At 39.3% G+C, this 144,179-nt stretch overlaps 3 protein-coding genes across 5 annotated transcripts; 1 reads left to right on the forward strand and 2 right to left on the reverse strand.

The window, feature by feature from the left end:
* Nucleotides 1-6,938: 6,938 nt before the first annotated feature.
* Nucleotides 6,939-57,884, reverse strand: LOC121388801 (protein broad-minded-like). 3 transcript variants are annotated; one of them, XM_041520305.1, is made up of 35 exons: nucleotides 57,789-57,884; nucleotides 56,811-57,004; nucleotides 55,787-55,945; nucleotides 54,701-54,854; nucleotides 52,044-52,118; nucleotides 50,601-50,726; nucleotides 50,219-50,294; nucleotides 49,570-49,673; nucleotides 47,972-48,033; nucleotides 46,734-46,875; nucleotides 46,371-46,427; nucleotides 44,122-44,224; nucleotides 43,391-43,534; nucleotides 42,881-42,970; nucleotides 42,185-42,330; nucleotides 39,981-40,108; nucleotides 39,097-39,298; nucleotides 36,312-36,385; nucleotides 32,274-32,412; nucleotides 31,020-31,107; nucleotides 29,032-29,150; nucleotides 28,444-28,563; nucleotides 27,981-28,069; nucleotides 25,386-25,493; nucleotides 24,487-24,598; nucleotides 23,684-23,780; nucleotides 22,174-22,257; nucleotides 20,156-20,275; nucleotides 18,851-18,934; nucleotides 17,367-17,436; nucleotides 12,877-13,004; nucleotides 12,128-12,282; nucleotides 11,535-11,675; nucleotides 9,357-9,545; nucleotides 6,939-8,424 (listed from the first exon to the last, which is right to left on the reverse strand). In XM_041520305.1, the coding sequence occupies exons 2-35, from the start codon at nucleotides 56,963-56,965 to the stop codon at nucleotides 8,311-8,313; spliced, it is 3,954 nt and encodes a 1,317-aa protein (XP_041376239.1). In that variant the 5' UTR covers nucleotides 56,966-57,004; nucleotides 57,789-57,884; the 3' UTR covers nucleotides 6,939-8,310. The 3 variants fall into 3 exon arrangements, with proteins under 3 accessions (XP_041376239.1, XP_041376240.1, XP_041376241.1); XM_041520306.1 differs by lacking the exon at nucleotides 22,174-22,257 and adding an exon at nucleotides 22,398-22,427; XM_041520307.1 differs by lacking the exon at nucleotides 22,174-22,257.
* A 360-nt stretch (nucleotides 57,885-58,244) lies between these two features.
* LOC121388569 (protein NipSnap homolog 3A-like) lies at nucleotides 58,245-70,399 on the forward strand. The gene is made up of 6 exons (XM_041519952.1): nucleotides 58,245-58,366; nucleotides 60,545-60,740; nucleotides 61,290-61,451; nucleotides 65,383-65,496; nucleotides 67,962-68,027; nucleotides 68,932-70,399. Exons 1-6 carry the CDS (start codon nucleotides 58,310-58,312, stop codon nucleotides 68,991-68,993), a joined length of 657 nt encoding a protein of 218 aa, XP_041375886.1. The 5' UTR covers nucleotides 58,245-58,309; the 3' UTR covers nucleotides 68,994-70,399.
* A 7,612-nt stretch (nucleotides 70,400-78,011) lies between these two features.
* Nucleotides 78,012-126,296, reverse strand: LOC121389572 (zinc finger protein ZFPM1-like). Its single transcript, XM_041521247.1, has 6 exons — nucleotides 126,049-126,296; nucleotides 84,969-85,525; nucleotides 84,139-84,259; nucleotides 83,244-83,441; nucleotides 82,253-82,417; nucleotides 78,012-81,023 (listed from the first exon to the last, which is right to left on the reverse strand). Exons 1-6 carry the CDS (start codon nucleotides 126,086-126,088, stop codon nucleotides 78,244-78,246), a joined length of 3,861 nt encoding a protein of 1,286 aa, XP_041377181.1. The 5' UTR covers nucleotides 126,089-126,296; the 3' UTR covers nucleotides 78,012-78,243.
* Nucleotides 126,297-144,179: the final 17,883 nt, after the last annotated feature.

Here is a 144,179-nt window from a genome sequence, read left to right on the forward strand (position 1 = left end):
AAGCTGCTACAGCCAGTAACGACACGACACATGGTGGTATGTTGCCTAATTACCATTCATAAATATCACCCTAAATTCAGTCAACTCCATTTATTTGCATATCGGTTTATAGCATAATTTGGTTAATCGACTATCTTCACCTAACACGGAACCATTTGCCTTTTTAACATTACAAAACATCCGGTTAATTGCATGGACTACAGACTAAATATCGGTTAATTGCACATGAAAATAACCAAGATGTTTTTTTCTTTGGTGCTAAATTAATGTCACAAATTACTAAGCAAGTCTTTCAAAATTTGAAAAAAAAGCCGATATAAATCACCAATTAATGTGTTTTGTTTGTGCTCAGTGTGTCACGTGTGTGGTACGCCAACTTACATGTAGCTAAGGGAGGCAATTATTACTTTGGACTTAAAAATAATTCTCACCAACTGACCACCCCCTTAAAACATATTGTCCAACAACATGTTACAATAGTTGTGAATTTTTCCTGGAGTCGGATTTCTTCTTCCATTTTTTAGTCTAATAATGAAATGTACATGTATTCTGTGTATATAGATTGACCCACTGTTAAAATATTTGGTTTTACAAATTATTCCGATAGTTTTGGTCGATGAAGACAAAGACTCTTTGTAATAACAGACATTTCACGGTGTCGGTACTCTCAGGACTGTGTCTGTAATGTGTTGTACACTCAGGACTGTGTCTGTCATGTGTTGTACACTCAGGACTGTGTCTGTCATGTGTTGTACACTCAGGACTGTGTCTGTCATGTGTTGTACACTCAGGACTGTGTCTGTGATGTGTTGTACACTCAGGACTGTGTCTGTAATGTGTTGTACACTCAGGACTGTGTCTGTAATGTGTTGTACATGTCATTTTAATCGATAAACACAAAGACTCTTTGTAATAACAGACATTTCATGGTGTCGGTATCCTCAGGACTGTGTCTGTAATGTGTTGTACACTCAGGACTGTGTCTGTGATGTGTTGTATACTCAGGACTGTGTCTGTAATTTGTTGTACACTCAGGACTGTGTTTGTGATGTGTTGTACACTCAGGACTGTGTCTGTGATGTGTTGTACACTCAACACTCAGGACTGTGTCTGTGATGTGTTGTACACTCAACACTCAGGACTGTGTCTGTGATGTGTTGTACACTCAACACTCAGGACTGTGTCTGTGATGTGTTGTACACTCAGGACTGTGTCTGTGATGTGTTGTACACTCAGGACTGTGTCTGTGATGTGTTGTACACTCAGGACTGTGTCTGTGATGTGTTGTACACGTCATTTTAATCACTGTTGACGAAGTCAGTTCTATTTTTCTTGTACTTGTAATTATTCTCACAAAATAGGAGATTATAATTATGTTACTGTTTAGTGTCTTCGTTTTTGTTTAACTACTGCTATCGAAGTCAGCCGTTCTACATTCACGGAACATTAGTTTGTTTCTAGTCAACTGAAAATTGATTATCAACTACTGTTTAATGTTTTAAAATATTGTGTAACCACCTCTGAATCTTGCGTTGCGAATCGTGACACGATACTGACAAAGTGTTGCCTGACATTACCATCTTTCCAGCAATCAGAAGTGCCAATATCTGTTCATTCATTGAATATTATCTAATATTCATTAATTTTGTTAAAATGATTGAATGACAAAATGAGTAATGGACTGTTGACAGTTGTAACACTTCATACAGTTATTACCATGCACAGATGGTACATAGTTATTACCAATACACAGAGGGTACACACAGTTATTACCATACACAGATGGTACATACAGTTATTACCATACACAGAGGATACAGTTATTACCATACACAGAGGGTACACACAGTTATTACCATACACAGATGGTACATACAGTTATTACCATACACAGAGGCTACATACAGTTATTACCATACACAGAGGGTACATACAGTTATTACCATACACAAAGGATACACAGTTATTACCATACACAGAGGCTACATACAGTTATTGCCATACACAGAGGGTACACACAGGTATTACCATACACAGGTATTACCATACACAGAGGCTATACACAGTTATTGCCATACACAGAGGGTAAACACAGGTATTACCATACACAGAGGCTACACAGTTATTACCATACACAGAGGGTACATACAGTTATTACCATACACAGAGGGTACACACAGTTATTACCATACACAGAGGGTACATAGTTATTACCATACACAGAGGATACACACAGTTATTACCATACACAGAGGGTACATACAGTTATTACCATACACAGAGGGTACACACAATTATTACCATACAGAGGGTACACACAATTATTACCATACACAGGGTACACACAGTTATTACCATACACAGAGGGTACATACAGCTGTTACCATACACAGATGGTACACACAGTTATTACCATACAGAGGGTACACACAGGTATTACCATACACAGAGGGTACATACAGTTATTACCATACACAGACGGTACACACAGGTATTACCATACACACGGTACACAGTTATTACCATACACACAGGGTACATACAGGTATTACCATACACACAGGGTACACACAGTTATTACCATACACACAGGGTACGCAGTTATTACCATACAAACAGGGTACACACAGTTATTACCATACCCAGAGGGTATATAGTTATTTCCATACACAGAGGGTACGTACAGTTATTACCATACACAGAGGGTACACACAGGTATTACCATACACAGAGGATACACACAGGTATTACCATACACAGAGGGTACACACAGGTATTACCATACACATAGGCTACATACATGTATTACCATACACAGAGGCTACATACAGGTATTACCATACACAGAGGCTACATACAGGTATTACCATACACAGAGGATACAATTATTACCATGCATAGAGGATACATACATGTATTACCATACACATAGGCTACATACAGGTATTACCATACACAGAGGCTACATACAGGTATTACCATACACAGAGGCTACATACAGGTATTACCATACACAGAGGCTACATACAGGTATTACCATACACAGAGGGTACACACAGGTATTACCATACACAGAGGCTACATACAGGTATTACCATATACCCACAGGGTACACACAGGTATTACCATACACACAGGGTACATACAGTTATTATCATACACAGAGGGTGGACGGTGATCCCAATATATGGTTTTAACTAAAAAGTTGATAAAAGTAGCCTATGCAAAATCAAAAGTTCATTTTGTATGCTTGTGTAAATTTTAATATTGTGAGCATCACCTTAAAAACAATTACGGGCTGAATTTACGAAGTCTTTATTTTTCAATGGCCTCATTCTCTGAATTATTTCCTGTCCCAAGCATCCCGTGTCCCAAAACTGGTACATCAGAGGTTGTGGTATGTGCTATCCTGTCTGGGAAGTTGCATATGAGAAATCCCTTGCTGCTAAGGGAAAAATGTAGGTTTCTTTTGACAGTGTGTCAGAAATTACCAAATGTTCGATTGCTTAATTACTTTAGTTGTTTGGTTAATCTGTTGAATTTTAATCCATATTTGTTGAACATTTTTAAAACATGAATTTTTATGATACTATACTACTGAAAAAGACCACTTGATGTTGCAATATCTCATCTTTCTTCAATGCACATTTCATTCACCATCAGATGACTGCGGTCAGCACGTGCCCAGGACAGGCGTGCGCTACAACAGCTTGCTCTCAATGTGCACGTTAAACACTCTGACCTGCCCCAATATTCCTTACAGGCAGCTGACCTATGTTCTCATGACTATGTATATATAATTGTCACGTGTTAAGCAACTGGTTTTCCTTCATTACCTTTCTTACATTTGGTATAGTGAAACCTCTCTAAACCGGACACCCACTGGAACCAAGTAAAAAAATTCAGTTTTAAGAGGTGTCCGGTTTAGAGAGGCTCTGTTCTGTGCTGATACTTAAAAAGGGACCATGAAAAATGTCCGGTTTTGAGGGAATTCAGTATAGAGGTTTCTGTTTTGAGACATTTCAGTGGATACATATATATAAATGATTATATACACAAAGAAACAAGTTAAGCACCCCCTGTATTTTTCACAACGACTTGTCTTACGAGGTTTGGCGTTTTGAAATTTTAATCATGATTATGAGAAGAATTCCAATATGCTGTATTTGAGCCAAAAACTGAGGCACAATAAGTATGGAGGTGCAGAGTCAGAAACACAAGTCAGCATCATGATTGATGATAAAAAATGTCATTTGAAGTTCACGGATGATATTCATGACAAAAATCATCAATAGTGGGTAAACCCGCCACGTGCCCGGATGACCGCTTCCACCCTTCGTCTCATCCCTCCAGTAAGTCGTCTGACCTGCTGCATGGGCAACTGCTGCCATTCTCGATGAACAGCTGCCTCTAATTGTGCCAGAGTCTGTACAGGTGGCATCAGTGCCTGTACTCGATGCCCCAAGATGTCCCAAACATGCTCTAGCGGGTTTAGGTCAGGACTCATGGCCGGCCAGGGCAGGGTCGTCACAGCTTCAGTTTGGAGAAAAGCTGTTACTGCTCGGGAACGATGTGGCCTAGCGTTGTCATATATGTACAGAGGTCTGGTGGCGAGTGGATGGTTGTCAAAATGCGGCACAACAACTGGTTGCAGGACGTTACGAATGTACCGATCACCATTGAGGTTGCCTTGGATGGCAACGAGATCCAGCTTACAATCATGTGACAGGCAACCCCAAACCAATACTGAACCTCCACCATACGGGGGTTGTAGGGCGTAAGTTCCTGGGAGTGTAGGCAGCATTTTTATGCCTCTAAACTCTCAATCGGCCATCTGTGACATGGAGCAGGAACCGGCTTTCGTCGGACCAATGGACCCTTCGCCAGAACCTCAGATTTCAACCTCTCTGGGCCAAACACCACGCTAAACGGCGTCTCTCGTGATGATCAGCAAGAAAGGGATGCTTGATGACCCTTCTGGCCTTCAATCCTCACTGTTCTGGCTGAAATCCGTCTTCAGAACAGGAGACGTAGCAAAGGGTTGATGACGTACGAGCCGAAGCAGGGCCCTGTGCTGTGATATCATGCGCGGTCTCCCTGACCGTGGGAGATCCTATACAGCATTGGTATGCCCGTGCTTTCGTATCAGTCTGCTGATTGCGGTGTAATGATACCCCAGTTGACGTCCTATACTTTTGAAGGTTATGCCGGTCGCATGCATACCAATAATACGCCATCTTTGGGCCTCTGATAACCATCGACGTGCCACAACGATTAGACTTCAACAATGCAAGACAGTGACATTAAATATCAACAATTGCAGTGTATTGATACTGCATTTTGAGCAAATCATGGGCAGCATGATGCATGTGCATGTCGTTCTGTTGTGGGATGTCACAGTTGTCATTGTACTCTCCTATTATTTCGATGGAACACCATTTTTGACATAATTGTCACGTAATTTGCAGTTTTTACAAATGGGGCTATTTCAATACTAATTATATCTAGGGGTTCTTAACTTGTTTCTTTGTATATATAAAACACCAAAAACATGTACACCAAAGGATTGTTCAAATATTTTGGCTTCTGTTGCGATATACATATTATGTGTTAAAATATATTATATACATATAGTTGTTGGTATAAATAATTCTATCCTTTTCTTATTTCTATTTTAAGCACTGTTTGTACTGTCACAGGCATCAGTGTGTGTGTGCGCACTCGGCCACCCCCTCCCTTCCTGGGCAATGTTTTTTTTTTAATGTTCATTCCAAACATATTTAATGAATTTTACCAATTAATCGCAGTCGCTGTACTGATCGACATTTGCTATTTTTAGCAAAATACATTAAACATGAGGTCACTGTCACAGACAAAATATTATGTTTTGTATCCTTGATGTTTAATGTTATCTTTACATTAATCCCACACTAGTTCACTCCCATCCCAATCCAGCCACCCACTTATTATTTGCTAGATCTGCCACTGGTAACCCCCCCCCCACACACACACACACACAATTATCTGTATCCTCTGATGCCTTTGACAGTTACAAATATGAGCAAAAATCAAATGTTAAATATATGCCATTTATTTTATATCTATTTATATTACTGTATCAAATAAAAAAGAAAAGAATCTGTATTTGTTTTATTTCCAAGTTATTACATTGTACAACATGTACACTTACATACAGATCAATATTATTACCTGACACTTGCATACAGATCAATATTATTACCTGACACTTGCATACAGATCAATATTATTACCTGACACTTACATACAGATCAATATTATTACCTGACAAACTGAAACTGGATGCAGATGTGCACATTGTATGTTAAAACAGATTACTACACTAAAAACTATACTAAAAGGCAAAATTTATTGTGACACACAAAAGACAAAGATAATTGATGACGAGTTTTTACTGCCATGTATGAAACATTATAACATGGAAAGAGAAATGTCCGAAGGAATGGAAACGAACAATAGTCCATGAAAAGGGTGCACCTGCCATATGCAAATGAGCCACATCACTAGAGGGGTTCCAGAACGAAGTTCACAGTCGGTAGCGAGTATTGATACAGACCTGGCACCGTTGTCTCATTGAGGCCACTAAATGCTGGAGAAAGTTCCTGGGAATGCCATTTCCCAGATGCTTGGTTCGGATTCATATGGTGTTTCTGTGGACGTTGAATTGACATGCGAGGTCCCATATTCAAACATCCCTATGAATTGCCATCTGTCATGTTCACTGAGGCGTGGCATGACAAAATTGCATCAAACAGTTCACTAATGGTGTTTTTCTGACTTCTGAAGGCTGCACAGAGTGACAATGATTTGCGACTGAATGTCTGGCCTTTTATGGTGAACACTGGACAGGATTTCTCCCAAATATTCCATGTTTCTTGCACAAAGCATGCAATCGCTGCAACAACTGCTTGGTTGCATTTCTTAGAGCTGTTTCATGCACATTTTCTCTGGTTTACATCCATAAATCCATTCACAAATTTATTACTCCAAACAATCCATGTCACAACTTTTGCCTTTTAGTATGTAAAATGGCATGAATAAAGTTGCATAATCCTACTGATTTTGATTTTGGAACCAAAAATATAGTTATTTAAATGGTTTTAAAAATAAAAAAGGATTAATCAAAGGGTATGGTATATACATAACGGTTCTTTGTTACTAAATGCAGGTCTTTAAGCAACTTCGTAGTATTGTTTATTCAATCAAAACTTTTGATGTGTTTGTAGATTGGCTTATTTTTTGCACAACGAATATCCAATAATTTTTTTTAATGTGTTTTGTTTTAGTTTTGAACAGTTTGACTAATCACATTTAAGATTACCATACAATAAAAAATATATTTTTGTACAAAGAGTAACCAATCAAAATGTCCATGTGTTCTGTTGTAGGTTTGGTACACAATTAGCCAATCAGATTTCACATTACAGATGAACAGGAAACATCCATTCACACGAAGAATATCCAACAAAAGGCTCTGTTGCATTTGTTTTATGTTGAATCATCAACCAATCCTAATTCAGGCCATCACTATTAAGAGTAGGGCATGCAGAAATGGCTCCCAATCCTTTTACATCACAGAAAGTATTGCTCCTATAGTCATATCAAAATGCATGGGGTATTTGGTGATGTTAGGAACTGCTGAACAATGGCTTAGTAACATTTAGTTCCCAATTCTGATACATCACAGACAGTAGGAACAGTGGCTTAGTAACATTTAGTTCCCGATTCTGTTACATCACAAACAGTAGGAACAGTGGCTTAGTAATGTTTAGTTCCCGATTCTGATACATCACAGACAGTAGGAACAATAGCTTAGTAACGTTTAGTTCCCGATTCTGTTGCATCACAGACAGTAGGAACAATGGCTTAGTAAGAGTTAGTTTCCAATTCTGATACATCACAGCCAGTAGGAACAATGGCTTAGTAATAGTTCCCGATTCTGATACATCACAGCCAGTAGGAGCCTGTAGTCATATCACACAATTCATGGGACATTTTATGTACTAATGAACTATGGCTTAGTAATACATGTAATTCGTTCCCGATTCTGATACACCAAAGACAGTAGGAACAATTGCTTAGTAATAATTCCCGATTCTGATATATCACAGACAGGAGCCTGTAGTCCTATCACACAATTCATGGGACATTTACGTACTACTGAAATATAGCTTAGTAATAGTTCCCAATTCTGATGCATCACATAATTAATAGAATCTATAGTGATATCACACAACTGATGGGACATTCTGTTATGTTACAACTGCTGATCTACGGCTTAGTAATATTCAGCATATCTGGCAATACAATTGTTCTGTATTTGCTTTCAAGTCTTTTCATAAACTCAAGATTGTCAGCAATGTGAAACTTTGAAATGGTTTCTTCCTGAAAGAGAAAAAGATAAACTTTTAATATATTTTTACATTTATATAAAAACAAAATCTATATTTAAAAACATGTCTATGGGAAAATGGGTCACAAGGGTTGTGTGTGTGTGTGTGTGTGTGTGTGTGTGTGTGTGGAATATGCTCTGAGGAATATGCCATGACAAACCTTGAGGAATATGCCATGACAAACCTTGAGGAATATGCTCTGAGGAATATGCCATGACAAACCTTGAGGAATATGCCATGACAAACCTTGAGGAATATGCCATGACAAATCTTGAAGAATGTACTGTGACAAACCTTTAGGAATATGCCGTGGCAACCTTGAGGAATATGTTGTGACAAACCTTGAGGAATGTACTCTGAGGAATATGCTGTGACAACCTTGATGAATATGCCATGAAAAACCTTGAGGAATCTACCCTGAGGAATATGTTGTGACAACCTTGAGGAATATGCCATGACAAACCTTGAGGAATATGCTGTGACAAACCTTGAGGAATATGCCATGACAAATCTTGAAGAATGTACTGTGACAAACCTTGAGGAATATGCTTTGACAAACCTTTAGGAATATGTTGTGACAAACCTTGAGGAATGTACCCTGAGGAATATGCTGTGACAAACCTTGAGGAATATGTCATGACAACCTTGAGGAATATGCCGTGACAAACCTTGAGGAATGTACCTTGAGGAATATGCCATGACAAACCTTGAGGAATGTACCCTGAGGAATATGTTGTGACAACCTTGAGGAATATGCTGTGACAAACCTTGAGGAATCTACCCTGAGGAATATGTTGTGACAACCTTGAGGAATATGCCTGGACAAACCTTGAGGAATATGCTGTGACAAACCTTGAGGAATATGCCCTGACAAACCTTGAGGAATATACCCTGACAAACCTTGAGGAATATGCTGTGACAAACCTTGAGGAATATGAGGAGGTCCTGAGTCTGCATGTGGCGGAGGATGTCCTGCTGGAGGTGGCTGAAGATGGCGACACACGTGTACACCTGGTAATCGACGCCGAGGATCACGCACGTGCAGATGTAGTGGCTGATGTCCATCCAGTCGAGGTAGTTCCAGAAACACTGCTTCAACCAGTGCACACAGATCTACAATTACATATCTATATACAGTTAACGTTTTATATGTAAACTAGGTGTAATCCGTGATTAGCACGGGGACCTTTAGATGGGGTGGTGGTGGTCTTACACTGGACCGGCTATATACACAGCCACTGTGTTTATAGCTACTTCTATGTTAAGTGACAAAGATGGTGGCTTCCATTGCCATTGTATTTTTTGAATTCATCTCTACACAGGGATAGAACGTAGCTCAATGGTAAAATGTTAGCCTGATGCACGGTTGGTCTGTGATCGATCCCCGTCAGTGGGTCCATTGGGCTATTTCTTGTTCCAGCCAGTGCACCAAGACTGGTATATCAAAGGCCTTGGTATGTTCTATCCTGTTTGTGGGATGGAGAAAATAAAACAGCCCTTGCTAATATTGAAAATGTTTTGTGAATTTCCACACTAAATGTTATATGTCAAAATTACCAAATGTTTGACATTCAATAGCCGATAATTAATAAATCAATGTGTTCTACTGGTGTCGTTTAACAAAACAAATTCTTTTTTTCATCTCTGTACACAATATTTAACACCATGTGTGTACAGTGATAGATTGAACCTGAGTGCAAATAGAAATAACAATACAATGTTTATTTTTAACCAACATCTTCAAAACTTTTACAAGAATTTTTGTCTTAAATGTTATCATTCTTTAAAGGGACACACCCTAGTTACGGCTAGTTGTTAACCATTACGGCATTGTTTTTCGCTATTAAACCCATTTTTTCACAAATAAAATCGCACTTTACTTACCGTTTATTATTTAGAATATACATTTCCATTCACCTGAAGGGTTTTTTGGTAAATCGCACGCACGTCTGAGAAAAAAACGTTGAGCAGACAAGGTCTAATCTATTTTTAGAGGGGATATTTCCATTTCAATGTCACAGACGTTGATATATCACGTGACCGTTATCATTTTGGTTCGGTTTGTTTTCTCGTGCACGGTTCGCGAAATCAACATCCGATTTGTTGTTCATTTGTGAGATTTTTCTTCACAGTTCGTGAACATTTTCAGTAACAATAAAGTTCAGACAAGTAAGTATCTCAATACAAAACGTTACAAACCCTTAAAACCAATAATTTTGCTAAGTCTTACAATATCTGGAGAAGGGATACAACCAGGACAGAACAGCTGGAACATGTCCAGGAGAGGTGAAAGAAACGCACCCCAAGTCTGTGAAATTTGTAGTGAAGTAGGCATTGTTGTGCTTCGAGCGACATCTACCGGTGACATCAGAATACTAACTTTCAAAATTATTTCAAACAATTGGGACATGGGGATTCCCATGGTATTTTTCGATATAAAACCTGCTTTTTCACTCCATTTGATAAAAACGTGATCCAAGTGTGTTACAGGTTTGTAGATTAACCAAATTATAATTTATTTTCGCTGGATGGAACTAGGATGTGTGGCTTTAATGTGTTTTAGATCGAGTATGGTCTAAAATGTGGATTGTGGATGATATATTTAGGACATATTCACAGCCATCATTTCCATGAGGGTACAAAAACTGCATTCTTTTTACGTATGCACCTCCTACAAGTGGACATCAAAAATGTTGATTTCGTAATGAATTTTTTTATTAATATATATATATATATATATATATATATATATATATATATGCATATGCATATGCATATGCATATGCATATACACATACACATACACATACACACAGTTGAATCACATTGGCTCGAATGTCGTCGGTGCTCGAGAAAGTGTTCGACCCATCATGTAGTTCAACTTAACCATTCGGTCAACATTGTGTAAGTGTAACTCAGGACTTTGTTTTTGGTTCAAGCATTGTGATGTATTCGACCCATCTGACTTCAACCTGAGATTCCACTGTATTTTTAAAGTGTACACTGGCATTAACCCTCTCTCCAACATCAAATAGTTTGTACACTTGTGAAAATAGTGATAATTATAAACGGCCCAGTTATTACCCTATCTCCTCAACAAACCTGAGCTGGGGTGTATCCGGACATTTTGAAAGCAGATGCCACAAGAGGGAGCTCCGTCTGCAGGATGAACTCGATGTAGTGAGCGGTGCTCGAGAAAACTGGAGGTATCCCGCTGTTCATCATGGCAGATGGCAGATGTACCTGGCAGGGAAATAAAATTACAAACATGAGGAAAGTTAAGAATTTATCAGGTACCTGAGAAAACTATCTGAAAGAGTAACTCTAGAGTTATGGAAAAATTATAAATATTCCACAATTCATCACAGCTAAGTATCAGATACTAAAGGACACTATCTGTATCTGTAATGGGTAACACTCTATAGTGCTAAAAAAAACTGGAAGTACTTTATCGTTAATTACGGCTGGGCGCCGATGCACCAAGCAAGAAAATCAAGTTCAGTTTATAAAAACCTGGAGGAAAGTTCATCTGAAGAAGTGACGGTTTTACTACTTTTTCTTATGCATAACTGACTGGAGAAAACCAAACTCGGATTTTAAATGAAAGAACACCTGGGAAAACATATTGGCTTTCCACTGAAGACTTTTTTTTTAACTAATCACTATTATAGTAACAATGTCATGGTGAGACTTACTGATGCATGCAGTCTGGCCATCCACAAGTAGCCAGATGTACCGAGGGATGAAAACTTTAACAGGAACTTCCACGTTCGATTGAGGTTTCCATTAAACAGGAGGAAGATGGTCGCAACGAACCAATCGAACCCTGGATAGCTGCCAGATGTGTAGCCTGTTTCAGCAATTAAGGTTAAAATATGTTGTTGTTTTTAATATAGAAAGAACAAAATCAAAACTAGTTGTGGAGTGCAAATACTTGTAGAGCCTGGGTGATTGTAATAATCAGGTAAAGACCAAGGACTTTAAAAACTGTTAATACATTAAAAAACAAGTATTACAGCTGTGCTACAAATAAGGATCACTGCCTAAAAGGAAGGCATCATGCAACATTTGATGGCATGACTGGTGGGGTGGTGGGGCATAGAATATTTTGGGCCATCATAAGGTTATTACAATGTGCTACATGTACATATGATTATTTCAGAATACCAAATTGGAATCCAGAGCAATGCCATCAAACTAAACCTAAAGCTGAATTAACCAAAATTATATCCACCCTGTCCAGGTTAAAAGTTGAATTAATAATTACACAGACATTAGTGTGTGTCTGTGTGTGTGGAGAATGGTTGCTCTAGCAATTTTAGTTTTTTAATGTATATTCTGCGGAAGCATGACTGGACCCCCATCCCCCTCCAGAACCTCCGCTCACCACAGGTTAGACCCGAGGTGGGGGATGGTGTCTGCTTGTTAATGCTGACAAGGATACGAAGAGTGGTCTTGGCTCTGCCCGCCTTGTGCTGCTGTTTAAGGAAACATCCCGTCTGTTTTAACAGCTGACTCAGACTGTCTGTAGCCTCGGCCGACGTGTTGATCACCTTTAGGTGAATCCCGTACCTCAAATACAAACATCAACGTGAATCCCATACCTCAAATACAAACATCAACATGAATCCCGTACCTCAAATACAAACATCATAGTGAATCCTGTACCTCAAATACAAACATCATAGCGAATCCTGTACCTCAAATACAAACATCAACAATAATCCCATACCTCAAATACAAACATCAACGTGAGATCTGGTACTTCAAATACAAACATCAACGTGAATCCCATACTTCAAATACAAACATCAACGTGAGATCTGGTACTTCAAATACAAACATCAACGTGAATCCTGTACCTCAAATACAAACATCAACGTGAATCCTGTACCTCAAATACAAACATCAATGTGAATCCCATACCTCAAATACAAACATCAATGTGAATCCCATACATCAAAGACAAACATTATAGTGAATCCCATACATCAAATACAAACATCATAGTGAATCCCGTACCTCAAATACAAATATTAATGTGAATCCTGTACCTCAAATATAAACATCAACGTGAATCCTGTACATCAAATACAAACATAGTGAATCCCATACCTCAGATACAAACATAGTGGATCCCATACCTCAAATACAAACATCATAGTGAATCCCATACCTCAAATACAAACATCAACGTGAATCCCATACCTCTAATGCAAATATCAGTGTGAATCCCATACCTCAAATACAAACACAGTGAATCCCGTACATCAAATACAAACATCAACGTGAATCCGGTACTTCAAATACAAACAACGTGAATCCCATACTTCAAATACAAACATCAACGTGAGATCCGGTACTTCAAATACAAACATCAACGTGAATCCTGTACCTCAAATACAAACATCAACGTGAATCCTGTACCTTAAATACAAACATCAATGTGAATCCCATACCTCAAATACAAACATCAATGTGAATCCCATACATCAAAGACAAACATTATAGTGAATCCCATAAATCAAATACAAACATCATAGTGAATCCCATACCTCAAATACAAATATTAATGTGAATCCCGTACCTCAAATATAAACATCAACGTGAATCCTGTACATCAAATACCTACATAGTGAATCCCGTACCTCAAATACAAACATAGTGAATCCCATACCTCAAATACAAACATCATAGTGAATCCCGTACCTCAAATACAAACATCAACGTGAATCCCATACCTCTAATGCAAATATCAGTGTGAATCCCATACCTCAAATACAAACACAGTGAATCCCGTACATCAAATACAAACATCAATGTGAATCCGGTACTTCAAATACAAACATCAACGTGAATCCCATACTTCAAATACAAACATCAACGTGAATCCTGTACTTCAAATACAAACATCAACGTGAATCCTGTACCTCAAATACAAACATCAACGTGAATCCTGTACCTCAAATACAAACATCAATGTGAATCCCATACCTCAAATACAAACATCAATGTGAATCCCATACATCAAATACAAACATCATAGTGAATCCCATACCTCAAATACAAATATTAATGTGAATCCCGTACCTCAAATATAAAAATCAACGTGAATCCTGTACATCAAATACAAACATAGTGAATCCCGTACCTCAAATACAAACATAGTGAATCCCATACCTCAAATACAAACATAGTGAATCCCATACCTCAAATACAAACATAGTGAATCCCATACCTCAAATACAAACATCATAGTGAATCCCATACCTCAAATACAAACATAGTGAATCCCATACCTCAAATACAAACATCAGTGAATCCCGTATCTCAAATACAAACATCAATGTGAATCCCATACCTCAAATACAAACATCATAGTGAATACGTACCTCGAATACAAACATCAATGTCATGGTGAATCCGTACCTCAAACACAAACATCATAGTGAATCCCATAGCTTAAACACAAATATCAACAATTTCACGGTGGATCCCGTACCTCAAATACAAACATCATAGTGAATCCCGTAGGTCAAATACAATCATAGTGAATCCCGTACCTCAAATACAAACATCATAGTGAATCCTGTAGGTCAAATACAATCATAGTGAATCCCGTACCTCAAATACAAACATCATATTGAATCACATAGGTCAAACACAAATATCAACAATTTTATGGTGGATCATGTATCTCAAATACAAACATAGTGAATCCGTACCTCAAATACAAACATCAACGTCATGGTGAATCCGTACCTCAAATACAAACATCATAGTGAATCACATAGGTCAAACACAAATATCAACAATTTTATGGTGGATCATGTACCTCAAATACAAACATCATAGTGAATCCGTACCTCAAATACAAACATCAACGTCATGGTGAATCCGTACCTCAAATACAAACATCAACGTGAATCCCGTACCTCAAATACAAACATCATAGTGAATCCCGTAGGACAAATACAATCATAGTGGATCCCGTACCTCAAATACAAACATCATAGTGAATCCGGTACTTCAAATACAAACATCATAGTGAATCCCATACTTCAAATACAAATATCAATGTGAATCCCGTACCTCAAATACAAACATCATAGTGAATTTGGTACTTCAAATACAAACATCATAGTGAATCCGGTACTTCAAATACAAACATCATAGTGAATCCGGTACTTCAAATACAAACATCATAGTGAATCCCATACTTCAAATACAAACATCATAGTGAATCCCGTACCTCAAATACAAACATAGTGAATCCCATACATCAAATAGAAACATCATAGTGAATCCCGTACCTCAAATACAAACATCATAGTGAATCCCGTACCTCAAATACAAACATCATAGTGAATCCCATACTTCAAATACAAACATCATAGTGAATCCCGTACCTCAAATACAAACATCATAGTGAATCCCGAAGGACAAATACAATCATAGTGGATCCCGTACCTCAAATACAAACATCATAGTGAATCCAGTATCTCAAACACAAATATAAACAATTTCATGGTAGATCCCGTACCTCAAACACAAACACAAACAATATCATAGTGGAACACACATCTTCATTATCGTTAATCTGCTTTCACTTGTTAGATATGTTTTGAAACAACTTGTTATAAATAAATGGTATCTAACAATCATTCATATAGTATTCTCTATTTATTGTAGTATCAAAAACATTATAAATACATATACAGAGGTTATTACCCTCATATGTTTCGATATCATCAATATCACATAGTATAATTAATTACAAAGTTATCAATTTCTGAAAGTATGTGACCTGAAAAATATCACATACTTTTAATATCATGGATATGCTACCTATTATATGATTAATTAATATATTTCTCTATTAATATGTTCAAATAGTAAAGTATACACTATATGATATGTATGCTTACCATAGTAAAATATATACTATATGGTATGTATGCTTACCATTACCACAGTAAAGTATACACTGTATGGTATGTATGCTCACCACAGTAAAGTATACACTGTACGGAATGTATGCTCACCACAGTAAAGTATACACTGTATGGTATGTATGATTACCATTACCACAGTAAAGTATACACTGTACGGTATGTATGATCACCACAGTAAAGTATACACTGTATGGTATGTATGATTACCACAGTAAAGTATACAATGTATGGTATGTGTGATCACCACAGTAAAGTATACACTATACAGTATGTATGATTACCACAGTAAAGTATACATTGTACGGCATGTATGCTCACTAAAGTAAAGTATACACTATATGGTATGTATGCTTATCACAGTAAAGTATACACTGTACGGTATGTATGCTTACCACAGTAAAGTATACACTGTACGGTATGTATGCTCACCACAGTATACACTGTACGGTATGTATGCTCACCACAGTAAAGTATACACTGTACGGTATGCATGCTCACCACAGTATTGTATACACTGTACGGTATGCATGCTCACCACATTAATGTATACACTGTACGGTATGCATGCTCACCACAGTAATGTATACACTGTACGGTAGACATGCTCACCACAGTATTGTATACACTATACGGTATGCATGCTCACCACAGTAATGTATACACTGTACGGTAGACATGCTCACCACAGTAATGTATACACTGTACGGTATGCATGCTCACCACAGTAATGTATACACTGTACGGTATGCATGCTCACCACAGTAATGTATACACTGTACGGTATGTATGCTTACCACAGTAATGTATACACTATATGGTATGTATGCTTACCACAGTAAAGTATACACTGTATGGTATGTATGTTTACCACAGTAAAGTATACACTGTATGGTATGTATGTTTACCACAGTAAAGTATACACTGTATGGTATGTATGTTTACCACAGTAAAGTATACACTATATGGTATGTATGCTCACCTGACTGCTACTTTAATACCAAGCTGCTGCAGGGGAGATAACACAAACTTCTTCACGGAAGATTCATTTTCTGGCAGGGAAACAAACATATGTCATTTATTGTGTGATTGAAATCATGTGAAAATACCTGTCATAGAAAGTACAATCAAACAGAAATCAATTAACATTTTAACATTTTATTGTGTCAAGATAATTGTCATAGAAACTACAGTGAAAGAAATATTGTGTGATAAATATTCTGGAAACTGACCTGAGAACTCGAGCAGTGGAAATATTGCATCTTCTGGCATCTGACTTAGATAAATATCCTAGTAACTAACCTGAGAACTGGAGCAGTGGAAATATCACATCTTCTGGCATCTATCTTAGATAAATATCCTAGTAACTAACCTGAGAACTCGAGCAGTGAAAATATGGCATCTTCTGGCATCTGACTTGGATAAATATCCTAGTAACTAACCTGAGAACTCGAGCAGTGGAAATATCACATCTTCTGGCATCTGACTTAGATAAATATCCTAGTAACTAACCTGAGAACTCGAGCAGTGAAAATATGGCATCTTCTGGCATCTATCTTAGATAAATATCATAGTAACTAACCTGAGAACTCGAGCAGTGGAAATATCACATCTTCTGGCATCTGACTTTGATAAACCGGCCTCGGTGGCATCATGGCAGGCCATCGGTCTACAGGCTGGTAGGTACTGGGTTCGGATCCCAGTCGAGGCATGGGATTTTTAATCCAGATACCGACTCCAAACCCTGAGTGAGTGCTCCGCAAGGCTCAATGGGTAGGTGTAAACCACTTGCACCGACCAGTGATCCATAACTGGTTCAACAAAGGCCATGGTTTGTGCTATCCTGCCTGTGGGAAGCGCAAATAAAAGATCCCTTGCTGCTAATCGGAAGAGTAGCCCATGTAGTGGCGACAGCGGGTTTCCTCTCAAAATCTGTGTGGTCCTTAACCATATGTCTGACGCCATATAACCGTAAATAAAATGTGTTGAGTGTGTCGTTAAATAAAACATTTCTTTCTGACTTAGATAAATATCCTAGTAACTAACCTGAGAACTCGAGCAGTGGAAATATGGCATCTTCTGGCATCTGACTTAGATAAATAGCCTAGTAACTAACCTGATAACTGGAGCAGTGGAAATATGGCATCTTCTGGCATCTGACTTAGATAAATAGCCTAGTAACTAACCTGAGAACTGGAGCAGTGGAAATATGGCATCTTCTGGCATCTCACTTAGATATATATCCTAGTAACTAACCTGAGAACTGGAGCAGTAGAAATATGGCATCTTCTGGCATCTGACTTAGATAAATAGCCTAGTAACTAACCTGAGAACTGGAGCAGTGGAAATATGGCATCTTCTGGCATCTGACTTAGATAAATATCCTAGTAATTAACCTGAGAACTGGAGGAGTGGAAATATGGCATCTTATGGCATCTGACTTAGATAAATATCCTAGTAACTAACCTGAGAACTCGAGCAGTGGAAATATCGCATCTTCTGGCATCTGACTCAAGGCCTGGACACTCTGTTCCAACAGCTGTTGAAGTACTGAAACATCAGAAAACATTCTTAATGGTCAACAGCTGTTTAAAATGAACGGAATATTTGCTTAACAACAGCACGTTTTAAACTATGGCTGTTTGGTGTCTCACATATTGTTACTTCAACACTCAGTTGAAAGAGAAAGAGAGGAAAGCTGCTGGCACCACATACATGTAGGCTACTCCTAAAACTAATCGGCATGCAATTACAGCCTGTCAGACCTCAAGCGAACATTCTACCACTGCTACTTCTTGACCACTCGACTGAATTAGGCCATGACCACTCGGCTGAATTGGGCCTTGACCACTGGACTGAATTAAGCCTTGTCCACTGGACTGAATTGGGCCTTGACAACTCGACTGAATTAAGCCTTGTCCACTGGACTGAATTGGGCCTTGACAACTCGACTGAATTAAGCCTTGTCCACTGGACTGAATTAGGCCTTGACCACTGGACTGAATTAGGCCTTGACCACTGGACTGAATTAGGCCTTGTCCACTGGACTGAATTAGGCCTTGACCACTGGACTGAATTAGGCCTTGACCAATAGACTGAATTATGCCTTGACCACTGGATTGAATTAGGCCTTGACCACTGGACTAAATTAGGCCTTGACCACTGGACTGAATTAGGCAGCGTTTGCACAGTGCTAGATTAATAGAATCTATCACCGTTGTGAGGTATAGATAAGGCTATTCCAACCCGTGGGACAAAATGTTTTTTGTGAGGGCCGAGGTTTACCGAGACCTTTACCTAAACATTTTGTCCCGAGGGTTGGAATTGTCTTATCTATACCTCACATCGGTGATTGATTCTTTTTCTTTCCCCATTTAATTACAGTAACAAAACATTAATTTTGTAAGCTACGGTCTGTTTATTGTAGAACGATTCGTATACATTTCACCTGCCGACTCATTTAATCATACAAGGAAAAATATAGCCCACCTTATGCAACGACATAAATATGTAATGTTCAACTTGCCAATAAATATAAAGATTTATCTAGCCCTAGGGTCAGACAGACTTTTCTAGCACCGTGCAAAACCTGGATAAACCTGTCCAGTGGGCAAGAAAAATGTGTCTGGCCCTCTAGTGCTAGACAAATGTTAAATATGCCTGACCTCATAACTCATCTTTTTCAGAATTCTGTGGAATTACTTATTCCACAAGTTGCCGAGGCTGGTAGTGTGCTGTAGGCTTTAGTGTAAGAAATAAAACTCAACTCACAGGTGCCTTTCGCCTGGTCGGGATTAGTTGTGAGAAATTTAGAGTACAGTCCCCTTGCTTTCTCTATCCATGATGCTTTCTTTTCAACCTTCTGAGACAGGAATTTGCTCAGTTCGTTATCTGAAAAATCAACAAGTCACTAATCACATAAAATAACATGTATCAAAAGTATCAACCATAAAATGAAAATTAGTTAGCAACTTCACTAGAAAACAGTTTAGAATAACATACTTATTGAACCATGAAACCTATTTTTGATAAAGTACTTGATAAAGCTATAGACACAAAATTTCATCTGGAAAACTATATGTGGAACAGATAGAGATGAAATCTATAGTCCCCTCCAGGTGGACCAGTATAGGGAACTAATAAGAAAATAACTAAGACACTGAATTTATTCAGGTAACAAGGTGGCATTCATACATTATCACATTATCACTCTCGGACAAGATGAACAGAAAGATCAACAAGAAGATCTAAATATTGTCTTTAATAATTACAATTTGGTAAATGTTTTCTCAAACTCTAAATTAAAGCTTATAAGGTTATCAAAAATAATTTTTATAATGACAATTTAAAAGAACAGGGGCCTAATTCACAAAGGTCTCTTAGGCTCTGCTAGACCACAAAGCATCCTCTTTGCAAGTCTTTTAGCATTACACTGTGAGATCACAAAGTTGCGAGAGTTTAGTGAATTAGGCCCCTGGTATAAAGACCATAGTCTTAAAAAAATTTAAACTTAATTATTTTATATTTAAAAAACAAAACAATGAAATAACATGAAAGAAAAAGCAAAACAAAAGTAAGATTTGTTTTTAAGACAATTTCAAAGGATTATGTCTGGATGATATTACTATATATTTTAAGTTTAACCCAATGTATTAACTACATATTAATAATCAATATTTATCAATTACATATTTCTAAAATGACGTCATTTCCGTCATCTCCTAGTTATGTTTGAAACATTTTGACACAGTCCTTATTATTCATAAAATATAATAATATGCATAATATGGATAATAAAGAAATTATTACACTTGTGTCAGGATTCACATATTACCTTCGCTCTCACTGGGGCACGACCAGAATCCTGACACTCGTTTCATACAATAAGTACACACAAGCTCGTACAATAATCTCTATACATGGTAGCAACATAATAACAACAGAGCTCAGGATTTCAAAATTTATAGGAAACACCTTTTTGGATTCCCTGCTTTTGTATCATGAAAACCCACCAGAAACCAGTTTTTAATCATCATGGTAATGGGTAACAGACATTCGGTTTGTGATTTTGCCGAAAAACTAGTGAAAATAATAGCTTTCTTTATACATGGAGACTTGTAACAATTCTCACTGATACCTCGAGTGAATCAAACATTTTGATTGGCTATATAATAATAATAATAATATCATATTATTACAATGAATAATCTATTTAAGACAAATACAACAAAATAATGTAATTAGGCAATAAAAACAAAACTACAAATCAACAAAAAACAACAAATTGTAACTAATAAATAACAGTAGAACTTCACTTGAGACAACCTAACTTCTGTTAAAGAAATTTCAATAAAATTATGTTAATCGTTATGCAAATCATCTTTTTCTCTCATTCCTTCCAATAAAACTAAAACAAACAAAACAAACAAACAAAAGGATATGGCAGAATTTTTTTAATTCCTGAAATTTTAAAGTTATGATGAAAATAAGTTTTTGTGATTTTTGTGTTTTTAATCCTAATTGGGACATTTACATATTAAGCATCAGAAGTGAAGTAGTCGGGGGGGGGGGGGGGGGGGGGGGGAGAGATCCCAGGTCCCTCCCTACAACTCAGAATATTATGAACTGCCGATCCAAACAGAAAGAAAAATTACTATATAACTGTCCACCACCCCACCACCCATCCCATTTTATGGCATTTTCCAGTGCCTATGAACAATTACAACAGATACTGCATTTCAGGTTGGATTTAAAATCTACCAAATGCCCTAAACGATTCAGTTGTGTACCAAGTAACCGCAGAGCCAACCAATCAAACGTGTCTCTAGAATTCTTCTCGTCACCATCACTGGTGCCGTCAGTGAGGCCGAACTCTGAAATAAAAACTGTCAACACTGGGTGCGAGTGCAAAACCACCAGATAAAAACCATCATCTGTTTGGAGATGAGTGCCATGGAATGAAAAACACACTGACAATGGGTTTGTGTCGGGTCAGCACTGCACACCAACAAACCTTCAATTTCCTCAGCTGTTTGTACAAATGCTGAAACAGACAGGCAATACTAGAGCAATTTCATGACTTACAGGTAGTAGTAAATGAAACTGAGAATTTTAGTTTGTAAACTGGTATGGTATACTAAATCTGAGGACACAATATGAAGTAAACAAAACTGAATTTTGGTTTGTAAACTGTTTTTGTTAAAAAACAAACCCAGAAAAACAAAGCTTAATGACAGAACTTAGTCTGTAGCAAATTAAATTGTGAATTTCATTTATAATTTAATTTTTGTATTTGTATAAAAGTTAAAATGAACAAAATACTAAATCTAAATCTATACTAAATTTATAGACTTAGTATGTTGTAAACCAAACAATTTTTAATTTAACGTGTGTGAATGTGTGTGTATACAATATCAACAAACAAAAGCATTTTTAGCGCTTTTCATCAGTACTTATGAAATAAAATAAAATGTGAATGTTGATTTGTAAGACTTTTTGTTTGCACAAATTCTGAAAAGAACAAATACAGAATTTTTTTAAGCAATTTTAGCAATCTGTATGAAGTAAACTAAACTGTGAAATGTGGTTGTCAAGAAGATAACACTGGAACAAGTTAAAAGATTATACCAAATGTACAGAATAACAGCATGAATTGTAATTTTCCACAATGTCTGCAGGAATCTACATCATTTTATTCTGTGGATGGTACTTGGGGAGGGGGTATCACTAGTCTTTACAAAAGAAAGCAAAAGCCATTTTGTTGCAGCAACATTTCTAGGGGTATACCCTTCCAATATACAGATGCTAAATTTTCGTACACAGTGACAGCTGAAACAGACTTTAGAACAGTAAACCAGATTGATATTGCAACATGCTTTGTTCATGAATACACACTAAGCGCATGACTGTGGCATGTAAATTTCATGAACAATCACATCGATAAATTCACAAAAAAGGACAAACAATTCTTATAAAAGTTTCACAACTTTAGGTTGTATATGAATGATGCAAAGTTTATATACATAATATGCATTTCTTTTCTTGGTCTACGGTATATACTATTATGTTGCTTAAATTTTATTTTATACCTTAAGCTAGTATTTACTGACAAAATAATTGAAGACATTTATGTGAACTTTCTACCTACAAGCAACTAAACACTCCCTGTCATTGATGAACAGCAAGAAAATCTCTGTACATTCTCTCTCAGATGAAAACATGTAGCATACCATTCAGTGAATCATAGTGATATCTCTGGAATTTTGAAATATTTCATAAACATTAAGAAAAAAAACGTACCTTGCTTGATTGTCGATCTGCCAGCCAGGTTTGGGGAGTATTCTCTTGGTAATGGGTATGACTCAAACAACGGAAACGGAAAAGAACAAACTTTGCCCTGGAAAAAACAACAAGTTAAAAATTATTCAAGGACGTTTTATTACCAGGTAAAGCATACAAAAAATTCATGATTAATGAGGAGGTAAATTTATTAGACATTTCGACATAAAACATAAAAAGACATTGTTTTAACAGGAGAGGATGTACTGTCATTACCAATAACAGGACAATGAAAACAGAATCACTTGGTGTAACCTAAGTGATAACATTTATTATAGCATCTGCTGCAAAGACATGTACATTATCATATCTTATTTATGACATTTTGTATCCTGTAGCTCAAAGCAACCAAAAACAAAGCTAAAACATTTATAAAATCCAACATCTTTTGTATTGTCACTACAGGGTGTAAACTACCAAATCAAATCCAATAGACAACAATAGTAACATATGTGAATAAAACTCCTACCTGCAGTGTATCAAGCAACATAAACACCACAGATATAAATACTACCACCCCTCACACTTAAAGTGAATTAGAAAAAATTGGGGGTCAAGCTGCTCGTTTCTGAGATAATGGGTAGCGTCTATGACTACCCTAGTTCCGCACAAAATTCGAGTACTTTTTTGTTTACAGGTACCCACAATGAGAGAATGGGTCGACAAAAGGGATTCAATCCTTCAAGCCAACCATACGCGATTGTGCTGTACTGACTACGCCAGACTCCGCCCCTATGAAAGAGCCAAGTGTGAGACCGACTGACCTCCGGTAGAGATTTTGGAGGCACGACTCGCTCAAACGGCCCCCCGACAAGATACGTCTTCACCAGGATGTAGTTCCTCTCCACGGACAACATGTCCACTATGATCTTGTCACTGGAAAATAGCAACACCAGGGCCCCGTTTTACAAACTGATCGAAGCACTAAAATCACCGTAAGTGCATAAAGTATCTATGGACTTAAGGTGATCTTAGTGTTAAGATTACTTCGTAAAACCGGGCCCAGAAGAGTAACCAACCACAGTCATTATTAATAGTCAGCTGACAGCCCAAGGCAACCATTTTAATATTTACTAAAGGTTGTTATAACTTTTTATAAAAGTAGCCCATCGAGCAGCCAAAGATTTATTACAAAAATATAAATATATCTTTCTTACATGAAAAGAGTGATAAAATAAAAAGATCAGTGCACCCCAACCAATGTAATACTTTTGAGTACTGACAGTTGTACAGTATATATGCAATGTATTACATCATGAAGAATTACGATTTGAGGACTAGCTAAATAAAACACAGTTAAAGTTGAAGTTTTGTATAACAAAACCATTAGAGCACATTGATGATCAGCATAAATTTTAAGTGAATTTCAACCAGGTTATCATTTCATTAAAGACACTGACCCTTAGTTATTTGACAGAATAAAATATTTTCGGCTTTTACCACATTTTACTGTCAAATTAATGTTGACAAATGTAACATGTTTCTATCTTCTGTAATCCTGGTCTTTCAAGTTACTCAAAATGCATTTTATGCAAAACAAGAAAGGTATGTACTTCAGAAACTATGATACGAGACTTTAAAACACAAATATATATATGCATATTAACAATAATATATAAATATTTCCTGTCACTTGTGTTGAAGAAATGCTATATGTACTGACCTGTCGAACTTGTTGGCAGCCTGAGCTCTGAGCAGCACTTCTTGGAACTTGTACTGAGACTGCATCAGCAGGAACGTGTCCAGACAAGAGATCATCACACTCAACACCCTGTAAACACAAACAGATCATCACACTCAACACCCTGTAAACACAAACACATCATCACACTCAACACCCTGTAAACACAGACAGATCATCACACTCAACACCCTGTAAACACAAAGAGATCATCACACTCAACACCCTGTAAACACAGACAGATCATCACACTCAACACCCTGTAAACACAGACAGATCGTCACACTCAACACCCTGTAAACACAAAGAGATCATCACACTCAACACCCTGTAAACACAAAGAGATCATCACACTCAACACCCTGTAAACACAGACAGATCATCACACTCAACACCCTGTAAACACAGACAGATCATCACACTCAACACCCTGTAAACACAAAGAGATCATCACACTCAACACCCTGTAAACACAGACAGATCATCACACTCAACACCCTGTAAACACAGACAGATCATCACACTCAACACCCTGTAAACACAGACAGATCATCACACTCAACACCCTGTAAACACAGACAGATCATCACACTCAACACCCTGTAAACACAAACAGATCATCACACTCAACACCCTGTAAACACACACAGATCATCACACTCAACACCCTGTAAACACAGACAGATCATCACACTCAACACCCTGTAAACACACACAGATCATCACACTCAACACCCTGTAAACACAGACAGATCATCACACTCAACACCCTGTAAACACACACAGATCATCACACTCAACACCCTGTAAACAAACACAGATCATCACACTCAACACCCTGTAAACACAAACAGATAATCACACTCAACACCCTGTAAACACACAGAGATCATCACACTCAACACCCTGTAAACACAAACAGATCATCACACTCAACACCCTGTAAACACAAACAGATCATCACACTCAACACCCTGTAAACACAAACAGATCATCACACTCAACACCCTGTCAACACAAAGAGATCATCACACTCAACACCCTGTAAACACACACAGATCATCACACTCAACACCCTGTCAACACAGAGATCATCACACTCAACACCCTGTAAACACAAACAGATCATCACACTCAACACCCTGTAAACACAAACAGATCATCACACTCAACACCCTGTAAACAAACACAGATCATCACACTCAACACCCTGTAAACACAAACAGATCATCACACTCAACACCCTGTAAACACACAGAGATCATCACACTCAACACCCTGTAAACACACACAGATCATCACACTCAACACCCTGTCAACACAGAGATCATCACACTCAACACCCTGTAAACACAAACAGATCATCACACTCAACACCCTGTAAACACAAACAGATCGTCACACTCAACACCCTGTCAACACAGAGATCATCACACTCAACACCCTGTAAACACAAACAGATCATCACACTCAACACCCTGTAAACACACACAGATCGTCACAATCAACACCCTGTCAACACAGAGATCATCACACTCAACACCCTGTAAACACAAACAGATCATCACACTCAACACCCTGTAAACACAAACAGATCATCACACTCAACACCCTGTAAACACACAGAGATCGTCACACTCAACACCCTGTCAACACAAAGAGATCATCACACTCAACACCCTGTAAACACACACAGAGCATCACACTCAACACCCTGTCAACACAGAGATCATCACACTCAACACCCTGTAAACACAAACAGATCATCACACTCAACACCCTGTAAACACACACAGATCGTCACACTCAACACCCTGTCAACACAGAGATCATCACACTCAACACCCTGTAAACACAAACAGATCATCACACTCAACACCCTGTAAACACACACAGATCATCACACTCAACACCCTGTAAACATAGAGATCATCACACTCAACACCCTGTAAACACAAACAGATCATCACACTCAACACCCTGTAAACACACACAGATCATCACACTCAACACCCTGTCAACACAGAGATCATCACACTCAACACCCTGTAAACACAAACAGATCATCACACTCAACACCCTGTAAACACACACAGATTGTCACACTCAACACCCTGTCAACACAGAGATCATCACACTCAACACCCTGTAAACACAAACAGATCATCACACTCAACACCCTGTAAACACAAAGAGATCATCACACTCAACACCCTGTAAACACAAAGAGATCATCACACTCAACACCCTGTAAACACAAAGAGATCATCACACTCAACACCCTGTAAACACAAACAGATCGTCACACTCAACACCCTGTAAACACAGACAGATCATCACTCTCAACACTCTGTAAACACAATTAAACAGACTTCAGTACCAGTCAATGGTCCCAACTTTAAACTGAGCATGAAAATATAATTAGTTACTGGAAATTCATTCTATACTGGAACAGGTGATGTGGAAAATGGATCATGCTAAATTAATAAAAATGATGGCAGTTATCATTGTAATAGCATCCAAGAAACAAAAGAAGGATGGTTTCTTTTGCGTAACATAAGTAGGTGTATGTTTTACCTGAGCCCAAACACATGTGACTGCTCATAGCTGAAGAGAGAGTGGATCTTTTCTGGGGTGTCTACTATTGTAAGTCGGTCCAGTAAACCCTGGAAACAAGATTGCATTGAGGTGTGACAAAAATAAGAAAAACTGATAAGATAAGCATGAATATTTTCATGTAGCCAAGTCAAATTTATGTCAGCCAAAGAAACATACAGGCTGGTTAAAGATGCTATTCTGGAATAAACTTTTGGCAACTTTATTATAAAATGTTTTTTGCAAAAAAATCATCTTTAATTAAAATTTGACAATTTGTGAAATGCCAGCTAAAGGCACCCTGTAATATACAAACAAAACTGATCTATCTGATACAAATATTTGTCTAGAATTTTATTTATCAACCTCTATCAATGGTGTCTGGAACATGTTACTCAATAGCAAATAAAACTAAGTTGTGTGTGAATCGTCTATAAGAACCTACATCGATGGTGTCTGGAACGTGTCGAAAGCCATAACTCTCCTTCACTGGCAGCGGTTTGTCCGCGAGGACCTCGTACACAGCCGGGAACGCTGACAGGATGTTCAACAGACGAATCAGATGCTGAAAATAGACATTTAAAAGACATCGAACAATAGTTTTCAGGGATTTTTTAAATGATTCAAAGAACACAATTTTAAAAAGAAGTATTGAAACAGTAACACAGTTACATTGTTTTCAGGGTTTTTTAAATGATTCAAAGAATACAATGATAAGTATTGAAATGGTAACACAGTTAGATAGTTTTCAGGTTTTTTTTTAATGATTCAAAGAACACAATGATAAGTATTGAAACGGAAACACATTTAGATAGTTTTCTGATTTTAAAGAGTGATAATACATGTAGAATGTTCATTAGCAGGCAACAGGTGGTGATTTCCGACGGCCGCCCATTGCTATCTACGTTTTATATTTTAAACTACCCCCTTCATCGCACTCAGCTTCCTGCTTTTAAAGGTGCAATAATCAACAAGTTGTAGGCCTACCTATATTTGGACAGTACCAGATTTAGAACTGCTGTCTAGTGATTACCTTGTGTGAGGTTCTCTCGATGGTGTCAACCGGCCAAGACCTCGGTGTGAAGATGAGGTCATCTGATGGACCACACTCCAACGAAGTCCACAGCTCCATCAGCAGGGCTTTGATATACCCTGGAACACAACAACAATTACATACAATTCAATGTCTCACACACCATACGCTGACTTGTTATAACATATTTTATTACTGCAGAGCCAGATTAAGGATCCGCGGGACCTGTAGCATAAATAACAGCAGGACCCCCTTCCCAGGATATATATTTTGCAATCCCCTCACGGAGAGGGGAAAAATGACATGGCGAAAATAAATATACATATCACCACGGGGCCCCATAAGCGCAGGCCCGTAGCACGTTCTATATGTGCTACTAAGATAAACCAGCTCTGTATTACTGTCAAAATAAACAGTTTTGGGATCTGCCAACAGGCTCAAGTTTATATTAAGGTAACATGGTACCTCAGGAACTAAAAAAATAATTTTTAAGAGGAAGAAATTGATTGGTGTCGCTCATATATTTCATATATGTTTATCTTAATGAAAGTTAAAACTATTAAATTAATTCAATTTTTAATAAATATTTTAAAAGAAGTAAATCTTTCTTTTAAATTTTAAATTTAACAAATTTAAATATTTGTTTTAACATGCACTGAAATGAACATTCGTGGATGCAACTGTAAACCACATTTCATTTATCTAAAACTTATTGTTTGTGAGAAATGTTATGTTTCGAGGTAAATGCAAAATTTAACACTGATATTGGAAAAGTAATACCTATATCTCATATAGTAATACAACAAAACCCCACTACATTCCACACACAAAAGATAAAATAATTTTGTGTATGGATACTGACAATGGGAAAATTGCACACTTTGAGTGGAAGTATAGTTTGTTTCAACAATGGGCATCCAATTCAATTTAGTAGCATGCAAAGGCTCCATCAAGGTTCTGATTCAATTTAGTAGCATGCAAAGGCTCCATCATGGTTCTGATTCAATTTAGTAGCATGCAAAGGCTCCATCAAGGTTCTGATTCAATTTAGTAGCATGCAAAGGCTCCATCAAGGTTCTGATTCAATTTAGTAGCACGCAAAGGCTCCATCATGGTTCTGATTCAATTTAGTAGCATGCAAAGGCTCCATCATGGTTCTGAATCAATTTAGTAGCATGCAAAGGCTCCATCAACGTTCTGATTCAATTTAGTAGCATGCAAAGGCTCCATCAATGTTCTGATTCAATTTAGTAGCATGCAAAGGCTCCATCAAGGTTCTGATTCAATTTAGTAGCATGCAAAGGCTCCATCATGGTTCTGATTCAATTTAGTAGCATGCAAAGGCCTTATCATGGTCATGTCCCTCACAACAGAAAGTCTAAATACCCTTCGCTAAGACCTATTACAGGTTTTCTTAATGTTCACGTTACAAAGATTTGAGCACAGGTACACAAGATGTCTAGGTGTGCCAGTTGCACCCAACCATCTCCCACCATGACCTAACTCAGGAATTGAGAATTTTTTAAAGCTGTTGGAGAGGTCTAGGTGTGCCAGTTGCACCCAACCACCTCCCACCATGACTCAGTAATTGAGAATTTTTTAATATAAAAAATCTAATTAATTTAGGGAAGATCCTTCTTATATGTAGTAATCCTTCGGACTATATTTACTGCTGCTTACGGTGAACATAAGTGTTTACTACTACATGTATATGATTAGTTTCTCTAACTTTAAATCAACTTAAGCTGTAATCAATCAATCAACCATCTGACTCGTGCTTACATCTACTAAAGGTTCAAGCACAACTGTCTTGGGCACATTCTCCAAGTTTCCCCAGTGGATATATCCAAGTCAGGTGGCATAAGTTATATACAGTGCTTAATTATGTGAAATCAGGATACCATAGAAGATTTCAGTGTAAGTTCCTCCTGACCCATCCTCCCCACCCCTCCCCTCCATCCCATACACCAATGAATCTGAGCACCAACCTGTGTTCTGAAGTGCAACCATCCCTGGAGCTGTGGCTGCCACCTGGGTCACCATGACGCCATAGCCAAACTTCTCACACTTGCTCACCTGAAGTATTTTACAATCAGTTGTAAAGGAGCTGTCTCAAATTCGCACAGTGACCAAAAATATTTAGTAATTTTTCTAATGAAATGTTGAGATTATATCTTGAAATATATGGCCACAAAACAATTACATTGAAATAATTATATTTACTACTTAACAGTAACTGTTTATAAAGTTACATTATTTGAAAATCCATACTGACAAAGAACTGGATGCTATTTTTAATTAAGGATTGTCTCTTATTTCTTTTGCATTTATCGGGATATGAACAAAAAAAAATCATCTGCAAACTATGTAAATTAGCGAAGCCGTTCTCACAGAAGTTTGTGAATGATATTTTTTTTCATACCCAGATGAATCAAGAAGAAATAACAGACAATCCTTATAATTAAATTTAAAACATACTTACTATTAATGTTAAAAATTCATATTTTATTTCTTCTAAACAATAATGCTCAATAAGAGAAACTATCAATATAAAATGATGTCATCAGATATGACGTTCCCTGATGACAAAATGTTTACGTTCATTGAGAAATGAACAAACTCATGTTGCTAACAAATATATGTGAAAATAGCAATATAGACTTTTTTAATACTTTTAGAATGCACCTTTAAAATCATAAAATTTCAGTGTTCGTTCTTATGTCGTATATCATCACCAACATATTTCTTTCTTTTTTTTATATCTCATGTCTCTTTTGTAACTTAATATATATATTTTTTACAATTTATTATGAAATGCAGGGATTGAACTATTTGGTTGCCAGGTAACCAAAAGGTGTGTTAATCACCTATGGCTCCTAACTGGCCTCTAACTTGACATATCCAGGAGGTCAATTCAAAAAGTGTCTTAATCATTTATGGCTCCTAACTGGTCTCTAACTTGACATATTCCGGAGGTCAATTCAAAAAGTGTCTTAATCACCTATGGCTCCTAACTGGTCTCTAACTTGACATATTCCGGAGGTCAATTTAAAAAGTGTCTTAATCACCTATGGCTCCTAACTGGTCTCTAACTTGACATATTCTGGAGGTCAATTCAAAAAGTGTCTTAATCACCTATGGCTCCTAACTGGTCTCTAACTTGACATATTCCGGAGGTCAATTCACCATTGAACCTCTTACATATTATTTCAACGCCTGAAATATAAAATATGAAACGTTACCTGGAGTTTCTTCTCATAGCGTGTATACATGTAGACGACACATTCATTGATCTCTCCGGTTAGCTGCAGCAGAAGAATTCCTTTTGGCGTTCCAGCGAAGTTGAGGAGATTATCACGAAGATTGTCTTCCCAGATGTGACTGTCAAATAAAATATTCTGTGAGTGCTGATGTTCATTACTAGTATTCAAGGTTTAGGACTGGGATGTGGAGGAGGACAGCGAAGTTGAGGAGGTTATCACGAAGATTGTCTTCCCAGATGTGACTGTCAAATAAAACATTCTGTGAGTGCTGATGTTCATTACTAGTATTCAAGATTTAGGACTGGGATGTGGAGGTGGACAGTGAAGTTGAGGAGGTTATCATGAAGATTGTCTTCCCAGATGTGACTGTCAAATAAAACATTGTGTGAGTGCTGATGTTAATTAGTCAAGGTTTAGGACTGGGATGTGGAGGTGGACAGCGAAGTTGAGGAGGTTATCACGAAGATTGTCTTCCCAGATGTGACTGTCAAATAAAACATTCTGTGAGTGCTGTTGTTAATTACTAGTATTCAAGGTTTAGGACTGGGATGTTGAGGTGGACAGCGAAGTTGAGGAGGTTATCACGAAGATTGTCTTCCCAGATGTGACTGTCAAATAAAACATTCTGTGAGTGCTGATGTTAATTAGTCAAGGTTTAGGACTGGGATGTGGAGGTGGACAGTGAAGTTGAGGAGGTTATCACGAAGATTGTCTTCCCAGATGTGACTGTCAAATAAAACATTCTGTGAGTGCTGATGTTCATTACTAGTATTCAAGATTTAGGACTGGGATGTGGAGGTGGACAGTGAAGTTGAGGAGGTTATCATGAAGATTGTCTTCCCAGATTGGACTGTCAAATAAAATATTCTGTAAAAAGAAAGAAAGAAGTGTTTTATTTAACGACGCACTCAACACATTTTATTTACGGTTATATGGCATCAGACATATGGTTAAGGACCACACAGATTTTGAGAGTAAACCCGCTGTCGCCACTACATGGGCTACTCTTCCGATTAGCAGCAAGGGATCTTTTATTTGCACTTCCCACAGGCAGGATAGCACAAACCATGGCCTTTGTTGAACCAGTTATGGATCACTGGTTGGTGCAAGTGGTTTACACCTACCCATTGAGCCTTGCGGAGCACTCACTCAGGGTTTGGAGTCAGTATCTAGATTAAAAATCCCATGCCTCGACTGGGATCCGAACCCAGTACCTACCAGCCTGTAGACCACCAAGGCCGGTCCAAAATATTCTGTAAGTGCTGATGTTAATTATTCAATGTTTAGGACTGGGATGTGGAGGTGGACAGCGAAGTTGAGGAGATTATCACGAAAATTGTCTTCCCACAATGTGACTGTCAAATAAAATATTCTGTAAGTGCTGATGTTAATTATTCAATGTTTAGGACTGGGATGTGGAGGCGGACAGCGAAGTTGAGGAGGTTATCACGAAAATTGTCTTCCCAGATGTGACTGTCAAATAAAATATTCTGTAAGTGCTGATGTTAATTATTCTATGTTTAGGACTGGGATGTGGAGGTGGACAGCGAAGTTGAGGAGGTTATCACGAAAATTGTCTTCCCAGATGTGACTGTCAAATAAAATATTCTGTGAGTGCTGATGTTAATTACTAGTATTCAAGGTTTAGGACTGGGATGTGGAGGAGGACAGCGAAGTTGAGGAGGTTATCACGAAGATTGTCTTCCCAGATGTGACTGTCAAATAAAACATTCTGTGAGTGCTGATGTTCATTACTAGTATTCAAGATTTAGGACTGGGATGTGGAGGTGGACAGTGAAGTTGAGGAGGTTATCATGAAGATTGTCTTCCCAGATGTGACTGTCAAATAAAACATTGTGTGAGTGCTGATGTTAATTAGTCAAGGTTTAGGACTGGGATGTGGAGGTGGACAGCGAAGTTGAGGAGGTTATCGAAGATTGTCTTCCCAGATGTGACTGTCAAATAAAACATTCTGTGAGTGCTGTTGTTAATTACTAGTATTCAAGGTTTAGGACTGGGATGTTGAGGTGGACAGCGAAGTTGAGGAGGTTATCACGAAGATTGTCTTCCCAGATGTGACTGTCAAATAAAACATTCTGTGAGTGCTGATGTTAATTAGTCAAGGTTTAGGACTGGGATGTGGAGGTGGACAGTGAAGTTGAGGAGGTTATCACGAAGATTGTCTTCCCAGATGTGACTGTCAAATAAAACATTCTGTGAGTGCTGATGTTCATTACTAGTATTCAAGATTTAGGACTGGGATGTGGAGGTGGACAGTGAAGTTGAGGAGGTTATCATGAAGATTGTCTTCCCAGATTGGACTGTCAAATAAAATATTCTGTAAAAAGAAAGAAAGAAGTGTTTTATTTAACGACGCACTCAACACATTTTATTTACGGTTATATGGCATCAGACATATGGTTAAGGACCACACAGATTTTGAGAGTAAACCCGCTGTCGCCACTACATGGGCTACTCTTCCGATTAGCAGCAAGGGATCTTTTATTTGCACTTCCCACAGGCAGGATAGCACAAACCATGGCCTTTGTTGAACCAGTTATGGATCACTGGTTGGTGCAAGTGGTTTACACCTACCCATTGAGCCTTGCGGAGCACTCACTCAGGGTTTGGAGTCAGTATCTAGATTAAAAATCCCATGCCTCGACTGGGATCCGAACCCAGTACCTACCAGCCTGTAGACCACCAAGGCCGGTCCAAAATATTCTGTAAGTGCTGATGTTAATTATTCAATGTTTAGGACTGGGATGTGGAGGTGGACAGCGAAGTTGAGGAGATTATCACGAAAATTGTCTTCCCACAATGTGACTGTCAAATAAAATATTCTGTAAGTGCTGATGTTAATTATTCAATGTTTAGGACTGGGATGTGGAGGCGGACAGCGAAGTTGAGGAGGTTATCACGAAAATTGTCTTCCCAGATGTGACTGTCAAATAAAATATTCTGTAAGTGCTGATGTTAATTATTCTATGTTTAGGACTGGGATGTGGAGGTGGACAGCGAAGTTGAGGAGGTTATCACGAAAATTGTCTTCCCAGATGTGTCTGTCAAATAAAATATTCTGTAAGTGCTGATGTTAATTATTCAATGTTTAGGACTGGGATGTGGAGGTGGACAGCGAAGTTGAGGAGGTTATCACGAAAATTGTCTTCCCAGATGTGACTGTCAAATAAAACATTCTCCGAGTGCTGATGTTAATTAGTCAAGGTTTAGGACTGGGATGTGGAGGTGGACAGCGAAGTTGAGGAGGTTATCACGAAGATTGTCTTCCCAGATGTGACTGTCAAATAAAATATTCTGTAAGTGCTGATGTTAATTAATAGTATTCAAGGTTTAGGAGTGGGATGTGGAGGTGTCCAGAAAATTAGATGGAGTTCTCAGGTGAGAAAGGAAAGGAGACAGTTAGATAAAATTATAAATACTTGCAGAAAAAAGTTCCTGAGTACGATATAAAATGGTCTCAAAGTAATTGCAAAATTTGTAAAGAAACTTTTCGCACCCTTGTTTCGGCTTCATACACAATAAATACATGTATTGCATATCTCACTGTACTTTCAATTCATATTTTATCTAGAGTATAATTTTTTAATTACAAGATTTTCTTCAAACACATTCAGGTGCATTAGTAATGTTCAAACAAAAAAATTTCAATAGCCATTTTGCATTGAATAGTTTGAATGTTCTTAAAACAAAAACGTCATGTCCCCATTTTATTGTTATTGTTTTTTAAAGTATATTTTCTGGGGGAGCACAACCCAATTAGAAACTTCACTCACCAGTCATATAGACACACACACACACACACACACACACAACACACACAACACACACAACACAGACCCCCCCCCCCCCCCCCCGACAGACATAAACACAGACAGACACACCCACATACTCAAACATACTCACACACACACACAGACCCCCCCCCCCCCCACCACCCACTGCATACCTTTTATCACATGTGCCTGAACAAATACATGTACTGCTGTTATTACTTACACACTGGGTGGCTTGGACTCACTGCCCGTATCAGAAGGTGTGGGGGTTGGAGCACGCTCAGATGCCTGGGCCGCCTAGAATCATAACATATTTCATACTTAACACACGATAAAAGATCTGACTACATCACACACTACATGTCAATAGGTAAACTTTAAAGGTCCTATGTCAAAGTTGAAACTACAATATTCTGTTATTTTCACATTTATTTGTAATAAATGACTACAAATTAATCAACACCATGCATTATTATTCCATAATTAACTCAAGAATAACAATTTTAAAGTCTTGTACTGGATGACAAGAGGGGTTTTCTGAATAATTTATAGCTAAATATAGCATGGTCGCCATCTTTGTTTCTTTGTCAGTTGTCTGCAAAGAATTACTGGTACGGAAAAAACTTAAGTGTGTTGAATATGTACACATAAAACAGTGACATCACTAGTTAATCTGTATGACACACTCTAAAAGATTCCCCTCTAAAATACCATTTTTTTAACAAGTAAATGGAATTATTTGGTTGTAAGTTTTTATAGGCATATAGCTGAATGTATAAAGTTTATAAAGGTACAAAGCAAAAATTAATAAATATTTTTGGTAGGAACCGCAATTATTTCAACTTTGATATAGCACCTTTAACACACATAATATGCATAAATCTACAGTTATTACATTAATTGTCATAACTATGCTGTGTTATGCAGAAAATAGCAAATGCATTCTTTCAGATTAATATCATAAACATTTTATTTTACAATATTCAGATATACAGGGTGCTATATTTCAAAATCTTAGATAAATGGAAATCTATTAATTTTTTTAATTTTGTTTTACATGGGTAATCGGTTAGGCTAAGTATATTTAGTACATTCAATATTTATTAAATCTAAAATCTAATATTTCAAAATGTTAGGTAACCTGGAATCAGTTCCTGTGATGTTTATGCAGGTAACTGATCCATTGTGTTAAGTATATGTACTGAATACAATATTTACTAAATCTAAACTTTACATGTACATGGACCATATAATACAGATACGTCACAAACCAGGTAAAAGCAAATTATAAAACCAAATAAAAATAAATATTAAATCAAAATACGAACAACTATGAAATAAATACAACAAAATCTATCATTTAACAAGTGAACAAAACAACGACCCAAAAACACAAATGTCCACAACAGAAGAAAAGTTTTAAAAGCTTTCTAATAATTAACCAATCAAACTATGCCAAAGGGAAATTCCCTCAAACTACTAATGCGAACATGCTACAACAATAAACATCTTTTGTTACACACCCATTAGTGAGAACATCATTTGCTATTTATAACACACCAATAACACATTTGATATCAATTTAAAGACAATGATTGGCAGCTCCTAGGTGATGACCCGGTCACCACAGCCATATCATCCAATGAAAGAAAGGATGATCAAAACTGATTGCTCTGTGATGTATAAATTAACCTGAAACCAACTACTCTGTGACAATGCAATGAAAAGTTAAAATTTGAAATGAAAAGTTAAAATTTGTTTTGTTTAACACCACCACCACTAGAGCACACTTATTAATCATCGGCTATCAGATGTCAAACATTTGATAATTTAACATATAATCTTAAAGAGGAAACCCGCTATATTTTTTCATTAGTAGCAAGGGATTACCTATATGCATCATCCCACAGACAGGATAGCACATACCACGGCCTTTGATATACCAGTTGTGAACGAGAAATAGCCCAATGGGCCCACCGACGGGGACTGATCCTAGACTGACAGTGCATCAAGTGAGTGCTTTACTACTGGACTACGGACAATACATTGAGACTCAAAGTGAACAGCAGTAACAATCATTCTTAATTTACTTTACTTTGTAAGACAAATTTTACCTGTCTTTGTTTGTTCCTGTCTCGACAGTGTGAACATGCAGACCGGAAGTGAACACAGACCGACCTCATTACAATGACCACCTTTATAACACACTGAAAGGGCTGGAACTGTTGGGGAATCCTGAACATGCCCCCCCCCCCCCCCCACACACACACACACACACCCTACTATAAAGGAACTCCCAGACATCCTTTAGATTTGCCACTCCCACAATTATGGTATAGAAATAGGCTTGATTCCTACATCTATAATCTGTACCACAGGGAATGCCTTTTTTCATACTATGAAATTTACAACAAGTTATTTATTTCCGAGCCGATTGTTTTCTAAATTGTACAATTTTTGTTTTTTAAATTGTTATTTCCAAAACACTTTTACATTTCTTCTTACATGTATGTCAAACCAAACTGAAATAATTTACAAAAATCATTTTCGTAGGATGATGGGATGGACTATAGAACTGAATGCCATACTGAGGTTTGAGAGCTGCTTTCCTTTTCAGATCACTCAATGTGAAGTCTGGTAATATTCAAAATTCTATGGTGAACCTTTTTTAATGGTCAAAATAATATTAATGGGGCTATTATCTTTTTTTAAGGTAGAAAGTTAAACACTGTTTTCCCATTTTAATTACACCATTAGTAGACAAATATTTGTAAACTCAGCCATGTAAAAACAATAGTGGTGAGATACGTTAAGTTCATCCCTGATAACTGATTGCATAGCGGTGGTCGTTATAACGAGGACCGACTGCATTGGTCACAAAGCTTCATGCGTGATAACATGTTTTATTAGTCTGTAGAACCTACTTCTTTCCCTGCTTCGACAGTGGGACCGTTAGAGTATAGGAGAAAGACCTGTTGGTGTGTTTCACACTTTCTGAAATGACATACTTCCTTCCCGGCCTTGGCAATGTGCACGTGCAGGTCATATGGGTAGAGCACCAGCAGGCCCTCGCACGTGTTGTAGAGCTGGCGACAGATGTAGAGGTAGGCACCGATCACGGTCAGTGAGGGCTGGGAACACTTGGAGGCTGAGGAGCTTGATATCAGGGACTTCTTGGTGAACATGGCTATTATGTGGGCAGCAGAGTACCTGAAAATACATCAGTTTTATTTCCAATATAACTGACTAAACTGAAGTCAGGGTTTTATTTTTTAAATTTGACTTGACGCCCATGGCTTTGACTTTGGGAACTTTAGTGTGGTTTTACAAAAAACCCACACATTTTCAGTTTCATCTCAAAAACATCTTGTTAAGTTAGAATTTAAAACAGTAAATACTATACATGTACTTGTATTATTCAAATTAATATATCTATTTGGCATGACGAAACATTATGGAGAGAAAGGGGTGTTTGTCAAGTGTTACATATCATTTTTTAAATTTGTCTTTATATTATAAAAAAGTGAATTATTTACATTCAGACTGAGAATGTTTTACTCCAATATTGGGAATAAAAAATGACATAGCCTTTGGGGAATGGATGCCGAAATAGCAAAGCAAGCTTTTTGTTTTTAAAATAGCCTTCTTAACACGTTACAGTCAAGAAAATACTAGTATACTGAATTTCAATATAAGCATAGAAATTGTCACTATCATATTTGTATGCAATAAAATTATGATATACAATCTTTTAAATTCACAAGTTATTGCCAAAATGTGTGAATGTTTTGTCTGAATATTGTTGAAATGTTTTGTTTTGGTGAACATGTCTGTTGCATATCAATACTGTAGAGGACGTAGTGTATTTCATAGCATAACCACTGGGACTTACTTTGTCCTGGTGAACATGTCGTGTCTCTCGCCATACAGGAGGTGGCGGCGCCCTATGGTGGACGAAGCCAGTAGACTGAGAATGTCGGCCACATGTAATAATGTGTCTTCACTGGGCAGGCTCATCTCCTAAAGAAAGTTAAACTTTGTTTTGTTTAACAACACCACTAGAGTACAATGATTAATTATCAGTTATGGGATGTCAAACATTTGGTAATTCTAATAGTCTTCAGAGGAAATCTGCTATATCATTACATTAAAAATATATCATGTTGATCATAAATTGTTTTTGTGGAGGTTTTTGATGATAGTGTATGGTGAAAACACTGTATTTACCTTTCTGTTTGGGACTGCTTGATAGAGCCATGTTCCATGCTTGCTGGCAGTTGAGCCACCTTGGTTATCACTCAAGTCTAGACGTTGGATAATCATCTCCCATATAGGGTCAAACACTGACATAAGGACACTGTTTGGGGCTACTTGACAGAGCCATGTTCCATGCTTGCTGACAGTTGAGCTACCTCGGTTATCACTCAAGTCTAGACGTTGGATAATCATCTCCCATATAGGGTCAAACACTGACATAAGGACACTGTTTGGGGCTACTTGACAGAGCCATGTTCCATGCTTGCTGACAGTTGAGCTACCTCGGCCATCACTCAAGTCTAGATGTTGGATAATCATTTCCCATATAGGGTGAAACACTGACATAAGGAAACTGTTTAGGGCTACTTGACAGAGCCATGCTCCATGCTTACTGACAGTTGAGCTACCTCGGTTATCACTCAAGTCTAGATGTTGGATAATCATCTCCCATATAGGGTCAAACACTGACATAAGGACACTGTTTGGGGCTACTTGACAGAGCCATGCTCCATGCTTGCTGACAGTTGAGCTACCTCGGCTATCACTCAAGTCAAACACTGACATAAGGAAACTGTTTAGGGCTACTTGACAGAGCCATGCTCCATGCTTGCTGACAGTTGAGCTACCTCGGCTATCACTCAAGTCAAACACTGACATAAGGACACTGTTTGGGGCTACTTGACAGAGCCATGCTCCATGCTTGCTGACAGTTGAGCTACCTCGGCTATCACTCAAGTCAAACACTGACATAAGGACACTGTTTGGGGCTACTTGACAGAGCCATGCTCCATGCTTGCTGACAGTTGAGCTACCTCGGCTATCACTCAAGTCAAACACTGACATAAGGACACTGTTTGGGGCTACTTGACAGAGCCATGCTCCATGCTTGCTGACAGTTGAGCTACCTCGGCTATCACTCAAGTCTAGATATTGGATAATCATCTCCCATATAGGGTTAAACACTGACATAAGGACACTGTTTGAGGCTACTTGACAGAGCCATGTTCCATGCTTGCTGACAGTTGAGCTACCTCGGCTATCACTCAAGTCAAACAATGACATAAGGACACTGTTTGGGGCTACTTGACAAGAGCCATGCTCCATGCTTGCTGACAGTTGAGCCACCTCAGCTATCACTCAAGTCTAGACGTTGGATAATCATTTCCCATATAGGGTCAAACACTGACATAAGGACACTGTTTGGGGCTACTTGACAGAGCCATGTTTCATGCTTGCTGGCAGTTGAGCTACCTCAGCTATCACTTAAGTCTAGATGTTGGATAATCATCTCCCATATAGGGTCAAACACTGACATAAGGAAACTGTTTAGGGCTACTTGACAGAGCCATGTTCCATGCTTGCTGACAGTTGAGCTACCTCGGCTATCACTCAAGTCTAGACGTTGGATAATCATCTCCCATATAGGGTCACACTGACATAAGGACACTGTTTGGGGCTACTTGACAGAGCTATGTTCCATGCTTGCTGACAGTTGAGCTACCTCGGCTATCACTCAAGTCTAGATGTTGGATAATCATCTCCCATATAGGGTCAAACACTGACATAAGGACATTGTTTGAAGCTACTTGACAGAGCCATGTTCCATGCTTGCTGACAGTTGAGCTACCTCGGCTATCACTCAAGTCTAGATGTTGGATAATCATCTCCCATATAGGGTCAAACACTGACATAAGGACACTGTTTGGGGCTACTTGACAGAGCCATGTTCCATGCTTGTTGACAGTTGAGCTACCTTGGCTATCACTCAAGGGTCAAACACTGACATAAGGACCATATTCTGGATTTTTCAAAAAGTGAAAGTTTGCTGATGTCACTTACCATTTCGTCGTAATCGTAGAACTGAGCCACTGGTGTAAGGAGAGTATTTGTGAACTCGTCATTGCACAGGCTGATCTCACACACCTGCTCCGAGTGGCAGAGTCCCTTCAGAACATCCGTCACTAGGGTGGCTGGGTCAAACATGTCTGTGGGAACAATGAAATTAAACAGAAAGACACAATCATTTTAAAAGCATATATAAAAAATATTATGATTTGCGATATGTAAGAAATATTTTTAATCCAGTTTTCATTCATTTTAAAGCCATAAACTACCATTAACCCATCTACCACCAGCACAGAGTTTGTAATGTTGTAAACATGTTAATTTGTGAATAGGCCTTATTTAATAATGCTTATAATTCTGAAAGAAAAGTCAGAACTCTTGTACTGCCTTCGTCTCTATAGGCTGTACTATACCAAATAAAACACCTTTTAGGTGATAATGTTAATGTATGTGACTAAAAATACTACACAAAATATATCAATGCCCTCCCACAAAGTACTGGATGTAATAAAATTGCATACATTTATTGCCTAGTTAAAACTGTTTGTTTAACAAAAAACACTGGCACATTTATCATCACAAAGTAGGACTGATAGTATTAACTGCACTAGCAAAAGTTGGGTGCACTTTGAACTTTGACCCAGGTGCATGTTATTTGGTACAGTGCTACCTTAAGGTGTAAAAACTTACTTGATGAAGGTTTAATGTGTTGCGGAGTACTGCTGGGGTCCACAATAAACAGCACGAGAGCCTTCAGGAGTCGGCCCACACTAATCGTCTCTACAAAGGGACGCACACAAACTTTAACATATTTAGTGGATTTTTAACAATATAACTTCAAACTTTATTTTTGCAGGCTAGATTAGGGCCTGGAATAAAATTAGCCTAAATGAAAAAAATTTAAATGTTTGTTGCCGATGTAACTGGAATATATTAATTTAATTAAGACTTCAATCATATTAAATCACATAATATTTTTTGTTGAATATTTCACCATCAAAGTTACTACTAAAGAAAAGAAATACATAACATCTCCATAGTAACCAGGAGTTGACACACTGTTTAATGATTTTATTAGCTTACATGTGAGAAAAGAATTACACAGCTGGCACATAGGCGCCTGTTCATTTAGCAGAAAACAGGACAGATGCTATCTTCTACACAATGAAGTTAATTAAATAACTTGGTATGGACTCCTACCTTTACTGTCTTTGATTTTAACGGGGAAGAAATTCCTTCCATTGACAAAGCACAGCATTCTTCCAAGAAAGCAGACGGAGTGAACGAAATAGAGATAGTCCAGTTCTGAGCCAGTGTAAAATGTTCGCTTGCTGTCTCCACTCGCTGAAATGTTCAGTTTAATGTGGAAATTCAGGGTCTTTTTAGTAAATGTATTTGGAAGTACGCTATACAAAAATTTCAAATAGTGAAAAGTTAACTCTTGATCACTTTAGTTACACTTTGTATCTAATGCGTTCATCAGGGGAATGTAATTCTCTTCAGTTTATGTAATCTCCACCTTCACTTAGGAATAGCCATTTCACTCACTTTTGGGGCTTTTCATTTCATAGAAGTTTGAAAAATAGTACTGTCTCAGTACAATAAAAGTATTGTTAATAAAATATAATAAAAAATATTATCTATTTATTTATTTACTAAATTAAATTAAAACACTAAATAAATCACATTAATCATGTGAAAAAAAGTAAAATAAAAATTACAATCAAATTAAACTTAACAGAAGTATTGAACACTGACCTAACAATTAATATACATTTGTAAGAATGTAATTGCTAATATAAAAATGAAAAAAAACATTATTTTAACAATTTCTTTTTTAAGTCAACAAACATCAGCAAAAGAAGACAGTAAAAATTAAACCTAAAACCGAATTATTTCCAATACTACGAGATATGTTTTTAAAATCTCACCTAATGAAAATTTGGAGAATGAATCGGATACATCACTGACCATGTCAAAACAATTCTTTCTGGCAATTGAGAAGTCAAGACAGTGCTTAACAGCATTCTCTACCTGCAATAAAGTGAGATGTTTAATAGCATCTTTTAAAATGTTATTATCTCTTGTCACTTTCAAATTGGCAACAGAAGAAAATATTTTCCTTACACCAGTTCTTCAAACTTCATCTGTCTTCAAAAGAAGAAACGCAAAACCACATTGTCGTAACATTTGGAGAATTGATTTAATTATTGAATGGTGAGTCCGATAATTACCAAATGTTGCAGGATTGTTCACAATTCACTCTAGTCCATTGTGAGTAAGTGATAGGACACACCACCAAGGTCAAGGTCATCTGGAGTCAATACCGGGTGTGGCCTCCGCGTGTGTTGACAACTGCCTGGCACCGCCTGCCCATTGAAGCAACCAGAGTACGGATGACGTCCCGGGGGATGGTGGCCCACTCGGCCTGCAAGGCTGCTGCCAGCTCGGGCAGGGTCTGGGGCTGTGGTTGTCGCTGTCGGAGGCGTCGGTCCAACTCGTCCCATAGATGCTCAATTGGGTTCAAATCCGGTGATATCGATGGCCAAGGAAGGACATTAATGTTGTTGTTCTGTAGGAAAGCCGTTGTGAGACGTGCTGTGTGAGGCCTGGCGTTGTCATGTTGGAACACTGCGTTGGCGTTGGCCATAACTGGAACGATGTGTGGCCGGAGGATCTGGTCAATGTAGCCCTGTGCATTCAGGTTGCCCTGCACGTGGACCAGGTCAGTTCTGCCAGTGTGTGAGATGGCTGCCCACACCATGACACTACCCCCGCCGAATCTGTCCACTTCCTGCACGCAGTTTGCCGCATAACGTTCACCACGACGCCTATACACGCGACATCTTCCATCATGACGTCGGAGCAGAAATCGGGACTCGTCACTGAACCACACCTGTCTCCATCGCAGTTGAGGCCATTGTCGATGAATCTGGCACCACTGCAGTCGGAGTCGACGGTGTTGTGGTGTTAAGATGACACCTCGAACTGGACGTCTGGCACGAATTCCTACCTCACGTAGGCGGTTCCGTACGGTCTTGTCGGATATCCTGCGCAAACCTGGTATTGCTGCGGCTGTGGAGGTGGCAGTAGTCAATCGTTCCCGAAGGTGGCGTACCCGGATGTAGCGGTCCTGCCCCGGGGGTAGTGACCCGTGGTCGACCGGATCTAGGGAGGTCACGTGTTGATCCATGTTGCTGGTAACGGTCCCACAGTCTGGAGATGGTGCTTGGGGACACATGGAATGCCCTGGCAACGGCCGTTCTGGATTCGCCTGCGTCTAGTCGGCCGATGGCATTGTTTCTCTGCGGTTCACTGAGACGTGGCATGTCCTGGATTGTCAACTGTCGGCCAGATACAGAGGCCAGGCAAGCGAACACCCTGCACTTTTATACTGTCGGTGTTCATGTTGCACGTGCAGACAACGCACGTGCAGTGGTGACATGGTTTGCACGTGGCTGCGTTTTTGCGAATATTCACATTTTGGAACTTTATTGTACAGTAGCTGCGTTTTATCGAATGTAACCGTGGGAATGTGTTTGGGACATGCAATGACCTTATATTCACAAAGCATGAACCGGTAGGAAACATAAAATCGGGAGTTATAACCCATTTGTACCCTTTTGCGTTTCTTTTTTTGAAGAGTATATATATATGTTAAAAAATAAATTTTTATAGCATCAAATGTTTGGTTAAGTCTAAAAGCTGGTGATAATATCTGGAATCTGCTGCCAATTTAAGATCTTTCTGACTAATAAAATATTTTTAATTAATAAAATTACATATTATTTCTATTATTTAAAAAGAAAAATACTAGATTTTCATCCAAAAATATTTTTACAAAGGGGGCGATGATGAAATTTTATGTTTTATTTTGAGCACATTGAGCAAAAGTCAGTGTCTGCCAATAAGAAAAACGGGGACAAACTTTCCTCTGGGTGGTAAGCATGAAAATCTAGGATTTATATTATTATACCATTTCTTGTTTCTTGAAAACACATCAGAAAATTTAAGATAACTCATTTAAAATAGATTGCAACTTACTTATTAATTTTGCTGCATATTATTTCATCGATAAAAAACAAAACTAACGACCCTCACATATTTCATCCTAAATAAAGTATATTACACGCATATGTAAAATATTATTTTCTGACTGCACGTTTAGATGAATACTTACAATAGATTTATATTTCTCCAAGGCTTGTAACAATGCCTTTCGACTGTAATTTGCATGCTGAAATAATTAAAAACAATTCATCAGAGTATGTATTATGTAAACCAAATATCATATTTGACAAACTTTAACTGTATTTGTTTTGAGTGAAAATAGAATTTTCTGAATAACACTGTAGTTTTATAATTAAATTACAGCAAGAAGGAGTTCTAATTATGAGTCAGAACACATAAAGCTGACAGAAACAGATTTTTGTTTTAAATGCCACAATATTATCTTTAAAAAATGAAATAAAACCAAAAGCATACATTATGGACTGAATGAGTTGAGTAAAATGTTTCTTCACTAACTCGGCATGCCTCTTACCATCCACCTGATGAACCAGTTGGCTTTCGGGTCAACAAGAGCCACAAAGTGAAGGGGAGTTAAGCGTGGGGACGGACCGAGACCTGGAGAGTGGTGGATCGACAGCAGACTGAGGGTACTGTCCAGTATTTCCAGCTTATACCTGCAATAAAACAACAATTTCAGTCACTCACAAATTTAGTATTTAAAATTACTTCACTGCACTTTTTATACAATTTGTGAGTGCTATACATCAGTAAATTCACAACAATATACAAATAATTCTTATATAATATAATACAGGAAGAATTTTTAGTTAATAAACTGAAGATAATGAATATAGCTGTGATGTCGACAGCTTTAAGAAACCAACCTGTCAGGATAGCGGATCCAGTAGTTATGAATATAGCTGTGATGTTGACAGCCAGATCCAGTAGTAATGAATATAGCTGTGATGTCGACAGCTTTAAGAAACCAACCTGTCAGGATAGCGGATCCAGTAGTTATGAATATAGCTGTGATGTTGACAGCCAGATCCAGTAGTTATGAATATAGCTGTGATGTTGACAGCCAGATCCAGTAGTAATGAATATAGCTGTGATGTCGACAGCTTTAAGAAACCAACCTGTCAGGATAGCGGATCCAGTAGTTATGAATATAGCGGTGATGTCGACAGCTTTAAGAAACCAACCTGTCAGGATAGCGGATCCAGTAGTTATGAATATAGCGGTGATGTCGACAGCTTTAAGAAACCAACCTGTCAGGATAGCGGATCCAGTAGTTATGAATATAGCGGTGATGTCGACAGCTTTAAGAAACCAACCTGTCAGGATAGCAGATCCAGTAGTTATGAATATAGCGGTGATGTCGACAGCTTTAAGAAACCAACCTGCCAGGATAGCGGATCCAGTAGTTATGAATATAGCTGTGATGTTGACAGCCAGATCCAGTAGTAATGAATATAGCTGTGATGTCGACAGCTTTAAGAAACCAACCTGTCAGGATAGCGGATCCAGTAGTTATGAATGTAGCCTTGATGTCGACAGCTTTAAGAAACCAACCTGTCAGGATAGCGGATCCAGTAGTTATGAATATAGCCGTGATGTCGGCAGCTTTAAGAAACCAACCTGTCAGGATAGCGGATCCAGTAGTTATGAATATAGCCGTGATGTCGGCAGCTTTAAGAAACCAACCTGTCAGGATAGCGGATCCAGTAGTTATGAATATAGCTGTGATGTTAACAGCTTTAAGAAACCAACCTGTCAGGATAGCGGATCCAGTAGTTTTGCGTCTCCTGCTGAAACTCGTTCATTAGCCGAAACTAAAACAAACACATAAAAAATTGTCGAATTTATTATCTGAAAGGGCAGGTCGGAAAGGGAAAGGGATATGTGTCCACACTTCACATATATATATAATGTTCAAAATAAGTAGGGGATATTCAAATATAACACAATATAACAGAGATGTATTAATTTTTATTGCAATATAAATGAATGGTAAAACACAAGCACTCGTGTGACAAGGTATTGGCATTAAAGACTATAGCCAGGATAGTGATGTAGATCCGGAGGAGACACAGATAGGCAACTGGGGGTGGTGCTTGTCAATTTGACATTTTCAATATTTGCACTTGGTAAAAACCCCGCGGTTCGCCAAGCACACATGAATCTGATGTGACATGCTCCTGATTAAACATCCAATATTCGGGGGGATACTGTCCCATTCATCTTGGAGACTGGCACCTAATTCAGCCAAGTCTTATGATGTCCCACATGTGCACAATGGGTAAAAGGTCTGGGCTTAGGATTGGCCATGGCAGTGTGGTTATATTCTGTTGCTACAGATACGCAGTGACCAGTAGACTCCGGTGAGCATGGGCATTGTCGTCCTGAAAAACAAAATGGCGTCCAGCCTGATGTGCAAAGGGCACAATGATCGGTGCAAGGATGTTGTCACAGTTGTACTGCCCAGTGACCCTTTCAGGAACAATATGCAGCTGGGTCATCGGTCATGAGGACGAACGTTGACATAGCTTTAGGGGATAAAAGGAAAAAGGAAGAAAGGTTATGTTTTATTTAACGATGCACTCAACACATTTTATTTATGGTTATATGGTGTCAGAGATATTTAAGGACCACACAGATATTAAGAAAGGAAACCTGCTATCGCCACTTCATGGGCTACTCATTTCGATTAGCAGCAAGGAATCTTTTATATGCACCATCCCACAGACAGGATAGCACATACCACAGCCTTTGATATACCGGTCGTGGTGCACTGGCTGGAATGAGAAATAGCCCAATGGGTCCACCAACGGGGATCAAACCCGCACCGATTGCGCATCAAGCAAGCATATTACTATTGGGCTATGTCCCGCCCCTTAACAGGAAAAAGGACCAAGAGTTAACTTTCTTGAACAGTGATGTCGTTCGTATGGTTTTCTCTTGAATTAGTGACGTAATTTGTATGATTTTCTTTATAGTGTATGTACTGAAAACATTAAAATTACCTCACATATACCGCAAAAGAGTATTTGTTTTCGGATAAAGAGTGCAATGTTTAACGTAGGTATTTTGTAAGACACTTTGCAGTGATTATGTGAAAGTAAAAGTAGGAATAACATGTCTTACTCGTTACTGGGAATACAAAGTTTACAGTTAAATAGATTTAAACCATATACATGTAGCTCAAAGTTCATAATTTTATTATAAGGTTAACCTTTAACTACATATCCTGGTAAATATAGCCGTATGTGTATTTTTCAACAGTATTTACCATGCACATATTATTTCCTTTAATTAGATACACCAGTACTTGTTAAACCTAATGCGACTGTTTAGTGATTAGTACTCACGGCTTTCAACAGTTTGGTGTTTTCAGGTGTGGTCGTTTCAAGACCTTGTTTCAAGTGTGGAATGTGACTGCTCGAATCTTGGAACTTGTCGGCCAGGAAGTCAGCTAAAAAACAAAACAAGTATCTTTTCAAACTGAGTGTTTGACAGTAAACTTTCTTAGCTACAGTTAATTGGGATTTCATTTTGTGGAGTCTTTGTTCATGGGTCTACATGGTTGAGATATACAATACTAAATAAATGACTTACACAGCAGGGTGTATATTTCAAGTGTATAGTTGAGATATACGATACTAAATAAGTGACTTACACAGCAGGGTGTATATTTCACGTGTATAGTTGAGATATACGATACTAAATAAGTACACAGCAGGGTGTACTGTATAGCTGAGATATACGTGACTTACACAGCAGGGTGTATATTTCACGTGTATAGTTGAGATATACGATACTAAATAAATGACTTACACAGCAGGGTGTATATTTCACGTGTATAGTTGAGATATACGATACTAAATAAATGACTTACATAGCAGGGTGTATATTTCACGTGTATAGTTGAGATATACGATACTAAATAAATGACTTACACAGCAGGGTGTATATTTCACGTGTATAGTTGAGATATATGATACTAAATAAATGGCTTACATAGCAGGGTGAATATTTCACGTGTTTGGTTTGATGTACTCGTGAAAGCCTTGGCTATGAACTTCATACTCAGATTCTGGAAAAAAATTAATAATATGATAATTATAGTTCATGATGATATAATTGTTTCAATTATTTTCATAAAATACAAGTAGGTAAAGATTAATCAAATATGTGTAAGTTGCTAGATTAATCTCTGTCTGTCTGTCTTTATATATATATATATATGTTTTATATGCACCATTTCACAAAGGACATTTTAGATGCATCATTTCACAGACAGGATAGCACATACCACGTCCTTTGTTACCCCAGTTTTGGAGCACTCGCTGGAACGTGAATGAATGAATTCTAAGTCATGAACTAAAAGCTGGTAACTCACAGAAAGGTGCTCATCTGGATCGCACATGACACTGTGCAGATTTTCACGGAGTATCGACCAATGATTGCTGTTCACGAAGTCTGCGGACATAATCTGGTTCAGGTTTTGTAGAGCTTGACGGCGGAACTTTGAAAATAAACAGACATATTGACAACAAAGCTAGAAAATCATTTTAAACTGTGTAACATTTTAAAAACTAAATTTCATGGATCTGGTCAACATTCCAGCAGTTAGTGCAATGGGTCCTCTCGCCAATGACAGAAGTTTAGATCTGTTCAGTGGTTAGATTACACTTCTAAACATCTATCTCCTGTATCACCCACGTTTTTTTCTAACTGTTTTCTGAATTGTTCATCCTACTGCATGCATGTCGAAAGTCCACATGGGGTGGTATTGTCTGTGCACTTCCATATACAACTGTGATTCACACATAACAGAGGTTACATAAATAAATTTAAATTATTAAATATCGCAAGTCAAATTAAAATTCTATTATTGTAACAGTTGTGATTTGTCAGCCACATAATTCCAACCAGTAATAGAAGACTAGTGGTCTTTTATGGAATCTTACAACCTTTCTACGTTACTATTAAGTCCTAATCAAAATTAGCACTGTACCGTGGTGGGTTTTGCTTATTCCATATTATTCATGAAAATTCGGGGGGGAAAAACAGCATTATTAATCACCTATTACCATATACAAAAAACAGACATAATAAACATCAGCAAGTTGCCTTTTATAGATGATTTATGTTTAATTTATGTAAGAAAGAATCATATACACAGAAGATTTCAAACAGACTATATAGAGGATACTCCCCTCATGTCTTGTGATATCATAATTTATCAGCATGAGTTGATAAAAGTATTTTATACTTTATCAATGAGTGCTGATAAATTACGATATCACAAGACATGAGGGGGTATTCTTTTTATCATCCATTATCATTCTTTTCATTTGTGACAGTTGTAAACAATGTCAGTAATGTGGATTGAATGTCAGCGGTTTACTCGTTAACTAGCAGAACGGCAGTGGCGTGACATCACTAATGGTAGATTTAGCGCTGAAACAAACAAAGTGATGTAACAAAACATTGTCTTGTGATTAAAATTTGACCAATCAAGATTATTTGTCAGGAGATATTGCAAATTATAGTGCCAGCGATATCTCCTACAAAAACCTTTAATGGATGATAAAAGACGGTGTTATTACACATAGCTATTGTAACACCACCTGCTGGGTGCAGTTAGGTCATACAAGGCTAGAGTTACAATCTGTTTCAAAGTTCTGGGGTCCTTTAAGCCAATGAATTTTTTTTTAATTTCCACCCCTAAATAATATTAGTGTTAGAATTAGTCACATGTTCTAATCACAAATTCAAACTATTCTAAAAACAAATATATATTATTATATATACCATTTATATTTATTTATTTACTTACAGATAAACTCTTGGTTTTGCTTAGGTTATCAGCAATCTGTTTCATATGCTCTGGATCAAACAACATCACACTACCCTAGATTTAAAAAAAAAAAAACTGGTTTAAGCAATTATCAATATTTATTAACCATCCAATATGCGGTATTTGGATTGATCAACAGACAAAAGCCTACATTTTTACAAATACAAATATTTTAAAATGCATTTGGAAGAGTAAATAGTTTGTAAGCCAAGATGGCAGAAATATAATAATTAATATTTATAAATGCTACTCGTGAATAATAATAATGTCATAATGAATCATAAAAATAATGAATTATAATTTTGCAGCATGTTAGAAACATTCAATTAAATGAATTATGCATTACAATGTTACTTAGAACTTTTAAATAAAAAATAATTTTACTGTTATAAAATTGTATTAACATTAGTGTTAATGGAATTTATATTAAGATGTATTTTATATCATATCTTTAAAATCCTGATATTATAATTACTAAATCAGGTATAAATATAACCCAACTTTAATTATATAAAATCAACTTAAGAATTGTTCCATTATAAAAATATAAATATATTGAAATTATACAAAATTGTAGCGTAATTAATATTTCACATTAAAAAAAATGAAAATGTCCACATTTTTATTACAATGATTCTTCTTAAAATAGCTAAAATATAAAATGTCATGCAAAGCATTTTTAAAATTATGTAAATAAGCACCATAAAGCAGATGTTCTACAATTTTTACTAACTAAATGAAAATAAAACACTAAAAATGGACAGCAAGAGAAAAAAAACATCCACAATAAAACTTTACCTTAAAAACGTTTTATTGTATTTAAATGTTTTTAATTATTCAGTCTGCTTGTAAATTTTTTCATTAAAATACACTTTTAAAAATTAACACTAATTTTAAACCAATACTTGAAATATATAGAGGATACTCCCCGAGCAAGCCCTGGATTTCATACTTTTATCAACGAGTGCTGATAAATTATATCACAAGACACGAGGGGGTATTCTTTTTAGTTGTAAACAATGTCAGTAATGTGGGTTGAATGTCAGTGGTAGACTCGTTAACTAGCAAACGGCAGTGGCGTGACATCACTAATGGTAAGTTTAGCGCTGAAACAAACACAGTGACGTAACAAAACACTGTCTTGTGATTAAAATTTGACCAATAAAGATTATAAAAAGCAGTATCTCTTGCAGAGATATCGCAAATTATAGTGCCAGTAATATTTCCTACAAAAGCTTTTAATGGATGATAAAATTTGATTACATCCAAATATACTTTAATATTGATTCCAAGTACAAAAAACATAAGTAAGATACTAACATGGAACATTTTGTTTCCTGAACATTAATTAGTGAAAAGTTTGTTTTGTTTACGACACCATAAGACCACATCGATTTATTCATCATCGGCTATTGGATGTCAAACATTTGGTAATGATGATATATATTCTCATATATAGTCTTAAAAAAAACCTCTATATTTTTCCATTAGTAGCAAGGGATTTTCTACATGCACTTTCCCAGAGATAGGAGAGTACATACCACAGCCTTTTATATACAAAAATAATCCCGAAAAGTTTTCAGTGTGCCATACTTAAACGCCTAAACATTTAAACCAAGTTTTGACTTTTCACAAAGAACTATTTAGTTATTTGGAATGTATTACGGTTAAGACAAGCTGTAACATAAATATGATACAAACAGTGTAAACTGATGTCTAACATGGTCCACAGCCACACATTCATGTTTTAATATAACATTCTGAATAAAAGATTGGATTAAAACCCGAAACTACCACATGAAGGCAAAATAAGGAAGCTTATTAAAGATATTAAAAAACAAAAATACTAGAACTATGAAAACTATAGAGAAACTCAAAATCTACATGCAGCTATTAAGAATGAAGCTAAACTAAAAGCAAGCAAGCAAGCTCAAACTTCAACCATTATGAAAAGTCTCACTTTTACGACCTTGCTAAATTCTTTCTAAAAATGACTTCAAAACAATGTACATGGTATAGGTCATTTGAATGACAGCACAATATTAAACACAGATTTATATTTATGTTTGTTCCTAGAATTTGATAGATTGTAAAAAAGGTACATATTAAATAACAATTGATTTACTTTTACTTATTATATGATTAACTTAGATTGACAGAAAATGTGTAACAGAAATACTGCCAAGACATGCTTACGAATACATTGGAAAATAAATTCCTTGGTAATTTAAATCTTAAAAAGTAATTTCTGTCAACCAAGCTCAAATATATACAGATATTGACAATGTATCAATTTGATTAAATTAAAACCAAGTAAATCTCTAGCGTTTAAAATTTGCGAGTACAACAGTTTTAAAGTTGATTGTCCCTACACTTCCCACAAGTCTTAATTTCGCATAATCATTTTTTATTTGTGCATTACATTTAGGACATTTTATACATGATTGTGATGGGTAATGTTTATATTTAATGGAACCGTTACCTCTGGGTCTCTTGGGGCATGACCCATACATGGTTTATGCAAGTTTAAATGCTCAGAGACGTGACTGTTCCTCACTAGTTATGTTTGAGCAACGTAAGACGAAGCGGAAGCGAAGCCAAATCACCTGTGCGAACATGCTATCACAAGAAGATACCTCCTCCTCGTCCTCTACTACCATCGTCTTATTCCGCGAATGCAATCCTATGTCACCTTGGCGACCTGCAGATAACTCTCGTTCGAAGTTCTCCATCAGTCTCTCCATCGCCTCTTGGATGTTTTTCGACAGCTTGCCTCTAAATTCTGAATATCTGATGTGGGAAGTACACAAGAAAGGTTTAGTAAAACAAATTTCAATAAAACGTACAGACAAACTTCACGAAACTATTAATGCTTCCAAGTTTATGTTATGCATCTACTGTAAATGAAAAGAACAGATAAGAAGAAATGTTAACCGTTTGTAAAGTATGATCTGATCTATAAAGTGGCCCAAAATCCTCCACCACCATCACCACCAACCCTGTTAGATATAGCTATAGACAGTGCTTGTCACTACCATGAACAGACAACTGTGTTTATAATTCAATAAACTGTACAATAACAATACAAAGATAAGAAGCAATGTTTATCTTTACTGTTTGGAATGGATGATCTAGTCTGTACGGGGAACACTTTGTTCTGTATTGTGTCGTTTGGAATGGTTGATCTAGTCTGTACGGGGAACACTTTGTTCTGTATTGTGTCGCTTGGAATGGATGATCTAGTCTGTACGGGGAACACTTTGTTCTGTATTGTGTCGTTTGGAATGGATGATCTAGTCTGTACGGGGAACACTTTGTTCTGTATTGTGTCGTTTGGAATGGATGATCTAGTCTGTACGGGGAACACTATGTTCTGTATTGTGTCATTTGGAATGGATGATCTAGTCTGTACGGGGAATACTTTGTTCAGTATCACCTTGCAATTTACTATGCATGTTTCAGAGATCGTTACACAATTTTAAAATATTAAACAGTAGTTGCTAATCAATGTTTAATAGACTAGAAATATCGCTAATGAAGATTTTGAAAACAAAATGTTTGCTGCTGTAATATGACGGATATTCTCCCACCACCACCACTAACCCTGCTGGATATAGTGCTAGGCAGTGTGGTTTCACTACCATGTGTTCCTAATTCAACAAACTGTACCATGTATTGTACAATAAAAATATAAACAGATAAGAAGCAATGTTTATTCTTACTGTTTGGAGTGTATGATCTGATCTGTGATACGGCCAACCAGAGTATCGGAACTTCCCGTTGCTACGTGGCTCGTTGTGGAATGTCTTTCAATCTCATCATCAATGAGCGGTCCAAGCAGCTCGTCAATCCGATGCTTAAGTTCCTTGACAAATTCATACCTAAACATACAGCAGAGAACGCTTGACAAATTCATACCTAAACACACAGCAGAGAACACTGATACATAGAACATTGCTGACAATGAAACAAGATAAATAATCAATACACCAAACTTTATTTTTGAAAAACACAGGAGCATACAAAATCACATTCAAAAACATACTTACTAAAAGATCATATTTTAATTTATTATTTTTTGGGTTCTTAAACAATAACACGAAGTACCAATACAAAGTGACATCACCAGATGATGATACCTTACAGTGTCATTTTAACTAGGTGCTGGGTTTGTATCCTGGTACCGGCTTCTACCCAGATCGAGTTTAATTACTCAACAGGGTTTGTTTAAGACCACTATACAGGGCTTGAACTTAAGAAGTATTTTCCCATGGCAATTTTTAAAAGAATTGCCATGGGTGAAACAGTCCACAGACGGCAATTTTGAGCCTGCTTATGGCAATTTTTTAAAAAGTGACATTTGCAGCAAATAAACATGACTGAAAAGCTATCTTGTTGTATGTAGACCTCTTTTAAATGTACAAATGTTAAATATTGGCAGATAAGGTACACCAGGTGTATACATTTCGCCATTGTTGAGGAGCTTAAGTGCCATCGGTGATGCTCTCTACCTACGGCAATTTGTATCTCAATGATGTTAAGTTCGAGCCCTGCTATACCGACTTCTCTCTCACTAACCATTAGCCCACTGCCCTGGATAATGATAGCCAGATAGCCAAGGTGTGTGCCTAGGACCACATGCTTGAACATTAATTGTATAGAAGCACAAAAAAATAAGTATATATGAAATGAAATGGATCATGTATTTCTTTTATTGCATAGAAATGAAAAAGTAATGATCATCACTTGTGAAAGTTTTCATCGTTTTCCTCCAGGTGTTGAAGAGCCTCCTCTGTCTGACTCAGAGATTCCGCATCTCTAATGTGCGGCTCAAAACTCAACACCAACTGACGTAAACTCCTAAAAAGCTGCTCGCCCTCAAGACCTGGCCTCAGACTCATTTTCAGAATTTAAACAAGGCTAAAAGTGTCATACAGTTTCTGCAAAAAAAATGTTTTTTAATTTAAACATTGTTAACATAAATTGATGAAATAACAAAAATCAGTAGGAAAGATGTGATTTGAATACTCAGTGATTTATCCAGAATGTGTCACAGGGTTTTATGTCTGATGGAAATGGGGGGAAAAGCATAATTTATTCATAAAGTCTGGGACATTTTTAGGCCACTGAATGATGCAATGCACCACTGTTAAATTGATTTATTAAAGAAGACATATTCACATGTCAAATTGGGAATTTTCAGTGCCTGGATAAATCCCTGATACTACTTTTAAAAAAATATCCTTCAACAATTATGTGATGCTAATGGGATTTGTGTAGGGGTGTCAGTTAAGAATTATGACTGTTTTGTTTTATTTATAAACTATATGTAAGTAATAAGCAGCCAGTCATTGTAAGTTTGTTTTTTATAAATGATTTTATATGATTATATATAGATTAATAATATAATATTATAAATATATAAATACTCACCTACCTGCCCCCTCCAATACTGGTTAAAATAATATCTATCCAGGTATTTGATTAAATTAGTCCATTAAGAAAAGAAAATAATTTATTATTTATAGCAAATAGTATTGATTTCATTAAACGCTGATCTATGTTTGTAGTGTAGCAAGCTACGAAAATAGAACTATGCGATAACAGGTACACGATGATACATAGAATAGATATATATTACGTTTATTCATGCAAATGTAAAACAAACTACACCGATGGTGCTGTAACATGATATGATATAAATGTCAATTAACACTGCTGTACCATTAAAATATCAGTCGTTAAAACAGGAAACAACTAATGTTTGTGTTCTGCATCTTGCTTCGACTTTCGATTGCAAAAATGTTTACATCGGATCCAAGTGACAAATCTAACAAAGCTACTGATTAGTTGACATAATAAACAGTTAACCAATCAAAACGGGTTTAATACGATGACCGGCAAGTGCCCGTAGACTGTCATTCTGTAGCTATTCTAGAAAAGAATCCGGGTCGTTTCGTTTGAGATTAAAGCGTAATATTAAATAAAAATATGGTTTAGCTGCGAAAAAATAAAGTGTAAATTTATTGTAGATTGAACCATTTATTTAGCCGTGTCTATATTCAAATGACATGTTTCCCCGCTTACTGTTAACACGTATCAACACGTCAGACTAAATAAATAAAAAATAAAAATGTATAAGTCGAAACACGTAACACACTTTTGTCCGACAAATGTAAAGGAAAGGTCACTAGGTGACTGGGTCAAAACCACGTAGTAATAATAATTTAATTTACTGAGTCGTGATGAATGGGTTTATAAAGTACCGATCTCTGAGACAGATTGTCTCGAAATGCATACAGGTGCTAATTGGTTGCTTCCTAGTCATTCTCAAAGGGCTGAAACAACCGCGCGTATTTAACTGGGAGGGTGGGGAGGTTAATTAGGAATGCACCACAATTTAGCGAGGTCTGAGTGGGATACCGTACTTACTGTGCATGTTGCTTTATGGTAGCTCATATTTTAACTGTAAACATGTAATATCTATTATGTACTAAAAGAGGTCAATATGTGCCAATTTAATTCAGGGAGTGGGACAGGTAGGTGGTTAGAAGTACACGTACACATGTTTTGGGGCATATGTCTACAGCTCCCATTTTTGTAGGGGGCAGGCTGATTTTAGCTCAAGTCACCTCCAGCCCTTCCCTCACCCCTATTGATATGTAGGGGAAGGCTAGAGGAAACTCTATGTAATGGTTTGGTAATTGTCGACAACCATATGGTCGCAAGCTACCATGTTTAAAATACACATTTTTTTAGTTTGATTATTCTCTAGTCCAGTCATGATATTAAACGTACCGGTATATATGTTGTTAACAAGTACCAACGCTACACGAAGAAACCTGTGCTGTACTTTTATTATGGTGACATATAGGGGAGTCTGGTTTCTTCGTGTAGCATGTGCAATTGTCATAGGATTGATGAATTTCAGTTGACTAGTTTTTATTCTGTCCGAACCAGTGCACTAGTTTATCAAAAACATAGTATGTACCGACTTGTCTATAGAAATAAAATAAAATAAAGTTTGTTTTAATTAATGACATCACTACAGCACATTGATTTATTAATCATCAGCTATTGGATGTCAAACATTTGATAATTAGTGAGCTCCATGGTCTAGTGGATAAGCTGCCGGACAATCAAGCTGACGACAGTGGTACAAATCCCATCAAAGCTGTCTCACATTTTCATTCATCTTTCTCATCTATCATCCTCTGCCTATCATTCTCATTATTTTAATATAAAAAACTTTCCAATTTCTTCCATGATTTCAGTCTGTTTCGACCCTTTCTGTCAGTTTCCTCCGACTCTGTCTTTTGAACTGTCCACACCATTGCCTGCTTGTCTCAGCTTCCTCCACAGGTGCAGTCACTGTGTATTTCCCTGCACTCGTCTGGCATCCTCGTCCTCTGCCATTAATAAAGCTGGTCTGACCCACTGTACTAATTAATGACCGCCGGTAGTAGGGGTGAATAGTAGGTGGTTACAAGTGCCTGTTAACAATGCCAGAAGTAACTACTGAACACTCCCCGAAGTGGTCATACTAAGCCCACAGCTAAAAACTGATGGGAATGGCAATGTGTGGCACGGATAGCCACAAGAGACAAGCAGTTGGAGAGATAAGGACTGGTGTGTGGAGGTGGACAGTGAAAGATAGGAGTAGCCAGATCGGGGGAAAAATGAGACCGAATTCAAAGGAGAGAAAGGAAAAGGGGCAGTGGGATAAAAAACAAAACAACAACAAACATTTGCTAATTTTGACATACATGTATGGAAAATGTAGCGGTTTTCCTTTGTAAGAACTACTCCAAGAAAAACTGCTACATTTTCCATTAGTATCAAGGGATGTCAAACATTTAGTAATTTTTGACACAAAGTCTAAGACAAGAAACCTGCTACATTTTTCCATTAGTAGCAAAGATTGTTAATATGCACTGTCTCACAGACATGACAGCACATACCACTGCCTTTGATATACCAGTTGTGGTGCTCTGGTTGGAATGGGGAAAAAAACAATCAGAGAATGAGTCCACTGAGTTGGTTTGACCCTACAATGCTGCCCCCTTTTATACTTAAGATCATATAAACTGGATGCATCACATGTGTTAGCTCATATAAACTGGATGCGTCATGTGTGTTAAGCTCATATAAACTGGATGTGTCACGTGTGTTAAGCTCATATAAACTGGATGCATCACATGTGTTAAGTTCATATAAACTGGATGCGTCACGTGTGTGCGGTCCAGCTGAAAAAAAAAGAAATACATTAATGAGAGCATCTAGACTGGATGCATGTGATGTGTGTGTCTGAAAATTCATGCGGCCAGCTGCAATGAAATAATCCTATATGGGTTATATGCCACACAAGCCATAGACACATCAGTTGAACTGCAAGCACGCACCACATCCAATCTATATATGAGCCTTTAGTCCGTAATAATTTAATATTTTTAAAATTTGCTTTTTTTTCACACTTACAGATATCCGAGTTTGGCACAGCCCAGAGTTCACCTGTGTATGAACTGCGTACATATGGAATCCAGCCGAAGGATCTGAAGGCATTCCTCGATCTCGGCACAGACTGGATGCATCTGCGATGTTCACACTCCAAGCTGCTTGGTTACTGGGTCAGCGAACTTGGAGGAATCAGCGATGTTTGTCATATTTGGGAGTATGGTATGGTTATAAGGTGTATACTACTAAATCAAATCCCATAGATGACAATAGTAACATACGCGGATAAAGCGCCTTCCTGCAGCGTATCAATCGACGTAAACACCATAAATACTACCACCCCTTATCCTATGACTACCCTAGTTCCGTACAAAATTTTAGTACTTTTTTAACAGGTACCCCATACATGTTTCAAGCACAAGACTATTTGGCTAGATGAAATAAAATTGCATAAATCTTTTGCCCAGATGAAACAATTTTTTTTACAACCAACACACTCGCATTTATTACCAATCACAGGACTTGTGGTGTTAACTTCTCTGTCAAAAGTTCGGTGCACCTCTAGCTTTGACCCAGCCAGAAATTATGTAGCTTAGTACTATCTACAGTATACCTATATGCTGTGAGTGGTGGATATATAACAAAATTATCTTGCATCCCCCCATCCCCCCATCCCCCATGTGATTATTTCTGGAACAGCCATTGCACATTTCCATTTTTATTTTATGGAATTACCGATAGTGTAAGGGTAAAATGTATTTTAAATTTCAGATGATTTAAGTCACCGGGCACGAGTTAGGAAGGCCCTGTCTGAAGATAAAGACTGGATGAGCGGCTATTTGAACAAAGTGTTACCCATGTTCAGATTTCAAACAAACACTCTGATGACACTGGCCCCAGGTTGTAAGATGGCATCCGAGGTCAAACCTGGAGGTAAGTATAAAATATTGCTTGAAAGGTTTTTGTTTTGTTTTGTTTAACAACACCACTAGAGCACATTGATTTATTAATCATCGGCTGTTGGATGTCAAACGTTTGGTAATTCAGACATATAGTCGTAGAGGATCGATCCACTACATTTTTCCATTAGTCGCAAGGGATCTTTTATATGCACCATCCCACAGACAGGATAGCACATACCACGACTTTGAAAAAAATATTACTGGACTACACGGTGGACACTGTTGGGGATATAGCTCAGTGGACAGAGTCTGAGGAGCTTGCATCATAGGATCAAACCACCTCAGTGGACTCATTCTCTGATTAGCTTTTTTCCCCCTACAATTGATATACCAAAGGTTGTGGTATGTGCTGTCCTGTTTGTGGAAATGTTCACATAGAAGATCCTTTGTTGCTACTGGAAAAATGTAGTGGTCTTCCTCTAAGAGAATGTGTAAAAAATAACAAATGTTTGACATCCAATGGTTAATGATTAAAAAATCAATGTGCTCTAGTGGTGTCTTTAAACAAAGAAACTTTAATAACTCTGTCCAAACCTGCATCTGTGTAATCCAGCCTTTTGTATGAGTCGGCACAATCACAGAATTTTGTTTAGGGGCAATTGCCTGTGGTATTTGTAGTAATTTGTGAGTTCAGAACTAATAACAACACAGCTTGCAGGTTTGGACATAGTCTATATATGCACCAAAGTATATTATGTATTTTAGGGCTTTTGTTCATTTTCACGCTGTGAATAAATACAAGTATCAAACAGAACCTGCAGTTTGTGTTAATTCAATACAAAACCCACCTGCTACATAAACACCACACTAATCACCAAGATAATCTCCCAGGTGTGTGGACCAAGCTGCAAGGGTGGAGAGGGGACCAAGCTGCAAGGGTGGAGAGGGGACCGAGCTGCAAGGGTGGAGAGGGGACTGAGCTGCAAGGGTGGAGTGGGACCGAGCTGCAAGGGTGGAGAGGGGACCGAGCTGCAAGGGTGGAGAGGGGACCGAGCTGCAAGGGTGGAGAGGGGACCGAGCTGCAAGGGTGGAGAGGGGACCGAGCTGCAAGGGTGGAGTGGGACCGAGCTGCAAGGGTGGAGAGGGGACCGAGCTGCAAGGGTGGAGAGGGGACCAAGCTGCAAGGGTGGAGAGGGGACCAAGCTGCAAGGGTGGAGAGGGGACCAAGCTGCAAGGGTAGAGAGGGGACCAAGGGTGGAGAGGGGACCAAGCTGCAAGGGTGGAGAGGGGACCGAGCTGCAAGGGTGGAGAGGGGACCGAGCTGCAAGGGTGGAGAGGGGACCGAGCTGCAAGGGTGGAGAGGGGACCGAGCTGCAAGGGTGGAGAGGGGACCGAGCTGCAAGGGTGGAGAGGGGACCAAGGGTGGAGAGGGGACCAAGCTGCAAGGGTGGAGAGGGAACCAAGGGTGGAGAGGGGACCAAGCTGCAAGGGTGGAGAGGGGACCAAGCTGCAAGGGTGGAGAGGGGACCAAGGGTGGAGAGGGGACCAAGCTGCAAGGGTGGAGAGGGGACCAAGGGTGGAGAGGGGACCAAGCTGCAAGGGTGGAGAGGGGACCAAGCTGCAAGGGTGGAGAGGGAACCAAGGGTGGAGAGGGGACCAAGCTGCAAGGGTGGAGAGGGGACCAAGCTGCAAGGGTGGAGAGGGGACCAAGGGTGGAGAGGGGACCAAGCTGCAAGGGTGGAGAGGGGACCAAGGGTGGAGAGGGGACCAAGCTGCAAGGGTGGAGAGGGAACCAAGCTGCAAGGGTGGAGAGGGGACCAAGGGTGGAGAGGGGACCAAGCTGCAAGGGTGGAGAGGGGACCAAGGGTGGAGAGGGGACCAAGCTGCAAGGGTGGAGAGGGAACCAAGGGTGGAGAGGGGACCAAGCTGCAAGGGTGGAGAGGGGACCAAGCTGCAAGGGTGGAGAGGGGACCAAGGGTGGAGAGGGGACCAAGCTGCAATGGTGGAGAGGGGACCAAGCTGCAAGGGTGGAGAGGGAACCAAGGGTGGAGAGGGGACCAAGCTGCAAGGGTGGAGAGGGGACCAAGCTGCAAGGGTGCAGAGGGGACCAAGGGTGGAGAGGGGACCAAGCTGCAAGGGTGGAGAGGGGACCAAGGGTGGAGAGGGGACCAAGCTGCAAGGGTGGAGAGGGAACCAAGCTGCAAGGGTGGAGAGGGGACCAAGCTGCAAGGGTGGAGAGGGGACCAAGCTGCAAGGGTGGAGAGGGGACCAAGCTGCAAGGGTGGAGAGGGGACCAAGGGTGGAGAGGGGACCAAGCTGCAAGGGTGGAGAGGGGACCAAGGGTGGAGAGGGGACCAAGCTGCAAGGGTGGAGAGGGGACCAAGGGTGGAGAGGGGACCAAGGGTGGAGAGGGGACCAAGCTGCAAGGGTAGAGTGGGAACCAAGCTACAAGGGTGGAGTGGGACCGAGCTGCAAGGGTGGAGTGGGACCGAGCTGCAAGGGTGGAGAGGGGACTGAGCTGCAAGGGTGGAGTGGGAACCATGCTGCAAGGGTGGAGTGGGAACCATGCTGCAAGGATGGAGTGGGGACCGAGCTGCAAGGATGGAGAGGGGACTGAGCTGCAAAGGTGGAGTGGGGACCAAGCTGCAAGGATGGAGTGGGGACCGAGCTGCAAGGGTGGAGAGGAGACTGAGCTGCAAAGGTGGAGTGGGGACCAAGCTGCAAGGGTGGAGAGGGGACTGAGCTGCAAGGGTGGAGAGGGGACTGAGCTGCAAGGGTGGAGAGGGGACTGAGCTGCAAGGGTGGAGAGGGGACTGAGCTGCAAGGATGGAGAGGGGACTGAGCTGCAAGGGTGGCAAGGAGACTGAGCTGCAAGGGTGGAGAGGGGACCGAGCTGCAAGGGTGGAGAGGGGACTGAGCTGCAAGGGTGGAGAGGGAACCAAGCTGCAAGAGTGGAGTGGGAACCAAGCTGCAAGGGTGGAGAGGGGACTGAGCTCCCTGACAGGTTCCCTCCCTTGGATTGGCCCTTGAGCTATCCCGAATGGAAAAGAACATCATCAAGCATGATGGACAAATCTTTAATAAGAATGGATATTTACCCTCTTTGATCAGTGCATTCAGACTTCCAGCGATTCAACATGTAATGATGTGATATGCTATGAACCCAGTATCTTACCCAATATATAGCCGAGCATGTAATAGAAAGTATGTAACACATGAAAACAATGCAGGTAAAAAAACTTCCTACCAGGCATAAATTATTAAAACTAGATACTAACTTCAGATACAAAAGACTCCTTAGTACCAGTCTATTAAGTAGACCAAGCATTATTTTTAATATAATTTTAAAAAACCCCACAAAACCCAACAAAACAAATAACATAATTGAGCCCAAGTAGTGCTGCCCTCTGGGCTATTTCGTGTTGCAGCTGGTGTACCAAAAGTTATGTCATGTACTGTCTGTGGGATGCTGCATGAAACTGGCTTCAGTGGTGTTGTGGTTAAGCATTCAGACATAAGACTGGTAGGTACAGGGTTCGCAGCCTGGACCCGGCTCCCACCCAGAGTGAGTTTTAATGACTCGATGGGTTAGATAACTGCACCGACCCCTCTTACTAACCACTAACAATTAACCACTAACCCACTGTCCTGGACAGACAGCCCAGATAGCTGAGGTGTATATCCAGGACAGCATGCTTAAACCTTAATTGGATATAAGCACGAAAATAAGTTGGAATGATTGAATGTTGAATGAAAAGAGTACATGTAGTATTGGCTGCACCGGGTTTCTTCTCTCATTATCCTTTACCATATGTCCATCAGCATATACATGTATAACCATAAATACAAATGTATTGAGTTCGTCATTAAATAAAACATTTCTTTCTCTTTTTTTCCCCCAAATAGTGCTGATTACATAATGTGCTGGGGTGTTGTTAACATCTCTCTTCTTTGTTTTACAGGTGTCTATGAACTACAAGTTCTCACTAAAACTGACTCGGCCTCAGATATCTCCGGCGACGCCCACTCTAGTCTCTTGGCGAGGTTTTTCAGTATCGTTGGTCCTACCAACAGTGGTAAGTATGCAACATCATCTAAAGGCCTCTGTAAAGGCAAGACATAACTCAGTGGCAAAGCCTGATGGGCGATGGGTCACAGGATCGAATACCCTCGGTGGACTGATGTTTTTTCACCATTCCAACCATTGTCCCATGATTTATAGCCAATATGATGACAACAAGTTTCATTTCTTTATTGACCAAGTGTCAAAATGACCATGTGTTAGACACCAAATAGACAGAGATTATAATGTGCAGAGGCGTCGTTAAACAAACAGTTCTCTCCTTTGCTAGTCTTAGTTTAAAAAGTGTTGGGTGTCCAGGCCTTTGAGAATTCAAAATTGGCATAAAATATTTATGGTTATACCAAAACAATTGTAGGTAACCCATTTCTGTTTTTTGCATAACCCGTCATGACCATTTAAATGAAGTCCTGAATTTATTGCTCGAGTGAAGAATTGGTTAGTGCAGTTTTCAGAGGTCACGGTGTCGTTATCAACATTTTGTTTGAGACCTTTTAAAAAATGAGGGCGGGACAAAATGTTCGCTTGATGCAGACCTGTCAACCCTCCCGGATTCCGCGGGAGTCTCCCGGTATTTGATCAAATCTCCTTTTTCCTGTGCGGGAGACAGTTTCTCCTTTTAAATGACATTTTTGTAAGTATAAAAAAAAATCGATCCTCTTTTGTCAAAATAACAGAAGGGAAGTAACTCTGCCTTTTTTTCTCATTCGGCAAATGTCGACTACTTTCGGCTTCTGAGAATGTAACAGGCCGAATTGTCCCGACTGTTTAACCTTTGCCGAAGTGAAAATTGTGGGATAGCCTATTTATATTGTTAAAAAAGCACATGGAGTTTATAAAATGACATGTAATTATAATGTTTGTTGTCATCGTAATGGCTACAATGCGTGTTGCCGCTAATTCAACAGGCTGTGTATTGACATTCAGTGTTGCCATATAAAAAAAAAAAAAATATCCAATTTAGTTCTAATAACACCTCTGAATTGTAAATGTCTTCCCACTGGATTACATAATGCAACTATGACGAATCTGAACTGCCAGACTCCGAGTTGACAGCGATACACACGATGCATGTTAAAATCACATGTCACAGCAAGACAACGAAAAGACCAATTAGCTGTATAAACATACTTGTGTCAGTTAATTTTGTATGTTTGTGCAGTAAAATGTTGGTTATAAGGGTACACTTCAAGAAATTATTTTTGTACAATTAAAAAATGTTGTGTTTGACATTGACATAAAGTTACTCACGGAAATGGGTATAATTCCGGTATATTTTACACGATGTCCGTAATGAGGTTTTACTTATGATTAATGAAAATACAATGTTTATTGCATCATTATAATGATTTTAAATAAGTACCACGCCACCGTTCCTCATTATAGTAAAAACTGAATATTAATTTATAAGATTTATATAAATTTGTCTTTGGTACTTAGGTACACTAACCACAAATGATAATGTAACGCAACCTGTAAGGCTGTAAGTGTAATACCGTAAATGTACTAATTAAATTTTGTATTTCTTGTTCATGTTCTTAACATTTTTGGATAATTTTTTTTTTTTTTTTTTAAATATGTATTAAATCATAATAATATTTAAACTTTAAAAAAAAAAAAAAAAAAAAAAAAAAAAAAAAAATTGTTTTTGTTTTTTTTAATGCCAAGATCTAAGGTTAAGAAGTATATATGACATTATAAAGTATTCATATAACTTATTGTAATAATGTTTTTTTTTAAATCTTGCGATTTTGGGTTAAATTGTGTGAATTTAAAAATCTCCTGCTTTTTGACAAAATCTCCTGCTTTTTCAACACACACCTCCTGCTTTCTCTTGTCTAAAGGTTGACAGGTCTGTTGATGCGCAGTCGGTCTGGGATCGATCCCCGTCGGTGGGCCCATTGGGCTATTTCTTGTTCCAGCCAGCACACCATGACTGGTATATCAAAGGTATGTGTTATCCTGTCTGTGGGATGGTGCCTATATTAGATCCCTTGCTAATAATGAAAAAATGTAGTGGGTTCCTCTCTATGTCAAAATGACCAAATGTTTGGCATCCAATAGCCAATGATTAATAAATCAGTGTGCTCTAGTGGTATCATTAAACAAAACAAACTTTTAAATCACATAATTGTTTTTTAACAAGACCTGGCCCAGTGCTTATAAAACTCTTAACAGAGTCTGAGACTTTAAAGTCATGGCAGCATCATACAATTTGCATACCTCTGAGACCATTAGAGATTGAATCAAGACTAAATGTTTTATAAGTATGGTCTCTGTTCAGTGTTGCAAAATTGTCATGTACACAGCAATGGAACCCTTATTCATCTCTGAGATTTTCTCTATATATTTACAAGAATCTTTTAAACAACCCAAAAGCAAAAAAGGACAAATAAAATCGGCCAAAAACATTTTTACAACTGTATCTAAATGACCTTCTTTGTATACCTCATTCTTCAGAAATCCGACTTTGGCATCATACTGACATGGATGTGGCCATAGATTTCATGTCAAGAAAAGCTGGAGGTCAGTAATACACGTTTAACTTTCATGCACTGCGTAATGCAACTCAGTAGAATAAAGATTTCATGTCAAGAAAAGCTGGAGGTCAGTAATACATGTTTAACTTTCATGCACTGTGTAATGCGACTCAGTAGAATAAAGATTTTATGTCAAGAAAAGCTGGAAGTCAGTAATACACGTTTAACTTTCATGCACTGTGTAATGCGACTCAGTAGAATAATGATTTCATGTCAAGAAAAGTTGGAGGTCAGTAATACATGTTTAACTTTCATGCACTGCCTAATGCGACTCAGTAGAATAAAGATTTCATGTCAAGAAAAGCTGGAGGTCAGTAATACATGTTTAACTTTCATGCACTGTGTAATGCGACTCAGTAGAATAAAGATTTCATGTCAAGAAAAGCTGGAGGTCAGTAATACATGTTTAACTTTCATGCACTGTGTAATGTGACTCAGTAGAATAAAGATTTCATGTCAAGAAAAGCTGGAGGTCAGTAATACATGTTTAGCTTTCATGCACTGTGTAATGCGACTCAGTAGAATAATGTTTCCATCTCGCCATTCAACTGTTTATTTTATTAACTGTGATGCATAATTTGTTAAATTAAAGAACTTTACATTTACATTTCCTTTGATAAAAATAAATTACAGATTCAGCAAATAGTAAATAGATTGTTGTAAATAATGTCACTTTTCAACATGTTTATATAGCTAAAACGGATTAGCTAAACAAATCTTGTTGGATAATGTAGGTTGAAATAGTAAGTTGCTATCTTTAAAAAAAAGATTTGAAAATCCAAAACTGGGAAAAGTTTAAATATAAATTGTTTGATTACAATTTTTAAAGTTTTCTTTTCATTTTTTTAATAAAAAAATATATCTTCTTCATAAATAATTATTTTCTGCAGATATTAAAACAGCTGGCCATTCACGTCTGCTTCTGCCTGCTTCGTGGTCGCCATGGAAATGATTTACCTCCCTTGAATAGAAGTGGCAAGTGGTATTTATAGAACATTCACTATATACAGCAACCATCTTTAGCATGCATGTAATATATAATATCGGCTAGAAGTGTATTTTTGTGTATTGTATATAATCATACTTATAAATAACCTAGTATATCTCAAGTATATTTTTAGAACTAAAGCCTACAGTACACGAGAGTTATCAGTTGAGCAAAACGTTACTTGAGACCTTTTCCTCAGCTAATAGCTACCGGGTAATAGCAGATGATATTTGCCTTGAGTTTTTCGCCTTGAGTGGTCATGAGGAAACATATTTATCATGTTTGATATTTTTGACCATCAGTGGCAATGTGAGATATCAGCTGAGCTGAACTTGCCAACTGACCAACATGAAAATTGCATCCTAGTGACATCATCGTTACCGCAGTAAGCAAACTAGCCCAGCACTTAGCTCACTGTGTGTGGTGAAATTGCTTTGAGCATCGGCTGAGCTAAAAGTTTGAAGTAATGTTTTGTTCAGCTGATAGTTCTTGTTTGCTTTAACCAATAAAAATACTGTCGCACACCAAGCTTTGGCTGTGCTTGTTAATGTAGTCACATAAATATGTGTCATTCTCCATTTTAACACAGAAACGGGTGCAATTCCACTAGTTTGTGTGACAAAGTATTACAGACTTGTATGTAGTATGAACACTACGGCATCTGGTCACAACCATTGATAGCAATAACACGGGTTCAGTAAAAGTGTGGTTGTGTTTGTATGTGGCATTAATAAATGATACTATATTGTGAGGCAGTGAGATTGTGAGTTTATTAAAACTGTAGTTGTGTTTGTATTTTGTATTAATAATATGTTGGGGTGAGATTGTGAGTTTATTAAAATTGTAATTGTGTTTGTATTTTGCATTAGTAAACAATGCTAGGGTATTAGTAAACTGTTCTTTGGTGTCAATAAACAATGTGCTGGGGTTTCAATAAACAGTGTGCTAGGGCATTAGTAAACAATGTACTGCAGTGTTGGTAAACAATGTGCTAGGGTAGTAGTAAAAATGTGCTGGAATGTCAGTAAATAGTGTGCTGAAATATCAGTAAACTATTTATTAGGATATCAGTAAACAGTATTCTGGAATATCAGTAAACAGTGTGCTAGGGTGTTAGCAAACAGTGTACTAGGGTGTCAGTAAACAGTGTGCTGGAGTGTCAGTAAACAACACTGGTATTGACATGGAACTGATTGACAATCTTATTTCCTCCCCACCCCTGTAGTAAATAATGTGCTTGAATATCAAAGGAAATGTTTTATTTAACAATGCACTCAACACATTTTAATTACGGTTATATGGTATCAGACATATGATTAAGGACCACACGGATATTGAAGGAGAAAACCTGCTTTCGCCACTTCATGAGCTACTCTTTTCGATTGGCAGCAAGGGATCTTTTATATGCACCATCCCACAGACAGGGTGGTACATACTACGGCCTTTGATGTACCAGTCGTGGTGCACTGGCTGGAGTGAGAAATAGCCCAGTGGGCCCACCAATGGGGATCGACTTGGATATCAGTGAACCAAAAAAAGAGAGAAAAGATGCGGCGATGCAGCTCTTTTTTCCCCTTGTTTTTTTAAAGGATGGATTGCACAGAAAAGGTGGGTCTATTTGATACTGCTATAAGGGGCATATTTAAACTGAAATCAGAATGCACGTCCTAGTTCATGCACAATGACATTTGGCTCCAAATGCAGTTTTGCAACATAGTAAGAAAAGCCCTGCAAATATCGACGTCATACCACAGGAAATCTTTTTTTTTAAATGTTGACGTGCGAGTGTCAAAATTGATGTGTGTGCTGACCAGAGACCAGAAATTTATAAAACCCTGTACTGTATATTTCTTATTAGCTTGCAAACAAAAGCTTATTATGTTTTTGTTTTTTAACAAACATTTTGTTATGATGCTTAATGAATAATTTACAAATAGTTTAATGTATAATTTTGTTATGTTTGTAACAAATTTACGCAATGTTTAGTCTATGCAAAATTTATATATTAAAAAAAAAATTGAAGCTGTGCATTAACATCATGTTAACAAACTTTACTGGACACTTTGAATGTAGTAATGCACTAATGGTGTTATTAAGAAAGTATGAATTTGAAAGTGAATATATGATCTGTTTCTACTTTACTATTGTTATTAAAATTATTCACATGAGCCACACCTGTGAAACGTGCCGGATTCCACGGGAGTCTCCCGGTTTTCATCAAACCTCCCGGATTCCGCGGGAGTCTCCCGGTATTTGATCAAACCTCCCGGAGTCCAACGGGAGTCTCCCGGTATTTGATCAAACCTTCCGACCACCTGCACGGGAGAAACATCCTCCCAGTAAATAACATTTTCATAGTGAGCAGGTACAGTAGGTCTTAGAATAACTATGAAGGTTATATTTAAGAAAAGCAAGGTCAGGTCAGGTCATAGGGCTTTACATGCACATTAGAGCATGCTGTTGTAGCGTACGCTGAAAAGTAAGGCAGTTTGTTGTCACTTATACATTTATTTGTTAACAAAACAGATGTGTGGTTACATCTGCATAAATTAGAAATTTTTATATAATTTTGGTTTCCAAAATTATAGCATTGCGAGTCAGTGCATATAGAATGGTTTGGCTTTAATTGGTTTTCTTTCTTTTTTTAAAAGGGTAATATATTTATATTCATAAAAATAATTTTATATAAGAAATGTGTTTTGTGTTTTTTCGTTCGTGCATTGCCAGGGCGTGATTTAGCTCAGTTGTAGAGCATTTACCTGGGGTACGATGTGTCGCAAGATTAATCAGCAGTTTTTGTCCTGTCCAAACAAGTGCCCCACCACTAGTACATTAAAGGCATTGGTATGTACTGTCCTGTCTAGTTAGGATGTATACCAGTGGTAAAAGCACTCACTTGATGTGCGGTTGGTTTAGGATCGATCCCCATCAGTGGGCCCATTGGGCTATTTTTCCTTTCAGTCAGTGCACTACGATTGATATATCAAAGGCCGTGGTATGTGCTAATCTTTCTGTGGGGTGGTGCATATAAAAGATCCTTTGCTACTAATGAAAAAATGTAGCAGGTTTCCTCTTTGAGACTATATGTCAAAATTACCAAATGTTTGACATCCAGTAGCTGATGATTAATAAATCAATGCACTCTAGTGGTGTCGTTAAAAAAATAAACTTTAGTTGTTTGTTACAAAGTAAGCTTAATGACACCCAAGCATAAAGATCACATCGGTGTTAAAACAAGTAAGTATGTGTATGCATGTATATTATTATACACTATAGCCAATGACTAATAAATCAATGTGCTCTAGTGATGTCATTAAACAAAACAAACTTTAACTTTATAAAAGACCTCTTGCTGCGTTATTGATAGGAGTAGCCTATGTGGCAGTAAAGGTTATTTAGTTTACTGACACCACTTGAGCACATTGGTTTATTCATCATCATTTGTTAATTCTGACATAGTTTCAGAGGAAACCAATTACATGGCCTTTGAAATACCAGAGGGCAGGATCTTGCATGGTCGATATAGCGCTATCTGATTGGTCATAATCGTATCACCTCAGTGGACCCAGTCTGTGAGGGCTTTTCTTCATCCTAACCAGTGCCCCACGATTGGTATATCAAAGGTCCGTGATATGTGCTGTCTTATCTGTAGGAAAGTTAATACAAAAGATCCTTTACTGCTAATGAAAACTAGTAGCAGGTGTTCTCTAAGACTACGTGTCAAAAATACCAAATCTTGGACACGCAGTATCCGATGATTAATAAACGAATGCTCTAGTGGTGTCATTAAACAAAATAAACTAATCCTTGTTTACTACATTGAATATAATGTGATGGGGGGGTAGAGCTATGTGTGTGTGTGTGTGTGTGTGTGTGTGTGTGTGTGTGTGTGTGTGTGTGTGTGTGTGTGTGTGTGTGTGAACAAACAAAAGTAACCTTTAAAATTTAAAATACGGATACTGTGTTCTCCAAATGTTACAACTCGCTTGCGAGGTCATCCAAAGATATCTTTGTTACAAGCTGCAAGTCCCTGCATCTGGCAGGCGAGACGTAGCCCAGTGCTTCGGCGCTCGCTTGATGCGCAGTCGGTTTCAGATCGATCCCCGTCGGTGAGCCAGTTGAACTATTTTTCGTTCCAGCCAGTGCACCACGACTGGTATATCAAAGGCCGTGGTATGTGCCATCCTGTTTGTGGGATGGTGCATATAAAAGATTCCTTGCTACTAATAGAAAAATATAGCGAGTAACCTCTCTAAGAATACATGTATATGTCAAAATTACCAAATGTTTGACATCCAATAGCCGATGATTAATAAATCAATGTGCTCTAGTGGTGTCGTTAAACAAGAAACAAACCCTGCATCTAACATTTTTTTCGGGCCTGTAACGTGGTGGTAGTAACTCATTCCTTAAAACTGACGCTATAATATTCCTTTTCTCTGCTTTATACTCTGCCACGTGTGCAGGGGTTTATGCAGGGGGCGAGGTTTAGACTGTGGTGGCCGACGTGGGGTCGAGTCATGCTCCTCCGAAAAATATATTGAAAAAAAACAACCCTGTATATGCCACTGATACTGGGTTTTTTTTTCTGTTTCACATACACAAACACATATACAGGGTTCATATTGTAAAATATTAGATTTTACACACGTTGCAAATCTGGAACTACATATTATAACGCTATTGAATTTGACTCAAACGTGATGCCACTTAATTTTTTAATTTGTTTTAAAAGGTATCTCTGCACAAAACAGTGTCAAAGAGTCATCTTGATAAGACCATGACGGCTGCCATTAGAACTGAGCGGTATTGAAATATGAGGTTCGGTATCGATATCGGTATTTTGGGGGTGATTTACCTCGGTATCGGTACGGTATTCGGTATTGACATGATACCGATATCGACTGCTATTTTCGGTATAATCAGGCTTTAAATGCATGTCTGAGTTAAGGCTCACTCGCTAATTTCATCTAAATACAATTAAATTCCATACACAAGGCTCTCGTCTGTTTTATACCAACCCATTTTGCGTTAGTTAGATATATTATTAGTACTTTACTAAATGCCGGGAAATATTTTTCAATACCGAAATTTCGGTATTTTGAAATTTGCTAAGTATGGTAAATCGGTATCGACATAATACCGATACCAAACGGTATATACGGTATACCGCCCAGCTGTAGCTGCCATGAAGCGTCATAACTGACGTGATTTTTTACCAGCGGACTGCCACTCGCCAGCACGATACACCCTTCCAAAATCAAATTATTAGTTGTCTACTTGATCTTTTTTGTAAACCAATATTTTGTATAAATACGTGCAAAAATAAACTCCACACAAACAAAGGGGAAAAAAAGAGAAACGAATAAGAAGGGAGGGAAGAAAAAAAGGAACAATTGGTACCATTATTTTCTTCTTCGTCGTGTTGAGTGCGTCGTTAAATAAAACATTTCCTTCGTCGACATCGTTGTTGAAGCTTACGTCCAAAGGACAGACTGTTTCTGTAGCCAAATTCACAAAACATAGTCACTTAACATTTACGGTTTGCAAACGAACGTTTATAAATACATGTATTAGGTATATAGAAAGTTGGTAATCCCCTTATACTTTTATCGAGTGCTAATAAATTATGATATCACAAGACACGAGGTGCGATTTATTTTTATTATCCATTATCATTATTTTCATTTTAATTAGAATGCAGTGATTAGATTTTGACCAATCAAGATTGTAAGAAGTGATATCTCCTAGGAGAATATTGCAGGATATATCGCAAATTATAGTGCCAGCGATATCTCCTACAAATTATAGTGCCAGCGATATCTCCTACAAATTATAGTGCCAGCGATATCTCCTACAAATTATAGTGCCAGCGATATCTCCTACAAACGCTTAAATATATCTATCTACCAGTGCGGTCAGGACAAACGAAAGTTATTTATGTAAGCCTATATTCGAAATGTACTATTTGTACTCTTTGTAATTATAACAATAATTTTTCTGTCATAAATTTACGTTTATGTACAAAACTAGCCTACTAAAACCACAATTAAAATTATAGTGAGTTAAAAAAAAAATGTAAATAATGTTCTTCTTTCTACATTGATTTATATTCTATAATTACGTGAAACAAATGCTAATCGTAAACATGGGATGTTTTGTGAACTTAGTTCCCGGTAGCTAGGTGGGACAGTGTTTAAGAAAAATTAAAGTTTGTTTTGTTTAACGACACCACTAGAGCACATCGATTTATTACTTATCGGCTATTGGATGACAAACATTTGGTAATTTTGACTTTTAGTTGTAGAGGAAACCCGCTACATTTTTCCATTAGTAGCAAGGGATCTTTTATATGCACCATCCCACAGACAAGATAGCACATATCACGGCCTTTAATATACCAGTCGTGGTGCACTGGCTGGAACGAGAAATAGCCCAATGGGCCCACCGACGGGGATCGATCCCAGACCCACCGCGCATCAAGCGAGCGCTTTACCACTGGGCTACGTCTCCCCCGTTTAAAAAAAAATCAACTCCAACGTTTATACAGTGCACTGTTTATTACAGAGATGAATACAGTTAGTACAATGGTACCTTTGTATTGGTCAGAATATTCTAAATAGACATACATTAAAACACACCCATACTCATATCATCAATGGCTCGTAGGAACCGTGGGGGGGGGGGGGTCTGTGTCCCCCCACCCCCAACACACGCACCCACATTTGAGGACGAAGATGTATTGTTTTTGTCCTACTGTGTATAAAGATTTTAAAAAATGGCTTGGCCAAACCTCCCTCCACTAGAGATTGTGCCCCCCCCCCCCCCCCCCCACCTCCAGGAATCGTTCCTACGAGCCTGCATACTATAAGACATAGTTAGACAAGTGTGCACTCGCTGCTGAGTGTATTCGTATATTAACGCATGTAGTGTACCTTTCCCCGAAACTCATCCACCCTGCTAAATTTAAATGTAAAGTTTAAAAATAGTTGTTGGGTTTTTTTTGTTAGTTTTTTTGCAATCATAACGCAGGGCTTCTAGATTATGGTAGCCCCACTCCCATGACTAGTGATATTCAATGTTGGGCCAGTAAATAACTACTATTGCCATGCCCGACGGCTAGTGAAATTTTGTTTTCAAATGTTGCAGTTGTCTATTATGTAAATATAAATATCTTGCTCCCAACCCCACCGACCCAACGTTAGTGTTTATAAGCGCGCGCTCTCTCTCTTTATCTCTCTCTCTCTCTCTCTCTCTCTCTCTCTCTCTCTCTCTCTCTCTCTCTCTCTCTCTCTTAAATAGGTGACATCTGATGATATTATTTAGTAAAATTGTATTAACTTAAAGTAAAGTAGGGCTAGTGAATTTTTAATCATGGCTAGTAAATTTTTAAAAGCACTGACCCATGGCTAGTGGATTTTGTGATAACGTATTATTACCGACATCAGAGTTTCTTCAAAGTCACTAACTCTACTCCCCGAGTTACGTACTTTTTCTGTTGAATATAAAATGCATTTTAAGCTTTTACAAAGACCAGAATAACCAGATACTCATTGATTTGTTAAAACTGATAATTTAAACAAACAATTAATGTAAACAAACGTGTAATTTAATGGTAAACAAACTGTAACAACTTAAATATGTTACACTGATAGCTAAAACCAACACCTTTAATGCTAGGCTCAGACTGCCCACTGTCACGACGGAGTTGGACAATTCTCCGATCTCTCAACTACTGTCCAGTTACTAGTCTGAGGACTCTTACAACTCGATTCTCGTTGTATACGACTTTTACGACCGATAAGTTGTTAATCTGAGCACACCAGTCTTAAGTCGGGAGTTGGGGTGAATTACAACGCAACCATCGAGTAGGCCAACTCCGTCGTGACGGTTGGTAGTCTTATACTAGCATTAGTTTCCTCCCAGCGATAATGCAGGCAAGTGTTTGTTGGTATTCTGAATAATCCAACAGTCACGTACCATCGCTTTGTTCAGTGTGTGAAACGATCTGATAACCGCATCTTCCTCCTACATTAAACACGATTTTAAAACGTTTTGCTTAGTCATACCTAGAATAAAATTACGGAGTAGAGGTTGGAGTGAAAAAAAATTAAAAACCCCAGAGAACAGTAATATTGGGTTTAGTGCAGCTAGACAAAAAGGGAACGCTTAATCCAGAAAGAATACATTTGTGTACTTATTCCCAGCTGCTTCAAGGTTCAAAAATCCATTGGCTGTAAATCCCTGTTTTCGGGTGGGTGTTTTTTTATCTATGTTATTAATATATACTTTTAAAATATGTTTTCATTATTAAATTTGTTTAACTCGTAGCTAAAAACGTATTAAATGTAGGACCGAACTTACAAAGCCTGGATTCTAGTTTATGTTTTCGTCTGTGTCCAAATATTTTTAAGCAATAGTTGTTTTCATGCCAAACGCAAAAACCAAAAACAAATCGCACTAAAAACAAAACATACAAAAAAAACACACACCCGATTTTCTTTTTACATTCCATTATGAAATATATATTTCATTGTAAATTAGCCAGCGAAATGGCAACAGCTAATTTGTATAAATATAAATATAAAACAACATTTTGAGTTTTAATGCAATATTGTCTCGTACATTTCCTTAGATTTTAACGTCTGTATATTAGTTTGTAATGTAAACATCTAGTATAAAGCACTTTAATATGCTGGATTTCTATAACCATATTTTCTTTTTTTCGGTGAATTTGAATATGACATATTGACAAATGAAGCACAGTAGATCATGATTTATATATAAACTATATTTCTGGATGCGATAACACCTGCAAAAAAAAAAAAAAAAAAAAAAAAAAAAAAAGAAAGAAAAAAAAAAAAAAAAAAAACAAAAAAAAAAAAGAAAGAAAAAAAGAAAGATAAGAAAACAGGATCATTTCTATTTTTAGTGATATATTAATTAGCCTTTCAACGGGGGGGGGGGGGGGGGGGGGGGGGTAGGAGGCAGGGTACATAATTGGGTCCTACCTACGGGCGTCTGGGTCCTAAGCCCCGTTTTACGAAGCGATCTTGGCACTAAGATCATCTTTATTGCATTAATAGTCACGCCCTTAAGGTGATTTTAGCGCTGAAATCGCTTCAGAAAACGAGCCTGAGTTTCGAGTTTGTGGGTGTTTAATTGATACCACACGATGTAACAGTGATGCACGCGCTTCCCACACCTCTGGTGTCTAAGATACAGCCGTGGACGAAGAAGAGTCGCCATCACTGGGTTTAGAAGTACAGTAATACTTCTTATGGGCCACGAACGTGGACAGGTATGTAAAACTTATATCACAATTCTTACAGTACTTGTACCCAGGTTTATCGGTAGTGGTGACCGTTCTAGGGGACAACGCGTTCCCTCCAGCTGACGAAACCGACGACGAAGAAGGAATTATGAAGTACGGAAACACCGCCCCTGACTGGAACAAGACGGAATGTGATGCAGCACTTTTATTGTCTTTCTCTTCGGGAGAGTCCGAACGTTTCACAGCACTAATACCATTCACACAACAGGGACTGGTCCCATTCGTGGGACTAGAGGGACTATCTTTGATTGGTGACTCGCCTGATGGAAAACCATTTTGAACCGTTTCAGCCTTTAGGATGTTCTCCTTGTCACCATTAAGACGATCCTGCTTCGTGTCGTGTTTGGAGTCTTCAGGAATTCTGTCAAATTCGCTGTCCACAGGTTCCCGTTTTATTGACGTAGATTCCTTATCAGTAGGGTTGTCCTGTGTAGTCTCCTCCACAGAAGCTTTTGAAGTGTGTATGTCTGTATTTGAAAGTGGAGACTTGGTCAGTTCCAGTGGAGTCGGATCTTCTTCGTCTGTTTTAACCGGTTCCTGGGCGTGCAGCCGACTCTTGTGACATACCAGATCGTTGTTTGACGTCCCAGTGTAGTCGCATCGATCGCAGATTAGGAGTTCGTGTTGGTAGCGCGATGCGATCTCGTGTATCTTCATGTGCATGTTGAGAAACTTGGCATTAGCGAACCTGTCCCCGCACATGGGGCAGCACTGCGTCGATCCTGGCGGGACGATGTTTTCCGACTTCTCGTACGACTTTCTCGACCGCCGTCTCTTGTAGGGCTCGTTCTTCATGCGGATCAGCTCGGCCTCCATGTTGAGGGGTCCCTTGGCGGCCCTGTCGGTGGTTACCGTGATGGGAATCAACGGCGGCTCCTCGAACACCACCATGTTCTCATCGGTGAATTCCTCACCGCCGTCCACGTGCATTTTACCGTGCATGCGCATGCCGCGCACCGTGTTGCCTCGATACCCGCACAGCGTGCACCGGAAGGCTCGTGTGGGCGCGTGGACCTTCAGGTGGTCCGTGAGCCGTGTGTCCGTCTGTGTGATGTAGTCACAGTAGGGACATCTCAACAGAGGGATCTGAGTCGAGTCCCCAGAACATATGTGCAGCTTGAGCAGCCTGGCTGTGGTGAACAGACTGTCGCACTGACTACACCGAAATTCGCCGACCTCATTCTCCTTCTTTTCAATGGGTTCTTCCACCACTGCGGGGGACTGGACGATTACAGTGTGGCCACTGTCTTTACCGTGTGGACAGTAAAACTCTTTGTGAGCCTTCAGTGTGCTCGCAGAGCTGAATTTGATCTTGCAAGGAATACAGAAGAACTTGTACGTGATGTCGTCTTCAGAGAAAGATCGGTTATGTTCACCGTTCCCCATGGAATTCGTCTCAGACGGCGAAGCAGGGTCTGGCTTTATAACATCGAGGATGGGTGAAGTCTGTCGTGCACCATCACTGCTATTGCTACTATCTTCCGCTTTACGTGGTGATGCAGTCCAGGGCTTCTTACCCGAGCAGTAATGCTCTTTGTGAATTAAGTAGTTCTCATGTTTGTAGAAGACAATACTACAGTCTAAGCACTTGCTAACTGATGACGCCACTGGCACCATGGGTTGTCCCGGGGGTCCTGAAATAGGAATGGTCCCAAATGGTGACAACACGAAGGGGGCCATCTTAGGAGGAACATGAACACTATGTGGAGATCTAGGACTGCTGGATGCTGAAAAGATGTCTGTCATTGGAGATGTGCTTGTCGATTTGGGAGAAATGTGTTCTGATTTCACATTCTTCAACACTTGAGGGTTTTCTCTGCAAGGACTTAGTCTTAAATCAATCGATCTGGCATCAGAAACTGAATGAGTAGTGGTCTTTGTGTTTGCGTCACCTTTTGGTCGACTAAGATCTAATGGTTTTTCCGTGCATGTCTCAACGACGGTACTCTCTTTTTGATGAGCATCCACCGGTGCTACAGAAGTCAACTTGGACTCCATAATGCCAGAATGTGTAGCTGGAGCCATTATCGGCTGTACTATCACAGTGGGCATGGTAATCCCCATGCTAGCAAGTCCATTTGGGGCCACGATTGGTGCAGCAAAGATGACTGTGGTTTGCCCTATCACTGTCGTGGCAGAGCCCTGGACCCTTGCATGAGATATTATCTGCTCCGGTTGCAGAAGCATACCCGCAAGCAGCTGTGCTCTTGACGTATTTAATGAAACTACCGGAGATAAAGTTTCAGCAGAGTTTTCACAAACGGGACTGCTTTCAGATCTTTCTTGGACTTTGTTTTTCGAGCAGTAGAATTCCTTGTGGCAGTTGTACGTGCTGAGTGAGGAAAACTGGATGTTACAGTGGGAACAGAACTTGTCTCTCAGAGAAACTGGGGTGCTCATCACGTCTGGCTTGTCGCCATCATCGCTGATGCGATTGTGTATTCGTCTGTGGCGGTTCAGACTAGATATCTTATCAGCGGAATAGGAGCAGCTTTCACACTGGAAGTGAGGCTCAGTCTTTTGGCATTTCGTCTGTGGTGAATCGGTGTCTGCGTTGTGCTCATGGAGTCGTTTTGGAACAACTTTCGGCCTCTTTTCGTCCCCATCTTCCATTTCTAGATCTGACAATTTCTCCTGCTTCACTACAGCTTTGGCAGTAACTGGAAAATTAAAGTTCATAATGATTAGTATCATTGTAATAAAACATGCATACATTTCTAATATATAATTTCCGAGAGTTCCTAGTTGATAAAAAGTATGACAATAATTGTAAATATCAAAGTTATAATATTACAAGTTGTAAGAGACAACCTTGGTATCAATTTAACATTTGTTGAAGAGGTCCCGCATTAATTTGCTGAAAGACAAACGATGACAAACACACCAATTGTTTGCTCTCTTTTAACTTTCATATATCTGAATAACAAAACCGCTTTCCATAATATCAAAACCATATCGCCACACAAGGCAGACTCGAAAGGGCATTTTGGCAAATTCATAATTACTGCTATGAAGCTCTATCAGTTGCCTCGTCTATATGAGGACTGCCACTGCCCAGGAGCTTCTCTACAGGACGTTACATCTTTGTGCCACCTGTAGGAGGACTGTCACGCCCAAGATGAGACTAGTATAACGACCATCTTTATATAACGACCATCTGTCCTAAACGGCAAATCCCGCCCAATGCATTTCCTTCTTTATTTTACACGTATATAACAGCCACCTATCCTGAACAGCCAATTCCCCACAGTAGCCGTTATATACAGGTTTGACTGTATAATATACAGTACAACCGCACTAAAGATTAAACCAGACATCATCGGGACCAAGGATAAAATATGGTTTTAAGGGGTATTTGGTTTAAAGCGGTTCTTGTCTGTACTTGTATTGGAAAAATGGACCGTAAAAATGTCCGTTTTTGAGGGAATTCCGACTTACAGAGGATCCGGTTTTGAGAGGTTTCACTATATATATATATATATATATATGTGTGTGTGTGTGTTGTGTGTGTATGTGTGTGTGTGTGTCTGTGTGTGTGTGTGTGTGTGTGTGTGTGTGTGTGAGGGGTGATGTGGGGAGTGTGTGTGAGGGGGTGGTGGTGGGGTGTGTGTGTGTGTGTGTGAGGGGGTGGGGTGGGGGTGGGGTGTATGGGGAGTGTGTGTATGCATGTGTGTGTGTGTGAGGGGGTGGGGTGAGGGTGGGGTGTATGTGGGGAGTGTGTGTGAGGGAGTGGGGTGTATGTGGTGTGTGTGTGTGTATGCGTGTGTGTGGGTGAATGCTTTCACTCACTAGTGACTGTCAAAACAGTAATGATGTAAACATGTAAACATGTCTTGGTGCTAGTATCACATCACAAAACTAGTGTGTTCATAAATACTATTCGGTGCACCTTTATCACTTTCTTGAGAAACTGTCTTTGGCTCCTCAGCGTCCGAGCTGTCACAAGAGCCTCTGTCAGTCGGCTTTCTCGAGCAGTAGTAGGCAAGGTGACCTTGAAGAGTCCTTGGACTGCTGAATCTCACACCACAAAACGGACAGCCATAAATGAGAGCAGCTGGAAGGAAAGTAGTATATCGTATTTAATATTGACATCCATAATAATTATTATACGCAAGGCCATTTTAACAGTTTCCGATCGATCTGACCGCTTCTCCTATTTTGATTTGTACTACTGACTGCACTCTTTGTTCTTTTTTTAAACTCTCTATTGTTGATTGAAAACATATTTTATAGCACACGTTGCCAACTCTCTATTGTTATTTGTGTATCGGTATACAAACATACATACATGTATATATACAAATAGTTTACAAACAATAATAATTATATATTATAACAGCAGTATACAAGAAGAAGTAGAATGTTGATCTATTATATAATTCGTATATTAGAGAAAATAATTACACGATACCGCACTTCACAAGGATATTTTTGCGTTCAGGTCCAATCGACTATCGTTCACACATGGTGCTAAATATTGCGTACAAAGATAATTTCCATAAATACAACAGCAATGGAACATCTATGGAAGCCACCATCTTTGTCATTTAACATAGAAATGCCTATCAACACGGCGATCGTATTTTTGTGGGAAAGTTCAGCATGAGGTCACCACACCCCACCCAAACTGTCCCGTGATAAGCATTAGTTACATCCAGTCAATTAAAGAATAACAAATGTGTGGAAGAGAAATTATGACATGCACTAAAATTAAAACTGTGACATGCATTTTAAAAATTAATTCCTATTAAAATCAATACTTCATGAGAAACTGTTTCACGACCCATATATAAGAATTCAGCAGATAGGGTTAGGGTTAGGGTTACCATTCGATTTGTATCTTTAAACTACAATACACATGTATAATGGTATTTTTTTACCATGATTTACAGGTGATCTGGGCCCTTTGGCTGATGGCGTAGCGACCTCCACTTTCGGAGGTTCCGGTTCCGCTGGGGTTACTTGCTCCGGAGAATGATCACGTGACTGGGTGGGGTCGTCTGGGTGATATGAAAACGAGGCTATAAGCTCGTTACCAACGTCCATGTCTGCGACAATCTCACACCAAAGCCGATCGCCTAAAACAAAACGTTTAATTAAAATAATTTAAAATTATTTTTCCTTGAGTAGTTTTAGAATATATTTTCCATGCAGATGTCCTAGTATCTAGATAGATCATTGAGTGATGGGTATGTACTATCAGGTACCCCGTTTACGAAGCAATCTTAGCGCCAAGATAGTTTTGTGAAGCGATCTTAGCGCCAAGATCGTTTTACGAAATAAAGCGATCTTGGCGCTAAAATCATATTAACTGCATACAGTATTTAAGTTGATTTTAGCGCTAAGATTGCTTCGTAAGACGGGGCATTGATGTTTTAGAGGTCTCTGTGCTATTCTTATCAAAATTACTTACTTGTTTCTGGCTAAAGTCATAGGCGTCGAAAGATGCTGGTAACGAAGAAGGAAGATGCTGGTAACAGAGAAGAGGGGGCAGGAGGGGAGAGGGGAGAGAGCTTTCGACGCCTATTAAAGTGTACAACCACAGTAGTGAGATATAGTATGCAATGATTTCATCTGTCCTAATATCAAGAACGATTCATACATTAAGATGCATTTTGTGTGATTTAATATGACGTCCTGTTTATCACCAGTCATGTTTCAACATCACAGACTCTTGTTTCATTTTATTGTAACTCGTTACAGGTGTGTAGATTGGGTGTTCATGTTCACGGACTGAAACTAGGGATTGCGACTTTAAACGGCGGTCTGTCTCACCTTCCAGGTGTATTTCTGTGTTTCGTGGAACTGTGTCGGAGCCTGGTCTCAGTAGTGCTAGCCACGCGCCAGACTGAGCCGTGACGTTTACCAGCACGTGTTGGTTGACTTTACTGCTGAACTGTAATGTGGAATAAACAGTTAGGTAGCAGTTATAGTAAAACAAAACAACAGTAAAAGGAAAAAAAAAAAAAACAACAACCTGAAACAATCACTCAACACACAGTTCAGGTCAGGTCATAGGGTTTAAATTGCACGTTCAGAGCAATCTGTTGTAGCGCTCGCTTGTCGTGGGCGCAGGTGCCGACTTATGCCGGCTCCTTCGTCCAGGACAGGACCCAGCACACCATCCCCCAACTATTAATACTACTGAGATTCGACGTGGTATTCTGTCTTTATTCACGTCATACAAACACTAGACAATAGGCCTACTGTAATTCTACACCCATTCCACAACGTCCACTTTCTACGGGCCTCATTTCGTCCACTGCTTTGACCGTTGGATAGGAGTCAGATATAGGCTTTAAGAAAATATATGACTAAAGAGAGGCTTTTAAAATTTAAATTTCACAAGAAAAGGCATTGGTTTGACGAGGGGGTGGGAGGTGGGTGGGAGTCCGAAAATAGGTCCACCGAGGTGATTCGATCCTTCGACCAACACACCCCAGGCAAGCACTCTACCACAGGGAACGCCTTTTTTCATGCTATGGAATTTACTACAAGTTATTTATTTCTGAGCCGATGCTTTTCTAAATTGGACACAAAAATAGTACGTTTTAATAGGATGGGACGGACAATAGATCCCGCCCTCTAAAGTCTAAATGACCAACCTGCAGGATCATATCTCCAACCTTGACCTTCTCGGCTAGGGTAATCTCCCCTTGAAAAGGCCCCAGACTGCTTCCCTTGGGCAGCGGGATGGCGCAACACACGACCCAGCAGACGGCGCTGTTTCCGTGCATGCTGACGTTGATCTTCTTCAGGAAGAGAACGTCGTTCGGCAGCTGCAGGTGCTTCATCAGCTGTTGCATTGTGGGAGAGTCGGCGTTACCGCTCCAGGAGTCATTATCCTCGTCAGAATCTTCATCGGGTTCCCGTTTGATTGGATTTGCAGACAGTGTAGGTTTTTCATCATCACCGTGGTGGTGGTGTTGGCGGTATTCAGAAGTAGTCTCCCTTCGTTTAATTCCTTGAAGATTGCTTTTCGGATCCTCCGCGCAGTGTTCGTCTTCTCGAGGTAGACTCACGACTTGGGGGCCTCCTGATTCTGGTGTGTGTGGTGGACGCGACGACTCTTCTTTATCGGAATCATCTGGTGAGGGGGATTCGTCCGCGTTCAGTAACAGTGAGGGAGATGAAGCGTCATTGTCTTCTGATGGGTCACCGCCTACAAACAATAAATAAACATAAATAAATATGTCCATTTGTGCAGGTGTAAAATGCATTTTTATGAATATTACACGTTGTGTGTGTGTGTGTGTGTGTGATGCGCGGTCAGTCTGGGATCGATCCACGTCGGTGGGGCCCATTGGGCTATTTCTCGTTCCAGCCAGTGCACCACGACTGATACTAGTATATCAAAGGTTGTGGTATGTGCTGTCCTGTCTGTGGGATGGTGCATATAAAAGATCCCTTGCTACTAATGGAATAATGTAGCGGGTTTCCTCTTTAAAACTGGTATGTCAAAGGCCATGGTATGTTTTATCCTGTCTGTAGAATGGTGCTTATATAACGAACCCTTGCTACTAATGCAACAATGTAGCGTGTTTCCCCTCTGACTATATGTCCAAATTACCAAATGTCCAATAGCCAATGATTAATAAACCAATGTGATCTAGTGGTGTGTTTGCAACTGGAAGAAGAAAAAAAAAGATCCAAAATCCAAAGAGAAAAAAGATACTGTCCTTTTTGTCCATAAATGATTTAGACAAAAATGCGCTTTGTACTACATTGTAACCAATTTCATGAATTAAGAAACATACATTTAAAAGTCTTAATCTATCAGTAAAAATAACAATGTATGTATGTATGTATGTATGTATATATGTACGTATGTATGTATATGTATGTATGTATTTTATGAATGTATGTATTTTATGAATGTACGTATGCTTCAATACGTACGAATATCTATATATTGTAGAATATCTATATATTGTATGTATGTCGGGTTTGACTAGTAGGCCTACATATACATAGATATTAACGCACGGGTACAGGGATGAAAACCCAATTTTGGCCTCATAAAATTGTGTCTCATGCTGTTGCTGGGACTCGAACCTTTAGCACTGAATCGCCCGCAGTTCCCAGACTAAAGATATACGTGGGACCTACAAACCACGTGATCGGTCCTTAACGTACATGAATATGTGGGCAAACCTGGCTTTGGCAACTATACAGATATATGAAAATATTAAACCTTTTTCATCTCGAGGCTCTACATCTGGGTGGGGTGGGGGGTGATATGTCAGCCGAGGAATGAAACTTAATTCCTGTGTCATATCATCATTATATAATTTTACATTCCATTGCACTACAAATGAAACACGAACGAATATTTCTCAATTAACTAAATACATAATATAATTCTACATTAGTGGCCGTTAGATGTCATTTCTTACAGTGAGTTATTATTATTTTTTTTTTCTTTTATTCAGAACATCAACATATTAATACAGCACGCATACATGTATAACAATATAAATATAAAAACACAATTTAAAAATAAACACACACAAAACACAAAAAAACACACACACACACACACACCCTTGACACACATTCATACACACATGTGTAATTCCAAACTATAAGAATATTCATAACATAATAAATGATTTTTGCACATCTTAAAATCAAATAGTAGTCCTTTAGTATGACAGCCATTAAACAATATACCAGTGAGTTATTTCAAAACGTATGCAACTCTCTTTTGCTCGTTGGATACGTTTCAAAACAATCGATTTAAGAATTGTAAGATAAATGGTATCTAACGGACACGAATGTACGTAATATTCTCTTTCTTACATATTACAAAAACCAAGTTTAAAATTAATCTGAACGTTTTTTGTTTTTTTTCTAACTAAAACTGCTTTAATGTCCTTGCGCTTGCACTTACAACAACTTAATGCTTCACGGAGCAATCGATTTCTATCGTGCTTTTTTTCGTTGAATGGTACTGGCGTAGCGGGTGGGTTATACCTGAAGCAGCCAGTCGTAGTCTTCGTATTACCATGTTTGACATCCAATAGCCGATAAATCAGTATACTCTAGTGGTGTCGTTGAACAAAATAAACTTTAACTTTGACAGGGAACTTTCTTCTTGGTACAAAGCAAGCTTAACGACACCCCAGCATAAAGAACAAATCGGTGTTAAAACAAATAGCCGATGATAAGAAGATAAAAAATCAATGTGCTCTAGTGGTGTCGTTAAATAAAACAAACTTTACTTTTTTTTAATGTTATGTTACCAAACGTAATCGAATAGCATGACCTTCTTAGACATGTTGGAATCTAAAGATAGCTTCAGAAAGGTGTTATCGACAACCCCTTTAATATCAACAGCCAAAAGATTAAAACAAATATCTACAAAATAAATACTTCGCAAAGTCATCAAGCATTTTTTTTTTTTTTTTTTTTTTTTTTTTTATCTTCCTTGCAACTTAAACTGTTTAAATAGTTCAAGCGCGTTAAAAGTTTTATTTCACGTTCGTAACCGTTGTGACGAATTTGGACAGAAATTGGGTGGTAATGACTGAAAAAAAACGTAGTAGTAGTTGTAAAATAGAGTTATTTATTTCAGTATCTAATCGGCGATCGTCTGGTGTTCAGTCTGGGAAGATTGGGAAGGATCAGTACACGGTGACTCGTACGGTTTGGTATCAATTGTTCACGCTTGCTGTTAACGCCATTAAAAATAATTCTGCCGTCATTTTAAAATATAGTTTCTCTCAATTCTCTGCACGCGTTTTAGACAACCATACACACATAGAGATACATACACACAGTCGTACATGTAACAGACACACAGACAGAAACACACACACACACACACACACACACACACACACACACACACACAGAGAGAGAGAGAGAGAGAGAGAGAGAGAAGAGAGAGAGAGAGAGAGAGAGAGAGAGGGAGGGACATATAGACAGTGTTTAAAAAATTGCCAGTGTATGCTGCAAATCTCAAAGTGTACCTAATAACGTTATTTGCAAAACTGATGCATTGAAGCGTTGAACACCTTACAAAGGTAAAAATGGCTAAAAATGTGCTGTATTGGTGTAAAGTAATTCCTGATTATCTCAATTCACTGCCAAAGACAGTCTTGTGGTATAATACCGCATTGAGCAGCCATCTTACACTGCGTGTAGGAAAATGTCAAAATGTACTTTTAGACTAAACATTTTTTTATTTAGGGACCTCAAAAACCCCTAACTCTGATGAAACTAAAAGTGATTTAGTGAAGGTGACAATGTATGTTTTTTGTTTGTGACATTGTCCTACTCTATATAAATAAAGTTGACGTTAAACACCACTAGAGCACATTGGTTAATTAATCATCGGCTACTGGACGTCAAACATTTGGTAATTCTGACTCGTAGTCATCAGAGGAAACCCGCTACATGTTTCCATTAGCAGCAAGAGATCTTTCATATCTACTTTCCCACAGACAGGACAGCACATACAACAGCCTATGACCAGTTGTTCGCATGCACCTCAATTAAACACTCAACCGACTGAGCAAAATAAATTCCATTAAACTACAATAATGGTATTTTTAATATATGTAAATACAGACCAAAGTGTTGCTTCTGCCCATCCCCACTAGAGAGTGTGTCCCCTGTCCCCCACCCCACCCCACCCCGGCCTATATAAATACAGACCAACGTGTGGCTTGTGCCCATCCCAATTAGAAAGTGTGTCCCCTGTCTCCCACTCCACCCAGCCTATAGAAATACATACCAAAGTGTGGCTTGTGCCCATCCCCACTAGAGAGTGTGTCCCCTGTCCCCCACCCTGGCCTATATAAATACAGACCAAAGTGTGGCTTGTGCCCATCTCCACTAGAGAGTGTGTCCCGTTCCCCACCCCACCCCACCCCACCCCGGCCTATATAAATACAGACCAAAGTGTGGCTTGTGCCCATCCCCACTCGAGAGTGTTTCCTCTGTCCCCCACCCCACCCCACCCCGGCCTATATAAATACATACCAAAGTGTGGCTTGTGCCCATCCCCACTAGAGAGTGTGTCCCATGTCCCCCACCCCACCCCACCCCACCCCGGCCTATATAAATACAGACCAAAGTGTGGCTTGTGCCCATCTCCACTACAGTGTGTCCCCTGTCCCCCACCCCACCCCACCCCACCCCGGCCTATATAAATACAGACCAAAGTGTGGCTTGTGCCCATCCCCACTAGAGAGTGTGTCCCCTGTCCCCCACCCCGGCCTATATAAATACAGACCAAAGTGTGGCTTGTGCCCATCCCCACTAGAGAGTGTGTCCCCTGTCCCCCACTTCACCCCACCCCACCCGGCCTATATAAATACAGACCAAAGTGTGGCTTGTGCCCATCTCCACTAGAGAGTGTGTCCCCTGTCCCCCACCCCGGCCTATATAAATACAGACCAAAGTGTGGCTTGTGCCCATCCCCACTAGAGAGTGTGTCCCCTGTTCCCCACCCCACCCCGGCCTATATAAATACAGACCAAAGTGTGGCTTGTGCCCATCTCCACTAGAGAGTGTGTCCCCTGTCCCCCACCCCGGCCTATATAAATACAGACCAAAGTGTGGCTTGTGCCCATCCCCACTAGAGAGTGTGTCCCCTGTCCCCCACTCCGGCCTATATAAATACAGACCAAAGTGTGGCTTGTGCCCATCCCCACTAGAGAGTGTGTCCCCTGTCCCCCACCCCGGCCTATATAAATACAGACCAAAGTGTGGCTTGTGCCCATCTCCACTAGAGAGTGTGTCCCCTGTCCCCCACCCCACCCCACCCCACCCCGGCCTATATAAATACAGACCAAAGTGTGGCTTGTGCCCATCCCCACTAGAGAGTGTGTCCCCTGTCCCCCACCCCGGCCTATATAAATACAGACCAAAGTGGGGCTTGTGCCCATCTCCACTAGAGAGTGTGTCCCCTGTTCCCCACCCCACCCCACCCCACCCCGGCCTATATAAATACAGACCAAAGTATGGCTTGTGCCCATCCCCACTAGAGAGTGTGTCCCCTGTCCCCCACTTCACCCCACCCCATCCGGCCTATATAAATACAGACCAAAGTGTGGCTTGTGCCCATCTCCACTAGAGAGTGTGTCCCCTGTCCCCCACCCCGGCCTATATAAATACAGACCAAAGTGTGGCTTGTGCCCATCCCCACTAGAGAGTGTGTCCCCTGTCCCCCACCCCGGCCTATATAAATACAGACCAAAGTGTGGCTTGTGCCCATCCCCATTAGAGAGTGTCCCTTGTCCCCCACTTCACCCCACCCCACCCCGGCCTATATAAATACAGACCAAAGTGTGGCTTGCGCCCATCTCCACTAGAGAGTGTGTCCCCTGTCCCCCACCCCACCCCACCCCACCCCGGCCTAGATAAATACAGACCAAAGTGTGGCTTGCGCCCATCCCCACTAGAGAGTGTGTCCCCTGTCCCCCACCCCGGCCTATATAAATACAGACCAAAGTGTGGCTTGTGCCCATCTCCACTAGAGAGTGTGTCCCCTGTTCCCCACCCCACCCCACTCCGGCCTATATAAATACAGACCAAAGTGTGGCTTGTGCCCATCCCCACTAGAGAGTGTGTCCCCTGTTCCCCACCCCACCCCACCCCGGCCTATATAAATACAGACCAAAGTGTGGCTTGTGCCCATCCCCACTAGAGAGTGTGTCCCGTCCCCCACCCCGGCCTATATAAATACAGACCAAAGTGTGACTTGTGCCCATCCCCACTAGAGAGTGTGTCCCCTGTCCCCCACCCCACCCAACCCCGGCCTATATAAATACATACCAAAGTGTGGCTTGTGCCCATCCCCACTAGAGAGTGTGTCCCCTGTTCCCCACCCCACCCCACCCCGGCCTATATAAATACAGACCAAAGTGTGGCTTGTGCCCATCTCCACCAGAGAGTGTGTCCCCTGTCCCCTACCCCACCCCGGCCTATATAAATACAGACCAAAGTGTGGCTTGTGCCCATCCCCACTCGAGAGTGTTCCCCACTAGAGAGTGTGTCCCCTGTCCCCCACCCCACCCCACCCCGGCCTATATAAATACAGACCAAAGTGTGGCTTGTGCCCATCCCCACTAGAGAGTGTGTCCCCTGTTCCCCCCCCCCCCCCCCCCCCCCCACCCGGCCGTACTGTTCCCCACCCCACCCCACCCCACCCGGCCTATATAAATACAGACCAAAGTGTGGCTTATGCCCATCCCCACTCGAGTGTTTCCTCTGTGCCCCACCCCACCCCACCCCGGCCTATATAAATACAGACCAAAGTGTGGCTTATGCCCATCCCCACTCGAGTGTTTCCTCTGTGCCCCACCCAATCCCACCCCGGCCTATATAAATACAGACCAAAGTGTGGCTTGTGCCCATCTCCACTAGAGAGTGTGTCCCCTGTTCCCCACCCCAACCCACCCGGCCTATATAAATACAGACCAAAGTGTGGCTTGTGCCCATCCCCACTCGAGAGTGTGTCCCCTGTCTCCCACCCCGGCCTATATAAATACAGACCAAAGTGTGGCTTGTGCCCATCCCCACTCGAGAGTGTTTCCCCTGTCCCCCACCCCACCCCACCCCGGCCTATATAAATACAGACCAAAGTGTGGCTTGTGCCCATCCCCACTAGAGAGTGTGTCCCCTGTTCCCCACCCCACCCCACCCCACCCGGCCTATATAAATACAGACCAAAGTGTGGCTTATGCCCATCCCCACTCGAGTGTTTCCTCTGTGCCCCACCCCACCCCACCCCGGCCTATATAAATACAGACCAAAGTGTGGCTTATGCCCATCCCCACTCGAGTGTTTCCCCTGTCCCCCACCCCACCCCACCCCGGCCTATATAAATACAGACCAAAGTGTGGCTTGTGCCCATCCCCACTAGAGAGTGTGTCCCCTGTCCCCTACCCCACCCCACCCCGGCCTATATAAATACAGACCAAAGTGTGGCTTGTGCCCATCCCCACTAGAGAGTGTGTCCCCTGTCCCCCACCCCGGCCTATATAAATACAGACCAAAGTGGGGCTTGTGCCCATCCCCACTAGAGAGTGTTTCCCCTGTCCCCCACCCCGGCCTATATAAATACAGACCAAAGTGTGGCTTGTGCCCGTCCCCACTAGAGAGTGTGTCCCCTGTCCCCCACCCCGGCCTATATAAATACAGACCAAAGTGTGGCTTGTGCCCATCCCCACTAGAGAGTGTGCATCCCCTGTCCCCCACCCCGGCCTATATAAATACAGACCAAAGTGTGGCTTGTGCCCGTCCCCACTAGAGAGTGTGTCCCCTGTCCCCCACCACGGCCTATATAAATACAGACCAAAGTGTGGCTTATGCCCATCCCCACTCGAGAATGTCTCCTGTCCCCCACCCACCGGCCTCGGTGGCGTCGTGGCAGGTCATCGGTCTACAGGCTGGTAGGTACTGGGTTCGGATCCCAGTCGAGGCATGGGATTTTTAATCCAGATACCGACTCCAAACCCTGAGTAAGTGCTCCGCAAGGCTCAATGGGTAGGTGTAAACCACTTGCACCGACCAGTGATCCATAACTGGTTCAACAAAGGCCATGGTTTGTGTTATCCTGCCTGTGGGAAGCGCAAATAAAAGATCCCTTGCTGCCAATCGGAAGAGTAGCCCATGTAGTGGCGACAGCGGGTTTCCTCTCAAAATCTGTGTGGTCCTTAACCATATGTCTGACGCCATATAACCGTAAAAATAAAATGTGTTGAGTGCGTCGTTAAATAAAACACTTCTTTCTTTCTTTCTTTCCTGTCCCCCACCCCACCCTATTTCAGACAAGTGGATTGTTCTCTATCGTCCTGACGGGTTAGTCAAACACCGCCGCCCTATCTATCCGCCCTTCGAGATAAACAATAACGCAAGTCGTGAACATGTTACAGGAATAATAATTGGGCGAGGAAAGTGCTAGAGATAAGACATAACGTTATCGCGAGCCTCGTTTTCGTGGGCCGATTCACTCGATTATTAAACAATGTGTGGTAAATTATCGCCTTTATCTTTATAGCTTGGAGAACAATATTGAGTTTAACAACCGGCTTTGTGCTAGCACCGTCCCCGAAACACGAGCTTATCGGCAAGGTGAGGGGTGAGGTGAGCCGAGATAGAGTCTAGAAATTTCAGGAATTTTATTTCTCTTCGCAGATATCATATCATATAACTGCCGAGTGTGCCTTGCTTGACAGTGTAAGAATTCAGAATAATCATTTTATTTATTTTATTCTCCAACGCTGATCGTATCGAGAACGTAAAGCCTCGGTTCAAAGTTGATCCGAGATTATGAATTAACAAAACAAAAACAATTTTTTTTTTTAAATATACACATCCACACCCCAACCTGTCAGAGATTTCGATCTGTATTGTGAAAATTGAGATAACAATCCTAACACTGTTAAAAGCTGTGTTCGACCGTGCATTAAAACACCCCACAAGAAACAGTTCTAGACTCACACTGACTGAGCTAAAATTTAAAATTGTTTAACGACACCACTAGATCACATTGTTATTCATCATCGACTGTTGGATGTCAAACATTTGGTAATTCTGACATAGTCTTCAGAACATACCCGCATTGTTTTCCATAAGTAGTAGCAATGGATCTTGTATATGTTCCTTCTCACAGACAGGACAACCCATACCATGGCCTTTTAGCTATCCTGTATGTGGGGGAAAAACATACAAAAGATCCCTTGCTGGTAATGGGGGAAATGTAGCTGGTTTCCTCTATGACTATGTAAACATTACCAAATGTTTGACATCTAACAGCGACATTACGTCTTTGTAAATAGTGGACCTCTATGTTACAGCTAACATATTGAAGTTAATTCAGCTGCGTTCAGCCAGAACGAGCGGGAAAAACGCTCGCAGAACTATTTATGCGCTTAAAACTAAACTACATCGGGAAGGAAGAAGGATATGTTTTATTTAACCACGCACTCAACACATTTTATTTACGGTTATATGGCGTCGGACATATGGTTAATGATCATACAGATATTGAGAGAGGGAACCTGCTGTCGCCACTTCATGGGCTACTCTTTTTCGATTAGCAGCAAGGGATCTTTTATATGCAACATCCCGCAGACAGGATAGTACATACCACGGTCTTTGTTACACCAGTTGTGGAGCACTGGCTGGAAAGATAAATAGCCAATGGGCCCGCCGACGGGGATCGATCCTAGATCGATCGCGCATCTGGCGAGCGCTGTACCATTGAGCTACTTCCCGCCCCCTAAACTACATCAGGAACCTATCAAATAGTTCTCGAGGGAACCTATCAAATAGTTCTCGATCGTTAGTGCTGTTTGCTGTCGCTGTACAAGGGAAGCGAGAACGGGAACCCACTTCTACCAAATAAGATACTCTTACCGAATATTAGCAAAGGGACTTTAACATGCACACCACTGTTTGGTTGGAACGGGAATAAACCCAGTTCGATAACTCTGTAACGTACAGGTTAACCTGAATTGACTTGTCCGTGACGCATAGGTTAACTACAAGCGCTAAGGGCGTAACTGGGTTTTAGTTGGAAAAGACGTTCAAGTATATTTTAAAACTGTTTTTTGAGGATATGTAACAAATAGAATACTATATTCGTGTCCGTTAGTTGCAATTTATCTTACAAATCGTTGTTTAAACACGTATCCAACTCTCTTTCGCTCGTTAAATACTTTTTAAAAGCAACTCGTAAGATAAATGGTATCTAACGGCCACGAATGTAGTATTTTGTTTCTTTCTAATTAACATGTAATTATATTTGTTAAAAGGCTTTAAATGCTGGGCTCAGACTACCAATTGTTACGACGGAGTTGGCCAACTCTCCGATCACTCAACTTCTACGACTGTCTACCTGCTGGTCTGGGCGCTTTTACTACTCGATTCTCGTCGTATACAACTACTACCACCGATTAAAGTACTGTCGGAAATAAAATTTAAATGATTTTCGTCAATTATTTCTTTCATAATAAACTGACAAGTAAATATTTTGTAAATACCTATTTAATGATAGTCTACCTAATTTAGCATTTACTTGTTTGGGCTCTCATTGATGTACAAGGTGGTGTTTACTCTTGAAATTAAAATCAAGATGTCAGTAAACAGGAGATTTGTGAAATTTATTGGAACAGACTATACACATTTTGATCTATATGTGTCAATTTCATTTACCCTTAAACAAACTTTTAATTAAATGCTGCAAGTTAACTGATTATTTTGAATTGCAGCATAAATTATTAATTATGACCAGCATATTTAGTCAATATAAATTCAATATAAGTACATTAGAAATTTACACAATCTTGCAACCACTTAAAGGTGCTACATCAGAAGTTATATATGAGCATATGTTTGTGATAAAGATTCTCCAATAAAAATGTATTTTCTACTAGTAGATAAAATTATTGCTATAATCATTTATGGGCATATAGTTAAAGGTGTAGTCTTTAAATGTTAATGCAAAATTTAATAAAAACATGGTTTGCAATAGTTGTCATTATGCAACTTTGAGATAGCACCTTTAATACCGGTATAATAGATCACAAACTCGGAATGGTTCTTGACAGTTTTGCTCAAAAGTTAATTACAAATGTCTACAAATATTTTATTTTGGAGAGGGATAGCCCTGGGTAAACCATCATCAGAAACAGTCCCTCACATATTGTAACAGCAATGAAATTGACACATACTGACCAAAATTTTGCATAGTCTGTTCCAATAAAGTGCACAAATCACCTGTTTACTGACAAATTTCTTTTAATTTAAAGAGTAAACACCACCTTGTACATCAATGAGAGCCAAAACAAGTAAATGCTAAATTAGGTAAATAGATATTTACAAAATATTTACTTGTCTGTTTAATATGTAAGAAATAATCGACGAAAATAATTTTTATTCTATTTCCGACAGTAGTTTAGTTGAAAATCTGAACGCACCCGTCTCAAGTCGAGAGTTGGGAAAATCACCGTACATAGAGTTGAACAACTTCCTCGCGATAGCTGATAGTCTGGCACAGACTGTCAACTGTCACGACGAAGTTGGTCAACTAGACTTAAGATGGGTGCGGTCTGATTAACAACTAATCGGCCGTAAGAGTTCTCCATGTCGAGAATAGAATTGTAAGAGTGTTCAGACTTGCAACTGGAAAGTCGCAGAAGTGGTCAGATCAGTTGGTCAACTTCGTCGTGACAGTTGGTAGTCTGAGCCTAGTATTTGTCAGAAACATTTTACAATAGTAGCAAACTCCGGATAGTTCATTTAATAACGCTTCATTTTTTTCTTCATTTTTTTTCTTTTTTAATTCTTTTTTTTTCTTAATACACATGATTACTTGTTGAAGAGGCCTAAGATTGTTGCAATCAGCGCCTCGCGATCTCTGTAATGTTCCGGGCATTGTCCTCAGAGCCACGGCCTCGACTCGAGTTGGGAACCCAGCCCGAAGTCATAACATTTTCTCCTATCTTATCTGGGACAGGCAGTAACGTGCGCATTATCTTCCCTTATCAACAAGATTGTGAGACGGTTTCCATTTTCCTTGCTACGTGCCCTTTTAGTGGGAGGTTCTGCAAATATCACAACACTTTTTAGTGGGTTGATTCACCCGAAATAGTGGCCGCGATATCACAAAACTTCTTAACCGACTTTAAATTTAAAAACAGAAAACTAAAAATGAAACAAAAACCCACCACCACGAACAAAAAAAACATGAAAACCTTTTTCGGCTCAATTGCATTGGATTTGCGAGTCAATAGAATAATGTTTTCCAGTGGTCCTATATATATATATATATATATATATATATATATATATATATATATATATATATATCTCAATGCCATGTCGTTAAACAAACAAACTTTAACTTTGATTGATATATATATATATATATATATATATATATATATATATAAAAATAAAACAGCAACACTTCCCTGTGGTGAAGAATGTCGGCTGCTCATGACGTTTAAAATGATATGTTATGCAAGAGTTTATCGTGTAGAAAGTGTGATTATTCTTTGGTTAAAGTGACATTACTAGCTGGAGATCCGATTGGCTTGTGCGTTTGAGATATTATATTTACACTCAGATGAGCAGACGACTTTCATCACTATGAGTAAAACTTTGTTTTGTTTAACGACAACACTTGAGCACATTGATTTATAAATAATCGGCTACTGAATGTCAAACATTAGTTAATTCTGACAGTCTTAGTGAGGAAACCCGCTACATTTTTCCATAAGTAGAAAGGGATCTTTTATATGCACCATCCCACAGACAGGATAGCACACACCACGGCCTTTGATATACCAGTCTTTGTGCATTGGCTGGGACGAGAAATAGCCCAATGGGCCCACCGACGAGGATCGATCCCAGACTGACCGCGCATTAGGTGAGCGCTTCACCACTGAGTTATATCGCGCCCCCACTATGAGTATTGCTGTTTTGTAGATCTTGATAAATATTTTCACAATTTGCACATAAAAACAGAACATGTTTTGTCATTTCGAGAACTCTTTCTTTTTTTCGTTAAGCAATATTTTAATTCTTGACCAAAAAGCCAACCAAAAAAAACAAAAACAAAAACAAAACAAAACAAAATTTTTGCTGCTACAAGGTATTAATACAAATTTGGAACACACAATACATACGCACACCCATCGCAAACGTACTCAGACGCATACAAGCACGTACAGAAAAGTTAATACTGATTTTGCTTTCCAGCCGAGTTGATGGAATCTGTGCAATATCAGTCGGTTGTCAAGCAAACTGCACTACAAACCAACACATCTACTGCGATAAGGATGTCGCACATCACCAGCTAAACGTAATCAACTTTCTACAGAGATACGTGCATTACATGCGGGAACACGTGTTACGTGACATTCATGAGTCGGCCAGAGCATAATACACATATATGTACATTTCATTTTAACTGTTTTCGTGCTTTTATTCAATTAAGGTTCAAGCACGCTGTCCTGGGCACACATCTCAGCTATCTGGGCTGTCTGTCCAGGACAGTGGGTTAGTTGTCAGTTGGTTAGTGAGAGAGAAGAGAGTGTAGTGGGCTAACTACCGATTGGGCCCTTTAGAACTCGCTCTGGGTGGGAGCCGGTATCGGGCTGCGAACCCTGTACCTACCAGCTTGTAGTCAGATGGTTTAACAACTGCGCCACCGAGGCCGGTGTATATATACAGACACAGACACATTCAAAGCCCTCGAGTATGTTAATATAATTCCACAATACCACTAACGTTTTCAGGTTCATTGAATTTCTTCAGGTGGAACTCGAGGGGTTTTTTCATATTTAATATATATGTGTGTGTGTGTGTGTGTGTGTGTGTGTGTGTGTATGTGTAATTTCGAAAAATCGAACTCCCTAAAAATCGAAGTATTTCCCTAACACACTTGAATTTTGAGTTATTATCCAAGCTGAGTGTAGAAAGTTGAAGTTGTTTCTATTAAAACTACAACACAGGCGCACATTGATTAATTAATCATCAGCTATTAGACGTCAAACTATTGGAAATTCTTATATATTCTCTTTTGAGGAAAGCCGATACATTTTTTCTATTAGCAGCAAGGGATCTTTTATATACATTTTTCACAGACAGGACAATGCATTACCTTTCGGTCCACTGATGGGGATCGATCCCACGATCAAGGGACCTCGGGCGATCGACTGTGTATTATATTGTACCTGCCCAATGACGCCGATATTAAACTATCGAGAGTTCACGTCTGACAGGGTCTGGGTTCGTATCCCAATACCACCAACCATTAACCTCTGCTACAGACAGACAGCTGAAAGGTGTGCCCAGGACAGCGTGCTTACTAAGCCGTAACCAGATACATAGCACGAAAAGTAAACTGTATTAAACTTTAATATACGGAACCCTAAAAGGGCCCCTCCCGATGTGTTTGTTCGCTTTATCTGGAGTTGTTTGCTATGTGGAGGGGTGTTCTCCCTTTTATCGCGGAATTGATAAACGTTCGGCCGAGGAAGATTCCTATCGGCGACATGAGACATAAAACACCTTTATCTCCCAGTCTTAACAAGTCGGCTATTATTGCTGCCATTTAATGTGGGATCTCACTCGCAGTCATTTTACTAAGCACTCCAATTTTGAGCATAAACATTACAGATGTTCCCAGGAATTATTACCTAAAAGAGAAGGCAATTTTGTTTCTTACACTCTCCCTTTACATGCCCTCGACTATTACGCATAAAACAAAAATATTTTCGTCTTTGTCACTGGATCGGGGCTCGTTTTTCTATACCATCCCTATACACCGCCCCCACCCACCCCCCACATTTCATTACTTATAAGCAATATAATGTCATCTTTGATAACCGGATGGGGGCATTTTTCTTATACTTCTACCCCCACCGCCTTCCATTTTTCATAAAACAAAAATTTCGTTTTTGATCACATGATGGGGACACATTTTCTACACCTTCCTCCACTTCCCCCTCCCCCCCCCCATCCCCCGTCGTCTTCCATTACCCGGAAAACAATAGTTTCCTATTTGATCATATCCTCCCTCTCAACTCCCTCCACCTCCATTACCAATAAACAATACAATCTCGTATCGGATGGAGGCACGTTTTATTAATATTATATTTTGCCTCTACGCCTTTCAATACCAATGAATAGGCTCTCCACGAGTACTCGAATACTCGGTCACGGGCCGAGTCAGTGGCGTAGCCGGGGTGGGGGGTGGGGGGGGCAGGGGGGGCCATGCCCTCCAATCCCGGGAACGTTGTACCTTTTCGCTTATTAATAACATTAAAAAGGTTCCTGTCATATCCCACTACACAGGTGCCCCCCTGCCCCCCCCCCCCCCCCCACACACACACACCAATACAAAATCCTGCCTACGCCACTGGGCCGAGTCTAGCATGACTCGAGTCCGTCCACAGGACTCGAGTACCCGTGGTGCAAGGAAGATCACTATCATTTAATTAATATATTTCACGTCAGTTTGCTATATTATGCTTGCCACCCGATACATTATACGGCTATGAGACATGGGGTGGGGGTGGGGGCAAAAGTCAAATGTATGGAATGCAATACATTTGGGCAGAATTTGGCATCCATGTTCAGTGCTGGAATTAAGATGCATAATGCTATTTTATTTTATTCCTGAGTTTCATTATCATCTCCTGTAAATGTCATGTACTCGGGTCCGGGTCAAATGTGACCCTTGAGTACCCAAGTCCAATATGTTGGACTCGTGGAAACCCTACCGATGAAAAAAATAATTGCATATTATTTGCTTCAGGTTAAGAAATCATCGTTGGGAGATGAATTAATTTTGTCTAACTCGTTAAAGTGACAAACCCTAAATTTTAAACTATACGGCCTATTTTTCACTATTAAAGCAGTTGTTGACAAGTGAAATCAGACATTATTTAGATTTTATAGATTACATTGTCCATTTTTATACATCCAAAGTGTTTCTGGTAATCTTGGTGCTTCTAATACCACGGAATGCATTTTTCATATTTAAAAAAAACCGTACATACCTCCGAGAAGTGTTGGTTATGGAAACAAGCTCTTGTCTATTTTTAAACCGTATTTGCCCGTCTCAATTTTACAGACTCTTGTTTCACTGTTGTAACTTTATCAAAATGTGTTACAGGTTTGTAGATAAAATAAACTTAGTGTCCATTTCCACAAGTTGATACTAGGGTCTGCGATTTTAACCAAAATTAGTGTCCATGTCCACAAGTTGAAACTAGGGTCTGCGACTTTAAATAATTTTCATATAACATAATTTTCCGTAGATTATCAGCACCTAGTGTGCCTTTAATTAAACTGTGCTTGAGGCAATCTAATTAAAATTAGCTCCACTATTACATGTGGATCTAACACCAGCCAGTTGGAGCTCATGTCCACCAATCAAAACCTTACTTGCAGAATCCTGCCAGTGATTTAAAAATAATTTGAAAACATTCCGAATTATCCATTAATTAGTCAGATGGCTGAAACGAGCCCTGTTCCATTAATTAGTCAGATGGTTGAAACGGGCACTGTTCCATTAATTAGTCAGATGGTTGAAACGGGCACTGCACGACAAAGTTTGCCTAATCGCATTATGACTATTTTTACCTGACCGCTTCGGGCACTTTTGACAATATATGCATATTTCAAGGCCAGAGCTGTTTTACTAGCGGCGGAAAAGATATTATCGATGAATCACGACAGATATGCATCAGCAAACCGTGGTGCGCATGTCCAGCAGTCATGCTAATGGAAAGGAATACCTGATCCACGACATGTACAACTAAGCACACTTCAAACTAGCTGTGCTTTTATTTCGCGTTTAACAGCATATGCATGAGCGTCAACTCGCCACCCCTCCCCACAACCACCGGATCTAGACATAATATATTAGTTGACGTACACTTCATTTTCGCATTTACCTTATACTAGGCTCAGACTGCCAACTGCCAGTCGATGTGTATTTTTGTGCTGGGGTGCCGTTAAACAAGCCTTCATTCATTCATTCATTACACCCAATAGTCGATGTGTATTTTTGTGCTGGGGTGTCGTTAAACATGCCTTCATTCATTCATTCATTCATTCATTACACCCAATAGTCGATGTGTATTTTTGTGCTGGGGTGCCATTAAACATGCCTTCATTCATTCATTACACCCAGTAGCCGATATATTGTTCGTGCTGGGGTGTCATTAAACATGCCTTCATTCATTCATTCATTCATTACACCCAGTAGCCGATATATTGTTCGTGCTGGGGTGTCATTAAACATGCCTTCATTCATTCATTCATTCATTACACCCAGTAGCCGATATATTGTTCGTGCTGGGGTGTCATTAAACATGCCTTCATTCATTCATTCATTACACCCAGTAGCCGATATATTGTTCGTGCTGGGGTGTCATTAAACATGCCTTCATTCATTCATTTATTCATTACACCCAATAGTCGATATATTATTCGTGCTGGGGTGTCATTAAACATGCCTTCATTCATTCATTCATTCATTCATTCATTCGCTAGTTAAAGTATATGCGAGCCTTACAAGTTTAAAACATTGATATATAGCAATATTTGTCATGGTTAATTTTCCTAGCAGAAAGCAGGAACTTGTGGGGGTTTTAAGACAAAGTTTTCAAAACTGTCCGCGTGAGGATACCCTGAACCCGTTTAGAACTGACGTAAACGGGATTCTCCGGGAGTCAAACCAGAGTTGAGTTCAGCCAGATCGAGCAGAGAAACGTCCGCTAGACTGGTTTGTACGCCTCACGTTATACCAAACGGCCACTTCGTGAACCAGTCAAAAGATTGGCAAACGTGAGCGAGAAACGGCTGACTGAACTTTTAGGGTTGAGTGTGTGAGTAATTTTTGGCATGCTTCCATCAGAGAACTGTTCAAGCACGTCTGTCGTGGGCACAATCGTTGACTTCGCCAGAGAGTTCTGTGCATGACAGGTCTAGGGTTGAGTTGACCTAAACGTTTAAATACAAAGTCCTACGCTGTAATTCGATTGTTTGTTATTAATATTCATCATATTTACGTATTATTGGATGGGGCGGGACGTAGCCCAGTGGTAAAGTGCTCGCTTCATGCGCGGTCGGTTTGGGATCGATCCCCGTCAGTGGGCCCATTAGGCTATTTCTTGTCACAGCCTGTGCACCACGACTGGTATATCAAAGGCCGTGGTATGTGCTATCCTGTCTGTGGGATGGTGCATATAAAAGATCGCTTGCTACTAATGGAAAAATGTAGTGGGTTTTCTCTCTATGACTGTCAAAAATGACCATATGCTTGGCATCCAATAGCCGATGATTAATAAATCAATGTGCTCTAGAAGTGTCGTTAAACAAAACAAACTTTCATTATTGGATTGCATCGTACAACCGGCCTCGATGATTTCGACATTGGGCATAAGGCTGGTAGGTACAGGGTTCGCAGCCCAGTACCGGCTCCCACCCAGAGCGAGTTTTAACCACTCAATGTGTAGGTGTAAGACCACAACACCTTCTTCTCCCTCAGTAACAACTAACAACTAACCCACTGTCCAGGCACAGACAGTCCAGATAGCTGAGCTGTGTGTCCAGGACAGCGTGCTTGAACCTTAATTGGAAATAAGCAGGAAAATAATTTGAAATGAAATAAAATGAAAGGACCGTACAGATGTTGATTGATCCAACAATTTGAGACATTACTGCAGTGTTTGTATACGCTTGCATACACATGTTATACATAGTGAAATATGCAAGTGAAAAGTTTTGCATTTATCAGTATTTGTAATGATGAATTGCATTTGTAGAAGAAAGGAAGGAAATGTTTTATTTAACGACGCACTCAACACATTTTAATTACGGTTATATGGCGTCGGACATATGGTTAAGGACCACACAGATATAGAGGAAACCCGCTGTCGTCACTTCATGGGCTACTCTTTTCGATTAGCAGTAAGGGATCTTTTATATGCACCAACCCACAGTGAGGATAACACATACCACGGCCTTTGATATACCAGTGGTGGTGCACTGGCTGGAGCGAGAAATAGCCCACTGACGGGGTGCATTTGTAGAATGCAGGAAAATACATTTCAGAACATCTAGTTTTCATATTTTACCAAGGGAGCATGCTCCCGGACCCCCTAGAAAATCGAACGCTTCGTACACTCGATCTAAATCAGTCAGCACACCAAAAGTTTCACTTCCAGTGCCTTCATATGTCTGGCCATACCTATATTGTATTATGTGCCAACATGTCTTGCCCCCTCTCCCCCCACCCCCCACACACCTTGGAAAAAGTCCTAAGGACGCCCAAGATCATATATATCGATAGAGAGGAGAGCAAGGATATCAGTTTTGTTGAACGACACCACTAGAGCACATTGATTTATTAATCATCGGCTACTGGGTGTCAAACATTTGGTAGCAAGGGACCTTTTATGTGCACCTTCCCACAGAACGGACAGCATATGCCACGGATTTTGATATAAATAGCCGTGAGGCACTAGTTGGGATGAAACAAAAATTCAGAGAATGGATCCACCGATGGGATTCGATCCTACGACGTAAGCACCTCAGGCGAACACTCTATCGGCTGATCTAGATCCGTTCGCTCCCCCTACTGCATACTAACATATGTATGTAATAACGTTATGTATACCGTAGTAACAGGGTTTTTTTCTAGACTGTCATAACTTTGGCGTCATATTTATTTTATTGCATTAAATGCAGCAAAAACATGAAAGCTTTGCATTACCAGCATATTATGACACACGCCAGTATATTGGGAGGGTTTTTTCTAGTACAACAGTCGGCTGCCCGCGATTCATTGGTTAAAAATTCTATATGGCGTTGATAAAATTGCACGATACGTAGTGTACCAGACATCATAGTCGTAGATACCATCGCAGAAAATTAGATTCGTGCCAGCTACTTGTTTATCTGTATGTATAATCGGACATGATATGATTCGTGTATTACATATTATTGATTTCTGGGTTTTTTCTTGTTTTCTGTTGTGCAAAATGTACTAACAAACGAATTTTCAATATTATGTACAACGCATACATACTTCTTATTGTCAAATTAAAAACGTACTTAGAGCGAATTCCGTAATTTTCGTGTTTCATTTATTTTAAAGGTGCTATATCAAAGTTATTTACTGACGACTTCCCGCCAAAATTATATATTAACTTTTGGTTTCAAATGTAAGCATTAAACTTTCAACTATATGTCATTGAAATTGTTTTACTAATTCATTTACTAATGCAAAATACAAAAACAACTGCAGCTTTAATAAACTCACCATCTCGCCTCACCATAGTATTAACATGCGACTCATAAATTATATTTCACCTATTCACACTTACTCGTACATACTCCTCTACACAATTTACACACACACACGCACACGCACACACACGCACACACACGCAGGGTTGTTCTATAACAGTTGGTATGTAGCGCTTTAGCTCAAGTCACCTCTAGCCCTCCGCTTATTGATATAGATATGTAGGAGAAGGCTAAAGGAATCTCTTATGTAATGCTTTGGCAATCGTCGACAAAAAAATGGTCGCAAGATACTTTGTCTAAAATACACACTGTGTCCTAAATCTGATGTCACATAGCTTTAGTTTGATTATTCTCGAGTCCAGATATGGCATTAAACTTACATGTTAACCAGTACCAACGCTAAACGAAAAAATCCGACGCTCCTATGCGAAACGAACCTATATATATGAATTATCCCTTGCTGCTAATGGGAAAATACACCGGGTTTCCTCTAAAACTGTATGTCAGTATTATCCAATGTTTGACATAACCTCAGCCGATGAGTAATACTGTTTGTAAATCAATGTGATGTCGTTAATAAAAACAAACTTTGTTTTAAACATTTATAATATAAATGATGTAAAAATAATTCAAATAAATTCTGGAAAATTGTTAACCGTTAGTGTTGAGAATTTAAAAAAAAGAGTTTTTAATGTCATTACATTCTTACATATTAATTAGGAGAACTATCTGCATGACACTATCAACGTTTCTAGGTTTGTGTTTTTAAAGAACGCGTTGGCCGCATTGTTCCGCTGATAAGAATTTGAAGCAGTAACCATTTGATCTTTCCAGTTTCAGTTGCGATAATATTTTCTTATCAACTGTCTTTGTTTTAGCAGCAATTAACTCCAGATGGCAATTGTTTCCAGTCTTATCGTAGCTTATCAGTTTCTCAAGAGCAGAGTGTAGAATACCACAAAGACACCCATGCCGGATAAAAGTCGAGACTGCCAGGTCCGACTATCGAGACTGATTATAATTTACAGATTATTCCGACCCCGCGAGGTCAAATCTGACGTAGTACTAAAGGTCAGCGACGTTATTCCACATAAAAAAAAATTAATAATATAAGAACCAGATAAACATAGCGATAAATTAATCAGATAAATAATTAACTCACATATGATACCAGCTAGCTAACGGACTTTGTAACAACAAATTCACACACTAATCGTTTTTTATATATTGAACTCCATTAAAAAGACCGGCCTCGGTGGTGTCGTGGTAGGCCATCGGTCTACAGGCTGGTAGGTAGTGGGTTTAGATCCAAGTCGAGGCATGGGATTTTGAATCCAGATACAGACTCCAAACCCTGAGCGAGTGCTCCGCAAGGCTCAGTGGGTAGGTGTAAACCACTTGCACCGACCAGTGATCCATAACTGGTTCAACAAAGGCCATGGTTTGTGCTATCCTGCCTGTGGGAAGCGCAAATAAAAGATCCCTTGCTGCTAATCAGAAGAGTAGCCCATGTAGTGGCGACAGCGGGTTTCCTCTCAAAATCTGTGTGGTCCTTAACCATATGTCTGACGCCATATAACCGTAAATAAAATGTGTTGAGTGCGTCGTTAAATAAAAATTTCTTTCTTTTTTCTTTCCATTGAAAAGACACCACCCTATTTTCAGTTGTTGTTGATTGAAAACATGTTTTATTGTACAAAGAACCAAAGAATTGGGCACAAGTTTGACAACTTACGAAACCCTCTTCTATATTCATACAATATACTTGGCGACCTATATTACGTAGCTGTACATTTAAACTACGTTTACAGTGTTCCAGATTAACGGTGTCCCTATATCCCGGGGATATCAGAATTTAATTTTGGATACCAGACTTCAATAACCCAGTATCCCACCAGGATACTAATGTAATGTAACATTGTTGTTGGGTTTTTTAATCCTGCGTTTTCATTTTTCGCTGGAACAATGAACGTCAGTCATTTACTGAAGTTAGGTAAAAGTATTTTTGAGCTGGTATCCAGTCTAATGCTATGCCGTAACAATATCTCCCCCAGCTCATACCCAGTCTAATGCTACACTGGAGCAATAGCGAGGTAGCAACAGACTGGGAACCGCTAAGTCGCTATTGTTTTTGTTGGACGTTTCCTGCCTTCAAATTTTATTTGAGATATTGATTCCACATATGCATGGAATTGATATAGGTAGGTTTATCATTAGTAATGTCAGAAACACTTATAGATTACTGCTAAATATTAATTTTTGTCATTATTACGCAAAAATAGATGCAGCAAATCTTTCAGCAGATTCTGTTTGATTGATTCTACGATTTCGATTGCGGCGTAGCAATAGACTACTACTATCCCATGTAAATATATACATGCACCCACACTGTTGAATGACTGTAAATAGTTAGTATCCCATGTAAATATATACACATATTCTGTTTAGTTATAATTATGCACTGTATAATTATGTTTATGTTTATGCATACATTAACTCGGTACACTGACGTATAGCACAGGGTGTTGTTGTGATCACAGGACCAAAGGAACAGGTTGGGGAAGGGGGGTTGCGGGGGCTGGGGGGGGGCGACGGGTGCACAGGTCGCCCAATTGAAGACGAAATGTACGATCCCCCCCCCCCCCCATTATTTACAAATACATTTTTAAAATCTGGCTTGTGCCCGTCTCCCCACAAAATCAGAGCTTGTGCCCCATACACACACTTCAAATATCGTTCCTACGGGCCTGGACCAAGCGGGTGGGTCACATCGTTGCTGGCAAAGGAAGAAAAGCAATCACGAACAGCCTATTAACCCAATCTCCTTCAGAGAGACAAAAACATCATCAAAAGAAAGTTCCGCAATGCCACCACCACAACCACCCAATCCACAACCTGGTGAGACCAGTTATTAACATCTCCGGTCCCATGTGTACCGTCTGAAGCTGGCAGATACTGACGACTATCCATGTCTAACAGGACCGGCCTCGATGGCTTCGTGGTTAGGCCATCGGACGTAAGGTTGGGTAGGTAATGGGTTCGCAGTCCGGTACCGGCTCCCAGCCAGAGCGAGTTTTAACGACTCAGTGGGTAGGTGTAAGACCACTACACCTAACTAACCATTAGCAACAACTAACAACTAACCCATTGTCCTGGACAGACAGCACAGATAGCTGGTGTGTGTGCCCAGGACAGAGTGATTGAACCTTAATTGGATATAAGCACAAAACTAAGTTGAAATGTAATGAATGAAATGTCTAACAGGACCACATTCTCCCGAGTCCATCCTGCAGTCTTGTCCTCCGTCCAATGGTGCAAGATTGCATCAAAGAAGACTCGATCCAGACAGCGGTACCAGACTCCAAATATAAAGCATGATCAACTGTGTCGCTACCATCTGTGGTCATAGTTTCCAAACCACATCCTTCGGTCTTGCCCTCTGTTCAGTGAAACACTGGCTCAACGAAGCAACACTGGTTGACAAACTTTGGGTCACCACAGAAACACTCGATCTAGAAAGCGGTATTTTCCAACACAACCGGACTCTAAATATTTAGTGCACGATCAACCATGTAGCTTGAACGTAGAAGGAGAAGGCTACATGACATTTTCGAGATATTTAATATCCGAACTCAACGTTTTGCGTTGACCGAGTGTCAAATAATATTCCACTAACAGCCGATTACGAAATGTTTGTTGACATTTAAACTATTTTGTATAAGCGCTATTTTTGGGTGCTTTGAGATTGTACAGTAAAATATTAACTAATAGCTTAGATTATTGTTTGACAGTCCGGAGTGGGATCTAGTTTGGTCTCAAGTGAGGTGATCCAAGGGTCGTACGATCGAACCCCGTCGTCGGACTTACTAGTATATCAAAGGCAGTGCTATGTGCTGTCCTGCCTGCGGAATTGTATTGAGCATATAAAAGATCTCTTGCTGCTAATGGAAAAATGTAGCCGCTTTTCTCTGAAGCGTAAGTGTCACAATTATAAAATATTTGCTATCCAAGAGCGGATGATTAATTCCTCGATGAGCTCCAGTCGATCGTTCTGACCGACTCAGCTGGATCCCACACCCACGGAAATGTGTCCAAGACGGGGGTCGACATCGAAAATGTACAAAAGTCCATGTGTAAAACGCCGTTTATGTATGTATGCCGACGTAAGACTGTCAGATGAAATAACGGAATTTAATAACGTGCTTATATCAAATTAATGTTTAAACACTCTCACTGGGGACACAGTCTCTTGGCTTGCACCAGAAAATGTGTCCCAAATGAGAAAAGGGGTTAGGGGTAAAATAAGGCAACTGAAATTAGATTTTTTTTAAATTAATGGTTGGTCGATCTGTCGGTCGGCTGGCTAGCTGGCTGGATGTATGGTTGTATACTCGGTTGGTTAGTTGGTTCACTCCTCCTTAACTTCCTTCATTTCACTTAAAGAATCAGTATGCTGTACTGAAAACCAGTGTTATAAAAGTTGAGTTTGAAAAAAAAATAAACTAAAAAAAAAAGCCCTTAAATACGTTTTCATAAAACATAAGTTATTTTGATTGCTAACTCACACACATACACACACACACAAAAAAACAGTCTATAATTTTAAGCATATCGCGATAAATGAACTAAAACGGAGGCACGTATCTCGCACAAAATGAGCTCACACGTGAAACGACGAGATCAGTCGATTATTGTGTCACTTGAGGTATTTTCGTTAACAGCCAGTGGTAAGACGCTATCTTATCTGTTATCTAAATGAATACCACAGGTATACACGGGGCTAGCCGTTCGTTTGGAGATAAGCACATACACGCACACATTTATTCTACGAGCGTTGAGCACCACCAGTCATTTGATCCCAATCTGCCGGTTACAAGAAGAGAGGTGCTTAAAACTTTCCGGAGATAATAATTTCAAGTGACAATGTTTACCACTACAGCGGCTGTGAGCGACTGCAGTGAAATACAGTGTGCTCAATTGTCATAAATGTGTATATGTAAACATGTATTGTAATGTATGCGTGGTAGAGACGGGTCGGGCCGGAAGAATGTTTTGTGTTGGTTACCTCAACACTAATCTTACAATCATTTAATTTTTTGGAGCAATAAAGATTTTTTAAGAAAGAAGGAAGGAAAGAAGGAAAATATAAATAAATAAAATTAATTAATAAATTGGAATTAAATGTAAGTTTAAAAAAACAAACAAACAAAGAAACAAAAAACAAAACAAAAAACCAGAAAAAAAAAACCCAGAACGGAACGGAATAGAAAAAAATAAAAATAATAATAAAACAATAAATTTTAAAAACCTTAAAACAAAACAAACTACTTTTTTGTTAACTTTTAAAAGTCCCCAAACTGACATCCCTCCCCACTCCCTCCCCCCCCCCCACCCCAAAAAAATAATAATAAATAAATAAATAAATAAATAAAATAAAATAAATAAATAATAATAAATAACACTTATTTGGCAATCAACTGTATTATAACCAAATTACCTACAGACTCACCAATCTAAAATAATTTTTATTATTATTTAGGTGCCACTCCCATATGATATTTTTTGGGGAGAATACCCCTTATCACATTAACTTGGAATCGGTAAGTCAGAGGTCAGCCATGTGTAATTTAAAAGCTGTCAGAAATGTAATGCCAGCGTTAAAAGACGTCACTTTCTGGGCAGCCAATGACTGCGTGGATGACTTTATTTCTCCGATACACGCAACTGATTAACTTCTGTGGGTGATAATTCCATTTGCCATTTTATACCGTCATCGCTGGGAGGATGAATTGGACAAAAAATCCCAGCCATGATAGATACGCCGTAAACGTCGGATGATGAAGCTGTTTTCGATTGAAATATTCAGTAATGGTAGTTCGTCACTCGGAATATCTCCCCCACAGATCGGGAAATCGCTAGGACGTTAAGGGCTCCGTCTGACTTATGGAGTGAAGCGAATATTAAAAATGCTATCTGAATAATTGAATGTTGTCAAACTTAACATTTGAAAGCCATTTGGTGCGCGCCGATAAGGGAGGAAACCACCTCTTTTTGGCCAGGCGATGGCGGCGATAGGGGAATACAATAAAAAGCGACGTAATGCGCTGAGCTCTTTTCCACTTCTATCGCTTACTGCACAGAAATGGTGTCTTTAACACTTGGAGGAAATTCGTCATTTATCTTGAATTATCAGCATTAAAAGCCGAAGCGACCAGAAATTCTTCCGTATTGATCATATTTTCGTCGCGATCATGCATGATTATCGGCCTTCGCAGATTGCGGCGCTGTCGTTCTAATTACGTGGTGTGTCGACAAAATGATAAAACTCGCCTCTATCGAGCGCTTAAATCGGGTCTATCGTGTGCACCATCGTCTTTAATGGATTAACTCAAACAAAACCTATCATTGTGGAGGCCTTCAACCGACTTATCGCCTCCTTCATAAAGAAATGGAAAATACGAGATGATTTTATCAAATGTTGCTTTGTGGGAGAACGTGTTCGAGCGAGATAAGGGTGTAAGCGCCGATTCGTTCAGGACTTACGCGCTATCTACCTTATCAGCTGTATTTCCAGTCCGAAGAAAATACGCGGAGCGCATTCTTTATACAAAATATATCTAACAATAATACTATAATTTGAAAAAAGAAAAAAGAAAGAAAAGAAAGCTGCTTGTGTCGAGAAAGTGAGAAAGTGTCACTTTAAAAAAAAATATTCTACTAAACCCGAACAGTAAATTTTATATTACATTTTTACTATGATAAACGATTTTTGAAATGTTCTCGGTGAACTTATCGGGGAATTTTTTTACCTCTTTCCACAGAAAATATATACCTAGATAAGGGAGATAAGCCCCGTTGCGAGCCAGATTTAATCTGAAGTTTTGGTGATAAAATTATGCACTTTAAAAGGGTGAGAAGCTGCGCTTAATTCGGTAACTATAGACCCGAAACTCGTCCTGAAGGCTGTGGGCTGTTAGGGAAACTGCGGCACGGTGCATGTTTTATCACAAAGCCACACACACCTGTTGTCCCGGACCATTATGTTGGTTACGAGTCGTAGCAAGTATACGGCGTTAAGTAACTTTTAAGAATCGTAAATTTGTGCGTTTTTAAAGGTACTTTCTCATTTTAATTTTTATTCTAAATATTAATGAAAGGAAAGAGAGACGGAGAAACAGATAGAGTTAGGGAGGGAGAGAGAGCGAGAGAGAGAGAGAGAGAGAGAGGAGGGAGGGGGGAGAGAAAGAGAGAGAGTAAAAGGAAAGAAAACAAGGACAGGTGGTAAGTGATTACTTATTAAGAAGTCAGTGCAGTGACCTTACACTACTACATTATCGAGCCGTTAAAACTCACACTATTTGAGAACCGGTACCGGGATGCAAACCCAGTACCTACCACCAGCCTTATAACCAAAGGCTTAACCACTAATCCACCGAAACTGCATAGACATTTGCGAAGCTATTTTAGGGCTACGATATCGTAAAACCTTTGTAAGTTATAACGTCACAACGACGCATGTCATATTCTATGACAGTTTTACGATATCGTAGCGCTAAGATAGCATCGAAAATCTGAGCCCTGCTTATTATTAACACTGGGACTGTTTGACATCTAGTGGTGTCGTTAAACAAAACAAACGGCAGCTGTTAACGATCGGAAATGAAGATATCAACACAGAGAGAGAGAGAGAGAGAGAGAGATAGAGAGACAGACAGACAGAGATAGACAGAGAGAGGGAGAGAGACAGACAAAGAGAGACAGAGAGAGAGAGAGAGAGAGAGAGAGAGAGAGAGAGAGGGGGGGGCGAGTGCATATTACCACGGCCTTCGTTACACCAATAGTATAGTATTAGCTGGAATCAGTAATAGTCCAAAGGACTCATCGCCAGGGATCGATCCTAGAGCGACCAGGCATCACTGGGCTACGGGCTACGGAAAACCCCCATTTATTTCAACAAAGGCGATCGATCGTTCGTGGCGATATCCCCATGCAGTAGCGACACGTGTTTGCTGCTGTCACAACTGTCCGCAGTAACACCACGCTCGTGGTTGTCCCCCGCTGTGCTGACGTCGCAGACGATAGTGGTGTGACGCGGTGTTCTAACATGGTAGTCGTAACTCGAGGAAGTCACGGTGACTGCACTGGATGACACCACTACACGTGCACGGACCAGTATCTGGAGGGACGGGGAAAGGAGGTGTGAGTTGTAGCTTCATATCACACCCATTCCAATATTTATTTACATGCTTCTATACCACTAGAGTTTCGAGCATGTCTGTCCCGGGTCCGATTTCTGGATAGCCAGTGGTCTGACCCGGGACAGAAATATATATCACACCCACTCCAATTTTGTTTTTATTATTATTTATTTATTTATTATTTTTATTATTATTATTATTATTATTTTAATTTTTTTTAATGTGCCCTTTTTAGTATATACTCTTCAAAAAAAGAAACGCAAAAGGGTACAAATGGGTTATAACTCCGATTTTATGTTTCCTACCGGTTCATGATTTGTGAATATAAGGTCATTGCATGTCCCAAACACATTCCCACGGTTACATTCGATAAAACGCAGCTACTGTACAATAAAGTTCCAAAATGTGAATATTCGCAAAAAAACGCAGCCACGTGCAAACCATGTCACCACTGCACGTGCGTTGTCTGCACGTGCAACATGAACACCGACAGTATAAAAGTGCAGGGTGTTCGCTTGCCTGGCCTCTGTATCTGGCCGACAGTTGACAATCCAGGACATGCCACGTCTCAGTGAACCGCAGAGAAACAATGCCATCGGCCGACTAGACGCAGGCGAATCCAGAACGGCCGTTGCCAGGGCATTCCATGTGTCCCCAAGCACCATTTCCAGACTGTGGGACCGTTACCAGCAACATGGATCAACACGTGACCTCCCTAGATCCGGTCGACCACGGGTCACTACCCCCGGGCAGGACCGCTACATCCGGGTACGCCATCTTCGGGAACGATTGACTACTGCCACCTCCACAGCCGCAGCAATACCAGGTTTGCGCAGGATATCCGACCAGACCGTACGGAACCGCCTACGTGAGGTAGGAATTCGTGCCAGACGTCCAGTTCGAGGTGTCATCTTAACACCACAACACCGTCGACTCCGACTGCAGTGGTGCCAGATTCATCGACAATGGCCTCAACTGCGATGGAGACAGGTGTGGTTCAGTGACGAGTCCCGATTTCTGCTCCGACGTCATGATGGAAGATGTCGCGTGTATAGGCGTCGTGGTGAACGTTATGCGGCAAACTGCGTGCAGGAAGTGGACAGATTCGGCGGGGGTAGTGTCATGGTGTGGGCAGCCATCTCACACACTGGCAGAACTGACCTGGTCCACGTGCAGGGCAACCTGAATGCACAGGGCTACATTGACCAGATCCTCCGGCCACACATCGTTCCAGTTATGGCCAACGCCAACGCAGTGTTCCAACATGACAACGCCAGGCCTCACACAGCACGTCTCACAACGGCTTTCCTACAGAACAACAACATTAATGTCCTTCCTTGGCCATCGACATCACCGGATTTGAACCCAATTGAGCATCTATGGGACGAGTTGGACCGACGTCTCCGACAGCGACAACCACAGCCCCAGACCCTGCCCGAGCTGGCAGCAGCCTTGCAGGCCGAGTGGGCCACCATCCCCCGGGACGTCATCCGTACTCTGGTTGCTTCAATGGGCAGGCGGTGCCAGGCAGTTGTCAACACACGCGGAGGCCACACCCGGTATTGACTCCAGATGACCTTGACCTTGGTGGTGTGTCCTATCACTTACTCACAATGGACTAGAGTGAATTGTGAACAATCCTGCAACATTTGGTAATTATCGGACTCACCATTCAATAATTAAATCAATTCTCCAAATGTTACGACAATGTGGTTTTGCGTTTCTTCTTTTGAAGAGTATATAAGTGCCATTCTGTCTATGTGGAGAAATTTCTGACTAAGACAGAGGTTGTATCCATGGTAGGCGTGCTTGAATAGTCCTTTGATTGAATCTTGTCAAAAAGTAGTCCCACCCACCACACATACGTGAAGATCGTGTATTACTTTACAGGCGAGTGTGCGAGTTGAAGGGTGTGTGTGTGGTGGTGGGGGAGGGGTGTCTTCACTGTGGCGAGACGTTTTAGGAGGGATCGGGTCATGCTCCCCCGGAAAACAGAAGAAAAAAACTCCCCCCACCCCCGCCTTTTGCACACGTTCCTGCAGAGCCCCGATTATTTTTGTACTTTCACCCCACTTATTTGTGCTAGATCCATCCCTGGGAGTTGGATATAGTTCAGTGTCAGAGTGGTCGTCTCGGATACACTGAGCCGTTGGCCTGTCACGTGATACAAATTGTCACGTGACTTCACTGTGACGTGACAGCACGTGCACCAAGCGAGGTTAGAGCGATCGTCTGGTTTGAAGAGCCGTTGAAAGGTCACGTGACAGCATTTGGCGACATCACGGATCTGAACGTTAAAACTTAGTCTATTTTGTTCAACGACACCACTAGAGCACAATGATTTATTAATCATCGGTTATTGCGTGTAAACAAATATTTTATAATTCTCATACGTAGTCTTCAGAGGAAACCCGCTACATTTTCCCATTAGCAGCAAGGGATCTTTTATATGCACTTTCCCCACAGGCATCCGGCTAACTAAAATATAATGATCACCTTTTCCTGATTTTCTAAAATCTTGTGATATATAATATGTATTCTATTGTTGTGCCTCGCGAAGTGGAGGAACTCAAAAACTGTGCTTGTTGGCATTGCATGTGATTTGTAGACACGTGTGGGACACGGTTTCATAAAAAAATTGCACTTTCTTTTTGGAAAAACTGCTATGCGCCTGTGTCTAAAACATTGTTATTACTTTCCGCTTCCAAGGATGTCAGGCAGACGATACAAAGATAACGCGTGCCGTCATTTATTTTCCAATTTTTATGTTTGCCAGAAGAGTTACATCAGTCGTCTGGTCGAAACAGAATTCTCGCAGTTAGGACATCTTCGGATATGTTCGCAACACATCGGTCTTAGAAAAGGAGTTCATCTTAAAATTTGTCTTAAAGGTGCAATATCATAGTTTTAAAGTTCATATTTTGCTAGTTTGTGATACATAATATATCGTATCATATCGTATCATGTCGTATCGTATATCGTATCGTATTGTATCGTACCGTATTGTATCATATAATACATATCATATCATATATCATATCATAATTATTATCATGTAATATATATCATATTATACCAGACTATTACTAATACCACCCCACTCTTGCTGCCTTGTTCCCCACAAAAGCTTCTCTTTTTTTATTAATCTAAGTTTAATACTTATCTAACATTTTCTTATATGCTCCTTATCTATCTTGTTTTATAACACCTTCCATTATGTCTGCAAATTGATATATATATATATATATATATATATATATATATATATATATATATATATATATATATATATATATATATATATATATATATATATATGTCAACTGCCTGAGCTGTAAGCGCTCAAGGTTAATAAATAACTGAATTTGAAGTACTTTAATACTTAACGAAGTTCAGATCTAAGTTTAGTATGTATAATCTTCAACTCCAAGTTTAGTGTTTATCTATGGTTAAATCTAACTTTAGTGTCTTTGTATGTTTGTATCCAAGTTTAGTTTTTTTTATATGTTTGGAACTAAGTTTAATACTTATGTGTAGTAGTGTTGGTATGAAGTGCTCTTACTGGCAGTAGCTAACAAATGGGAATTTGCTCATTAGCTCTCCTGGTAGGGCGCTGGACTCTCATATTAAGGATCCATGGTTCGAATCCCCTCAGTGGAGAATAATTTATATGTTACATATGTTTAGATCTAAGTTTACTATTTATCTATATTTGGATATGTTTACTATTTATCTATGTTTAGATATAAATGTAGTATTTATGTTTGATCTTAGTTTAAAATTTGAGTTGAGTATATATTGCATTTCAGAACTTTCTATTATAGAATGACTGGTTGTTTGTGGCATGTATTACCCAAACAGACACAACAAAACACAACTAGTTGTTCACAGCTGATGAAAGCCATGCCCGCAAGCACATGTGGGAAATAATCTACATTTATGAATTCCTATCACTGTATCAGTCCGATTTGTTTTTATCGCCAATAATATCTATAACATGTTCGCTTTACACACCGTGAATTCACTAACTGTAGTCGTAATAACATATTCACGATCACCAATAATACCTATAACACGTTGGGTTTACACACCGTGAATTCACTAACTGTAGTCGTAGTAACAATACACTGATCACCAATAATACCTATAACACGTTGGCTTTACACACCGTGAATTCACTAAATGTAGTGGTAGTAACATATTCATATACATTGATCACCAATCATATCTATAACACGTTGGGTTTACACACCGTGAATTCACTAAATGTAGTCGTATTAACATATTCATATACACTTATCACCAATAATATCTATAACACGTTGGCTTTACACACCGTGAATTCACTAAATGTAGTCGTATTAACATATTCATATACACTGATCACCAATAATATCTATAACACGTTGGGTTTACACACCGTGAATTCTCTAAATGTAGTATTAACATATTCATATACACTGATCACCAATAATATCTATAACACGTTGGGTTTACACACCGTGAATTCACTAAATGTAGTATTAACATATTCATATACACTGATCACCAATAATATCTATAACACGTTGGGTTTACACACCGTGAATTCACTAAATGTAGTATTAACATATTCATATACACTGATCACCAATAATATCTATAACACGTTGGCTTTACACACCGTGAATTCACTAAATGTAGTCGTAGTAACATATTCATATACACTGATCACCAATAATACATATAACATGTTGGGTTATACACCGTGAATTCACTAAATGTAGTCGTAGTAACATATTCATATACACTGATCACCAATAATACCTATAACATGTTGGGTTTACACACCGTGAATTCACTAAATGTAGTCGTATTAACATATTCATATACACTGATCATCAATAACATCTATAACATGTTGGGTTTACACACCGTGAATTCACTAAATGTAGTATTAACATATTCATATACACTGATCACCAATAATATCTATAACATGTTGGGTTTACACACCGTGAATTCACTAAATGTAGTATTAACATATTCATATACACTGATCACCAATAATATCTATAACATGTTGGGTTTACACACCGTGAATTCTCTAAATGTAGTATTAACATATTCATATACACTGATCACCAATAATATCTATAACATGTTGGGTTTACACACCGTGAATTCACTAAATGTAGTATTAACATATTCATATACACTGATCACCAATAATATCTATAACATGTTGGGTTTACACACCGTGAATTCACTAAATGTAGTCGTATTAACATATTCATATACACTGATCACCAATAATATCTATAACACGTTGGGTTTACACACCGTGAATTCACCAAATGTAGTATTAACATATTCATATACACTGATCACCAATAATATCTATAACATGTTGGGTTTACACACCGTGAATTCTCTAAATGTAGTATTAACATATTCATATACACTGATCACCAATAATATCTATAACAGGTTGGGTTTACACACCGTGAATTCTCTAAATGTAGTATTAACATATTCATATACACTGATCACCAATAATATCTATAACATGTTGGGTTTACACACCGTGAATTCACTAAATGTAGTATTAACATATTCATATACACTGATCACCAATAATTCACTAAATGTAGTATTAACATATTCATATACACTGATCACCAATAATATCTATAACATGTTGGGTTTACACACCGTGAATTCACTAAATGTAGTCGTAGTAACATATTCATATATACTGATCACTGAAAGAAACACGCTTTTTAAAATATATTTATTTTGATATATTTCATGATAAAATTAATTCGGTTAAAATAAAATTGTTAAAATAAGCCCAAAATCTGTTTAAAAATAAATAATAGACACAAAATCTAATGAGTTTCAAACTGAATAATTTTAATTGACTAAATTCGCGTTTCTTTTGTTGTGAAGTATATTTCTTGGCTACCGCAACTACATGTATTATGTTATTAAGCTTGTTATATATTCAACACAATTAATTAAGCGCCTATAGATATATTCGGAATTTTTATTTATATATGGTACAAAACACAAAAAATCAACTGTGTGTAGGATTTTTGAGTGCATCACTGTTAAGAATTCTCTCAAAAAACATCGTATGATAAAAAAAAATGCTAACACAATAATTATAACACCAGCAAAAATTGACCAAAGAGTATATTAATTTTGTTGATTATACTAGTCGAACCTGTACTAGAATTCTGTTTATTACAACAACTGGTTTAAACAGAACTTCGGTTTTAGACAAATCCCTCCCCACAATCCATGTGTCACCAAGTCTCTGACAACAATACGTTCAGATAACCCATGTCCTCTCTGCATATTAATAACCCATTATTTTCATGTAAATGGTGTTCTAAATATGCGCGAACGAAAATGTGATTTGCGCTCAAGTGATTCATGAACGAAACTCTTATTCTCGCAGTTTTCAAAGACCCTCTGCATTCAGATTGGTTTCAGTATTATTATAGGTAACACTGTATCAAATCAACGAGTTCCGTGTCAAAGTTCACGGTGCGTTACAGAGTTAGATATTTACGGAGTAAAATCGGCTACAACTCTGATTGGTAGTAATATATGTGACATTGATTATTTGTGCAAATACTATTAAACATTATCAATAAATGAATATATTAGTACTTTTATTTAGAAAACAATTTATACAGTGTTCTGTACACTACAGGTTATTTTCAATTCAATATGGCAGAATAAACATATATATAGTCCATCCATCCTCCTACAAAAAAACAATTGGTAAATAATTTAACTTTCGTTTGACGTAAGAAGAAATTAAAAGTGTTTTTAAAATAAGAATTTTGTTTACTATTTTTGTGTGCAATTTAGATTACAATTGTCTGAGAAATGAATAACTTGTAGTAAATTCCATAGTATGAAAAAAGGCGTCCCCTCTGGGATGAACAATATAGCTCTTTGGGTGAACAGAAACGTCAGACAAATTATCTATTAAAACTTCTAAAATTGTAGAAACCCGGATATTTTCTAACAAAATATCAATTTTATTACTTGATATTATTTCACTAAATTTAAATAAAATTCGCCGATTATTTTTAAATTTCTTAAATGGCGAATTTGGTAAAAATTAAGAGCTCAGGTTTATTAAGCCTGAACAATTAAAACGTGATTTAATAACTCAAGATTATATATAGAGCACGAGATATCAAAGTGATAAACTCAAACAACGTTATGCCTTAAAATGTTAATGACTAAGAAGATTATTTGTAGATAATTCAAAGAGGGTAAACCTATTTCAGTCGGTTACAGGTATATCAACATATGAGATAACACACACACACACACATATATATATATATATATATATATATATATATATATATATATATACTCAACAACGAAAGTTTAGCTAATCTTAAAAGAAATGGCATAACATTTATAAATTAACCTATTTTTATTAATTAGTATTCTCATCTGAAATGTTTACCATTTACAAATAACAAACTCATCAACCTTTGTCTTAACACAACAGAAAGACCTGGTTTTCTTTTAAGTGTATTCAACCATGGCAAATTTAGACGTCATAAAAGATATTTGCTAAACTTTCGTTGTTGAGTGTATATATATATATATATATATATATATATATATATATATATATATATATATATATATGAGTACTAAGTACGATACATAATGAGAAAAAGTAATGAAATAGCAAACAGGTTTTGGATAGCTTAGCTGACAAAAAAAAAACCCAGAGAAAGAACATAATCTTCAAACTGTAGACGATATTTCATGTATTAATATTTGGCTGAATAAAAGATACTAGAATACTCATTGGTCGTAAGTTATTTCTATATTAAAAAATACACCAACAAATAGGAATTATTAGTATAAACGATATAATTGATGAACAAGATGATATTTTAGCATGCTCATTTCATAAAAACATACCATATACACATTTTATAAGCTATGCTTCGTTAACAAAAGCACTTAAAATATACATATATACTAGTACTTTAGATAAATTAGATCACAACCTCAAAAAGGTAAACAATCCTATTCTCTGTTTAAACTTAAAACGGTTGTTAAAATGTCAAAGAGGATGCAACGAATTATTAAACTTAATGTCCGAATTTACAAAGCCTGTATAAAATTCTTACACGCGTATAACTACATACATTTACAATGCTTAAAGACCCGCGTTTAAGAAACACAGGATTCGCCGTAAAATCAGCCCTAAATCTCTAACTCCAAAATGAATAACAATCAAATTATACACACTAAGGTTTTATTTTTACGTCCAGTGACTGGGAACAATATCACATAGATGTACTACCGGTCCCAGTGACTGGGACCAATATCACATACATGTACTACCGGTCCCAGTGACTGGGACCAATATCACATACATGTACTACCGTCCCAGTGACTGGGACCAATATCACATACATGTACTACCGTCCCAGTGACTGGGACCAATATCACATACATGTACTACCGTCCCAGTGACTGGGACCAATATCACATACATGTACTACCGTCCCAGTGACTGTGAACAATGTACTACCGTCCCAGTGACTGGCACCAATATCACATACATGTACTACCGCCCCAGTGACTGGGACCAATATCACATACATGTACTACCGTCCCAGTGACTGGGACCAATATCACATACATTAACTACCGTCCCAGTGACTGGGACCAATATCATATATATGTACTACCGTCCCAGTGACTGGGACCAATATCATATACATGTAATACCGTCCCAGTGACTGGGAACAATATCACATAGATGTACTACCGGTCCCAGTGACTGGGACCAATATCACATACATGTACTACCGTCCCAGTGACTGGGAACAATATCACATACATGTACTACCGTCCCAGTGACTGGGACCAATATCACATACATGTACTACCGGTCCCAGTGACTGGGACCAATATCACATACATGTACTACCGTCCCAGTGACTGGGACCAATATCACATACATGTACTACCGTCCCAGTGACTGGGACCAATATCACATACATGTACTACCGTCCCAGTGACTGGGACCAATATCACATACATGTACTACCGTCCCAGTGACTGGGACCAATATCACATACATGTACTACCGTCCCAGTGACTGTGAACAATGTACTACCGTCCCAGTGACTGGCACCAATATCACATACATGTACTACCGCCCCAGTGACTGGGACCAATATCACATACATGTACTACCGTCCCAGTGACTGGGACCAATATCACATACATTAACTACCGTCCCAGTGATTGGGACCAATATCATATATATGTACTACCGTCCCAGTGACTGGGACCAATATCATATACATGTAATACCGTCCCAGTGACTGGAAACAATATCACTTACATTTACTACCGTCCCAGTGCATTTAATAGACTGTCCGGAGCTTGCAGCCAGTTTAAGATATATCGACTAACAGAGAATATCAGTGTCTGTATATCCAATATGTTTGCGCCCGTTTGCTAATGTTTGCAACAACAATTTTTTTTCTCTTTTTTTTTTTTTCGTAATATATATTTTTTCGTACGTATGAAATGATTGGAAGGTAAAATTTTGTTTGAGCTATTAAAAACATTAGGACGACAAAACAAACTTGTTTATACAGACATTGATAATTTTTAGTCATCATAAAGGCTTTGTATATCGTAAATTGTAAACTCGTGACAGTTCCTTTAAGTATTCAAATTTAGTATGGTTTCAATACACCGAAGTATAGCTACTGATCTATTTTGTTATATATCACTCATTCTGTGAGTCAAATGAGTGTTGTTTGTATAGTATTGCAACACTATAAAACTAATTAATAAGTAAAACTGGTATTATAATTAAATTTAACAAAAATAATGTTATGTTTTGTATGATTAATTATTATGAAAAATGTAACGGAGTTAAAACTTTTTTAACTGGTTAATGATCAACATGAAATATATTGTTAATCGTACGAAGATACATATTTATTTTCTAGAAATCACTGCTGTTAAAAATGTATTGAAAAAAAGGAAAAGAAACCGTTTGACATAGAAAGATTTACTCTACATAAAAAATGCAAATAAGAAACATTAGATAAAGAATGGGCTCTTCGAGTTTACCTTTTTAATGATGAATAACAAAAAAAATATTTTGATGATAAGGAATAAAAATGAGTTATGTCCTTAGTTAAACATCTACAAATACGATGGTAGCTGGGTTTTTTTTACAGATGACAGCGAACAAGAAACAGAAATATATACACCGGGCGAGTCAGCGTGATAGTACGATAGCTGTCTCCTATTTTCTCTTTTCTCTCATCTTGTTTGTCCTTCCTCTTTTCTTTTATATGACCCCAGATTAAATCAGACATGTATATACTCGGGTACTAGTCTGGTAACCATTTACAAAACATGTAATATTAATAAAAATAATAATAATATTGGCTCATTTATGGGATACGCAAAAAAATTAAAGCAACCCATTTCCTTTTTGCGTAACCGATTATGTCATTGTAAATTACGCCCTAAATTTACTGCGAAAACGAAAAATAGATTACGCTAAAATAGATTTGCGCGAGCGATGCGCGAACGAAACGATCGTTCTCGCAATTTTCAGAGGCCTTGAATTAATTACTGAACGAAAACTAGTTAAATAATAACTAAGCAGTCGCATATAAAGGGCGTTGTTGGTGATTGTGATCGAGAGAGAGGATCAGGCCCTCAGACTATAAATGATGTCAATCTTGTCAGATCTGTTAGCACGTGTGCCAACTGTTACCATGTGTCAATGTACTGAATACTACACAGACAACAATATATACAATATATACATATATGACGTACATAACGTAGGGGTCACATCAGTTTGTATTACATGTATAAGCATATACAGGGCCGTACCCTCCTCGGGGCAGGGGGATCAGTTGCCCCGTGATAATCTCACTTTTTTCTTTTTTTATTCTAGAAAATAGCATACACATCTCAGGGTTTAATTTGTATAGTGTTTCATTTGCTTATAAAAAGTAGTGCTCCTCCCCCACCCCCACCCCCCCCCCACCCACCTAGGATTTTGATCAGGGTACAGCCCTGATATACACGATTGTTTATCGCCAAACCATAGGCGTAGGAGTCGTGGGGGAGGGGAGCTTGGTGGGCAACTGCTCCCCCAGTGCTGGAGCAAATTACCGAATTCGGGCAAAAACAATGCATATACTGGGGCAAAATGAGCTGGCCTGAAACCTTTTCACTATGTATTTCCATCATTCTGCTGACACTATTAGTTGTAATCCATGTAATAATGGGTGGTGATTCATTTGCAACACTATATAGGAATTTAAATGTTGAAATCAAGAGTTGGGCATTTTTCGGTTAATTCGGGCGAAAATCAGCCTGCCCACCTACAAAAATTGGAGCCTGTACGCCGATATCCAAAACTATATCCCACTCAAAACATAATATGCATCTCTCTCTCTCTCTCTCTCTCCCATCTCTCTCTCTCTCTCTCTCTCCCATCTCTCTCTCTCTCTCTCTCTCATCTTTCTTCCATCTCTCTCATCTTTCTCCCATCTCTCTCTCTCCCATCTTTCCCATCTCTCTCTCTCTCTCTCTCTCTCTCCCATTCTCTCTCTCTCTCTCTCTCTCTCCCCATCTCTCTCTTTCTCCTCCATCTCTCCATCTCTCTCTCTCTCTCTCTCTCTCCCATCTTTCCCATCTCTCCCCTCTTCTCTCTCTCTCTCTCTCTCCTCTCTCTCTCTCTCTTCTCTCTCTCTCTCCATCTCTCTCCTCTCTTTCTCTCCCATCTCTCTCTCTCTCTCTCTCTCTCTCTCTCTCTCTCTCTCCTCTCTCTCCATCTCCTCCCCATCTCTCTCTCTCTCTCTCTCCCATCTTTCTCCCATCTCTCTCTCTCTCTCTCTCTCCCATCTTTCTCCCATCTTTCTCCCATCTCTCTCTCTCTCTCCCATCTCTCTCTCTCTCCCATCTCTCTCTCTCTCTCTCTCTCTCTCTCTCTCTCTCTCTCTCCTCCTCTCTCTCTCTCTCTCTCTCTCTCTCTCTCTCTCTCTCTCTCTCTCCTCTCTCTCGTTTTCCTAAGACAATTGAACCTGATTTATATGTAGTTATCGTATCAGTTGTTACACATCATGCAGGAAGGTTCATACAGATTATTCTTTCGGTTTTCATTAGATGTATCTTCACAAATTCAATAAGACTGAGTCATGGAGGGGCGGAGTGTGTCAACGTTGTGTGTGCACGTGTATGTATGTACGTGCGTGCGTGCGTGTGCATGTGTGTGTACAGTTTTCAAATATAAATACCGGGGTAATAATCACCGTGGAGTAAGGTGTACGTGTCAATCTAAGGTTGGTAAAATAGTATGTTCGTGCAAATAGTGGCAACTGTGACTAATACATAATTTAATAGCTAAAATGTGTAAACATGGATTTAATGTTTCTTCTTACAACGCACCTACCCTACTGAGTCGTCGATTCGCCCAAGCACACCGAAGGTAAACAAACCAAATGGACTATGCTCTATGGCACACACAGCGGAAGGACACACATCCCGTGGTAAACGTTTGCCCCATCAACAGAAGAAAACCCCCGCCAACAACACCAACCACGTCATCAATGAAAACATTGACAACACGACACGACAACTAGCAGACGTCGCAAAGACTGGTACTCACTTTTCAGAGGTTTCGGGTTAGACTGCTTCCTTCGTGACATTCCGCCGTTTGGACGTCTTGAAATGCGCGGCACCGCCGCTGAGAAATCCACATGTATCCTCGGGTCACCGTGCGCAACGACACACTGACCTCGCTAGTTCTGGGTGCGCGGTGACCCCTCCTTTAGTAAGGACCATAAACGCTCTAGATATATTAAAACTTAAAGAAAATAATTTACAGCCGTAATAAAGCGATAAACGTGCGTTAGGTTCGACCGCATTATCCGACTGGCGGACTGCAACACGAGGCGGAATATGGCACATCTATCTTTAAATCTAATCTCCATGGTCGGGCGAATCGCAGCGCAGATGACTCAAATTATGTATGCGGAGCCCGTTATCTGCACTATCTCGCGATGTTATCTTATCCGGGCGATAATATCGGTTATTCGTCTTCTTTTATCGCGAAATGGGTGACAGACGAATCTATCTCGGGAAACACAACATTCTGTTTTCTCAAAACAAAAGGCTTTCGTTGCAAGATTGTTATTACTGTCAGAGTAAGGGTGGGTTTTTTTTCTCCCCTCTGTGTTGTGTTGCTTTCTGCGTTGGGTACACTCATTTGTATTATTTGAGCGGTTTTGACGGTGGGCGATAGGCGTAAAGATGTGTACAAGATAATGATATGATTTTTAATGACACGGATATATATTATAAGAAGTCCGCCCTGAATATAAAACAGTGTACATGTGTGTGTGTGTGTGTGTGTGTGTGTGTGTGTGGTGTGGTATTCTTTTTTTTCTTATTTCCCCATATATTATGTAAAAAAAAGAAAATGGGTGGGTGTGAGACTCGCCAAATACAAAGGCAATGGAAAAAGTTAAAGTTAAGCACCACTACAGCACATTGATTTATTAATCATCGGCTATTGCATGTCAAACATCGGCTATTGTATGTCAAACATTTGGTAATTTCGACATATAGTAAGGGATCTTTTATATGCACCATCCCACAGGCAGGATAACACATACCATGGCACCTGATATACCAGTCGTGGTCCAATGGCTGGAATGAGAAATAACCCAATGGGCCCACCGACGGTGCATAGGGATCGATCCTAGACCGATCGCACTCACAGCGAGCGCTTTACCACTGAGCTACGCCCTGCCCCGTAGGCAATACAAAGAACATAATCGCTGATTGCGTCGATCTGAACAGATCAGGGGCCTAATTCACAAAACTCTTGCAACTTTGCGATCTCACAGTGCAATGCTAAAAGACTTGTAAAGAGGATGCTTTGTTGTCTAGCAGAGCCTAAGAGACCGTTGTGAATAAGGCCCCAGGCTCTTTTAACGGCCCCTATGGGCAACCTAGGCAGACACCTCAACACCAACTAGGTCCACTTAACAAGCTACTCTCGGCATACTAAATTCCAAAACTATAGGTAGCTCCTTTTCTACTTTTTGACGGACCGTTCAAAATTGCGCCTAACTTCCTTCATAAAAAAAAACCGGCCTCTGTGGCGTCGGTGGTTAGGCCATCGGTGTACAGGCTGATAGGTACTGGGTTCGGATCCCAGTCGAGGCATCGGATTTTTAATCCAGATACCGACTCTAAACCCTGAGTGCAAGGCTCAATGAGTAGGTGTAAACCACTTGCACCGACCAGTGATCCATAACTGGTTCAACAAAGGCCATGGTTTGTGCTATCCTGCCTGTGGGAAGTGCAAATAAAAGATCCCTTGCTGCGTGTCGTAAAAGAGTAGCCTATGTGGCGACAGCGGGTTTCCTCTAAAAAAAAAAAAAACAGTGTCAGAATGACCATATGTTTGACGTCCAATAACCGATGATAAGAAAAAATCAATGTGCTCTAGTGGCGTCGTTAAATAAAAATGCGCACCATTTCTTTTTGGCTATAATCCTACGGGACATTCCAAATTCCATAGCACCATACCACCCTCCACCTGTTAACGGCCCCGGTCGGGCTGCTGGTGCTCCCTTGCATCAAGTGTTATAAATATGTCCGGTCTCTATAGCGAATATAACGTTAATTGATCTACTTTTCACGGTTTAATTTTATAGCAAGGTTTCCAGCCTACCATGTATACCTGTACCTGATTTTATCTCCGTGTGTTCACGTAATTAGGATCAGGTTCGAAACAGGTTCATTATGTCTGGTATCTAGTTGACGCCCAGGTATTGTATTTAACTCGGGTGACTATTGGAAATTAAAGCCGAGGCCGCCATCTCTCTGTTACTAGTATTTAAAGTTTGTTTTGTTTAACGATACCACTAGAGCACATTGATTTATTAATCATCGGCTATTGGTTGTTAAACATTTAATTATTTTTACTCGTGTTCTTCAGAGGGAATTCACTAAAAAAAAATCCATTAGCAGCGAGGGATCTTTTATATGCACTTTCTCACAAACAGGACAGCACATACCACGATCTTTGGTTGGGACGGAGCAAAACACAATTAGACTATGTGCCAACCGAGGAGGTTCGATCATGCGACGAAAAAACCTAAGGCAAGCGCTCTACCGACTGAGCTAGATCCCACCACGGGCTGTTATATGCACTGTTCTATTGTAGTAGTAGTGATACACCCATCCCACACCCATCCACCCATCCACCCATCCACACACACTCTCTCTCTCTCTCTCTCTCTCTCTCTCTCTCTCTCTCTCTCTCTCTCTCTCTCTCTCTCTCTCTCTCTCTCTCTCTCCCTCTCCCCCCTCTCTCTCTCTCTCTCAATGCCATGTCGTTAAACAAACTAGCTTTAACTTTGATCTATATATATAAATAAAACAGCAACACTTCCCTGTGGTGAAGAATGTCGGCTGCTCATGACGTTTAAAATTATATGTTATGCAACAGTTTATCGTGTAGAAAGTCTGATTATTCTTTGGTTAATGTGACATTACTAGCTGGAGATCCGATTGGCTTGTGCCTATAAACAAATATTAAACGATACGGTTGATCGCCCTCAATAAGCTCGCCCCCCCCCCCCCCCAAATTCCAACCAGTACCTCACGACTGGTACATCGAAGACCGTGGTATGTGTACTACTGTTAATGGTAAAGTGTACAAAAAGATACCTTAGTGTGTTTGGAAACAGTGAAGGTGAAGTAATTGAATGCCTGATTATAACAACATCCCAAATCGACATTTAACCGAGAAATAACCCAATGGGCCACCGACGAGGATCGATCCAAATCCGATCGCGCATCAGTTGTGCGCTTTACCACTGGGCTACCCCCCTCCCCCCCCCCCCCTGAAAACCCCAGGACTGAATCAATACAGGTAACAAGATCATGAAAATAAGTGAACATGAAATGGGTGGAAATCTTCTTAGTTTGAAAAAGTTACTTAACGACACCACTAGAGCACATTGATTTATTAATCATCGGCTATTGTATGTCAAACATTTGGTAATCCTGACATATAGTCTTGGTGAGGACCCCCCCCCCCCCCAATTTGTTTTATAATTATATGCACCATGCCACAGACAGGATAGCACATACCACGGCCTTTAATACAAGTGTCGTGGTGCACTGGATGGAACGAGAAATAGCCTAATGGGGCCCATGCTCTTTGTTTAAAGTAACCATGAAGAGAAATGAGCCGTACCCCGCGTATACCTTATGTTGAACTTTTAATTGGATATAATTATTATAAGCACAAAAATAAGTACAAACAAACAAATTTGTTCTGAGTAAAACAGTGTCCTAAATCCTAGACTTGTGCTGGACGTTTGTTGGTGGAGTTGTGACGTTGTCGTAGTCAGGTATTCATTTGCACTTACACTGTCGTCTATAACCTCTACATATCGATTCCTCTCGTGTACACCCGGCGTGACTGTCTAGTGTCTCACTTGGCTGTGGTCGACTTTCACCGACATCCATGTATTAAAAATGAGGTAATATGTCAAAGATGTTGTCATAAGAAGTTACAAGTGTGTTTTGTTTAACGACACCACTAGAGTACATTAATTTATTAATCATCGGCTATTGGATGTCAAGCATATGGTAATTTTGACACAGTCGTAGAGAGAAAACCCGATACATTTTTTTTCCATTAGTAACAAGGGATCTTTTATATGCATTATCTCACAGACAGGTTAGCACATACCACGGCGTCTGTACGTCCAATGTGTTTCGGATCATTGTAATCTTTGTCGTATCCAAAACTTAAATATATTTTCTTGCGTACGAAATTTTGGGGAGATAAACACGTTGAATAAACGGACAGAGATGTTCTAAACAAATCAAATATATTTGTTATGAAATGAGAATGTCTAGGATCAATCCCCGTCGGTGGGCCCATTGGGCTATTTCTCGTTCCAGCTAGTGAACCACGACTGGTATCAAAGGCTGTGGTACGTGGTATTCTGCCTGTGGGATAGGGCATATAAAAGATCACTTGCTACTAATAGAAAAATGTAGCGGGTTTTCTATCTAAGACTATATGTCAAAATTACCAAATGTTTAACATCCAATAGGCGATGATTAATAAATGAATGTGCTCTAGTGGTGTCGTTAAACAAAACAAACTTTAAACAAAGTTTTAACTTAGACTGTATGTCAAAATTACCAAATGTTTTGATATCCAATAGGCGATGATTAATAAATCAACGTGCTCTAGTGGTGTCGTTAAACAAAATAAGCTTTAACTTTATCAGAAACATGTTATCATGACAGCAAACTCAGAACCGTCTCATTAAATTAAATCATTATTTTATTGTTATTTTAATTTTTATAATTTTATTTTGTTTCTTTTGTTTTTCAAAATGTTATGATAGCTGGCATTGGTTTAAAACTTGACAAAATGTTGTTGTTGGGGTTGTTGGTTGTTGTTGTTGTTGTTTCTGGGGGATGGGGGGGGGATGAATTTTAACGTTATCCGGTATATACTACTAGTTACATACCAGTTATTCAGTTTATTGTATACAAAATACATATTTACGTATAATTATAATATGTGTGTTAAAATATTTATCACATCATCATCATCATTAATACTATCTTAGATTGGAGATCTGAAGACTAAAAGCATAAAATATTAGTGGCTGTATATTAAACGTGTTTCTGGTCGTTCTAATATTTGTACAAGGTTAAATTTCATTTCATTTCCTAAAATACTTTTTTTCGTACGTACGAAATTGTTTGAAGACAAAATCCAGTTTGGGCTTCTTACAAATATTAAGACGACCAGAAACACATTGAATATACAGACACTGATATCCTAAACAAGAAAATGTATTTAATATGTAAATTTATGCGTATAAATATTTTATTGGTAGGAAACGTCTTACAATGCAGCAAACTCAGGAATGTCCCTTTAAGGACCACACAGATACTGAAAGAGGAAACCCGCTGCCACCAAACAATGGGATACTCTGTTCGATTAGTTACATACCAAAGGCTTTTGCTATATCAGTTGTTCATCGCTGGCTGGAACGAGAAATAGTCCAATCGGTAGATAAGACAAAATAAGAAAAGATAAGTTAAGAAAAGATAATGAGATAAGATAAGAAGAAAAGAAAAGAAAAAATAAGAAGAAAAGAAAAGAATAGAAAAGAATAGAATAGAATAGAATAGAATAGAATAGATAAGATAAGATAAGATAAGAAGATAAGATAAGATAAGATAAGATATACGATGAAGTTAAATTTTATTGCATACTGGTAAATGCATTCCATATTTGGAAGTGTTCAAAGAGTACAGTGAGTACAAACACATATAACATCAAAAAATATCAAAGCATTCAACACATTTAAGTATTAATTATTATTATTATATCACTAGCTATTACAATATGAGTTGGATTGAGGAGTAAAAGACATTCTTTTTTCTCTCCCTACATCATTGATGTAAGCGGACTATAGCTTATCGTATAACATATTTACTGGGTCTGGGATAATGCATAACGCAACCTCTGCCAAGCATGTTGTTTTTAGCATGAAGCAGCTATGTTTAAACATGTCATCACACAATGCAGGTTAACCGGAGGGGTCGGTGAGCTAACAACTCTTTTATTTGTGCTAGTGTCGGGTAATTAACTAAACGTCAACGCCCAGGTTTCAGTGGTGGCCGTGATGGCACAGTTTGAGGTTGCATTGTACCAAATCAGAGACTCCCAGTTCAAAGTTCAAGAAATGTTAACGGAGTAAAAGAAGCGGCAGATCTGATTGGTAGTAATTAATTGACACCGATTATTTGTGAAAATTAGAATATCAGGTTACTACGTTTTGATATCGTGGTTATTTGACAAGGTTTAGATAACGGTGTAACAGGCGAGCTTCAGCGAACCTGTTGCACCGTTATCGAACCGAGCCAAATAACCACAATATCAAAACGGTAGTAGCATGATACTTTTGTTTTTTAATCATACTACCCCTTTCAAGTTATATTTTTTGTAATATGTTTCATTCAGAAGAAACTATGTAGAAACTATTATCAGAAGTCGGATAATAGCAGATGTCCGAAAGCATCTTGGGAATTGAACAAGTTATGTTTCCAAATTTTAAATATACTTTGATTATATTTCAAAATCCGTTGGCTCACAAAATTACTATATTTTTTTTACCTTTTTCTGTGAAAATAGACACAAGTTTATGTGTGACCTGAAGAATATCTACATCACTGGCTGCTAGTGACTGTGGCGTCAGACGCTCTTTCAATGGAAACATTCTTTGCAGGAAGCTACTTGCTTTTTTGTTTCAAAATATTTAGTTCCGAATGGGAACGAATAGTGGAGCATTTAAAAATAAGAGGTAATTTGATGTTATGGAAAGTGTGAATGCCATATTTATTTATGCAGTTCAACAATTATTGTTGTAAATGAATGTTTGAAAAATGAGGAAACGACCTACTTGAAAACTGAACAAACATCTTTTATGCGCACAACTCATTTGCTAGTGACCTGATAACATATAGCAACGCCAAGGTTATCATGCTAGCAACGGAGGTGTTATCAGGCAGTGACATAATAACACTTCGAATTATCATGTAGGGGTTAGAGGAATCATGGTTGCATGATAAAATACTATTATCTTGCCCGTGGGGTGGGGTCTTGAGATAGGGGATTCTGTGATGTGTTCCAGCAATGCGAGCGAACATTGTGTGTTCGGTGTGTGTGTGTGTGTGTGTGTGTGTGTCTGTGTGTGTGTGTGTGTGTGTGTGTGCGTGCGTGCGTGTGTTGATCTTTGTATGTAGTGATATTTGGGGTTGGTCATAGTTATAGCAAAACAATTATTTACAGCCTCCATTTACACTTTACAAATATAAATACATAAACCAAGGGCAAGAGAACTATTAAATTTTTGCATTACATTCCCCTTAGCCGAATGAATGAATAGATGGATGGATGAATGGATGAATGAATGCATGAATGAATGAATGAATGAATGCATGAATGAATGAATGAATGAATGAATAGATGGATGGATGAATGAATGAATGTTTAACTATTTTCGAGCATGAAAATCACATCGGCTTTTGGGTGTGAAACAAAGGTAAGTACATGAAAAAACTAAATGCAATATAAAAGTTCAAAAGTTAAATTAAAACACAGTAAAAACATATTTGAAAAATTATAAATATCACAGTAAATTAAAATATTGAGCTCTCTTACCCGAAAGGCGGATTAATACATAACTGCCCGTACCCTTTTCAAATTACCTCTATCATCACCCTTCCCCACCTTTTAACACTGTGATTAGTACAAACAATGTAAGAGTATTTTGAAAAGAGTTTTACCTTGGATAAATATGTGCGCGTAAAGTCGAGATGGAATTGCGGCGATGGGCTATAATATGTGGGCTATTGCATATCTCTGGAACCATTGTCAATATTTTGAATTTCAATTTAAAAAAAAAATTAAAATTAAAAAAGAATTTTAATTTTTTTTATTTGAAAATGTTAATTTTAATTTTAACTGTGACTGTAAGACTTAAAGAGAAACATTGCACACCCTTGGAACTTCTTTGTGATAAGAATCTGCCGGATTTTCTTCTACATTTTGGGTGAAATTGTGAAGAATCTATATTTTATCTAGATAATTGATTTAACAACAGTGAACTGCATTTTGTTGCTGCCTGGCTTTGGCACATTCTTCTTAGATTAAATTTTTATACAAACACGCATGTATGACCTTTTCTTCGTCTTATCTGTCGCACTTTCTCCAATTTTAGAGCGGTATCGGGAGCTGTATCTGCGCATTTCGCGGAGCAGACGTCTGACAAAAGAAGTTCTACAAAAAAATGATCAGCAAGTCGACGATATCATCCCAGTCCGGACCCACCTTGATAAAAGTCTCGATAAGATAGGACGATGTGATGCCGGTGCCTGGATACACTGATAGTCGCACCAAACCTCGGCCCGTATCTTGATATGACGCACAGTCTACGATCACGTGACATCCCTCATCGGACACTTCTGCCCATGATAAAACCGAGATAGATTTATGATAAGCGAAGTTTGATAAGGCGTGCCATATAAAATAAAGCGCCAAACTTTACATCAGCGTGACATTAAAGTAACCTTCAACATTAATGTTAACTGTGTCTGCTAGAAAGAAAAAAGTCTATTGTAAATGATCATGTTTGCAAACACGAACGTATCTGTGATCTGTTTTTAAATCATGCTCGCAAACCTGAACCTTTCTATTAACTGTCGTTAATCACATTCGCAAACCTGACCGTTTGAATGAACTGTTGCTGGTCATGTTCGCAAACCTGAACCTATCTATTAACTGTCTTTAATCATATTCGCAAACCTGACCGTTTGAATGAACTGTTGCTGGTCATGTTCGCAAACATGAACCTTACTATTAATCGTTGTTAATCGTATTCGCAAACCTAACCGTTTGAATGAACTGTTGCTGGTCATGTTCGCAAACATGAACCTTACTATTAATCGTTGTTAATCACATTCGCAAACCTAACCGTTTGAATGAACTGTTGCTGGTCATGTTCGCAAACATGAATCTTACTATTAATCGTTGTTAATCGTATTCGCAAACCTAACCGTTTGAATGAACTGTTGCTGGTCATGTTCGCAAACATGAACCTTACTATTAATCGTTGTTAATCACATTCGCAAACCTAACCGTTTGAATGAACTGTTGCTGGTCATGTTCGCAAACATGAATCTTACTATTAATCGTTGTTAATCGTATTCGCAAACCTAACCGTTTTAATTACATGTTGCTAGACTAAATCGAATACTTCTATCGTTCTAGATATATATTTATATATCTTCGATATTGCTGTTCGTGTTCCCAAACTGAATGGTTTTATCGAGGTCTGATATCCAGAACTAGTTATGCCACTCTTTGCTTTAAATTACCGGCCTCGGTGGCATCGTGGTTAGGCCATTGGTCTACAGGCTGGTAGGTACTGGGTTCGGATCCCAGTCGAGGCATGGGATTTTTAATCTAGATACCGACTCCAAACCCTGAGTGAGTGCTCCGCAAGGCTCAATGGGTAGGTGTAAACCACTTGCACCGACCAGTGATCCATAACTGGTTCAACAAAGGCCATGGTTTGTGCTATCCTGCCTGTGGGAAGCGCAAATAAAAGATCCCTAGCTGCTAATCGGAAAGAGTAGCCCATGTAGTGGCGACAGCGGGTTTCCTCTCAAAATCTGTGTGGTCCTTAACCATATGTCTGACGCCATATAACCGTAAATAAAACGTGTTGAGTGCGTCGTTAAATAAAACATTTCTTTCTTTGCTTTAATTATAGTGTTCACTATTCACTGGCGTAACCAGAGGGGTGTATGGGTTCAGTACCCCCCTCCCCATCACATCTCTTCCCCTGCCCTGTCTTATATTTCCTGTCGCCCCATAAGATGGTTTGCCCCCCCCCCCCCCCCCCCCCCCCCCCCCAAAAAAATAAAATATATATATAATAAAATCCTGGCAACGTAGACTACTTTTGAGGGAACAAACATTTAATTTAAGAGTTATGTAAATATATGTAATTTGAATAAATAGTTTGAAGTCGAATTTTTTATGAATTCTCTAAACGTTAATTTTTTATTTTATTTTTTATTATTATTATTATTTTTTTTTTTTTTTTTTCAACCAATAACTGAACGTAAACTGTTTTAGCTGTCATCCCTTGCCATGATTTGTTACTTGTTTGCAAATTATGATAGCGTCGTTGACATGCTTGCTCTGTCGGTAAATATGTTAATAACTTAAGTATCCTCAAGCCGTGTTCACACATACATTTCTGTACTTTTTCCACTCGTAAATTTTGCAAGGATGAAGCAGGACATATGTGCCTGCTCTCTTGAGCTACCCCTCCCCCCCCCACCTGGGGGGGGGGGCTCATTGCTAGCTACGGAGTGCTCCTAGAATAACGCGTCACGTACACCGGGCCACGGGCAACCGTGACCTTGGTGTACGGGGACCCAGTGAGGAAACCACCCAGGAGGAGAAGGAGGAGGTAGACGGACGCGCCAGGGGCGGACCGGGGGAGGTCAAAACCGGTAGCTCAACTACCGGCGGCGACTTTTCCCGTTGTTCACCCTCAGCACCGGTCAACACCAGCGAGGCCAGATGTTCCAGCTCTGCCGGATCCAGATGTCGACTCGCCAGCGGCGGACTCGGACCTCAACCAGGCCCTGATGGAATCGCCCCCCACAACTCCAAAGACTTCAGCCCCCGGGATTCCAGCGTTGCCACCTCCACCCAGGAAGAGTGCCGCCGTAGAGTCCCAGGCCCGTCTTGTGGCCGTTGGAAAACGGAAGGCGATTGTGTCTCCAGGCGACCAACCAGCCAAGCCAAGTCCGCCGACACAACCGCCGACACCTACTCCACCTCCAGCAGAAGATCCGCCCTCTGGACAGCCTTGGTCACTGCAGGCAGGCAAGTTACCAACTCGCTACTCGAGGCTTGTGAAGACCAACATTGGGGATGTTCGCCAGCTACTTTGTGAACCGAATCAGGATACTTACGAACCTCTGCCACGAACGGAAGGAGAGTACACGGTGCGCAGGATCACGATGAAGGATGGGCGTGGGATCTGTCTTACCGTCCGCCGGAGGGGACTCTTCCACCAAGGGATGCTTCTCGATGAAATGGACAACCCGACCATCCACCGCGTCATTAAGACCGTTGCCGGGGAAGACTACCGTCCGATCACCGAGATCATCGCCAAGTCCACACACCGGCACGCCCTCCACCATCTGGATTCGTCCCTGTTCATCGCCTCTCCTTGACGACATCCCCGCTAACAACCTTTTCTAGGACAGGTAACAACCTCCTTTATTGGGCTAGTTAGACTTTAAACGTTTTCGACCGAGTTCAAAATTCTTAAGTTTATTTTTTTATAAATAGTCTAACGCATTTTACTTTGGCGCCCGATCAATTGCTCAAAATCACCTTAAAAACCTTTTGGCTGAGCAGTCTTAACTATTTTGGGTCAAATTTTAGAGTCCAGACATGTTTTTGGATGCAGTTACTCTTTGTAGACTTAGGTAAAATTCAGGCTTCACCGAGGAATCGAAATTCAGCCAATCAGAGCACGGCTCCCACTCGGTGTTACTTCAAGTTTGCGAAGTGTCTGCTATTCGGTCCGCGCTCGCATTTGACCGCACTAAATGGCTTTTTTCCAAAACCTGCCCACTTCAAACTCAATCCCCCCCCCCCCCCCCCCCCCCGCTCCGGAGTTGGTCACTGGCGAAGTCAGAGGCTAAATCCGTAGTGGGCGTGCCTGAACCTCTGTGGATAGGGGCACGTTAATAGAGTTTCCCAGTTCCCTAGTTCACACATATATAAACAGAATAGGCCTATAGCTAGAGGACACTGGAGAAACTAATTATGTTCACAACATGACTGTTTCTAATAACATGGATGTACACTGTGGAAGCTGTAGCACATTATTCTGCTAGATTTGTCTAATTTCCTATTATATTTACAGAGCTCCCAAGTTGGAACTTTCGCAAGGAGTGAGATTTTGTCTGGTCGAAGTCCAACATCGTGAATCCGAATAAACCGGCGCGGGAAATAAGCGCGCTGACAATTGGTCAAGATTCGTGATTCTGACCAATAAACAACGTGGACACTTATTATATGATTTTATTGCCTTACGATGCATAACCGGGCCTGGCCGGCAGTCGCAGGCTTGTTTGTCGGTCGTCGAGATCGATCACATGAACAACAACAAAAATATATATGTATACAAATTTTACAAATTGTTATAATGTTTAAAATGCATGACAAAATCATGTACCGGCGTGAGAGCGTGACACGACGTTAAATGCGTGAGACTTGACAGGACTGAATTTATTATGTTTACTAGTGTGACACTTCGTAACGAGGTCACAGACTATTCTATTACTATTAAAATTATTTTAAAATAGCATTAATACGTGATAATCTGATACCAAACGAAATTAAATTAAACGATAATAAATTGGTGATAATAAAATGACGGTCAAGTGTAAATGTTTTAATATATTTTAACTCTCACCGCCACGTCTTTAAATTACCTTTTTTTAATTCAACCATATATTCAGAATTGTTAATATTAAAAGCTGACAACATCTTTTTTAGCCTCTTATTTTTAGGTTGCATTGTACCAAATAAGAAAGTTCCATGTCAAAGTTCGAGGTGCACCGTCAAATATTTACAACTGTGAAAATAAGTACGCTTTTATTTGTTGTACAGTTGTTATGCGGTATAGACCAGACGTTGAAACTATTGCAGGGTACCCCCAAAAATGGAACTGCGATTTTCAGAAAAAATGAGGGTTGCTACTAAAAACATTAATTAAATCTCGTAAATGACATATGATCCCCTATTTTCTTGCAGGTAGATTAAATGTGAGGTACCACACTTTTTATACGTGGGTTGATAGGCTGCTGTTTTATATCAGTTTTATTAGAAAACGTTAACATTATCGGCAATAGGAATTGATTTGGTACATGGAACCTTCAGTCGCGTAGATAAACTGTAGTTATTTTGTTTTGTTTTTAAGTTTCTATTCCTCCAAATAGTTCTCTTAAATTACCGAAGATATCCATAAAAAAATGTCTTTCCAATTTTATGATCGACCATTTTCAATTTATTCCGTAAGAACTGACTCCGATTTGGTTTATAAATTTAGTTTTCTCTAACGACACAAGTAGAGCAATTTGGTTAATTAATCATCAGCTATTGGATATGAAACATTTGCCAATTATGACTTATAATATTTAAAGGAAATTCATTACATTTGTTTTCCATTATCAGCAAGGGATCTTTTATATGCACTATTCTACAAACAGGACAGCACATACGACGGTTGGGACGAGGGAAAAACCAATCATGGAATGGGTCCACCGCGTGGGTTCGATCCGACGACCAAATCACACGAGGCGATCGCTCTACCGACCGAACTAGATCCCGCCCGATTGGGTTTATAAGGCTGGTATTAATAATACATTGATGATGGAATGATGATACGTTAAAAATAACAGATTGGAGATAGAATGATTATATATTAATAATAAACTGACGATAGACTGATTTTTATACTGATAATAGATTGATATATGGAAGAAATGGTTACAGTTGAAAATTGTTTTGTTTTGTTTAATGGCCCCACTAGAGAACATTGATTTATTTATCATCGGCCATTGAATGTCAAACATTTGGTAATTTTGGCATATGATTACAAAAGAGGAAACCTGCTACATTTTCCATGAGTAGCAAGGGATTTTTATATGCACCATCCCACGGATAACACATACCACGGCCTTTGGTATACCAGTCGTGGTGCACTAGCTGGAACGAGAAACAGGCCAATGGGCCCACAGACGGAGATCGAACCTAGATTGAACGCACATCAAGCGAGCGCTTTACCACTGGGCTATGTCCCACCTCCTGTTGAAAAGAGCCTTTGTTGCTGTGGTAGTCTCTCTCTCTCTCTCTCTCTCTCTCTCTCTCTCTCTCTCTCTCTCTCTCTCTCTCTCTCTCTCTCTGTCTCTCTGTCTCTCTGTCTCTCTCTCTCTCGTCAAACAAATTACAGATGTTACTATATTTCATTTCAACTTATTTTTGTGTTTATATCTAATTCAAGCACGCTGTCCTGGGCACACACACACCTCAGCTATCTGGGCTGTCTGTCCAGGACACAGGGCTAGTTGTTAGTGGTTAGTGAGAGAGAAGAAGGTGTCGTGGTCTTACAACTATCCATCGAGTCGTTAAAACTCGCTCTGGGTGAGAGCCGGTACCGGGCTGCGAACCCGGTACCTACTAGCCTTACGTCTAGCTCGAGTCACCTCCATCCCTACCCCTTATTGATAATGATATATCAATATCAATAAGGGATAGGGCTGGAGGTGACTCGAGCTACCTTACGTCCGATGGCTTCTTAACCACGACACCACCGAGGCCGGTGATGTTACTGTAAAATCCTTAGTTGGTACTGTTCGTTTCAACTTGTTTTTTGGATGATTTTGTCGTGGTTTTGAAAAGAGCTCAAAATTGTTCTTGTTGTACAATCGAACCTAACCATTGTGCAAAAGCTGTGTGATGTGTGTAGATAAACAAACAAAAGCTGTGATAAACGAGCGCTCTCCGCCAGTTCCACAGTGTTTCGTCACAGAGTCGGGTCTGGGTGAGATGTGTATCTCCTTACAGATATGACTTCACCTGTCATGTGCCCATCGTACTGCAATATCGTCTTACGTCGCTATCGCCATCATCGCACATCTCGCAACCCTCTGTTTAGGGCGGGTCCACACACAATAATAAGGTGAGGCAAACAAAAATTCAATACCCAACAATCGCAGAATAAAATTTAACAATGTTGCTATACGCAAATATAATTTTGCTATATCACCCATAAATTTCACCAATATATCACCCATAAAATAAAACAGTTACAGTGGCGTAGGAAGGTGCCAAAAACGGGGGGGGGGGGGGGGCACACTTTTATATTTACACTTACACTATTATTAAGCAAATATAAAGCAAAATATCTGAAAAGTGGGGGGCACATTCCTCCCCCCCCCCCCCCCCCGTTTCCTACGCCAGTGAGTAATGAGTAAGTCTCTTTATGTAGTTCCTAACAGAAAGACAATCTAATAATATTTGAAAGGACTGTCCTGAGTTTCCTGCATTGTAAGATGTTTCCGATTAATAAATCTTATAACAACTAAAATTACCTATTAAATAAATTTTCTTGATTAGAATATCAGTTTCTGTATGTCCAAATAACTTCGTACGTACGAAAAAAACAACAATAGTACAAATACTAGGATGATCAAAAACACATTTAATATACAGCCACTAATATTTTATACAGAAGAAGTTTGTTTTGTTTAACGACAACACTGTAGCACATTGATTAATTAATCATCGGCTATTGGATGTCAAACATTTGTTAATTCGGACTCGTAGTCATCAGAGGAAACCTGCGAAATTTTCTCTAATGCAGTAAGGGATCTTTTATATGTACTTTCCCACAGACAGGAAAGCACATACCACGGTCTTTGTCCACTTGTGGTGCACTGGTTGGAACGAGGAAAAAAAAACAATCAGCTGAAGGGATCCACCGAAGTGGTTTGATTCTGCGACGCAAGCACCTCAAGCGATTTTATACAGAAAAATATACTAGTATTTAATATATATATACTACTCAAAAGAATTTAAGGGTCAAAAATGTATAACCAAATAAGTTTCAGAGTGTATTAGATTGATGATGTAAACTACACCAAAAATTTAATTTATTGTTCCATATTTACAAAAAAACACAAATAAACGTCACTGTATACAAGAAAGTCACGTGACATGCTGTCAAAGTTGAAGGTTGTCAAACATGGATTTTACACATTAGAACATTCGTTTAATAGTGTGTGAATCCACCCCTGGCGCGAATACACTCGATACATCGTTGCCTCATACTGTTGATCAGACGTCTGAAGAACTCTTGGGGAATGGCCTGCCACTCTGCCATAAGAAGTTGACCCAGATCATGAAGGTTGGCCGGAGGGGCATGGTTATCCCGAAGTCTCCTGCCTAATTCGTCCCAGGCGTCTCTATTGGGGCCAAGTCAGGCGAATATGCTGGCCAATCCATCCTGGCGATACCTTGTTGTCTGAGAAAGTCCGTTACCACCCTGGCGCGGTGGGGTCTGGCATTGTCATCCTGCAGAACTGCCCAACCGCCAATCTGCTGAAGGCCTGGGAGAACCAACGGCCGGATAATCTCATTCAGATAGCGGATTCCATTCAGATTGCCATCCACCACATAGAGGGGGGTCCTGTGGTGGATAGAGATGCCGCCCCACACCATGACGCTGCCACCACCGAACCGGTGACGTTGTCTAACGTTAACGTCAGCGAAGCGCTCCCCAGGACGTCTGTAGACACGAACCCGACCGTCGTTGAACTCGAGACTAAACCTGGACTCATCAGTGAACATCACTCGACCCCACTCAACACGTTGCCACCGCAGATGAAGTGTGCACCAGTGACGTCTGGCCGTTCTGTGACGTGGTAGGAGTGGTGGTCGAACAGCCTGGCGACGGCAGCGTAGATTATTGGCTCTCAGACGATTGCGTATGGTTTGATCAGACACTGAGTTCCAGTCGCAGTCCGCAGATTGTCACGTAATCGGTGTGCAGTGGTTGTGCGTTGACGTAGAGCCATATTGGTGATGTAGCGGTCCTCTCTATTTGTAGTGCTTCGGGGTCTTCCCGAACGTGGACGATTTCGAACAGAATTCGTTGCTTGGCACCGTTGCCACAGTCGGCCAACGACACTCTGACTGACACCAAGTCTCAGAGCAACATTTCTTTGCGTATTGCCATCCTGAAGCCAAGCAATAGCCCTTCCTCGATCTTCGATAGTCAGTTGACGTCGTACCATTGTCGAATTTGGAGTGTTCACCGTACACGAACGCAAGCTCCAATTATACGGAAATTCAGCATTGGGAACATGGAATACACATGCAAAGCGTGCAAATGAAGCGCTTTGTGTAAAAGCAAGTTATGGGCACTTAGAAGACCTTTCGCTTTCGCTCTAATTTACGTGCAATGACAGTGGATTTTAATTCATTTATGGGTTGCTTAGACCCACTTTCGTCAAAATGGAACAATACCATGCGTGACATTATGGTCTAGCTAATATAATTGACATTCAGAAAATAATGTCGAAAATATCGTCTGACCCTTAAATTCTTTTGAGTAGTATTCTCCGTCCCCTAGTTGCCCAACCGTTACATTTTAATGTCCTTTAATAACCATGACACATTACAAAAGCAAAAATTATATTTTGGGGTGTTTTTTAATTTTGATTTCTTTAAAATCTATTTTATTAGCTATGCCAAAAGATGTTACCCTTAATACGCCGGTCTCAGCCGTCTCTAAAAGTTTCGTTCCTTAAATTTGTCAACACTTTCAGTTTATGTAGACGTAAAAAGAAAGAGAAAAGTGTTTTAAAAGTTACAAAACAAAATTTGTAAAAACAAACATCGGTAAAGACGTAAATAAAAACAATACTTAGCAATTAGTGTGAAGAATGTCGTCTGCTTCAAATGTACAGAGGCTGTTCGTTTAAAGAAATACTAGTTCATGTATATCTCAAAATGCACATAGGTGACAGAAAGTCATTTGACGGAAATATGCTCCCAATTTTTTATTTCTTCCAAAACAAAAGTTGGGGTTTTTTTTAACTATAAATATATTTTTTGCTATTTTATACTTAAACAAAATCAACAATAATATATTTTTTAAAATCTTAACATCCTTATTTCGACTTTTGAGGAAAATCACATTTGTCTGCCGGACTAGAATATTTAAACTAGTGTCGTCTGGGTCCCAGAACGAGCAGTACCCCGTAGTGCATTTCATTTAGAGAGGGATTAAAGTTAGTTTCGGGTTTTCATTAATTGCCCTGACTACCCTGACGCAGCGGCATAACATGGGCGGGGCCACCGGGGCGGACTGGTGGAAAGGACTCGGAGTGCTAACGGTCCACTGGTTAGGGGGCGCAATACTTGCCTTGCCCCGGGCAAGGGATCTTTTGTATGCATCATCCCACAGACAGGATTGCACATACCATGGCCTTTGATATACCAGTCGTGGTGCACTGGCTGGAACGAGAAATAGCCCAATGGGCCCACGGACGGGGGTCGATCCTAGACCGACTGCG

Source organism: Gigantopelta aegis, chromosome 14 (genome assembly GCF_016097555.1).
Source record: "Gigantopelta aegis isolate Gae_Host chromosome 14, Gae_host_genome, whole genome shotgun sequence".
NCBI classification, from domain to species: domain Eukaryota; kingdom Metazoa; phylum Mollusca; class Gastropoda; order Neomphalida; family Peltospiridae; genus Gigantopelta; species Gigantopelta aegis.

Excerpts from the sequence above, each read along its gene's own strand:
- LOC121388569 (XM_041519952.1), top strand. The coding sequence starts at position 58,310 with ATGAATGGGTTTATAAAGTACCGATCTCTGAGACAGATTGTCTCGAAA. Across the intron at positions 61,452-65,382 it reads ATCCGAGGTCAAACCTGGAG|GTGTCTATGAACTACAAGTT; the intron begins GTAAGTATAAAA and ends TTTGTTTTACAG. Across the intron at positions 68,028-68,931 it reads CATGTCAAGAAAAGCTGGAG|ATATTAAAACAGCTGGCCAT; the intron begins GTCAGTAATACA and ends TATTTTCTGCAG.
- LOC121388801 (XM_041520305.1), bottom strand. The coding sequence starts at position 56,965 with ATGAGTCTGAGGCCAGGTCTTGAGGGCGAGCAGCTTTTTAGGAGTTTA. Across the intron at positions 32,413-36,311 it reads GAGTCCAAGCCACCCAGTGT|TCACATCTGGGAAGACAATC; the intron begins GTAAGTAATAAC and ends TTTATTTGACAG. Across the intron at positions 22,258-23,683 it reads CAGATCGACAATCAAGCAAG|AGTTCGGCCTCACTGACGGC; the intron begins GTACGTTTTTTT and ends TTTTTATTTCAG.
- LOC121389572 (XM_041521247.1), bottom strand. The coding sequence starts at position 126,088 with ATGTCACGAAGGAAGCAGTCTAACCCGAAACCTCTGAAAA. Across the intron at positions 85,526-126,048 it reads TAACCCGAAACCTCTGAAAA|GCGGTGACCCATCAGAAGAC; the intron begins GTGAGTACCAGT and ends TATTGTTTGTAG. Across the intron at positions 83,442-84,138 it reads CACAGAAATACACCTGGAAG|GCGATCGGCTTTGGTGTGAG; the intron begins GTGAGACAGACC and ends GTTTTGTTTTAG.